We start from the raw sequence: 121,896 nt of genomic DNA on the forward strand, positions 1-121,896 counted from the left end.
GCTCTTTCCTTAATGCTTTCTTTCCTGTTGGTGAATAATTTAATGCTTGCTCAAAATGACTCAAAGCAGAAATCAGAGAGACAACAAGAAGATGAGAACAAATAGGAAAGAGGAGAAATTTGATAGTGAAAAAACTGATTACTGACCACTGAACTTAACTGTGCAATATCCAGAGACGAGTGTTTGGTAATCACTCTTCTGTGAAATATGAATAAGGAGCTGGAATTAAGTCCTCAAGAACTTTATACAACCAGAATAGATGTCATGCATTCATATGCTGATGTATATGCATTTAGATGAGAAGGTAGGACCTCCGAAAACTCTAGAACTGATTTACTTTTAATGTAGATGTTGTTGCAACAGACTTGTTTATTTAGGTTTCTAGCCATCTGCAAACTGGAGGCAATAAACCCAAAGTTTGTTTCTAGACCGATACATGAACATCAGTGCAAAATGACTATGGATAGTTTGATAGTGTAGAAGGAGAGAAAAATGAAACACAAAAATTTGCCAAAGTAACAAAGGAAGTGTAGTAGCCTGGGGCTATTTAATATAGAGGCAACTCATTCTATGCATTTGTTATTGTTTTATACCCCTATGCAATGACTTATGGTTTAAAGATGACCCTAAATCATCAAGAAAAAGTAAAACACATTTAGTGTACCTTGTTTGAGACCCAAGGGAATTATTTAACATTTTAGAAAGAATTTCCAACAAACTCTTAACATTAATGAGTTTTCAGCTATCTGAAAATTGACTTCTGTGGAATAATGTTATTCTATAAACTATCAATAAAGGAAATACTACATTTTAAACAAAACAAAATGGAGGCAACTAAATGAGATTCGGGACTCTGTATTAGAGTACTAAGGACCCTGCATTTCTGAGAAAATTGACTTGCAACGTCCCTGTTCAGCTGGGGCTGTGCAATGAATGCCAACTGCAGGACAAAGCTGGGTCTCGCAGACATCCCGTTGCCCTGACTGCCGGCAGAGAGCCATCACAAGCTTCAGCGCAGCCCCAACGGGTGCATATATTAAAGAAAAAACAAGAGCTATGCTCCAGAATGACTTTATTTAAAATGCAAAGGGTAACAAGAGAGCTACATTTGGGGAAAGCCCAGCTCTCAGAAACAGGAAAGTAATACCGAATCTTGGTTAAAGTTGCTTGCTCTTGAACTAATTAGCTGGGGATTGAATTCAGCATGAGAAGTCAGAATGTGGGTTAAGAGTGAAGAAAAATGTTATTTTTCCTCTTAGGTACCACCCTGGCACTTTAGAATGTAATAGCAGGCACCACATGAGACTCATCCAATTTGACGAAATCACAAAACTGTAAAAAACACTGTGACTAATTGAAAAGGGGTTCCAGAGATATAATGTGGGCCAGATGTTTGATAAAAGGCAGTTTTTATCTACTTTGGTGGTAGCCTCTTTGTAATAAGATATTGACACATTTATCATTAAGGAAAAATAAAGAGGAATGAATAATACAGAATCCAGTGGAACAGTAAATAATAAGTTTCCACCACTTTTGAAGTACTATTCCTACCTAGCATTGAGCTGCTACTTTTTTAAATCTCTTTTTTCTTGTTTTTCTAAGATGGGAGGTTTGTGGGAAATTATACATAAAAGAAGGAAGCCAAAATCTTCTGCTTTTGTTTTACTTGAGAGCCTTAAAGGAAAAGATGGCACTTAGAAAGTCATATTTCCCATTGATGGCATCCTTCACAGGTTACAATCCCTTGACAGAACATGTCTGCAAATAACAAGATCTTACTTCTTAACAGGTCTGTACTAGATTCAAAATGTTCATGCTTAATTGACTATGTAAACAAGTTTGGAATTTAGGGAATTTTCTATATTACAAGGCAGTGAAGGTTTCCTACCTCTTTTTTGGTAGATGGGTTCCCTACCTCCAAACCTGAAGTGTTCACATTTTCTGAATCTATGCTGTTTCTTCAGTGTTCCCTTTGACTCTTGCAGTGTGCATTTCATGTTTTTTATGCTGCTGCTTCTGGATTCAGAAGTGTTCAGAGCCATAAGCAAGAGTATACAGTCTCAGAGAAAGTGACAATGCCCACAAATTGCACAGTGCACTTTAGCCGAGGGCTCCCAGCCCTTTTGGTCCTGCCCTGCCAAAGCCCAACTGTTATGTAAGATTCTCGTGCCCACATCTCTGCCAAGGTTGGGGATTCTGTGAATTTCTTGTTAGTCCATTGCAGAATGAAAGAAGAGGCAGGAAAAGCCTGTGCCAAATAAAGAGTTAAGAGAGAAATGGACTAATTGGGTATGGGCATCCATCAGCAGAGAGTGTTCACCTCAGCATCAGTCAGGAATCAACAGAGAAGCCAGGGGGCCACATTGCAGGTCCCCCGCAGGCTTTATCTTCTGTGACTGACACTTAAACGGCAGAGCTCATTTGATGCTGTTCCAGGCTCGCTGCTGGGTGTTTCTAATTGTGTGTTTTAATTAATGTTTTTATTGTACTTGGTCCCAGAGGCTGTTTCAACAGACCAGCATATATTTAGAAGTCTCTAAATAAATAAATGTAAAACAAAGGAAAACTGACTCTGCTGGAATTTTGAGAATTATTGTTTCTAAAAAGACAGGGTAAAGTTTCAGACTCTACTGCTTGAAACCAGCTCTGGCAATATCAGGGCCTGTCCACCTAAACACATCCTATGGGTATAGCAAAGCATGGCTTGAGGATCTTATCCAGGGTTTGGGTTTAGAAACCTATACTCTGGGTCTTGAGACAGTTGGGAGACACTGTAAAATTTATTGTGTTCGTTTTTGCTTTTTTTTTTTTTGTATTTAACAAATAAATAGGAATATTGGGGTGGGAGTAGTAGCAAATATCTGAGGCAACGTTTATTTGCACCTGTGTAGATCTCTTCCTGTTGCTAGATAGAGAAGGTAATTGGAATGGGATAATTCCTTTGAACCCCTTATTGTTGTCTCTTGAATTTTGTTCTCCCCTTTAAAAGGGACAGTAACACCTGAGGGAGTGAATTTAATTCAATTCAGCAAATATTGAGCACTTCTTCATTCAAGCCAGGAGCTTGACTTTATGGGGGAAATGAGGTGTTTACAAGTTATAGGAAATGTATTTATAAGATATATCTGGCTTCTGAATATGTGCTGAGTTTGGAGCAGATGAAAGCATATTTGGTTTCTTCTTGTCAGAAATCATTATTAGTTAAATTCTTCTACTGTAATTTTCTTGGGGCCCTAGAGAGCTTGTGAAAGTTACTCAAGAGCTGTAAGGCTGGAATGTTAGCAAATTGCCTGGCGATAGTAATGAAGGCTGGACCTGGATGGAAAAGTGAAGTTCTGAAGTCTGTCTGGTTGTTTGCCATCAATTTTTGTCTTTCCTAATAGTGGCATCCCTTTCTTCCCTTTTCTCCATCTCCTTCAAGGTGACCTAAATTAGTGGCTCTTGACCCTGGCTTGCAAAGAGCTTTGAAAAAATACTGATGCTTGTGCTTCCTACCAAAACCAACAAAAAGTGCCACAGCGATTTTATTGTGCAGCCAGGGTGAGCTCCAGGTGCCTTTGCCCACCTTCAGCACTCCTCTTCTGCATGGCAAGCTTGTCCTCAGGAAAATACCTGCTTAAGTCACTCTAGTTCCTTGATTATAAGATGCCACTGGTTCTAAGATACGCTATAGATTTAATACAGCTTTTTGATTAAAAAGAAGAATGGACAAGAGGCTAGGCATGGTGGCTCACGCCTGTAATCCCAGCAATTTGGGAGGTCGAGGTGGATGGATCATTTGAGGTCAGCAGTTTGAGACCAGCCTGGTCAGCATGGTGAAACCCCATCTCAATCAAAAATACAAAAATTTAGCCAGGCATGGTGGCGGGCACCTGTAATCCCAGCTACTCAGGAGGCTGAGGTAGAAGAATTGCTTGAACCTGGGAGGCGGAGATTACAGTGAGCCGAGATCATGCCACTGTACTCCACCCTGGGCAACAGAATGAGACTCCATCTAAAAAAAAAAAGAATGAACAAGAAAAAACATCACATTATGAGTACACCGTAATTTTAGGTCATGCCATGTCTTCAGAAACATTAAAATGTAAAAATCATGTAAATCTTGGAATAAAGAAAATAATATAACATCACATTGGTTGAAAGCAAAACTTTGCCTGTACTTTTTTGAGGGCTATTTGCATTGTCAAAGAGGATACTTTCAAAGCTAAAATATTGCAAATATTGCTTTTTTAAGGATAAATTTTCAAACTGGGTACTCTTCTAGGGAAAGGTTTCTGAATCTTGGCAGTATTGACAACTTGGGCTGAATACTTCTTTGTTGTGGGTAGCTGTCCTGTGCATTGTCAGATGTTCGGCAACTTCCTTGGCCTCTCTCCACTCTCTTGATGCCAATGACACTTATTCCCAACTACTCCCCCACCTAACATCCAACAGTCACAACAAAAATGTCTCCAGACATTGCCAAGTATCCCCTGGGTAAGGGGCAAAATTATCTCTGGTTCGGGACCACTTTGCTAGTGGAATAGATGTTTTAGGGGCAGTGGCTTTTGTCAGTTAGCATTCAGTTGCAGAGAACAGACCCCACCATAGCTGGCTCAAGCTGAAATGTATTAACAACAGAGTATTTAACGGTCTACAAAACTGGTCTGTGGGCTGAAGAAACAAACTCTAGGCTGAAGCCTCCAGAAATGAGTTCCGAATCTATACCACCACTGAGTCATCAAAGGAACTGCTTCACTTGCCTTGATCTAGGCACCACTAGTCAATGGAGAAGCTGTGGTTAGGAAGGCAATTCTGCTAAACCAGGAAGCTACGAAGCCTTCTGTACCAGCAGGAGGACAACTTATGCCCAGCCTCTTTCCTTGCTTCACGCACTTCTGAATCCAAGTTCTGAAAATGCATTTGATAATGCAGCCTGAAACATCCCCAGATTGCAAGGGAGCCTGGAAGAAAAGTAGTTTTTAGGTTACCAGTCTGCAATAGACAGGAAGGCATTTTAGAAGGAGATTGGAATGGGTATTGAATGAGCCCATTTTTGGTATCTTCCATAGGTTTCTTCCCAGAGATCCTCAACCCACACCAGGGTAACCACCTATTCTGGGCAATTGGCGTTGGCTCAAGTGTCCTCTTCACTTCCCCTTTGCTTATTTTATAATTAGGTATTTTCTTCTTTGTCTTTTTCCATTCTCCTCTCTATTTTCTCTCTCATTACCATTCTTTTCATACCTCCTCCCTCTCCCACTCTCTAACTATAGGTTTTCTGAGGACTTGAAGGTACTTCATACTTGGCCCTGTCCATGCACATGACATGTGAAAAGTCTTTGTTGATGAGATGTGAGCTAAGGCCTAGGATAGTCACCTGTTACCATCTGTGTCTCTAGTCTGCTGATGACACTATGGGAATAGATATTTTGGGGCACAGGGTTATATCTTTGAATAATATTGTCTCCATCTAGATGAATAGAGCACAAGGTAACATGAAGAATTCCATTGTCTGATATGAAGTAAATGTTGATAAGTAGCCTTAAGTCCAAACAGGTAAGAATCAAACTATGTTTTCTGTCCCTGGGGTGGAGGCCTTCACTATTTAAAAAACATGACTCATTATGGCTAAGAGTAAGTGATTGCTTGCCTGATACATTTTTCTTCCAGTCTGTTCCAAAAATCTCCTAAAATTAATTTAGCTTATGGTATGGGGACTTTGAGCCTAAGTTAAGATTCAGTCAATATCCTTAGGAGAGATAAAAAATCACAAGTCATTTACTCATTAGTGCAGGGCAACCCCATAAAATACAGGAGAACCAGTTAAATTTGAGTTTCAAATAAGGAATGACGAATTATAGCATAAATGTTAGTATAAATATGTCTCAAATATTGCATGGAACATACTTACACTAAAACATTATTTGTTCTTCATCTGCAATTCAAATTTAACTGGATGTCCTGTATTTGTATCTGACATGAATTAGCTGATCAAGATATTTCTGGAGAATATATTTCTTGAGAAGGACAGGGGAGGAAGAAAACATGAGGGTAATGGACTCTTGAGAGGAATAAAGATGAGCAAGTTGGGCTATGTACAGAAAGGAAGAGGGGTAACTAAAAAATTCCATTACTGGCTGGGCATGGTGGGTCACGCCTGTAATCCCAGCACTTTGGGAGGCTGAGATGGGCAGATCATGAGGTTAGGAGATGGAGACCATCCTGGCCAACAAAGTGAAACCCCATCTCTACTAAAATACAAACAAAACAATTAGCCAGACGTGGTGGCGTGTGCCTGTAGTCCCAGCTACTCAGGAGGTAGGTGGAGGTTGCAGTGAGCCGAGATCACGCCACTGCACTCCAGCCTGGCGACAGAGTGAGAGTCCATCTCAAAAAAAAAAAAAAAAAAAATAGCCATTGCACTCCAGCCTGGGTAACGAGAGTGAAACTCCATCTCAAAATAAATAAATAAATAAATAAATCCCATTAATCTCATTGCTAAACTCACCCTAGTTATCAGTGACTATTTGCTAGACATGCAAATGAAGCCCTGATTGGCAGATAAAGACCTATTCCTTCTCTGCAAATGTGGTCACTTTCCTGCAGCATTTGGATCTGTTCCCAGTGCAGCATTGGATCTGTTCCCAATGTAGCATTCAGTTGCCTGGACTGGACATGCAAAGCTTCGAGGTAAGCAGAAGAGATGAGCAGCACAGGCACTGGATACCTTGGAGCCTTGTAATCTTGCTTGCACAACCTCCAGATTGCATGGTTCTTGGCTTCAGTGCAGCTGGGCACAATTTCAGTGCACATCTATGGAGACCATGTCACAACAACAAAACAAACCAATGTAGCTGCAAGTTACATTAACAGCTTGAAAAAACAAGTCAACAGACTTGAAGACTGCTCTGGGAGCCCCTCCCTGGGAGTCAGCCTCTGGCAGAAGGGAGTTACTGTGCCTCCTTTTGGACATTTTTTCAGCTAAGATTATTCTATATGATCTGCATCTTGTCCCTTTCAAAGATTTGATTTGTTTGTTTGCTTTTTCAGAGAACCCTTATTTGCTTTATTGTTAGTCATTGTTAGATCTTCCTGAGGTGTGGAATGATCTGTATTGCATGCAAGTTTCTCATTATAAGACAAGATTTCCCTCTTCTAATGTCACACCCAATGCAATGGTACATCCTTCATACGCTCTTATGTTACTGTTGGTCACAAACCTATAGAGCCAGATTTTCCAAATCTTCTGATGCCTCAGTCACTGCCCGCTTGCAAATTGGTAGTTAGGAAGCATTTATACACCTTGCAGCAATATCCCATACAACGATTCTGTAGTAATTTGTTAGAGAAATTTTGCTACTTATGGAGTGTACATTAGGGCTGGTAACACCTTCCTTATTATTGAACTAATAACAAACTGACTTCTTAAAGTATGTTAGTGGATCAGGCCCAGGAGTATGTGTGGATTGGAGACTTGCCAATATCAGGAACCTCCTGTACTCATATATTTTTTATTTCTGATTTTTATGAAAGATTTGATTTACGTGCCAGTAACATCAGGGTGTGTGGGTGAACGCACTGTGAGGAAGCCAGTGAAGAAAAGGAAACTGAAACATTTTGGAAGGGATCTTCTTAGCTGCTTAATGTGATTTCTTTAAAAACAAGTGTAAGATATGTTTATTTTGCATCTTCACTTTTTAAAATCTGATTTACATTTTTTGTTAGACTTTCATATTTTACCTCAAAAATTTTTCCCCTACATGTACAGTACATTGTAACAATTCTAATTTTTATTTACTGTAAACTTACACTTGTAATAGAACAACAACAACAAAAACAGCAAAGCCATTCTCATTTTCCTTATTTTTCTTTGGTTGTCTTCTTTTTCCCCTTTAAACCCAGCCTCCTCTGACTCATATCCTGGGCTATCTCAATTTGCACATTTCCAGAAATTTTTTTAGTTTTTTTCATTTTTATTATTTTCCCTAGTTGTTCTTTTTCCCATTATCCATTCCTCAACTCCTGTTTCCACATATTCCTCCCCTTTCTCTACCTTCTCTTCCAGTTTCTCTAGACCTTTGTGGAGAGACACAACCTTCTTTTGCTCTTTTATCACAGAACTTTCATGAAGTTTTGCTCCAAGTCTCCTTAAACTATATAAAACAGAATTGCCCAAGCTCAAGTTAACTCTAGTGAGACATGAAATGACTTGGAGTTGCAGGTGTGAAAGGGGATATGTTAGGATCTCTCTTAGGTCAATTCTTCCCTTACGATACCATGATTCCATGAAGAAATACTCTTCAGATTGCTGGATCAGGTAAGCTCTTTTTGTGCATTTAGATTCTCCAACTCAAATATTATAGCTGAACCTCATAAGTTCCACTGAACTGAAGAAACAAACAGACAAAAAAAAAGCCATAAGAAGATTTAGCTGTTTTTAGAGAGACCAAAAGATCAATAGTATCAGATGACCAGAAATCCTTATATTATCTGAGAGAAGATTAACTCTCAGAAGGGAGAGTAACTGTGGTGGGATTAACTCTGAATGCAACTAAAAGGCCTTTCTCTGGCACACCTTGGCTTTTCCCACCAATATGATAACTTTAAGCCCTCCTGGGAAATTGAGGTCATGGATATCTGCAGCAAGCCATGCCATCCCTGGGATTTCTGTGGTGAGACTTCATTTCAGAAAGAGCTGGTGCCTTTAGAAAACCATGCCCAAATGGGAGCCATTGGAAAGGGAGACTACAGATTTATATACCACAAGTGATAAGCATCAATTTGAATCCACTTATTTTGTTGAGGCTATTTATTTACTTGTTTGTTCCATAGCGCACCTACTCTGTTCCAGGCACATTGTTAAACAGTGGCAAACAATGGTGAGCAAAGCCAGATATGGTGCTCCGACCTTTCTGGAATATATAGTCTAGTGGGGAAGACAGTAACCACGTGACCACAAAAATACATGAAAAATTGTATCAGTTATAAGGGCTAAAAATGGGAAGTACATGGAGCTATTTGCGCACATAATATGTGGGTCTGACATAGTCATGAGATGATAGAAGAAAAGTGAAGGAAGAACAGGACTTACTTGGAGGTTGCAGATTGGGGTGAGCAGTTCCTGAGAGGCAGTGGCCAAGTGCTGAAGCTCTAGGATAGGAAGGATGGAAATAACAGGCCAGTGCAGTTGGAATAGAGTGAGGGTGAGCCAGCCACAGGGGACAATATAAAGAAGGGTAGCAGTGCCAGGTCATCCAGGGGCACAAAGGCCATGTTTCAGATGATTTTGGTCTTAAATCCTAAGAACAATGAGAAGTCTTCAAAATACTTTTGAGGGCAGGCTAGGAGAGGTGATCAAATTTACATGTCAAAAATATTCTACTTTGGCATCATAGGAAACATCACGAGAAGTATTAGAGGACCTCAAACATATGAAACTGAGATGTATTTTTTAAGAGCTGACTTCCATTTCTGGCTTACTTCCTAGGTAATTGTGCACCTTGGACAAATCTTTAAGTTCCTCACAGTCCAGTTATCATATTTCTCTAATGCCCTCATCAACTTTCCAGAGTGATTGTGAGGCTCAATTGGGGCCATGGATGTGAAAACATATTGAGAAGGGCAGACTGCTAAACAAGTAGACATTATTATTGAAATTTTTAGGAACCTTGAGGAATTATTATAGAAAAAAAAGCATGAAGAGGTAACAGTTTTTGCTATGAATTACAGGGTTGCATTATATTTTTAGCTTATTGAACTTAGGATAGAGTTATTCCTAAAATTGAAATGGTTGCTAAATTATGATAGAGAAGGTAATAATGAGAGTTTCTTCTTTTTCTCTTTCAAGGGGGTCTTGCAAATGAGACATCATGTATAAATGAAACTGGATATTTTGATCCCAATTTTTGATATTGCTGTTTTGAACTTCTTATTTTGACTCCATCATATTTACATTGAGGACATTTTGACTCCTCCATCTACTCTTTTCTCTACCACTAATAACAACAGTAAAAATTATAATGGCTATTATTTATTAAGTGCTTACTAGGTACCAGATTCTGTTCTAGGTGTTCTACATGTATTTTTTCTTGTGATACTTTTGATAAGGCATACACTGTTATAGACCTGATTTTATAGATAAGAAAACTGAGTCACAGTCAGGTTGTTAGATTAAGCAACTTGGCCAAAATAATCCAGTCAGTAACATATGCAGTTCACAGCCTACAAAAGTGATTAGAAGTATTCAAACCACACAGCTGGCCAACCGTGAATGACAGTTCAATCCTGGATTATTTGAGAGAAATTTCTCACAATATTATCATAAACCAACAGTTCTTTCTAATCAATAATGAATATTACAGAAATATATAATCAATAAGGAAAAATTATAATAATTAAAATATCACAGATAAAATGTATTTTTTTTTAATTTAACAGATGAATAAAATATTGGCAAAACTTAGATGGCAAAATTCTTACTTGGTATGAAAAACCAGTCGCAGAAAGAAAGCAAAATGGCCAAAGATAAAATTAGTAGAATCAGTAAAACTAGATATAGATGAAAACCTCATAAATGAATGAAATCTTTGTTGTAAAATTTATCCCCCAAAGAATGGACCTGATAAAAATAGTATCAGAAAATTAAAAAAATGGAAATTTAGAAATATTGTAAGTATGTATATAGAAATTTGGTCAAAGAATTATAATGATTTAGTGAAATTTACTTCATTATATCTCTCACCATACAAAGGTGATCAAAATAGTAGAGTGCACTCTTGCCATTTCTAGTCACCATAGTACTGGAAGTTCAAACCAGAACAATTAGACAATAAAAAAATAAAAGGCATCCAAATTGGAAAGGAAGAAGTAAAATCATCTTTATCTGTAGAAAATTTTAAGGACTTAGAAAACTATTTGAATTATAAGTGAATTCTGTGAAGTTGCAAGTTACAAAGTCAACATACAAAACTCAGTTCCATTTCTATACACAAATCATGAACTGCATACAAAATAAACTGAGAAAACAATTCTATTCACAATAGCAGCAAAAGAATAAAATACATAGGAATAAACTAAAAAAAAGAGGTGAAACACTTTTAGACTGAAAATTATAAAACTAATGAAGTAAGTGAAATAAAACACAGATAAATGAAAAGACATCCTGTGATTGTGGATTGGAATAATTAATATTATTAAAATGTCCATACTACCTAAAGTGAGTCAATGCAACCCCAATTAAAATCTTCATAGAAATATTAAAAAAATCTTAAAAAACGTATATGAAACCACAGAAACCCTGAAAATTAAAAGCAATCTTGAATAATAAAAGCAAAGTTGAAGGCATCACACTTCCTGATTTAAAAATATATTATAAAGTTATAGTAACCAAAATAGTATAGTACTGGCATAAAAACAGACATAGATCAGTGGAATAGAATGGAGGGCCTAGAAATAAATCTGCAAATTATAGTCAACTGATCTTCAACAATGGTGCCAAGAACACACAAGAGGGAAAGGATCATATCTTTAATAAATGGTGTTGGGAAAACTGGATATCCACAGGTAGAAGAATGAAATTGGACCCTTATCTCATATCATATACAAAATGAACTCAAAATGGATTAATGACTTAAATCTAAGACCTAAAACCATAAAACTACTGCAAGGAAACATAGTGAAAAAGCTTCTTGACGTTGGTCTGGGCAATGATTTTTTAGATATGACACCAAAAGCATAAGCAACAAAAGCAAAAATAGACAAGTAGGATTGCATCAAACTAAAAGTTTCTTCACAGCAAAGAAAAAAATAAATAGAGTGAAAAGATAATCTAGAGAATAGGAGAAAATATTTGCAAACTATATATCTGATAACTGGTTAATTTCCAAAACATATAAAGAAGAACTCTTACAAATCAATAGCAAGAAAATAAATATCCTGGTTTAAAAAATGGGAAGGACTTGAACAGATGTTTCTCAAAAAGAAAACATAGAAATGGACAATAGCTATGTAAAAAGATGCTCAACATCACTAGTCATCAGGGAAATGCAAATCAAAACCATATGGTAATGCCCCACACCTGTTAGAATGGCTACTATCAAAGAGACTAACTAAAACAAGTGTTGACAAGGAGGTAGAGAAAAGGGATCTCTTGTACACTGTTGGTGAGAATGTAAATTGGCACAGCCATTATGAAAAATAGTATGGATGATCCTTAAAAAATTAAACATAGAATTATCATATGATGCAGCCATTTCACTTCTGGGTATATATCCAAAGGAACTGAAATCAGTGTCTTGAAGAGATATTTGCACCCCCATATTCTTTACAGCATTATTCCCAATAGCCAAGAAATGGAAACAACTTAAATGCCACTGACAGATGAATGGATAAATAAAATGTGGTATATATTACACACAGTGGAATATTCTTGAACTTTAGAAAAGAAGAAAATCTGCCATTTACAATAATATGGATGACCCGGGAGGACATTATGCTAAGTGAAATAATCCAGACACAGAAAGACAAATACTGTATGATTTCATTTATATCTGATATCTAAAATAGTCAAACTCACAGAAGCAGAGAGAATGGTAGTTGCCAGGGGACCAGGGGAGGGAGAAATGAAGAGATGTTGAGCGAAGGGTATAAAGTTTTAGTTTTGCAAGATGAGTAAGTTCTGGAGGTCTAATGCACAGCAATGTGACTATAGTTAAAATACTGTATTATACACCTGAACTTACAAGATGGTAGATGTTTTTCAGCCCTCCATTTCCAACATGTTGGAAATGGAGTTACAAAGGTAACTATATGAGGGGATGGATATATTAATTAGCTTGATTATGGTGATTATTTCATAATGTATATAAAAGTATCGAGTTGTATACTTTAGGTATATAAAATTTTAAGGAAATCAAAAATGCATAGTAAAATTGATGACAAACAGTGTGGTAAAATTGTTTGGGATCTATTTTTGAAGTTTTAGGTATATCTTATCAGCATCTAATATGAAGTCCTGTTCATCTCATCACAAGGAGTTTACTAATTGGCATGGCTAATTTACTTCTTTTTCTTTAAGACTAGTTTTTATTTTATCTTATTTGAAAAACTAGTAAAAAATTAATTAGTTGGCATCCATAGCCGACCTGAAAAGGAAGAGCTAAAAAGAGGCTGATCTTTAACATTTAATCAATAAGTAACCTTATTTCTGCTTGTAAATATTGTAGATACTTGTTGGGGACTGCTATTTACTAGTTAGTCACATTACAGTCATCTAATAAATTCTATTGAATTAAATTATTTTGTAATTTGAAAGTGAATTTATAATTTTTGACAGTGATTCATAATTTGGAGGATTCTGATCAGCTTAAAAGTACAAAATAAGTATTTGACAAAGAAGTCATCTCCTATTTCGTCTATTAAAAAAATTCAGATTCTGGCCAGGCACAGTGGCTCATGCTTGTAATCACAGCAGTTTGGGAGACCGAGGCGGGTGGATCATCTGAGGGCAGGAGTTCGAGTCCCGCCTGACCAACATGGTGAAACCCCATATCTACTAAAAATATGAAAAATTAGCTGGACGTGGCGGCGGGCACCTGTAATCCCAGCTACTCCACAGGCTGAGGCAGGAGAATCGCTTGAACCCAGGAGGCAGAGGTTGTAGTGAGCCAAGATCATACCACTGCACTCCAGCCTGGGTGACAAAAGTGAGACTTCATCTAAAAAAAAAAAAAATTCAGATTCCATTTCAAAGGGCTCACCTAAAGTGATAGTTAATTTCCCATTGGTAAAATAAATGGTCACTATCAAAATGTTTCATTTACCCTTAACAGAAAGTAACCCCGTTTCCAATCTGCATGAGTTGTTCCAAAACTAAGCATAATTTCCACTGATAAATTATGCGAAATAGAACAAGTTAAGAATGATGACCAAAAGATACAAATGCTAAATATTTAGTTAAAAAAAAGCAATATTGTAAAGAAAAAAATCCAAGTTCTTGAAAAATATTAAAATAAGTGCATAGCTATAGTTCTTAAGCTGGGAACAATCATATCGATTAGTTATAACAATTAGCAATTGAAATAAAATGCAGCACATCAGTAGAAAAGGCAACTTGAGAATTGTGAGTCGGAATTATTCTACTGTTTTAGGTCAGCAATTCTATGACATACTATAAAAGAAGGAAATATCCTAATTCTGTATGTAGAATGAAACTTTTTTTAAGTTCTGGGAAACTGATTTGCAAATCACTTTCATGCATGTTGTTTACTCGTGTATGTTAAGTCTAAACCTAGGCAGTGAAGCCTAATAGTGAAGAGGAAGCTGCTGGAGGCTGATTGCTTAGATTCAAATCCTCGCATTCTTATGTATTAGCTACAGGACCTCCAAGGACTTGGGAAATTACTCAACCTCTTCAAGCTTTGGTTTCCTCGTTTCTAAAATGGGGATAACAGTCCAACTTGACAGGATTTTAGTCAGGATTAGATGTCATAACGCATCTAAAATTTTCTAATTATTATTATTATTGCTAGCTATAGGGGAGAATGTTCTGGCTTAATTCAAATAACTTTCTTTTCATTTTAATATATGGTTGGTGTCTTGAGAATGTTCTGTCCTGCCTAAGTTGTTTAATCTTTATGTCCCTGTTCTTCCTAAAGGCCTCTGAGACATCTGTGGGCTGTTGTGTGTGTTTGGCGTGACCAAGGATTAGAAAATGGAAATATATTGTGGATCCCTCTACTTAAGATGGCCGACTAGGCCGGGGGCAGTGGCTAACGGCCAATCTCAGCAACACTTTGGGAGGCCCAGCAGGACGTGCTTGATCCCAGGAGTTCGAGAGTAGCCTGGGCAACATGACATCTCTACAAGAAATTTAAAAAAAAAAAAAAAAAAAAAAAAGCCAGGCCTGGTATTGTGTGCCTGTAGTCCTAGCTACCCTGGAGGCTGAGGTGGGAGAATCACTTGAGTCCCAGAGGTTGAGGCTGCAGTGACTCAAAATCTCACCACTGCACCCCAGCCTCAGAGACAGAGCAAGACCAGGTCAAAACCAAAACAAAACAAAAAAGGCTGACTAGAAACAGCTAGTGTGCCCCGCTCTCACAGACAGAAGAAAGTGGTAAGTAGATACTAGCTCTTTAACTGATCATCCAGGTGGACACTTTGAGATTTAGCAAGGAAGCAATGCCATCCACGGAGAAACAGAGATGAGTGAGACAGGACAACTGCCCACCCAGAGTGGCACAGAGCCAGAGGAGGCCCCCACCATGGGGAAATGGTGAGTGAGTGAGAGTGCTTGGGGACCCACATTTCTGCCAGGGGACCTTTGCAACATTGGGCTCAGGAGAACACCCATGACCTCTCCCAATAGGGGCCTACAGATTTACATGGAGAGCTAGGTGGAGTCTGGGCCGAGCCGCCACTCAGGCGCTTGCAGAGTGCTGGGGGCCTTGGATCCCAGGGCACCCCGACACCAGTGGCTGCAGTTCCAGCAACTGGGAAGGCCAGGCTCCTTCGCAAACCACCAGGATAGGGACCAAACCCATGGGGCTGTGCAGCAAACTGCAGGCCTCACCTCCACTGCACCTCCTCGGACAAAGTCCACTGGCCTGGGACCTTAGCGTGGCCACCCAGCGCCAGCTGATCTCTCAGGCCAGTAGCTGCTCTGTGCTTCCTTGGGACCAAGCTCCCAGAGGTAGCAGGCAGGCCGCCATTTTTGCTGCTCCACAGTGGTCCCTCCTGTTGCCCTCAGGCCCCTGAGGGAGCACAGCTGCCTTACGGGAAAAGCGGCCAGATTGTCTTCCACATGGGTCCCCAGCCCTGCTCTCCCTCACTGGGCAGAGCCTCTTGGCCTGGGACTCCAGCCACCCCTTGCTTGGACCCTTGGGCTGGTAGCAGTTCTGCACTTTCCTGGAATGGAGCTCCCGGAGGTAGCAGGTGGGTTGCCATTTTCGCTGCTCCACAGCCCTGGATCCTGTTGCCCTCAGGCTGGGGAGTGCAGTGACTAGGGACTCAAGCGGGGCTCCAGCACAGTGCAGCTGCCTTGCAGAAAAGCAGCCAGACTGTTTTCCATGCGGGTCCCTGCCCCTGCTACTTCTCACTGGGCGGGATCTCTTGACCTGGGCCTCCAGCACAGCCACCCTGCCCCGGCTTGAACACTTCGGTTAATGGCGGTTCTGCCTTTCTCTGGGGAGGATATCCCAGAGAAGATCCACAGTCTCTCTGTCACTGAAGCTGCAGTGGTCAGCAATTCTGGTCAACAAAGAATTGCTGCATGTTGCAGCCACTATACAGAGAGGAGCCCAGTTTCTCTTCTGTCTGACGCCCCACCTCCCACCCTTCACCAGGTAGGGCCTCCCAGCTCGGGACCACAGAGCAGCCATCCCACCCCCAGCTAAGCATTCTCACTGGTGGTGGCTCTGTGTTTCCCTGGGGTGGAGCTCCCCAAGGCAACCAACAGCCCCATTGCCACTGCAGCGGTTCTGCCTTTGCCGCCGTAGGACTGGGGAAGGACAAACAGCTTGCGGGATTACTTGTGGCACCAGCATGCCACAGTCACCATATGGAGTCACCCACTCTGTGCTCCCTGTGAGCCCCCAGACGCCTGCTCTTCACCAGGTATCCCTCACCTTGGGCCAGCAGCAAAGCTGCCCCACCCCCTGGCTGAACATTCCCATTGGCAGAGGCTCTGCATTTCTCTGAGGTGGAGCTCCCAGAGGCAACTGAAAGCCCCTCTGCCACTGCCACTGCAGTGGTACTTCTGCTGGCCTTGGACTGGGGAAGGAACAAAGACCCTAAGTGCTTTGTCCACACCTCCAGCAAGCCACAGCTGCCCTAAGGAGAAGCCAGTCTGTCTCCCGTATGAGCCCCCTGCATCCCCTGCTCATCATCAGGTAGGGCATCCTGGCTTGAGCCCACAACATAGCTGCCCCATCCTGGACTGATTGCACCAATTGGTAGTGGCTCTGTGTTTCTCTGGGATGGATCCCCAAGAGACAAGGGAAAGGCCCTCTGCCACAGCCACTAACAAGTTCCCTTCCCCTGCCACCTCCAAGCTGAGGAGGAAATATCAAACTTGAGCTGGCTTGAGGGCTTTAGTGTGCAGCCCAGGAGTGCCAAGCCAAGATCTGCAGCCAGCACTTAAGTGGAAGAGGAGCCCACACTCTCAGAGAACTGAGAGAGAGCACAGCTGCAAACATGAGGAAATACAGAGGAACCATGTGACTGAGCAAGAACCTACCTACTGGCCATTACCTTTACTGTCACCTACCAGATCACAGTCCAAAGTGTAACATCGAAATTACAACCCCTCATGAAACCAAGGACAAGAATTCAGCTAAAAATAAAGACCCTGCACAAAGCTTTGGCATACTGAAAACATTCAGAAATGAAGTCAACTGATTATATTCAAATTATACTACAGTTAAGGAACATCAGCCTACACAGATGAGAAAGAACCAGTGCAAGAACTATGGAAACTCAAAAAGCCAGTGTCTTTTTTCCTCCAAATGATTGCACTAGTTCCCTAGCAAGGGTTCTTAACCGGGCTGAAATGGCTAGAATGACAGACATAGAATTCAGAATATGGATAGGAATGAAGATCATTGAGATTCAGGAGAAAGTCAAAACTAAATCCAAGGAATCTAAGGATTACAATAAAATGATACAGGAGCTGAAAGACAAAAAGGCCATTATAAGAAATAACTGATCTGATAGAGGTGAGAAACACACTACAAGAATTTCATAACGCAATCACAACTATTCACAGTAGAGTAGACCAAGCTGAGGAAAGAATCTCAGTGCTCGAAGATTGGGTCTTCAAATTAACTCAGTCAGATAGAAATAAAGAAAAAAGAATAAAAAAGAATGAACAAAACCTTCAAGAAATAAGAGATTATGTAAAGAGACCAAACCTGTACCCACCCAACAGGTTCACATTGCCCACTGCCTAAACAGAACTGATTTAGCAAGACAAGGGAATTGTAATAAAGAGTTATTCACACAAAGCTGGCTTTTTTTATTATTTGAGATTTTTATTATTACTCAAATCAGCCTCCCTGAGAATTCGGGGATCAGAGTTTTTAAGGATAATTTGGTGGGTAGGAGGGCCAGTGAATCGGGAGTTCTGATTGGTCAGGTTGGAGATGAAATCATAGGGAGGTGAAGCTGTTCTCTTATGCTGAGTCAGTTCCTGAGTGGGGGCCACAAGACCAGATGGACCAGTTTATTGATTTAGGTGGAGCCAGCTGATCCACTGAGTTCAGGGTCTGCAAAATATTTCAAGCACTGATCTTAGGTTTTGTAATAGTGGTGTTATCCCCAGGAGCAATTAGGGGAGGTTTAGAATCTTGCAGTTTCTAGCTGCATGACTCCTAAACCATAATTTCTAATCTTGTGGCTAATTTGTTAGTCCTACAAAGACAGTCTATTCCCCAGGTAGGAAGGGGGTTTGTTTGGGGAAAGGGCTTTATCATGTTTATTTCAAAGCTAAATTATAAACTAAGTTTCTTCCAAAGTTAGTTTGGCCTATGCCTAGGAATGAACAAGGACAGCTTGGAGGTTAGAAGCAAGATGGATTCGGTTAGGTCAGATCTCTTTCACTGTCTCAGTTATAATTTTGCAATGGCAATTTCAAACCTATGACTCATTGGTGTCCCTGAAAGAGAGGGAGAAAAAATATGCAACTCTGAAAACGTATTTGAGGATATTGTTTACAAAAATTTTCTCAACCTTGCTAGAAAGACCAACATTTAAATTCAGGAAATGCAGAGAACCCCTGTGAGATATATGATACAAGATGACCATTTCCAGGACATATAATCAGATTCTCTAAGGTTGACATGAAAGAAAAAATATTAAAGGCAGCTAGAGAGAAGGAGCAGGTCACCTATTAATATACAAAGGGAAACCCATTAAGATGACAGCAGAATTTTCACTAGAAACTCTATAAGTCAGAAGAGATTGTGGGCCTGCATTCAACATTCTTAAAAAAAGAAACTTCAACCATGAATTTCACATCCAGCCAAACTAATTTTCATAAGTGAAGAAGAAATAAGGTCTTTTTCAGAAAACCAAATGCTAAGGGAATTCGTTACCCCCAGACTTGCCTGCCTTACAAAAGGTACTTAAGGGAATGCTAAATATGGAAACAAGAGACTATTACTGGCCACCACAAAAATACATTTAAGTATATAGATCATTAGCTTTATAAAGCAACCACACAATCAAGTCTGCATAATAACCAGCTAACAACATGATGACAGGATCGAATCTGCACATATCGATATTAATTTTTAATGTAAACAGGCTAAGTACTCCAATTAAAAGGCACAGAGTAGCAAGTTGGATAAAGAATCAATGGCAGTGGCAGAAGATTTTAGTTGCTACCAGGAAACAAATCTTAGCAAGTGAAGAGAGCCAGAGAAGGGACATGGAAGCTACAGGTTACAACAGATTTGTGAACCAAACCAAACACAGTGGTGGCAGGGCCTAGCTGCTACAAGGAAGACATGTTTTAAATAAATATTCCTGTGTATGTGCAAAAAACTTGAGGACTGTATTTGTGAGTAATTTTATAACAAGTTATTTTAGTTTTTGTTCTGTGGAAAGTATATAGCATTCCAACAGGGTTGGACTTTGTTTTTTTATACCCATGCCATTGATTGCTAAATGTAATAGTCTGATATGACACTGAGTAAATGTGTCTTAAAAAAAAAAAAGAAGCAAGACTGAGCTGTATGATGCTTTGAAGAGACCTATTTCACATCTAATGACACCATAGGCTCAAAATAAAGGGATGGAGAAAAATCAATTAAGCAAATGGAAAACAAAAATCAGGGGTTGCTTATTCTAATTTCAGACAAATCAGACTTTAAACCAATAATGATTTAAAAAGACAAAGAAGAGTATTATTTAGTGGTAAAATGTTCAATTGAATAAGAAGATGTAACTATCCTAAATATATTTTCCCCCTATACAGGAGCACCCAGATTCATGTAGCAAGTTTTTAGAGACCTACAAAGAAACTTAGATAACCACACGATAACAGTGGAAGACTTCAACACTCCACTGACAGTATTAGACAGAACATTGAGGCAGAAAACTAATGAATATATTTGGGACCTGACCTCGACACTTGACCAAATGGGCCTAACAGTTATCTACAGAAGTCTTCATCCCAAAACAACAGACTATATGTTCTTCTTCTCATCTGCACATGGCACATACTCTAAAATTAATCACACAATTGGCCATAAAACAGTCCTCATCAAATTCAAAAAACCTGAAATATGAAATACATTCTCAGATCATGGCACCATTAAAATATAAATCAATACTAAGAAATCACTCAAAACTATATAAGTACATGGAAGCTAAACAACCTGCTCTCCTAAATGACTTTTGGGTAAAAAATGAAGTTAAGGCAGAAATCCAGAAATTCTTTGAAACTCATGAAAACAAAGATATTACATACCAGAGTCTCTGGGACACAGCTAAGGCAGTACCAGGAGGGAAGTTTATAGTGCTAAAAGCTCACTTAAAAAAGTTAGAAAGATCTCAAGCTAACAACCTAACATCACATCTAGAGGAACTAGAGAAACAAGAGCAAACTAACCCCAAACGTAGCGGAAGACAAGAAATAACCAAAATTAGAGCTAAACTGAAGGAAACTGAGATGTGAAAACCCATATAAAAGATCAGCAAATGCAGTAGTTTGTTCGTTGAAAGAATAAATAAGATTGATAGGTTTCTGGATAGAAGAATAAAGAAAAAAAGTGAAAAGATCCAAGTAAACATAATCAGAAATGACCAAGGGGACTTTATCACTGACCTCACAGAAATAAAAAGAACTCTCATAGACTACTATGAACACCTCTATGAACAGCAACTAGAAAACATAGAAGAAATGGATAAATTCCTAGAAACATACAACCTCCCAAGATTGAACAAGGAAGAAACTGAATCCCTGAACAGATCAATAATGAGTTCTGAAATTGAGTCAGTAATAAAAAGCCTACCAACCAGAAAAAGCCCAGGGCCAGATGGATTCACAGCTGAATTCTACCAGATGTATAAAGAAGAACTGGTACTGTTCCTACTGAAACTACTTCAAAAAATTGAGGAGGAGGGACTTCTCCCCAGCTCATTCTATGAGATCAGCATCACCTTTATATCAAAACCTGGCAGAGACACAACAATGAAAAAGAAAACTTCAGGTCAATTTCCTTGCAGATGACACTATTCTATACCTAGAAACCCCCCAAATATCTGACCATATACAACTTCAGCAGAGTGTCAGGATACAGAATTAATATACAAAAATCAGTAGCATTTCTATATATCAACAACATCTAAACTGAGAGCCAAATCAAGAATGCAGTCCCGTTCACAATAACCACAAAAAGAATAAAATACCTAGGAATATAGCCAACCAGGGAGGTAAAAGATCTCTACAATGAGAATTATGAAACACTGCTCAAAGAAATCAGAGATGACACGAATAAATGGGGAAACATTCCATGCTCATGGATAGGAAGAATTCATATTGTTAAAATGGCCATACTGTCCAAAACAATGTACAGATTCGATGCTATTCCTGTCAAACTACCAATGATATTCTTTACGGAATTACAAAAAAACTATTTTAAAATTGATACAGAAGCAAAAAAGAGGCTGAATAGCCAAAGCAATCCTAAAAGCATTATATTACCTTGTTACCTGACTCCAAACAATAAAGGCTACAGTAACCAAAGCTGCATGATACTGGTACAAAAACAGACACATAGACCAATGCAACAACATACAAAGTCCAGGAATAATGCCGCAGTCCTACAACCATTTGATCTTGACAAAGCTGACAAAAACAAGCAATGGGGAAAGGACTCCCTATTCAATAAATCGTGCTGGGAAAACTGGCTAACCATATGCAGAAAATTGAAACTAGACCTTGTCCTTACACCACATACAAAAATCAATTCAAGATGGATTAAAGGCTTAAATGTAAAACCTAAAAGTATAAAAACCCCAGAAGATAATGTAGGAAATACCATTCTGGACATAGGTCCTGGCAAAGATTTCATGATGAAGATGGCAAAAGCAATAGCAACAAAAACAAAAATTGACAAACGGGACCTAATTAAATTAAAGAGCTTCTGCACAGCAAAAGAGACTATCAACAGAGTAAACAGACGGCCTACAGAATGGGAGAAAATATTTGCAAACTATGCATCTGACAATGGTCTAGTAACAAGATTTTATAGGGAACTTAAATCAACAAGCAGAAACAAACAACCTCGTTAAAAAGTGGGCAAAGGACATGAACAGATAATTTTCAAAAGAAAACATGCAAGCAGCTAAGAAGCATATGAAAAAACACTGAGCATTATTAATCATTAGAGAATTGTAATCAAAACCACGGTGAGATACCATCTCATACCAGTCAGAATGGCTATTATTATTGTTGTTATTATTATCACTATTATTTTGAGACAGAGTCTCACTCTGTTGCCTAGGGTGGAGAGTAGTGGTACAGTCTCGGCTCACTGCAACCTCCTCTTTCCGGGCTCAAGTGATCCTCTCACCTCAGCCTCCCGAGTAGCTGGGACTATAGGTGCACAACACCACACTTGGCTAATTTTAGTATTTCTTTGTAAAGACTGGGTTTTGTCATGTTGCCCAGGCTGGGGCTGGTCTTGAACTCCTGGGCTCAAGTGATTCACCCACCTCAGTCTTCCAAAATGTTGGGATTACAGGTGTGAGCTACCGTGCCTGGCCTAGAATGGCTACTATTAAAAAGTCAAAAAATAATATGCTAATGAGATTGCAGAGAAAGAATGTTTATACACTGCTGATGGAAATGTATATTAGTTCAGCCATTGTGAAAATAGTGTGGTGATTTCCTGAAGAACTTAAAATAGAATTACCATTCATCTCAGCAATCCCATTATTGGGTATACACCCAAAGGAATGTAAATCATTCTACCATAAATACACATGCACACATATGTTCATGGCTATTTACAATAGCAAAGCCATGAGATCAACCTAAATGCCCATCAATGATAGACTGGATAAAGAAAATGTTGTTTACCATGGAATACTATGCAGCTGTAAAAAAGAATGAGATCATGTCTTTGCAGCAACATGAATGGAGCTGGAGGCTATTATCCTAAGCAAACTAATGCAGAAGCAGAGTGTCAAATACTGCATGTTACAGATATTGGGGCCTACTTGAGGAGGGAGAGTGGAAGCAGGGAGAGGATAAAAAAACTACCTCTTGGGTACTATGCTTATTACCTGGATGATGAATAATCTGTACACCAAACCCCGGTGACACACAATTTACCTATATAACAAAACTGCATATGTATTCCTTGAACCTAAAATAAATTTTTTTTTAAAAAAGATTGTGAAGTGTAGCATGCAATTATATTGTGATCGAGTTCTAATATTATAGGTATTAAAAACAGAGGAAACACATGGAGAATAAAACTAATTCTGAGAAGATGCTTATAATTATGTGATCTTGGTAAAACATTTTCTCTCATGTCTTAGCTTGCTAATTTTTTTTTTTTAAATCATGTAAAATGCTGGCATTGGACTAAATCCTAATTTCCTTTCTGGGTGTCAGATTTATCTGACTCTTTCTTCTTCCTGAAATTCTCTTCTTATACAGCTTGTTCTATTTTTATGATACTATTCATCCTTGAGCACTTGTGGGATAGAGCAGTGTGAAGTAGATCATCTGTTTTTAACCTGCTCATGTTGTCAGTGGAAACCACAATATAAGGAGTAAAGACACTCAGAAGTGAAGTATGCAATATTATATGCAATATTAATATGAAAGCAGTGCCAAAACGGCAAAATGAGGTGATGAAAAGAGGAGGCCACCCAGAATCCTGCAGTACTTAGTGTTAATAGATATTTACAAACTTACTCGAAATTCCTTTAGGCGTCATATTCCAGATTGAAGCTGCTGGGAATTTCTATCCTTATTAATTTTTATCTTCTCTATCCTCCCTACATGTATAAAAAGCTACTGGTCAAAGGGCTGTTTGTTAGCGGTGTTGAGTGTCTCCACCATTAAGGACTCACCGTATTTAAAGTACTCTACTGGTGTTGAGTAAATATTTGCCAATGTTCTAAATGCCAGGGCCTCTTGACAAGTCAAGAGGAATGTTGCTTAGGCAGGAATGGGGGAAGGGCAGAATAATGCCTATCCCTGCAGCTGTGCAGCAAATTTTGGAGGACTGGGCTGAATTCCTCCAAAAAAATGTACCGCATTACTACTGCCTTGATTGTTGTTACTGTGTTACTGACCGCATCTGCCTCAGGCTGCCTTAAAATACTCTCTTTAATGTTGACGCTTTAGAGGAGATCAAGAATTCTCTTCTGGTTTGGATTTTGATAAGTGTTTGAAAAAGGAATCATGAAAACATAGGTTTGCCAGAGTGTGACAAAGCAAGCTGTCGACCTCACAATGAGGGCTCAGCAAGTTGCTTCATGTTTTCTATTCATAGCCGCCTCCTCTCTGTTAGCTCTTTTGAAGTACCCATAAAACAAAATAGGCTCATTAAATATGAGGGGTAAATGAAGTTGGCAGTTTCACTTAATTCAAAAAGGCTTTCTCTTTAGATGTTTGTACTCCAGAAAAAAAAAAAAAACTATTAGAAGATGAATGTCTGCTTATCAGTGGCTATTCATGTCCTTCCTTTTGGGTAAGTGATGTCAGCCAGGCTTTGGAAGATTATGGGTATTTTGTTCCAGATCTAGCACTAAACTGGTCCACAAAATTAATTTCACAATAAAAAGCCAGGAAAGTCTTGTCTACCATTTCATTTACTAAGTTTGCCTATAAGGATAAAGGCTATATTGACTTCCTCTCTAAACAGTAAAGGGAATTTCTTCATCACTCTTCCCACATGGACAGGGGCTTGTCCTATGTATGCCCTTTTGCTGACAGGAACAGACAGTGGTTCTGCCCTGTGGATCAGCTCTTCCAACCCCTAGATTCTGTTCTTTCATGAACCTTTTCCTGCACATTTGGCTCCTTTTCTGAACCTACAGCATCTACATTTTAATGAGCTGAAGGGGATGTCAAGATGCATAAGAGATGGTCTTAACCCTCAAAATCTTGCTGTCAGTAAATGAGGTAACATGCGATGATGTTTAGTAAACCACCATATGCAAATGTGAGGTAACTTGAGCAGATGGATCCTTGAAAGATGGAAAATGTTTCTGTGGCCTCTGGTTGCAGGAAAGGACATTCCAAACCAGGGGAATAGTTTGAGCAAAGGCACAGAGGTTTTTGTAATCAGTGGACACTCTTTTTAGTACTTATTTTATTTGACCTGAGCAATATTTAATGCTGTTGACCACTTGCTTCATCTTGAAGTATTCTCTTGGCTTCTGAAAACACATTCTGCGGTGTTTACTTCTGCTTTTCTGATGGCTCTTTTCAATCTCATCTCCAGGTTTCTATGACTGTGTGTATTTATACTGATGATGCCTTGCCTATGTCTCTAGCCAGGCTCCCCTCCGAAGTTCAGATCTATATAGCTAACTTTCTGCTGTGCACATTCATATATACAACTCTTACTTAAATGCCTTAAGTTCTGCATGTCCAAAACTGAACTCATTATCTTTCTCCCCAAATCTGCCTCTTCCTCAGTTTCTTATCTTAGTGAATAATGTACACCCAGTTATTCAACTCAGAACTATGGTATAATCTTGACTCCTCCCTCACCACGCCTTCCATGTTAAAAAAAAGAAAAAAACTACACCTTTCAAATTAAACTAAATTAAATTAAATTTTATATTTCTGCATCTGTCCAGGTTTTTCCATCTCCATTGCTACCTTTTCGGGTCAGCTCATCATTATCTTTTGCTTGGGTGACTACAGTAGCCATCCTCCTTCAACTTTTCCACCACATAATTTTTTCTCTACGTTGTAGCCAATGGGATCTCTCTAAGGCGCAAATATGATCATTGTGTTTTCTTTCCTTACAGTGCTCTAATATCTCCCTTTTGCTGTAATGATAGTGTCCAGGTCTCTAATAAGTCTTCTTTGTCTTTCTCATTCTGGAGCTGCTGATGTCTCTTGCCACCACTCCTCAAGCTCCTGAGCTTCAGACATTTTGAAGTGCACCCACAGTTCACTGACATACCAGGCAGGTTTTCCTCTCTCTCAGACTCTGTGCACACTCTTCCCTATCTAGCACACTCTTTTCCCTTGCTCTTTCTCTGGTCTCAACTGGGAAATCACTGCTCCTACTTTATCCTACTGGCCTGTTTACTTGTCTATATTTATTTAGGCCAATACTCCTTGTAGAGTCTGGAACATTCTAGATAATCAGTAGACACTTTCTCGATGAATGAGTGAGGGGTATTGCATGAAATGGCTTAAAGGAATGGCAGATCACCCAGACTGACTGGAGTAGAGGATATACAAAAGACAAGAGTGGAGGATATGAAAGAAAGATGGTTGGGTGTCTTAGACTGGGTTTCCTGAGCACAAACCGTGAGATGAAGATTCCAGTGCAGGCAGTTTATTGGGGAGTGCCCTTAGGATCAACTCCTGCGAGAGACTGAGGGAGTAAGAGAGGCAGGATATGGCAGAGGGTGAAGTTGAACTGAAATGAAATTGAAACAGGGCTCTCAGCTGATCCCATGTGGTACTTAGAAGCTGGCACAACCTATAAAGTTCTGAATTGAGGCAATGGGGCTGTGTCTGTGTATTTTCACAGCAACCAGTCATTGAATGTGGTTTAACTCTGGGGTGGGGGCAAACTCAGGACAAAATGCCTCTTTTGCCAAGGGCAATTTCCGATGAGGGATTCAACTATACCTTGTCAGAGGCCAACATTGCTGGTATCTAGGGGAATGACTATCCTGGTACTGGAGGACCTGGGTGGCACATGACCACATCCACTACACAGGACCTAGTTCAAACCGGATTGTGGAAGTTTTGCTCTATTTGGTAGGCCTTGGGATGCCATTGGAGACGTTTACACAGAGAAATCATGTGAGTCAGAGCTGCATTTGAGAAGATTAGTCTAGTTGTATGCTCAGATTAGATTGGAGGTGGTGGAGAAACTGCAGATAGTGGCCATTGGGAAATTATTGAAATAGTCCAGATGAAGAAATAAAGGCCTGAACAGGTATGTTGGCAGCAGAAATGGAAAAAGTGGTGGTTGCAAGAGATAATGACGATGCTAAAATTCACAGGCCCTGGTGACTGATTGAATATGGGAAATATGGAAAAATCAAGTGATTTCATAGCTTGAGCCTAGCTGAAATGTATGAATAATGGTTCTGGTAGTTGATATTTAAGAAGGATATAGGCTTGGTGTAGATTTGTTGAATTTGCACTATGGCAGCCACTTAAGTAGAAGCAGACTACAGGTGGCTGGGCAGTTTTTTGGAAGGACAAAATACACATAAAAGAAGTTCTATAATGATATGAGAATGTTCATGTAACAGCATTAGCATCAAATGAGTATAAAAGCAGTTAATACTACAAGAGGCCAGAGAAGACAGAAATCACTGTAGCCAAAAAGTGTTCATGGAGGATGTTGCATTTGAACGGGGTCTATATGGAGGTGTTAGATTTATGACGAGGAAGAACAGATAGGAAGGGCAGGATGATGACATTCTGAGTCGAGCCAATGGTTTGAGCAGAGGCAGAGAGGTAGAAATATATACTACATGTTTAGAAGACCGTGAGAAGATCAGTTTGATTGGAATATAGGATTCATTTAAGGACATTTTGGTTTAAAAGGTTGAACAATTGATTGTGGAGAAACCTAAATGACAGCCTGAGTGATAGGGAATGTAAAGGAGTTTAGATAAAGTTTTGGTAAAAATTTGCCTCTGTTTCTGAAGTTTAATTCTTTCAACTGCCTGGATGTGGGTCTTCATAATCCACAGAAATAGAACTTTCCATTTGAGAGACACTCTCGGTGTTTTTACACCTCAGTGCTTCTGATACAGAAGGCTACTGGTCTCTGAGAGTCTTTTTCATGGAGATTATATGAAGGCACATTGGAGGAAATTCCAGCTCCATGTGTTTCGGAGGCTTTTACATCCACAGTCTTTGCTTAGCTTTCATGAGGCACAAAGAATGTGTGGCCTAACTGGTCAGCTGGTTTACTGGCTCACCCTGAAAAGTAAATATTTTGTATCTGTAAGTGGAAATTCAGTATGTGCAATCTAGCTGCCTAGTCACGACTGCCCCAAATGCTGTTGAAAACTTTGACCAAGGACTATAAAACTGTCAAGAGCTGGGACCCAAGCTTGCTTTCACACCAAATAATTCATTATTGAAGCTATTGGGAAGATAACAGGACATGCATTTGACTTGCTGAGATTCCTTGTTTGCTACAGAAGCATCTGGCAGAGCTAAATGGCTTTGTATTACATCATGTTTGATTTCTTCTTTTTATTTATCATTTTCTTTTATTTGTTTGACATGGAAACTTGCCCCACCCACCTCTGAGCACTCTCATTGAATAAAAAAATGTATCTGGTTATAACTTCAGTGACTTCAAAATGGAATCTTCAGATTGACACTTGGACCATTAAAAAAAGCAATGCTAACAAAATTTCTTTTGTGTCTTTGAGCAGATATTTAATTTCATCCTCCTCCCAAGTGGTCATAGGCTGCTATTAGACTTCCTGACTGCCATTTTGTAACATTCACAGGATCACTTGTTTCCTTTGCATAATTGCATCACAGAGTGTTTGAAACAGTTTTTGGGAACAGGAAGAGAATTGCTGTTTAAGGAACTATCTTTTTTTGGAGTAGAAAGTAAATGATATGTGCTTAAGCCCCCATGGATGCTTTTGGAATGACCTGCTAGATTTAAGGCCAGAGCTGGAGAATATGCAATTGATGATGTACAGTTACTTCTGTTAGGGCAAAGTGGCCCTAGAGTGTCTATAGCTTTCCTCACAGGTAATTGCAGGCGTGGGCTTTCACTCAATAGAAGAAATGTGCCAAATCTTGAGCAATTAAAAAAAATGCAAAAATCTGATCATGTTATTAAATTGCAACTGATATTGAACAGTTCTACATTAATCGCTAAGAAGCAAACAAAGGAGTACTTACTGTTTTATCAATTCTTCAGTCCTACACAATTGAATATATTCTTCAGCCCACACAAATGTTTACTGTATTATCAGGTTTTTTTTTATGTTTAAACTTTATATTTAACAGTATCCTTTAGATGTTGGTCTAAAGGAAGTACATTTCAGTATCTAAAAAAGAATCTCACAGCCATGTATATTGTGTTAAGACATTGTAATTGCTTAATGCCTTACCTATTCCATTTTGGTACTTCCTGAAAAACGACTAATTTTCATAGCTGCCTATGTATTCCTAGTACGGATCCTTCCTTCCTTCCTTCCTTCCTTCCTTCCTTCCTTCCTTCCTTCCTTTCTTCTTTTCTTTCTTTCTTTCTCTCTTTCTTTTTCTCCCCCTCTTACTTCTCCTCCTCCTCATCCTTCTTCTTTTTAAGACAGAGTCTCACTTATTGCTCAGGCTACGGTGCAGTGGTAGGATCATAGCTCACTGCAGCCTTGATCAAGCGATCCTCCTCCCTCAGTCTTCCAAGTTGCTGGGACTATAGGCATGCATTTTCTAGTGTAAAGTCAGTTTTTTCCCTATTTGCCTTGTCTAGAGATAGGGAAGAAGAGTCCTCTCCAGTCCCTATTATGTGATGTTAGGGGTGCTGAGAAGACTTCTGTATTTCCCAAATTAACTTTCATAAATAGTTTTCTATTAGTACAATTACTGTAACAGAGATCAAAGAATTTAATGCAGTTTACTTACTCATGATGTCTGTCAGCCCTACTTTGGTTTATTGATGGTAGTCTAAATAAAAGAGAGAGGCTTTCTAAAAGAACATGATATTTATTTGGGAATAGAGCATTACAATGGGAATTGCACAGTCTTTGCTTAGCTTTCATGAGGCAATCTTTGCTTTGCTGTGCCATAGTAAACTATATGCATACTCAGGCAGGGAAAGAAAGACAAAGTTTTTATAGGAAAAATGAGGAGGATTACATAATTGTTTTGAGATAATTATCCTTGGCTACAAGGATCAGCAATAGTGACACCAGCCCAAAGTTAGACAGGCACTTGCTGGGGAAACGTCCTTGAAGTATTTTTGTGTGTTCAAGTTGGCAGTATTTGCAATATCTTTTGTGATAGTTTTTATCAGTCATTTATGAATGAGAACCGCCCTCTTCATATCCCTGGCCTTATTCATCAGGGTATTTTTTTTTTTAACGCAGGTAACTATTTTGATTCTAACAATTCTCACATCTGCCCTTTTTTTTTTCTTTTTCTGAGAAAGAGTCTTGCTCTGTCATCTGCACTGGACAGTCATAGCTCACTGTAGCCTCAAACTCCTGGGCTCAAGTGATTCTCCTAGCTCTGCCTCGTGAGTAGCTAGGATTACAGGTGTGTGTCACCACACCTGGCTAATTTTTCTACTTTTTTGTAGAGATGGGATCTTGCTGTGTTGCCCAGGCTGGTCTTGAACTCTTGGCCTCAAGAAATCCTCCTGCCTTGGCCTCCCAAAGTGTTAGGATTTTAAGTGTGAGCCACTGCACCTGGCCCATTTCCCCCTTTTGATCAAGATCTCTCTCCAAACACATCGTTGATCAATCATACTGTAGTTAAATTTTGATGCCCCTTTGTGCCAAGATGGGCCTGTCCTGGGTTTCTGGTCTGATCTTATATTGGAAAGAGTGAATGGCAGGTAGCAGTCAGAGTTAAAACTCTTAACACATTTGAGCAACAAAGGAGATTTGAAGGGACAGGCTTTCAGGCTAAGCCTACTTGGAGCTCATTATTAAGTTTAACTTTGTTCTGTAGTCTTTTCCCATCATCTCAAAGTACTGGGACAGCATTTAGGAGTTACATTTCTGCAAAAATTTAACAAATACCAAACACAAAGTTTAAAAAGAGAAAATACAAAAGTAAAATTAATAGTAATATTACTATCTCAGTTTGCATAATCGATTTTAGCCATGAATCTTGACTTCAAAGGCAACCAATTAAGTTTGTCAAGTGAGTATAGAGAATTGGGTGAGTAACCATGTGGCCTGTTTTCTTACTTTGTGTGTATGGGTTGTAACCATGTGGCCTGTTTTCTTATTTTGTGTGTATGGGTTTCAATTTTCCCAGAGGAATTCATTCAGGTGCAGCATATAGTATTAGCGATAGCACAGACCTTTCCTTATTTAACCAATAGATACGAAAGGATATCTTGGGTCAGGTTTTGTCAAGGTACCAGCAGAAACTACTGATTGTGAAATTTCAATTACATCATTATCCTGCTAAGTGAAAAAGGCAGACATCAAGTGAGGGTAAGAGTCTCATTATGATAGAAAGCCTGTTCTAATGTATTGGGAAAAATTGTGTACAGTGTGAAAATGTCAGCTTCTTATACTGGTTTGTGGTTTGAATGTCTCTGGTTATGCATTGGGTGGTTTGGTGAACTTTCTATGTGGCTTATACATTGGGTATAAGACTTGTTTCTTAAAATTCATCTAGTTTCAACTTATAGGGCTTCAGGAGTAGAGCAGTTCCTATTTTTAGTAACTTCATGGACAGAGTTAGATTGAAGGAATCAAAAAGAATTTAGGATCTAGTCTAGTCTATAGGTAGATAACAAAAACTTGAAAACAATGCACAGGGCTACAATCTAGTAACAGGTGTATTATAGCTTTTCTTTAGAAACATAACTTTTTTCTCTCTACATTGATCACATAGAAACTTCAGATTTACAAACCTCTTGAGGCTAGGCAGCCAAGGCAAGGCAGACTTCAGATTTTATCTACAGTCCTAAGGCTCCTGGGCCTGTCAGAGAGTGGCATTTTAAATTTACTCAAATAGCCTAATGTAAGGCTGGAAAGCCAGGAATTCTACACACATTCTCAAATATGACACTAAGGTCTTGGCAATATAAACCAATGTTTCCAATTGTATCCTGCTATAAAGAGGGAGCATATTTTTATTAGACTTATGCAAGGAACCATATTGCCATCAGAACACTTACAAATAGTTTATGAATTTTGGAGGAATCAAGTAGGGAGCAAAAGCAAATGCTTTCATTCTTGTTCACAGAAGTATACTTTACCAACTTGCTGTAAACTATAGATTGCTTAAGACAGAAAATTTCCTTAAATCTGGAAAACAAAATATTTATGTATAGAACCAGTAATGTTTCTAGTAATAGTCATAAAAACATTATTTTCATCAGTTACTTAATCTGGTATAATTAACTTTTGTTCTGTTTGATTTGGTTAGCAGTTTCATGAATTCTTCAGTTTTTTTATTGCAGTTCTCAAAATTTTATTTCGTCTATTGTTCTTGTTACTGGAAACCTATGTTCTCTTAAACATACTGTTAGAATCTTTTTCATGAAAAGAAATTATAGGCCAGGTGTCGTGGTTCATGCCTATAATCCCAGCACTGTGGGAGGTGGAAGCGGGCAGATCACCTGAGGTCAGGAGTTCTAGACCATCCTGGCCAACATGGTGAAACGCTGTCTCTATGAAAAATACAAAAATTAGCTGGGAATTGTGGCAGGCACCTGTAATCCTAGCTACTTGGGAGGCTAAAGCAGGAGAATTGCTTGAACCTGGGAGGTGGAGGTTGCAGTGAGCTGAGATTGTCCCACTGTACTGCAGCCTGAGTGAGAGAGTGAGACTCCGTCTTCAAACAAACAAACAAACAAAACTGTGGATGACAAAAACTTAGAATAGTCATGGTTAAAACTGATGAGAATTCACAACTGGCAAGGAAACTTAGTTATTTTTATTATATATTTTAAGATTGACAACCAGAATCATGACTGAGCTACATCCAAACTTTTATAAATTCCACATAATCTTTAGAATATTCACATAAATATCATCAATACAAATATAACTTTAAAGAGAATTTAATATAACCAAAAGTACAACTGACATATTATATTCTATGAATTTATATAATTTTCAGAATACTTTTTGAATAATATATTCATAAATGTAACTGAAATAGGATACAGTGTCACTTATTATTTGACAATGTTTCCCATATAATTTATCAAATAATAGTAATCATTTAATATCTCTACAAGATAAGAGATGTATCCTTTGAGACTCTCCGGAGGCTTAACTGGAAAATCCCAAAGTGAATTCTATATCAAAAACACTTGATTTATAATTGTGATTCTGGATAAGCTTGACAAAAATATTGAAAGTTCAAAAATACTCACTCAAAATAGGATCACAGGTCATGGTGAAATAAGTCATTTATTTAAACAGTGATAATCAAAAGACTTTAAAAACAGCACAGAAAATTGGATGTATGCAAAACCTTAATCATGTCAAAGCTTGGTTTTTCTAAGTAATAAAAAACCTAATAAAGAGGACACAGGAAATTATTCTAATGAAATATTAATTCCTGTTTTTGTTTTTGTTTTTGCCAGTTAGAAAAAAGGTGAAGAAAAATCCCCTGCAATGTGATTGCTTTTTCTTGTAGGAAGCCTATTTAGATAAACTGGAAGATGAACTTGATTTTAAAAAGAGTATTTGAATTTAATAAGACACAGGAAGAAGTATGTCTAAGGTCATAAGTGTACACTTTACTATAGAGGAATGTAAACAAGAAAACTAGTACTTTGAGCAGGAGAATATACGGTTCTTAGTAACAGCACAGAGGTTTACTGATTATGTGGAAAATTCAAACACATCAACAAACGCCAAGAGTCCAGAATATCGTGGAGCAAAACATTGCTTTTCTGGGTCTTCAAGATAAGCATTTTAGTGTCAAGTGATAACAGTAGAGTTAGAAGTGGGAAAAAAAGATGTTCCACCAGCTAATGAAAGGCTCACAGAGAAAGTTATCATCCTTGGCCTTCCCAAGGGGAGAAAGAGCTGAAGGCAATGATGCAGCTACTTAAAAATATGTTTTGTTTTTTTGTAGAGATGAAGTCTCACTATGTTGCCCAGGCAATTTATGTTTTAGCTTTGGCTTTATTTGGAAATTTTAACCCTGACATTTAGTGGATATCTATTGCTTAATTCAGCGTAACTTTAAAATCTCAAATTATATGAAAAGTTTATTGATAAACATTTATCCCTTTTACATACCTATTTGCTTTTTTAAAACAATTTACATAGATTATGTGTGAGAACTGAAATGTTAGACAAAGCTAGTCATCATTTAAAGTTATCCCTGTTAACCATTTTTATAGCCTGTTAATATCAGACATTCACCCAGGTACGAACCTTAAAGTTAAATATATTGGTATATTGTTGACAACTCAGAAGATACGGTCATTTTTATTAAGCCAACAATATTAAATTAGTCTTACTTAACAAAAAATTACGCAAGCGAAGTTCATTCTGTTTTAGGATTGGCTTATAATTTCATAACCTTGTGTCAAATTTTGATATCTTGTTTACTGATTAGACAGTTTTATATATTTGTCCTTGCTAGAAGGACAAATATAGCAATGACAAATATATAAAACTGTCTGATCAGTAAACCCAGGAAAAAATGTATGCTGACAATTCTGAAGTTTCTATTTTTATTTTGCTAATAATTTTAAAACCAGCTTATTTATGAAAAATTTGCTTAAGTCACATGAAGTAAAATGATGTGACTGAGTTCATTAGTATATATTTTATATGAGTGCTAGTTTATCTAAGCCAATCTGAATAAAATTCCTTAGGGAATTTTTGGCCAACTATGCCCTATTTCACCGTGTAGACACAACATATAATAAATGTACATATGTATAAACACATAACATATATAAACACGTAAATAAAGATCTTACCAGTTTCATTTTAGAATTTTAATACTATGTACACATTCAGTCGTTTTTAAAAGATCATTGAATCTAAATTATATTTCTGAAAAAAGAAGACTTGTTTACATGGCTAAACTTTATTTGTCCCTGTAGGTAATACAATGAAAACTATGGACTAAAATCTTGACTAAAGCAGTTACAACACCAGTTTGGTTTTAAAAGCTGTCCCCCAAACTTTTTCTTAGTTTCAGATGAGTTTAGGGTTAAATTTTCAATGTTTACATTTTAGCTGAAACTGGCTGAATTGTATAAAAAACAAAAATTCTCAAGTATCCTTGAATCTATTTTTTGTTTGTTAGTCTGTTTTTCTTGACTAGTGAATGCAGGTAAATAAATATTTTTAAGAAGTTTTTTTTTCTGCCTTTTTCTTTTTAATCCCTGCATGGTAGACAAAAGCAGTTTTTATGTTAGACAGAGATACTTTATATTTTTACTGTGAGCTCAAAGTTTTGACCTGCTTTATCCAGGAGCCTAATTTTTTTTTAAAATTTAATTTATTTTATTATACTTTAAGTTCTGGGGTACATGTACAGAATGTGCAGGTTTGTTACATAGGTATACATGTGCCATGGTGGTTTGCTGCACCCATCAACCCATCATCTACATTAGGTATTTCTCCTAATACTCTCCCTCCCCTAGCTCCCCACCCCCAACAGGCCCCAGTGTGTGATATCTCCCTCCCTGTAGTCATATGTTCTAATTGTTCAACTGCCACTTACGAGTGAGAACATGCAGTGTTTGGTTTTCTATTTTTGTGTTAGTTTGCTGAGAATGATGGTTTCCAGCTTCATCCATGTCCTTGCAAAGGATATGAACTTATCCTTTTTTATGGCTGCATGGTATTCCATGGTGTATATGTGCCACATTCTCTTTATACAGTCTATCATTGATGATCATTTGGATTGGTTCCAAGTCTTTGTTATTGTGAACAGTGCTGCAATAAACATATGTATGCATGTGTCTTTATATAATGATTTATAATCCTTTGGGTATATACTCAATAATGGGATTGCTGGGTCAAATGGTATTTCTAGTTCTAGATACTTGTCCCAATTACCACACTGTCTTCCACAATGGTTGAACTAATTTACACTCCCACCAACAGTGTAAAAGCGTTCCTATTTCTCCACATCCTCTCCAGCATCTGTTGTTTCCTGACTTTTAAATGATTGCCATTCTAACTAAAGGGACATGGTATCTCAGTGTGGTTTTGATTTGCATTTCTCTTTTTTTTTTTTTTTTTTTTTTTTTGAGACGGAGTTTCGCTCTTGATACCCAGGCTGGAGCGCAATGGCGTGATCTCGGCTCACCGCAATCTCCGCCTCCTGGGTTCAGGCAATTCTCCTGCCTCAGCCTCCTGAGTAGCTGGGATTACAGGCACGCGCCACCGTGCCCAGCTAATTTTTTGTATTAGTAGAGATGGGGTTTCACCATGTTGACCAGGATGGTCTCGATCTCTTGACCTCGTGATCCACCCGCCTCGGCCTCCCAAAGTGCTGGGTTTACAGGCTTGAGCCATTGATTTGCATTTCTCTAATGACCAGTGATGATGAGCTTTTTTTCATACATTTGTTGGCTGCATAAATGTCTTCTTTTGAGAATTGTCTGTTCATATCCTTCACCCAGTTTTTGGTGGCGTTGTTTTTTTCTTGTACATTTGTTTAAGTTCTTTGTAGATTCTGGATTAGCCCTTTGTCAGATGAATAGATTACAAAATTTTTCTTTTATTCTGTAGCTTGCCTGTTCACTCTGATGATAGTTTCTTTTGTTGTGCAGAAGCTTTTTAGTTTAATTAGATCCCATTTGTGGTTTTAGTCATGAAGTCTTTGCCCGTGCCTATGTCCTGAATGGTATTGCCTATGTTTTCTTCTAGGGTTTTTATGGTTTTGGGTCTTATATTTAAGTATTTAATCCATCTTGAGTTAATTTTTGTATAAGGTGTAAGGAAGGGATCCAGTTTCAGTTTCTGCACATGGCTAGCCAGTTTTCCCAGCCCCATTTATTAAATAGGGAATCTTTTCCCCACTGCTTGTTTCTTCAGGTTTGTCAAGGATCAGAGAGTTGTAGATGTGTGATGTTATTTCTGGGGTCTCTGTTCTGTTTCATTGGTCTATATATTTGTTTTGGTACTGGTACCAATACCATGCTGTTTTTGTTACTATAGCCTTGTAGTATAGTTTGATGTCAGATAGCATGATGCCTCCAGCTTTGTTCTTTTTGCTTAGGATTGTCTTGGCTATGTGGGCTTTTTTTTGGTTCCAAATGAAATTTAAAGTAGTTTTTTTCCTAATTCTCTGAAGAAAATCAATGGTAACTTGAGGGGGTTAGTACTGAATCTATAAATTACTTTGGGCAGTATGGCCATTTTCACAATATTGATTCTTCCTATAAATGAGCATGGAATGTTTTTCTATCTGTTTGTGTTCTCTCTTATTTCCTTGAGCAGTGGTTTGTAGTTCTTCTTGAAGAGGTCCTTCACATCCCTTGTAAGTTGTATTCCTAGGCATTTTATTCTCTTTGTAGCAATTGTGAATGGGAGTTCACTCATGATTTGGCTCTCTGTTTGTCTGTTATTGGTGTATAGTAATGCTTGTCATCAGCCCGGCATGGTGGCTCACACCTGTAATCCCAGCATTTTGGGAGGCCGAGGTGGGCAGATCACCTGAGGTCAGGGGTTCGAGACCAGCTTGGCCAATGTGGTGAAACTCCATCTCTACTAAAAATACAAAAATTAGCTGGGTGTGGTGATGCATGCCTGTAATCCCAGCTACTCAGGAGACTGAGGCAGAAGAATTGCTTGAACCCAGGAGGCGGAGGTTGCAGTGAGCAGAGATTGTGCCAGTGCACTCCAGTCTGGGCAACAGAGCCAGACTCTATCTCAAAAAAAAAAATGCTTGTGATTTTTGCACATTGACTTGTATCCTGAGACTTTGCTGAAGTTGCTTATCAGCTTAAGGAGATTTTGGGCTGAGATGAGGGGGTTTTCTAAATATACAATCATGTCATCTGCAAACAGAGACAATTTGACTTCCTCTTTTCCTAACTGAATAACCTTTATTTCTTTCCCTTGCCTGACCGCCCTTTCCAGAACTTCCAATACTATGTTGAATAGGAGTCATGAGAGAAGGCGTCCTTGTGTTGTGCTGGTTTTCAAAAGGAATGCTTCCAGTTTTTGCCCATTCAGTATGATATTGGCTGTGGGCTTGTCATAAATAGCTCTTATTATTTTGAGATACGACTCACTGATACCTAGTTTATTGAGAGTTTTCAGCATAAAGGTCTGTTGAATTTTGTTAAAGGCCTTCTCTATATCTATTGATATAGCATGTGGTTTTTGTCACTGGTTCTGTTTATTTGATGGATTGCGTTTATTGATTTGTATATGTTGAAACAGCCTTGTATCCCAGGGATGAAGCTGACTTGATTATGGTGGATAAGCTTTTTGATGTGCTGCTGGATTCAGTTTGCCAGTATTTTATTGTGGATTTTTGCATCAATATTCATCAGGGATATTGGCCTGGAATTTTCTTTTTTGTTGGGTCTCTGCCAGGTTTTCATATGAGGATGATGCTGGCCTTATAAAATGAGTTATGGAGGAGTCTCTTTCTGTTGTTTGGAATAGTTTCAGAAGGAATGGTACCAGCTCCTCTTTTTACCTCTGGTAGAATTTGGCTATGAATCCGTCTGGTCCTGGACTTCTTTTGGTTGGTAGGCTATTAATTACTGCCTCAATTTCAGAACTTGTTATTGGTCTATTCAGGGATTTGACTTCTCCCTGGTTCAGTCTTGGGAGGGTGTATGTGTTCAGGTATTTATTCATTTCTTCTAGACTTTCTAGTGTATTTGCATAGAGGTGTTTATAGTATTCTCTGACAGTAGTTTGTATTTGTGTAGGATCGGTGGTGATATCCTCTTTATCTTTTTTAATTGCATCTGTTTGATTCTTCTCTCTTTTATTCTTTATTAGTCTGGCTAGCGGTCTATCTAGTTTGTTGACCTTTTCAAAAAACCAGCTCCTGGATTCATTGATTTTTTGAAGGGTTTTTTTGTGTCTCTATCTCCTTCAGTTCTGCTCTGGTCTTAGTTATTTTGTGTCTTCTGCTACCTTTTGAATTTGTTTGCTCTTGCTTCTCTAGTTCTTTAATTCTGATGTTAGGGTGTTGATTTTTAGATATTTCCTGCTTTCTCTTGTGGGCATTAAATGCTATAAATTTCCCTCTACACACTGCTTTAAATATGTCCCAGAGATTCTGGTATGTTGTGTCTTTGTTCTCACTGGTTTCAAAGAACATTTTTATTTCTGCCTTAATTTTGTTATTTACCCAGTAGTCATTGAGAAGCAGGTCGTTGAGTTTTCATGTAGTTGTGCAGTTTTGAGTGAGTTTCTTAATCCTGAGTTCTAATTTGATTGCACTGTGCTCTGAAAGACTGTTTGTTATGATTTCCATTCTTTTGCATTTTCTGAGGAGTGTTTTACTTTTAATTATGTGGTCAATTTTAGAATAAGTGTGATGTGGTGCTAAGACGAATGTATCTTCTTTTGATTTGGGGTGGAGAGTTTTGTTGATGTCTATTAGATCTGCTTGGTCCAGAGCTGAGTTCAAGTCCTGCATATCCTTGTTAATTTTCTGTCTCATTGATCTGTCTAATATTGATAGTGTGGTGTTAAAGTCTCACACTATTATTGTGTGGGAATCTAAGTCTCTTTGTAGGTCTCTAAGTATTTGCTTTATGAATCTGGGTGCTCCTGTATTGGGTGCATATATATTTAAGACAGTTAGCTCTTCTTGTTGCATTGATCCCTTTACCATTATGTAATGACCTTCTTTGTCTCTTTTGATCTTTGTTGGTTTAAAGTCTGTTTTATCAGAGACTAGGGTTGCAACCTCTGATTTTTTTTTTTTCTCTCCATTTGCTTGGTAAATATTCCTTCATCTCTTTATTTTGAGTCTATGTGTGTCTTTGCACATGAGATGGGTCTCCTGAATACAGCACACTGATGGGACTTGACTCTGTATCCAATTTGCCAGTCTATGTCTTTTAAGTGAGACATTTAGCCCATTTATATTTAGGGTTAATATTGTTATGCGTTAATTTGATCCTGTCATTGTGATGCTAGCTGGTTATATTGCCCGTTAGTTGATGCAGATTCTTCATAGCATAGATGGTCTTTACAATTTGGTATGTTTTTGTAGTGGCTGGTACCGGTTGTTCTTTTCCATGTTTAGAGCTTCATTCAAGAGCTCTTGTAAGGCACAGCTGGTGGTGACAAAAATCTCTCAGCATTTGCTTGTCTGTAAAGGATTTTATTTCTCCTTCACTTATGAAGCTTAGTTTGGCTGGATATGAAATTCTGGATTCAAAATTCTTTTCTTTAAGAATGTTGAATATTGGCCCCCAATCTATTCTGGCTTATAGGGTTTCTGCCAAGAGATCCACTGTTATTCTGATAGGTTTCCCTTTAGTAGTAAACCAACTTTTCTCTGCCTTTCTCTCTATTAACATTTTTTCCTTCATTTCAATCAAACATACATTTGTTGCTTTCACATAGTCCCACATTTCTTGGAGTCTTTATTTGTTTCTTTTCACTCCTTTTTCTCTAATCTTTTCTCACTTTATTTCATTGAGTTGATATTCCATCTCTGATATCCTTTCTTCTGCTTGATCGATTGGCTGTTGATACCTGTGTATGCTTTACGAAGTTCTCGTGCTGTGTTTTTCAGCTCCATCAGGTCATTTATTCTGAGATTATTCTAGTTAGCAATTCATCTAACCTTTTTTCAAGGTTCTTAGCTTCCTTGCATTGGGTTAGAACATGCTCCTTTAGCTTGGAGGAGTTTGTTATTACTCACCTTCTGAAGCCTGCTTCTGTTAATTCATCAAATTCATTCTCTATCCAGTTTTGTTCCCTTGCTGGTGAGTTGTGATTTTTTTGGAGGAGAAGAGGCATTCTGGTTTTTGGTATTTTCAGCCTTTTTGTGCTGGTTTCTCCCCATCTTCGTGTATTTATGTATCTTTGGTCTTTGAAGTCAGTGACCTTTGGATGGGGTCTCTGAGTGGACATCCTTTTTGTTGATGTTGATATTATTTCTTTTTCTTAGTTTTCCTTCTAACAATCAGGCCTCTCTGCTGCAGGTCTGCTGGAGTTTACTGGAGGTTCACTCCAGACCCTGTTTGCCTGGGTATCACCAGCAAAAGCTGCACAACAGCAAAGATTTCTGGTTATTCCTTCTTCTGGAAGCTTCATCCCAGAGGGGCACCCACCAGATGCCAGCCAGGGCTCTCTTGTATGAGATGTCTGTCAGCCCCTACTGGGAGGTGTCTCCCAGTCAGGATACATGGGGGTCAGGGACCCACTTGAGGAGACAGTCTGTCTCTTATCAGAGCTCGAACACTGTGCTGGGAGATCCACTGCTCCTTTCAGAGCTGTCAGGCAGGGACGTTTAAGTCTGCTGCAGCTGTGCCCACAGTCACCCCTTCTCCCAGGTTCTCTGTCCCAGGGAGACGGGTGCCTTACTTATAAGTCCCTGATGGGCTGCTGCCTTTTTTCAGAGATGCCCTGTCTAGTGAGGAGGGAGTCAAGTGACACAGTCTGCCTGCAGAGGCTTTGCTAAGCTGCCATGGGCTCTGCCCAGTTCAAACTTCCCAGTGACTTTGTTTACACTGTGAGGGTAAAACTGCCTACTCAAGCCTCAGCAATGGTGGATGCCCCTCCCTCCACTGAGCTTGGGCATCCCAGGTCCATCTCAGACTGCTGTAATGGCAGTGAGAATTTCAAGCCAGTCTTAGCTTACTGGGCTCTGTGGGGGTGGGACCTGCGGAGCCAGACCACTAGGCTCCCTGGCTTCAGCCCCCTTTCCAGAGGAATGAATGGTTCTGTCTCACTGGTGATACAGGTGCTACTGGAGTTTTGCTCCCACTAAAAATGAATATATGCAAGTGTGGAACTCTAGTTACTTTTGTAAAGACAAGAGCTATAGGGATAAGGAGAAATAAGTGAAAGTAAACATAAATCTGGAAGATGGAAAACTGTTCTCTGTCCCCATGAAATACTTCCATGACAAGAATAAAGAATATGATCATTTTCTAGTTTGCCCATTGAGGCAGAGACTTCTAACTAGTGACAAAACCTGTTTGCTCTAGTTCCTGGAAAGATAGCCAGATTCTGTTTCCCAGCCTTCCTCACAGCCAAAGGAAGAAGAGCAGAGTGACATAAGAAGCTTCCACACTTGCCCCCTAACAAGTTATCGATTCTATTCTTCATGCTTTTTCCCACCTACCTCCTGATGTGGGATGAGCATAGTGACCTTGAAAATCAGTTGTTGAAGGTGATAGAACCCCGCAATGGGAGAAGCTTGGATGGATCCATGAATCTCTACTTGCAAACAATTGCCTGCCTATCAGATTATGGGAGCCAGAAACCTACACTCATTCTCAACACGTTCCTCTGCCTCACTTTCCACATCCAATACATTGTTAAGTCCTAGTTTTAATCTCCTGTATACGGTACAATCTGTTCATTTCTCATGCTCTCTAGCAACACTCTTGCCCAAGTTAACATGTCATCTTTCCCCTGGCTGCTGGAATAGCTTTCTAACATGCAGCCATCTGAGCTTGCTTCCAACCTACCTCCAGGCAAAAGGGAATTTTTCCAAAGTGTGAATCTGATTGTTACTTACCTGCTTAAAATATTTAAATACCTTCTCATTGATATAAGAGTAAAGACACAACTTCTTCAATGGTATCTACTTATCTCTCCAGCCTTATCTGTGGCTCCAGCTACACTAGTATTTTGGTTGATTGGACTGGGTCCCAGAAAATGTTCCCTCCCTCCAAAGGGTGTTTGCATGAGCAGATCCCTTTCTGAATGTTTTTACCTACCTATTTTATGTAGTTAACTCTAACTCGTCTTTAAGATCTCGGTTCAAGGGACACTTTTCCAGGGAGGCCTGATTGATAGGTAATTTGATTTTCTCCTCATAGGCTCCTGTAGCACCTCATGCCTTTTTTTGTAGCACCTGTCACAGTTGCAATGTGTAAAGTATATTCACATGTAATTTCAAAAATTACATTTGTCTGTGGGATTGATTAGTTTGTTTCTCCAATAAACTGTATATTCCTTAAAAGTTGATATGTTGGCTGGGCATGGTGGCTCACGCCTCTTATCCCAGTACTTTGGGTGGCAGAGGTGGGCAGATCACGAGGTCAAGAGATGGAGACCATCCTGACCAACATAGTGAAATCTTGCTTGTCTCTACCAAAAATACAAAAATTAGCTGGGTATGGTGGCGTGTGCCTGTCGTCTCAGCTATTGAGAAACACTTGAACCCAGGAGGCGGAGGTTGCAGTGAGCTGAGATCATGCCACTGCACTTCAGCCTGGCAACAGAGAGAGACTTCATCTCAAAAAAAAAAAAAAGGTAGATATGGTGTTTAAACAACCATTGTATCCATGCTTGTGGAAAGAATGAACTATAAAGAGAAGCAAGAAAAGAGAGAAAAAAGGTTAGGGAAATAAACTGATGGATGGAGTGAGATTTTTCACCACATGATTCATTATTAGGAGTCAGAATCTTGGTTAAGTGTTTGGAACAACAAAGTTTATGAGGTTTCGTGACATGTTGCTTGTTATGTTTTGCTTCTTGCCTTTATGCATAAATTCCTTTCTGCTGAAACACCCTTTCCTTACTTGAAGAAACCCTATTCCACCTTTAAGATCAGCACAGGCATGCTTTCACTGACCTGCTTTGATCAAGGTTAACTGCCCTGAGCTATGCTCCCCTAAGAACATATTCAGTCTTTGGAGAAAGATGGAACTTGTTTCCAGTTTTGGTTCGCCCCTGCTTGATATTTGGACCTAAACAAATCATTGAATCCATTTCTTCACGAGTAAAATGAAACTAGTAATCCCTTCTTTTTGGGATGAATGTGAGGAGTCAGATAATGGGTTGAAAGCAGCCTATGAACAATAGATGATCGAGAAACAGTGACTTAAAAAAATTAAACCCAAAACATTGTTTATTTTCCCCACCATCTTGTAAATTTCTTTGAGGTCAGAGACCATGCCATTTTTATCTTGCTTCCTTAGTACTTAACACAGTGCCTGGCACATGGCAGATGCCCAGTGAAATGTTTATTTAAGTGAATGACACTAAAATTATAAGGCAAGATCCAGGAGCTGGGGTATGATCGGGGATTTAGGCAGTCACAGATTGACCTCTTTGAGGTCTTTGCCTTTTTACTAATGGCTGATCAATAGATCTTAAAGGAAAGTCAAGGCGGATAATCACTGCTAAGAGATAAGCAGAGGAAACAGAATGTTGAAGCACTATGAGAAAAACTCACCTGTGGAGACCAAGGGTTGAAATATGTTTTTCAACTCTTGAGTTTGAGTCAGAACATAACTCTTAACTCTACAATTGCTATTAACGAGACTAAATGATGGTTATAGGCAGTGGGGAAAGAATGAAATAAAGTGCCACCTCCTGCAGCTGCAATATGTACCTTTTTTCTGCCTACTCAAATATTGGAAGGCCCAGAGTCTGTGTCCTTTCTAATTTGCACAAAAGCACCATTTAAGCTAGTGGCAGTACTGCTTTGTGCTTTTATTCCAGGGATGTATCCAGATTTTGGATGAAGCTTGTATGTATTTGAAGGCTCACTTTAAAGGAAAAAAATATAAAAACTACAAAATTAGACACAAAAATGAATTTTTATTTAGAATGACATAAGAAATTACAACCAATTATAAATTTTAAAAGCTGATAAATACAGCAAAAATCACAAAATCTGGGAAAATAAGTTTTTTTTAGTTAATTAGCTGCCTAACACTCCTTCGTAATACTTTTTTTTTCCTACATTTTTTGATGCATACTCTGGTTGCCAATGAAAGCAATTTTGTATTATTTTCTATAGAGAGAATAGTAAAATAATCCAGGTTTTCCTCTATCATGGTTACGATTTTTTAAAATTGGTAGTTTATAAGAGTTTCTTTGCCTTCACAAGTCATTATTACAATGTCATGCAAATTTTAAATATTGCTCAGATTTGGGACATCTCTATGAGGTTTCTGTCACATCAGATCTATACGAGTTCAGATCACTCCAAGTGTTCTTGTGCAGGGACTAATTTAAACATCCTGTGAAATGGTCATATTAATTAGCCAGTGAGTTGTTGATGTCCTGTTGTGGTGTATAATTACCAGTTTTCTGTTACCTTCACTGATGTTAGTGTTCTAGATCAAAGTAGCAGGACATTTATGTTCTTTCCTAATGTATTCATATGATTCACAGTCCTCTCCATTAATTTATCAATCAACTCAAGAGTCTATTTATTACTTCTGTTTGAAATTTATTTCTTCTTCTCAAAAATTATTACTTTTGGTATTACTTACTTTTTATTGTTAGTATAATTTCTGGTGCATTCCTAGAGAAATATATGAAAAATATTTTTATGGTATGGCACATTTATAATTGTATATGCTGCATGATTAGATATATTCATGACTGGGCATTGAATAAAAACCATATCATCTGCTTATTATTTTAGATGTTTGGTGAATGGAAGAATTTTCCATAGATTAATTTATAGCTTTGCATATTTTAAATCTTGTTTTTCCTCTGCTAGTTATATCTGGTGTTGGATACTGTAGAATGTTATAGTGTGATGGGAATCCTGGTCCTGAACTTTTGTGCATGCTGTCAGCTATGGTCAACACAGAGGGTGGTGGGAATATTTCTAGAGGCTATTCCTACTCCAGACAGGAGCTCAAATTAACTATACATAGAAATGAATGTGAACTATATAAATATATCCTACTAAATCCAAACTAAATGTACTCTCCTAACTCAATTTTCCCAGGCTGAATCCCAAACATACTTTTGACCCACCTCAGAGCCACGTGACATGTGAAGTGTGATGGGGAGAGCCCAAGATGAAAGAGCAATTCTAACCAGTTCAGCTAAAATGTATTACTTATACAAATTTTACAAAAATATATGACTATGTGAACACAGGGTCCCTTTCAGGACCTTGAAAGGGGCTAGTGCAAGGGAGGAGCCTTGGAGCTTTAGCTTCATTAGCTTCCCTGAAGATTAACTTTTGAAGGGCTACTCATTCTACTCAGTACTCTGCAATTGGACTTGAGATGAGCTCTAGAATCAGATAGGTTCATGGTATTAACTATACAATACCACTTTGCATAGTATTGCATGTGTCCTTGAATCTAATTCAGTATCATGTGCCTTGGACATGGTTAGTGCTGAGTAGAGGAAAAGAAAGAGAGTAAAAGAAAGAAAAGATGGGAGAATGAACAGAAAAAGGTCAAGGAAGAGATTTATGTGATATGAAGCCATCAGGTCAGTAAGTAACAGAAGCTCCAGTTGTCAGAATCATCAAGCATTGCACTGACCTCAGTCAGTGAATGTTGATGTCTGCCCCACATCTCATTAGCCACATGAGTTTACTGGGTGGTGTAGTAGAAGTTTCTAGTTTGCCAACAGCATCCCATATCAAGCCTGTCTTTCTTACCCTCCACCTGAGGGCTTTCTCCAGTACTAGGAAGCATACCCTCCTGCAGGCAGTGTGTGTGGGCAACCTTTACCACAGGGATAGGAGTTGGTAGATAAATGCTGCAGCCCATGTGGCCTCTAGTGGAATGTTTCTCAGTTGAGTTCCATATGACTTCTCAGAGGAATTGAGCTCCAGTTGCTCACAGAGGTGACCCACTCATTAACTCACTAATTCATTGGCATCTCTTCCTTCCTTGGCCCACTCCCTCAAGTTTGCTTCCCAAGAGAACCTCTCAACCTACCAGAACTCAGTTCTTGTGTCAGAATCTGCATTTAGGGCAACACAAACCAAGACACATTGTTTAAGCCATATACAAGTAATTTACCACTTAAAGAAACGTAATCTAAATATTAAAATACAAAAACATAAAATGGAGTTTTTAAAGGAAATAGACAATTTGGAGATACTCAAATAACTCAACAAAATCATTTGTTTATGTTATATGCATCTGTTTAAAGATCATGCTGAGATTTTGCAGAAACTAATTTAGTTTCTATGGGAAGATAAAAAAGAACTGAAATATTGCATTCAGGTCTTTAAAATTCTCTTGCATTTATTTTCCAACTCTGGCTTATTAAAGGGGTCTGTGCTCTGTTAACATACACATGCGCTTACTATATAAACAGCTTAACTAGACATCTGCGTTGACTGTATGTAAGAGGCAGTTAACTTTTTGCCTTGTTTCTGTTCAGTGATTTTGATGTTTTAGTCTGCTGGCCAGATGAAACAAGATTGGTTTTTTGGTACCAGATGTGTCACAATTTGGGTTTGAATTTTGCAGGTGCTCCCCCCAGCTGGGAAGATGGAAGCTTGCCATCTTTCAGAGATGATGATTTGGGGTAGAAATATAAGTGTGTTAAAAATAATTCGACATATTAATAGAGGGCCCTGTCCCTTGTGGGCTTCTTATGCATAACATATGAGCAGACCAGCAGCTGTTCTATATTTTAAAAGAAGAGTTAGAAAGTTAGAACCATACATAGCTATTCAAAACACAAGCAACTGCTTGAAGTCATGGAAACAAGATTCAACAATAAACTGTTATTTGTGAAGCTTCTCCCAAAATAATAATCCCACTGGGTTGTGTTCAGGTGGCCTCAGGGGATTGAACAATCTTTCTATTTCCATCATTTGAATTTACTAAAGCATCTCCCTTGTAAATGAAAAGTGATAGAAATTACTACATGTATTAGATATGGGGACTGGTTTCTAGCTGATTTCTATTCTTCAATACTTATTTTTTAAATTATAATTTTAAAAAAACTTAAGCGTTTTTGCCATTTTCACTTAAACGTGTGAAAGAACCTAAAGCCCCACTAAGGACTAAGTTGTTAATAAAGTGTAATATCTTGTCTTACTCTGGGCCTCTAAAACAGAAGCCATTAGGTGATGATGTTCCTTTTCATGTTTGCACCTTTGAAAATCACCTAATGAATATTAACCGGTGTCAAGGAATGGCAGTGTTCTTTACATTAACCCTTTATCTTATCATAATCCTTATTGCAGGAAGGACACTGTAAGCTTTTCTGTCCAGCTCCTGGAACCAGGAGAGTGTTAGACTCATTTTATCTTCACCGCTGTGTTAGGCCATTCTTGCATTGCTATAAATAAATACCTGAACTGGGTAATTTATAAAGAAAAGAGGTTTAATTGGTTCATGATTCTGCAGGCTGTACAGGTAACGAGCTACCACCATCTGCTTCTGGCGAGGGCCTCTGAAGCTTACAATCATGGTGGAAAGTGAAGCAGGGAAGCAGTTATATCACATGGCCAGAGCAAGAGCAAGGGAAAGAGGAGACTCCTTTAAATAACCAGCTATCATGTGAACGTGTTACTGTACCAAGCCATTCATGAGGGATCCACCTCATAACCTAAACACCTCCTACCAGGCCCCACATCCAACATTGGAGGTTACATTTCAACATGCGATTTGGAGGGGAGAAACATCCAAACCACATCAATCACTATTTCTCTCAAAGGTCCCACATTATTAGTAGAGATCCACTAGGATCTCTACTAATAGACCCTTTTCTTCAGGAAATTGCTGTCCTCTCAAGTGTAGTGAAGTCTACATGATTGGTCTTTGCATTTCAGTTTCCAGAATTCAGGAGTATTTTGGGTAACACAATTACTTCTGCCTCTCTGGAGTTAAAGAGAACAAATAAGCTACAGTTCAAGAAAGTAAATCAGAATCAGGTTGGTGTGGTATCTATGTTATTTCAATCCGATTGCATGTGACAGCAGCAGTGACAAAAAGTCATGTAACCAGAAAGCCTGGCCCAGGATGTGGAAGGGACACTGTTCAAGAAGAGGTTTAAAAGCAAAGAGATTGCTTGTTGGTGTTGAAATTTGGAGTATGGCCAATGAAAAGGGCCCTAATCTAAGTCATAAGAACTGCATTTTAGGCATAGCACTCTTGCTCAACAAACTGCAGTGTTGTGCAAATCTTAAAAATAAGTGAATTTTACAGGATGGTATCTAAGTTCTAGAATCCTATTGTTATTAAAAATAAGGATATGAAATAGGAAATATTTTATGTTTGGAGGAGATGGACATTGCCAGTTGTTAAAGAAACTACTTAAGAGGGAAATTTGGCAGCTGAAGGGAAATGATTTTCCTTTCGAGAGCTTAACAACCACGAAGTCTTTCCTAACCATTGTCAAAAAATAACTATGTCCAGTCAGAGAGCATGGAAGTCTCAGAGTCCAGGCCACAGGTGTTAGAATAGGGAAGTGTTGGAAACATCTAGGTCAGTCCTCATTACTGAGGCTCACTGAGTAAAAACATAGGAATTTCCCTGAAAGCATGTTTGGAAGTGTGGGAACTCATGAGTGGCCATTTTTTCCACTGGTGAAATAAGGTAAAATGACTTCCAGTTTAACATGAGTAATCAGATTGCAATTAGTTTTAGTGGAAAGGAGCAAAAACGTGTAAGAGTGAATACTAAAAGTAATTGTAGTTTGAATTGCAATTTAAAAAACAGTTAAATTGGATTATTTCTTATGTCCTTGGCATTAATAACGAGCCTATAATGTGAAGATATGTTTTTTTGGGTGGGAACTATTCGTTTTTTTCTTCCACCAATGACTAATGCTTCCCAATAGCTGCTGCATACAAAGAAGACTCAGATGTTTTCAAAGATTTAACAAATAGAGCTAACTCTTCTGTCAATGGTGCATTCCTGGGGTAAGGCTTGTATATATGTGTTTGTGTGTGTGTCTGTGTGTGTGTGTGTGTGTATTTTCCTGAGACACGGTGTGTGTGTGTGCATGCACGTGTGTGAATTTTCCTGAGACAGGGTCTCACTCTGTTGCCCAGGCTGGAGTGCAGCAGTGCATTCTTAACTCACTGCAACCTCCACCTCCTGGGCTCAAGCGATCTTCCCAACTCAGCCTCCCAAGTAGCTAGGGCTACAGGAACATGCCACCAAACCTGGCTAATATTTGTACATTTTCATAGAGATGGGGTTTTGCTACATTGTCCAGGCTGGTCTTGAAGTCCTGGTTCAAGTGATCCAGCTGCACCAGCCTCCCAAGGTGGGAGCCACCACACCTGCCCTAGACATGGTTTCTAAAGCTGGAAGAACACCTTGTTTCAACATCCCACTTTAATAGATGAAACCAATGTACTGAGAAGCTAAGTTGACTTCCCCAAGATCTCTTGGCTGGTTACTTTAGAACAAAGGCTAGACTCTTGGTTCTTCTATACTATCACACTATTAAACATTGGAAGGAATTACCTTCCAAGTTTCTCAATAAATGCTGAGAAAAATTACAATAATAAATGATTGTGACAATAAATTATTTTCATAATTTTTATCTATGGGAATAGGCTTAAATCAGTGATTTTCATGGAGGAAAGGAAGAAGGCATGTGTAGTTTGAAAACAGCGGAATTTTGTCTTACTGCTTTGATTTGTTTTTAGACATGATATTTATTTTCAATTTCAAATTAAGAGAGCAGGAGATATTTATGTTTACTGAGGATGACTGCACCTGTAAAGGAACTCATGTGTTAGCTTCTCAAAGCTTTTTTCAGGTTTTTGCCTCCATGAATTAAAAAAAAAAATTTTTACTTGCTACTTTTCTTAGTCAAAAACCAAACTAAAATGGGTGAATTTAGGCTGTTAAACTAGTGGGTGAATAGTCTAGGAAACAATTACTTTTCAACACTCAAGACTGAAAAGGAATAATCACAGGTATAAACAGTTTATCAACTGAATTTCATCAACTGATGAATAAACAAAATGTGATTGATCTATGCAATGGAATATTACTCGGTTGGAAAAAGAAATGAAGTACTGACACGTACTGTAACATGGATAAGCCCTGAAAACATTATGTTAAGCGAAAGAAACTAGACACAAAAGACCACATATTATTGTATGATCTTATTTACATAAAACGTCCAGAATAGGGAAATCCATAGACAGAAAGTAGGCTAATGTTGACTCTTAGGGGCTTATGGGAAGGGGAAATGGGAGTGCCTGTTAATGGGTATGGGGTTTATTTTTGAATGATGAAATGTTATGGAACTAGATCAGTAGTCTCCAGCCTTTTTGGCACCAGATTTGGTGGAAGACACTTTTTCCATGGGTGAGAGTAGAGATGGGGTGGGGGGGTAAGGGTGGGGGATGGTTTGGGGATGAAATTGTTCCACCTCAGACCTCAGATTATCAGGCATTAGATTCTCATAAGAGCGCACAACCTAGATCCCTTGCATGTACAGTTCACAGTAGGATTTGTGATCCTATAAGAATCTAATGCCGGGATGATCTGCCAGGAGGCAGAGCTTAGGTGCTAATGCTCACCCACCGCTTACCTCCCGTTGTGTGGCCTGGTTCTTAACAGGACATGGACAGGTACCAGTCTGCAGTTGTTGGGGGAGCGATTGGGGACCCCTGAACTAGATAGTGACAATATTTGTGCAACACTGTGAGTGTACTTAATGCCACTGAACTGTACACTTTAAAATGTCTAAAATGGTAAATTTTATCACAAGGAAACAAAGAAATTGTGAAAATTCAGTGTCAACCCCCTCCATGCGCCTGTGATTTGTGAGTAGGACTAGGCTTTGGGATACAAGGGCAAACATCTTGTCTGCAGTTAATGGCTTCCATAGGCCCAGAATATATATATTTGGAGGTAGAAATTGAGGGCCAGGGCTTAGCATAAACATTTCAGAGATTCCTGTTTCTTCTATAATTCTCTGGGGAGCTATAGACAAGACCGGTCTTCTTGTTTAAGAGTGGAAAATGTGTTGGAAGAAGGTCTTACGCATTTTTTTTTCTAACTGTTGCTATTCCCAGCTCTCACTTGAGAGCTGTTTTCATATGCAGAAAAATCACTAGATTGATTAAAAATGGAAGTGTTTAGATCAAGCTGTAATTTATCCTGACTGTAAGCAATCATGGAGGCAGGGTGAGAGGAATGAACTCAACAGTCTTGCTGTGTTGTGGCTGGTTGTTGACGCTGCTTCTGTGCTCTCCCTTGGTCAGATCTGTTCTCTCCACTGTTTCTGTGCCCTTTCAACCTTTAAGAGCCCATCCCCTACTCTCACACAAGAGTTTGTGTTTTGTTCCTTGGTCTCTTGGTGAATTTTCTTTTTAGCAATTCCTGTACATTAGTCAACTCTTTGAGAGATATTTGTTTTAGCAGCAAGGTTACCTGGAGACAGAGGTATATGCTGTGACACTAGATGTCAGAAAAAGTTGGCTGTGTACCTGTTTTGTGGCATGATTTTAACTGTCTTTTTGCTTCCTCATTTCTATTTATTTATTTAAAAAAATCTAACGGTAGATTTTGTGCTGGCACCTCTAACTGATGTTTCTTCCACAGATATAAAAATTATATGGGGGGCTATTGGCTACACTTAAAAATCTCCAAAGATTGGGTTATCTTCTAAAAGAATATTTATTTTTATTTAAAAATGTGATACATCAAAGTGAAGCAGTGACATTTTAAATAAGGAGATATATTAAATATTCCATAGAACTGGGTGGGAGGGAGGGTAATTTGCTTAAGTTCACTGTCACTCTGGATGCCAGAAATAAGAACTATCATCATTTTCTTCCTCTGTGAGCATCAGGCACAAAGATGAGAAATTTTATTTATAAATCACTGAAGTGTTAGGATTTAAATTTTATTTGGAAATTAAGACTTCTCCAGTGAAATACCTTTTTTTCATTTTGTTTTGAATCTTGTGGAAGTCCTGAATTCAGGGATGTTATTACATTTACCAAGTTTGCTTCTTCAGGTCAGTTCCAATGTGGTTTAGAAGGAATTTATTTTCTCATATCCTCCCCACAGATTTCTCAATAGAATAATTTTCTAGGGGATATCTGGTTCATTTTGGGAATTTTGGAAAATTTTGCTTACTGTTTTTAAAAAAATATTCACAATCTAAAATTTCTGACAAAATTTAAAATACCCTACAGAAACCAGCATATTGAATGATAATGATTTATTACTATGTAATAAAGAACCACCTTTAGCCTGGTCATGAAAATAAAAATCAACGCAAATATTGCAGATCCCCATTTTCTAAAGAAATATATCTTTATTGACTTTTTCCATTTTCTTACAAAGCAGTTAAAAACTCATTCTTACCCTTGCATGCTAGTCAATGTTACAATGGCTGCCTCCTTATGAGACTGTTAGTAGAGCTCTAGTAAGTTTCCTTAAGCACCACAGAAGATCATCATTGCTTGGTCCCACTTTTATAGAAAAGAATCCAAGTTTCACCAGAGAGTGTATGCTTAGGTCTCTTGAAGAAGACCAGCTTAGTGGATTAATGTCTAATTTACATACAGTAATAAGGACAAACTTTGAATCTTTACAGATTAAATGCCCTCTTTATACCATGGTGTAATTGTTTGAATTATGGGTGAGTGTACAGTATAGAGATGTAGATGCACTAGATATATCTATAAATAAAATAGTGCTTTAAGGTAACAATATTCTTTGGCTGACTTAAATGCCTGTGATTGACTCTTATAAAAGACTAAAATGAAAATGGCCCCACTATTATTGTCAATCTTAACACAGAGCTTGTGCGGAAGGTCCCTATACTGCTGACTGTCAGCATCTCCAGGTCCACAATATGTTCTCTTGGTCCTGATAACGACTTCACAAGCACAAGCATTGCACTTACAGGACTTGTTTGCTAAAATAAAAGAAAAAAGAGAGAGGAAGAGAATAATTTTTCTTTGACTGGAGTTTCTGTGCTTTGTTAGTATACCTCCTGTAAGAATTAGGGGGAGAATTTTGAGGGTGATATATAAGAACTACTACTTGTTCCCTTCTTGGTTTCAACTCTCCTTGGTTCTTATCCCTTGTCTAATACAGTCATTAGCTCCAAGTTTCAAGGACTTGCTTTTTTAAAATAGTTCTTTGTTTTTGATTCCTCCCTCTCTGTTTAACATTTTTCTTCATTTTTAGTTGTGGTCTTTACAGAGGCTAGAGCTTAAGTGAGAATCTGATAATTTCTGAACTTGTAAACAAAGTTGTCCTTTTTCATTTTCTTGACGTTGTGCATCTGTTTACATTCTGGTTTGTAAAGAGAAATGTAAACAGTTTTTCAACAGAATGTGGTAAATGCTAAGATATGTGGGGTTATGCAAGGCACGTATGAAGATACATGAAGGTGTATGTATACAGGGAAGAAGAGAAAGAGCCCTGAAGCACTGAGGGAAAGCTTTTGAAAACCTGAGGAGAGTCACCAGGGATAAAGGAAAGTTTTGTAAAATAATATGTTCAGGAGAACTGGGTGCAGTTTCATTTTGAGGAAAATGTGATGGGTTCTTGTGAGTAGAAGGAGATGAGGTTGGAGGGGCGGGTAAGTGGATGTGTAAGTCTGAATACCAAGGGACAGAGTCATGGATTAGGATTTAGTAATCACCTCAATGGGTGGACATTAAACCAAGGGAGATAATGCTTTAGTTAGGTCTACTTGTTATATAATCATGAGCAGCTTTCAACCCTCTGCTACAGCAGTCAGCCTCTTTCTGATCACTGTTCAATGTCTTGACTACAAGTTCCAATGGGGGCGGGAACTAGCTTGGCTTTATTCATTGTTTTGTCTCCAGGATCTTCCATGGTGCATACCTCTTGTAAGCAATAGTTGTAGGTAATAACACCACCTCGAAGGTGTTTATTGAATTAATTTATTCATTATAACTTTTTTTTGGCATCTGCTATGTGCCAGGTACCGTTCTATGTTCTGAGGATAGAAGAGTGAACAGACAGGCACAGTCTCTGCTGTCATTATGCTCACAATCTAGTGGATGACACAGTCTAGTGAATAATAGACTAGGTGGTGATAGGACTACAGTAAGTCTCAGTAAGGGAGCAGAGACACTGGAGGAGTGGGGCGGGGGGATGTTGGATATTCAACTCTCTATTTCATGTACTTTCTTTACAATATGTTCTCTGTTCCAGAGAAGATGGTCTTCTCAGTATTTTCCCAAAAGGAATATAAATAAAATTTTATATTCCATGCATCCTTTCATGAATCAGGCTGACACATGACTATCAAGAAACCTTCTTTGACAGCCCACATTGATTTTTTGATGTATTTGGACCACGGAATTAGGCATAAAATTGCCTCTTTCTATTTTCATAGATGTTAACTTTTGCTACACAGTAATATTTAAAGCTCCTTGAAATCAGAAAATGTGCATTACATGTCCTTTTAATTCCTCATGACACTTAGCATAGAGTTGAGCATGTAGTAGGTGCTTAATTAATCTAATTAAATGACCTAATTAATTAACTTAATTAATCTACTGTTGATTTTCATGCATTTCAATGCCCTCTGCACAAGTAGAGTTTTAGTGGAGGAACTCTGTAGGATTTGATCCAAGTACTTTTTTGATTATGTGAAAAGAAATAGTCTTGAAATGTCTATTTTTATTATTTTAAATAATTTTCAAATAATGTAACATTTTAACTCTGGAATTAGCAAAATTGGCAATGTTTTATATCAGTCATGAGAATAAGGATTTCACTTGAGAAAAATGCTGTGTTCTTATTTGAAAATATCAAGTCAATAAATGCACTGATATGAATAATAAATAACTATAAAAGTGCCACATTTAATTGCAAAGATAAAACATGTTGGAACTTTATTTTCTTAAATTATGGCTAAAAGTTCAAAATAGAAAATTATTTTTAAAGATTTTGAGATGAATCCACTTTATTTCCAGGGGTTACAAATAATGTTGTTTGTTTAGGCTAGAATCAGTTAATTGGTAGTATCTCAACTGTGTAAAATTCATTCAGTGGAAATTTCTTATAAATGGCAAATATATGTCAAATTTAAAATATCAAATGTTAAAGAACTATACTCATTTTTATTAGAAAAAATAACTGTGATAGATTGCATTTTGCATTGGGTGTTTCTTTTCAGAAGTTGGTCATGAGAAATTAATCATTTTAAAATTTACTGGCAAAGAAATAGTATCACATAACTGGAGTTATAAGGGAAATTAATATATCAAAAAACAGGATAAATGGGTAAACATTAAAAATCTGTAAACTGTATCACAAGGATGAATTTCCCAATTTAATTCATATTCTCAAAATGAAATATTGACTTTAAAATCTGATTAAAAATAAAGAGTGCCCAAAGGAGTTTTGAGAAAATTATAACTGGATGAATAACAACCTTAGCATGAAACAGTTACCGTAACTCTGAAAACTGCTTGGTAGGGTGCCATCATTTTCACATGAAGTGGTGAGCCGTATTTAAAATATGTCCAAATTTTAACCTAAAATGAACTTGCTGAGATTTTGTAGGGAGACTGGAAGGCTGAGGCTTTGGGTTCAGGGAGACCAGCTCAGAAGCCACTGAAGGGGTCAGGGAAGTGACGGGAGCCAGTTTACAGGAAGAGAGATAGGGATGTGAGGGAGCAAAGATAACCCAGGAGACAGTGTGAGAGGGAAATGGCAGAATTCAGAAAGTAGATTTCACATAAGCAGTGAAAGATAGGGAGGTGACTCCATACTGTCAGCCCAGAAGTTTGCAAGAATGGTACAACTACTGACACATACTCTGCAGGAAGGTGTCACTTCTCACATACTTACAGGTTTTAGTTTTGGTGTGAATGTAAACTACCTTGTGAATGTAACAATGATGAATTCATGATTTTTGAAAAACTCTTTAGGAGCTCCAGGAATTACTTTGGATTTGAATTATATGTATGTCTATGTATAATTAAATAACCATCAATGATTAGTGATCCCTACTTGGGGTGTGTGTTGAGGGGAGGTCGAGGGGGAGGCTTGTATTTTGGTAGTCACACACAACTCTATCAGAGGCTGCCAAACTTAATATTTGAGTGACTTCAGGGATGCTACTTAATCTTTCTGCATCTCACTTTTCTCTTCTGTAGAAAATGGAGATGAATATTAATATCTATCTGGCAGTGTTGTCAAGAGGAATAAATGAAATAATGTACCTGGAAGGCCTTGCACAATGCCTACACATAAGACTCTTTAAATGTTTGCTCTCCTTCCATGTGTGGATACCACACAACAACAACCAACTCCCATCTTTCTCAATAGTTAAGGCTGCCTTCAGGATACTTACTCGTAGGTAAAACTCTCCATTTTCATTTCCAGATTTAATCCGAAAGGTATTGATAGTGTTGGCATAAATAGTTGTGGCCTGTATCTGGAAGATGTCTGATGGCACAGACCTATCAGATCGGATGCTCATGTATTTGTAGACTATTGACTGGGGCAGTTCTCGGCACACGGCATTTGAGACTGGGCAAACACATCGGCTGCGAAGACAAACAAAAGTAGTCACCAGTTTGGCTTGGTAAGACCAGAGAATCCTCACTTTCAAAAGTTCTGATTTTTCTTACTTCTCTGGTGTTAGAATGTAGGGCTCTTGACAAGGATTTCGTGGATAACAACGGAAGCCGCCATGATAATTCCAACACATTTCATCCTCCCGGCATTGATTTGCGGTCTCACACTCATTTATATCTGTAGAGATGTAGGGTCAAAGAGTTTACTAACTAAACTAATGAACTGATCTAATTAAATCATATAACTGGCAGATTCTGTTTGCAAGGAAGGAGGTGTGTGGGCATCTGGACTGTGTTCAATCTGCTTTTAGACACCAGACTGGGTGTTCACTGCATTGAATTCAGGACAGATAGAGTTGAGTCACTCTAGACAGACTAACATGCGTCATTTCATGATATTTTATCAAGTACTTATTGTTCATCTGTTGAATTCAAAGCCCAATGTTAACCATTGACTCTGCTTGTATAAAAGTTAAAAAAAACACCAGTTCCTGTCCTCAGGGAGATTATACTTTAGGGAATATGTGTATGGTTACTTAGAAAATAAAACAGAATTAAAGAAGAGATAGATAAGTATACTGGGGGAGTGGAGCAGAGTTGGATAATTTTGCCTGGGAGATTAGGGAAGGCTGAAGGAAGGAAGAGGCATCTCAATGTGGCCTTGAAGGGTGGTGGTTAGATGGAGTTTTCATGGCTGGGGCAGGGAAAGCTTTCCATGCTGAGAAATCAGCAAGCACAAACTATAGAGGGCAGCTTATCATCTCTTTCAGGAGGTTGGGAGAGAGGAAAAGACTAGAAATGTGGTTTCAGTAAGCTGAAGCATGCTGGTGGCTAGTTAATGCACTGGGAGTGGATTATACTGCCCAGAGGAAGCACAGCACAAGAAGTGAAGCTATTAAGTGTTCCACCTCATAAAGCATAGCAACTTTAGGACGGTAAGGAAGAAGGGGAAGTTAAGGAAGAGGCTGTCAGTGGAGGGAGACAACCCAGGAAAAGGCAGTGCCAAAGTAGCCAGAGGGAGAGTCCTGGGAAGAAGGGCTGTATTTATGTCAGGCTGGACAAAGACTGACTTTAGATTTGGGAATCAGAAGCCTCCAGATGACATCTGAGAGAACAGTTTTATTAGACAGCCATTATATTTATAACAACAACAACAACAACAACAACAATAAAAATAAAGTTAATATCTACATCTCTATGACTTTCTTCCTTTACATTTGAACAGTGATTTATATTTTATTCAATGTAAACTTTTTCTGAACCATTCCTTCTCTACAATGAGATATTTTTATTCATGAATTTACTCATTCCATACGTAATTTACTGAATCGTTACTGTAAGCCAAGCATGGGCTGGGATATGATCTCCTTTGAATTCTCATACCTGGTGTTCTTTTTAAAGGGCCTTTATTGCTTTTTGCTTTGCATTATTGAAATCTGCATGTCTATCTTAACCCTTCTATTAGCTTGTAAACTCCATGAGGGTAAGGGCTGTTGTACCCATCTTTTAATCCTTTCATCGCCTAGCACTAATGCCATGGAGCACCTGGCTTTTAAGAAATATTAAATTGAACTAAGTTGCTCTTAACACAAACTGTGTGGAGATAGGTGAGAAAGATATTTTCACTTGATATTGGGTAAAAACAAACAAGGGTTTAGTGGCTCAATCAAGTTCATATACTCTAAGAGTAATTCATGCCTTGAGTTTAGAGAAAAAAAAGTATTTTAGCTTCCAAACTGGCTAAAGTTATCTGGAACCCAAGAGGAAACTGGGAAAACTAGGTAGTCTCCAAGAGATGGTTACAAAATGTGTCTTCTTGGACTGGCTATGGCTGAAGAAAGAAAACAGATTCTTCAGATGAAATCAGAATTGACTTATGCTTTCAATGTTTTCCACTTTTTTGAAAAATAAAGATGCCGTTTAGATACAGGGAAAACGAATACTGTTTTGTTACATGGAGTCCAACAGAAGCGAAAGACAACTTTATAACTTCATTTATTACTTCCAGTAATTTAGAGCCTAGCATAATCATCATATTAATCATTCTGGAAGATTTTTCAGAAATTAATACTCTCAAAATATTTGATGAGTATGTGTCTATTTTTTCTCTCTGTCTCTGCACACACACACACACACATACACACACACATACACATACACACACACAGAGTTTTCATTTGTATAGGCTTGCGAAATGAGAAAAGTTATTTCATCCCCAAAATAAAACTTTTGGAGAAAGTTAGGAATCCAAACCTTTTCAATTTCATTTTATTCCTGTGGACAAGGCTCAGAAGGAATGATTTCAGAGGGGGAAAGCAATTGCTTTATACTTTAGAAGAATGCTAAGTCTTATTCACAAAAAATGTTTTGGCTTAACAAAACATTCTAAAGCTGCATATCTTCAACATGTAACATTTATGAATCCCCCTCTTGCAATTTTAGTGCATTTTCACCTTTAATTACAGTAGATGTAAATGTTTCTAGATAGACAGACTAGGCAGGTAGGATCCCACTGTGCATTAATTTGCTTCTGTCTTTTGCTGAGCATCAAATCAATTTTTGATCAGAAACACATAGATATTTGAAGGACTCCAGAGAAATTTGTTAAGACATCCCACTAACATTTTCTTGCATGTAATATGCATGTTGAAAGTCTCAATTAAGTTTCAGTAAGTAAAACCATTGGAATGCAATGTTTTCCCATAATTCACATTTATAAAGTCTCTAGTAACCTGGAAAGGGTTATAAAGATGTTCATTGTGCAATGAACGACATTCTGATTATGTTCATATTCAGTGGTTGGAGTCTAGTTGAATAACTGTGTGCATATTATAAAATCCCAGGTCATAGATTTCCTCTGAGTTAATATTTTCCTGTAAAATCATGATATAGACTGGGAATCCTCAGTGTCTCCTTTCCTTGATCTTTTCTTTTCTTAACAGGATCTTTATTGTCCTTATGTCTTTGCTCCAACTCTGATTAAAAAGGACTCTCTACAGAAGATTTACTACTAGTCACTTACATTGGTAAGTAAATTCCATAAAAACACTTTGATTTCTACTGGCTTTAAAGTTTACAAATTATTTGTATGTATGTCATTCCACTAAATTTCCACAACTCTCTTTTCCAAATGAGAAAGCTGAGGCTCAGAGAAGTTTGATATTTCTTCAAGATTGTGCAGACCAAATACAGTGGAGCTGAAATTCAAACAAGTTTTCTATCCTCAAGTTCCATCATTTTTTTCATTCTTTTGTTGCCTTGTATAAATTTAAGTGTTTGTACTAGCTTTTCCAGGATTTTCTACATTTTTGGTTTTATCTGACAGTCTTTTGCCTGTCAAGATTTTCAAGTACATGCAACATCGGAGTTAGGATGCAAATTCTTTTTTTTTACATCTTCCTGAGAGACTCTGAAATCATACCATTGTAGGGAGCTGCCTCTTCCACTATGAGTAGGTGTGAAGATCATCTGAATGTTTATTTTGAAATGGACCCAGGTCATTAGCTATTTTGGGGTTAGTTTTTCTGCAAGATATTCAGGCACATTTTACTACATATAAGGCTGACTTTTCTCAGCATCTACATTCTTACCCAATTTATAATTCTGGTGTTTAAGACAATTGAGACAGGATTGAGATATGTTCAACTCACATATTGAGCTTATGCTCTAAACTCAAACTCACAGGTAAAACATTTTAATAACTGAATCTTTTCTGGTGGATGATTTGAAGATGTATCTCAAAGAGATTATGTAGGTTAGAAGGAATATCAATATTTTATTGAAATTATTTATCTTTTAAGGAGGAAAAATGATTACTCTGAATTTCAAGGAAAGTCAGTGTTAACATAGAGTTACCTCTTTATGAGATGTATATATTTTATGATGGACAGGGGAAAAATGGGCTTACATTGTATATTCAAAGTGGTAAAAATGAAACTCTATGGGAGAATCTCGTAACTTCCTCTTGGCTCTTCCTGGTTAAAACTAAATACCTAACGTATATGAAAATAATAAACTTACCTTGGCATGTTCTACTTCTCAGCACTTGGTATCCCTGGGGGCACACACATGAGAATTTCCCAGGTTCATTGACACATTGATACTGACACAGGTAGCTTGAGGTTCTGCATTCATCAATGTCTGTTGAATCAGACAAGAGCAAGGACACAGAGTTGAAAAACTTATGCACCACTACTTTGTTTTTATATGTATATACACACACATATACATAATTATATATATGCACATATAATGGAAATTATTTATATAAAAATAATTATATAAGATTAAAATAATTATATATAATTAAAATTATTTATACTTTAATGAGGAAAAATTATATATATATGTGTGTATATATATGTATATTAAAGAGATCTGGCTTCTGGTCTTATTCCTGCTATGTTTTGACTTGGGCACATTTCTTAAGTTGCCTGGATTTCACTTCTGTATGTATGTATGTATGTATGTATGTATGTATGTATGTATCTATTTATTTATATTTCTTCTGCTCAACAGTCCAGGGGGAAGTAATATACTTTTGATGTGAACTAAAAAAAGTAAAAATTTTGCAAATTCTGAAATAGAAATACAAAACTTTATAAGCAACTCAAAGGCAAATTCTAACAGTATCAGCTTATTTCCCTCTGTAATTTCACAGCAGAAAGAGTTTTTCTTATCAGGAGTTTTACTGAATGATTTCTGACAGTTGGGCTAATCCTGGACCTAACTACACTAGCTGAACAGACTGAATGAATTGGCCTGTGGTTGATGCTCTTCATTTTGGATTCTGCAGACATATCCAGGATGCAGAGTTCATGTCTGTCTTCTCAGAAACTGGGTGACTTTGACGCCAAGTTCATCTGAGCTTTGAACTCCAAGTCCCCTACCTTTGCAAGCTTCCAGAATGACAGCTTGGCAGGAACTGGCCTTCAGGGGAAGAATGCTTTGCATTTCTGAATAGTGATATCCCTACCGTTTACTCAGAAGGGCAGAGGCAGCTGTCCTGAGGTAGCCTCTTTCAATTTTGCACATAATGGCATGATGTGAGGCCTCTCTCAGTGGGGTTTGAAATTTGTGTAAAGCTGAATGAAGGTCAGAGACATCAAGTGTCCATGGCATTCCCCCCAGGATGTCTAATGCCTTTTGAATTACACAACGGAATATGCACATGCAATGGACTCTGAAGTTCATCAATTTAGTTAAATGGATCTCTTCTTGTTCACATGGAAAGTGAAACCCAGGCAACTTAAGAAATCTGCCCAAGTCACACAGCAGCAGGAATAAGACCAGAAGCCAGATCTCTTGATTTTTTATTTTAATGTTTTGACATTCACTCAGCTATTCTGAAACTTAAATGTGCATACCAGTCACCTGGAGTTTTTGTTAAATGTAGATTTGGACTCATGAGGTCTGGGTGGGAAGCCTGAATTTCTGCATTTCTCATAAGCTCCCAGGAGGTGCTGACACTCCTGGTCAATGGATAACACACTGAGAAGCAACATGCTAGAGCGCCCTTTCTAATTATTAGATCCAGCCTGCACCTAATATTTCAGTTATTTTATTTCTTTCCCTTTTTCTTGGTAACATATTAAAAAGGCAATGTAACAACTGAACTACATTAACTGGATTTTAGAACAGAATTCCCAAGAGTAAACATTTATTTTCAGAAACAGGTACATAATCAGATAAAACAATAGCAATCACAGGAATTGGACTCTTTTATTTTTATTATTTAAATTTTTTTTCTTTTTCTTCTTTAAAAAATTTTTTTTGAAAGTGATTTATTTAAAGAAAGAGAGAAAAAGGAGGAGAGAGAAAGAAACAGCTAACCCTCACACTGAGTGAGAGAATCCAGAAAGATGGAATCCAGGAGAGGAAAGCAGCTTCCACATTGAGTGGAAGGGAATAGAGAGAAAGATGGAGTTTAGGAGGGGAAGACAGGCTTCCACAAGAGAGTGTGGAAAGAGACTCCAGAGGGAAAATCCAGGATAGAGAAAAACAGCTTCCACGAAGGGAGTGTTTGTGGAAGGGTACCCAAACATGGAGTCCAAGGAACTGGACTCTTATTCTATACTATTTGGGAAGAGTTTTACCTTCACAGTTGAGCCTGTCACTGCTTAGCTCATATCCTTGATTGCACTGACAGATGAATGAACCAAGAATGTTGTAGCACTGCTGAGCACATTGATTGCTGGCATCACATTCATTTATATCTGAAAAAAGTTTTTTTTAATATATATATAGACTTTAAACATATCCTTGCTCTTTTGTACCTATGTCATCTGCTGATAAGTGAGTAATTCCCCAGCTGAATTACTTGCCCTGTAGAAGCTCACTGGAGAACATCCATTTAGGTTTCATATTTGTTGGAACAACTTCTAACGTCTGTCATATATGTCTCTTGGAAATACCAAAGTATTTTTTCTAGGAATGACAGTTAGTTTGATGTTTGATGAATCTTTCCAAAGGAATTTAATGCTTCTAATAAATATACATTCCAGTATTTATTTTCTTTTGTTGTTGTTCAGAAACAAAATGCCAAGTCTATAAATAATTGATATTAAGACACTTATACTGATATGGTCTCTCAACATGCTGTACTGAAGATTTATCTGTGCTATTTATTACTTTTTAAATGGGCTCTGTGAAATTCCATTACAATTATAACATAAGCCTTTGAGACCAATACGGAGTTTTGCAATGCTCTAAAGCACTGCAAATATTGTGAAAAGGCATTTTTCCTACACTAGATTTTTTTTCCATGTCATGCTAATATTTTAATTGTGTGCCATGACATTGAATTCTGAAAAAGGAGAAGCAGCATGAAAAATCAGATGCACTTTCAATGGAAAGTTTATATACTTGAACTTGTAGTTACCCCTTTGGCACTTTCAGCATTATATGACACACTGTTGACTAATTGGTATGTGTCTATCAATTGATTTGTAGTTTTAAATTTGTTGATATATCCGCAGAGGATAACTAAAACCAAAGTTAAAAAGTTTTCCATTCACATCTTGATGTGTTTTGAGACACAGATTGGTTATCATCTTTTAAGCTTTATGATTGCTGAAGGGAAGTCAATGGAAACTATTTACTCAAGAACATAGAAAACTGGAAATACTGCAACAGGGCATGGGGTTTCCTTTTGTGAAGACAGAAATCAGCAAGTTCTCAAAAGGCTTACCTACACAGGTATAGTTGTTTGCTGCCAACTGAAACCCAGGACTGCACTGGCAATAAAATGAGCCTGGTGTATTCACGCATCTTTGGTGGCAATATGGAGGGATGGTACATTCATCTATGTCTAGGTTATCAGGCACACACACAAAGAGAACCAAATTATTGAATTAGCATTGCTGTTTGCTTTCAAATTCTCTGTAGAGCATTATCTAGTGAAAAATCTCTTTTTAAAAGTAATAATTTCCTCTCTATTTTGTTAAAATTAGAGTATATATATTTTAAATATACTTTGTCCATATTCTGTAGTTAAGACGTTAAAAACAAAGACTCAGTGTTCACACCATTCAGTGGTAAATAAACTTGGTGGATGGGTTGAGATTTAAAGAAAAGAAAATAATTAAGACTACTGCACACATATATATAAGATGTCAGTTTGGGGAGTCAAAAGCTGATTTATAATTACGGAAGTAAAAAAGAACTACTAAAGTGCATGGTGCCGCGCAAAAGAGAGGAAACAGTTGTGGGCTGTGCTCAACCAGTGACCTTGGCTAAGTCACTTATACGTTTAGTATTTTGTTTTTTTCTTCTGCAAGATGTGGATAGCAAGTCTTGCCATGTGTATCTTAGGAAGTTTTTGTGTATCCAATAGATACACAAAGAACACTGTGGAAGAATAGGATGCTAAACAAGTTACCCCTTGAGAGTGCTCTTCTGACACTTTGGTAAAGTGTTCCAGCCTGTGTCCTTCTCATATAAATATTTTTCAACTATAAAATGCTCAACTGAAAACTTGCAGAGTAGGACTAACATCTTAGAAGCACAATAAAATTTCATTAATTCATGATTCTACACTTTGTAGCAACTCCAACATGGCATGTGTAATTTAAAACAACAATTATGCATATACAATGTAACGCTAGATAGTGACACTGCCTTATGGTAAAACAAAACAAAACAAAACAAAACAAAACAAACCTTTATGCTGGGCTCTTTTGGTACTTTAATAACTAAAATTGTGGGAGGCAGTGTACTCAAGTGGCCTCAGGATAACCTGAGTTTGAATCTTTGTTCTGGCAATTACTAGCTTGGTCTTAACCTCTTGAACTTCTATTTCCTCTTCTGTAAGTAGAATTGTTGGGAGGGTTACATGTCATAATGTAGGCAAAGTTCCTGGCACAAAGCAGGTAAACATAAATGGGAGCTAATAAGCTGCAAGATGCATCTGATTCAACTTGAATGTTGAAATAAATGATAAGAAGATATTCACATGGCTTTTCCCCTTTGTTCAGGTGTCTGTTCAAATGTCACCTCCTCAGGGAGACCACTCTCCCACCAATATAAAATAGGTTCTTCTACTCTATTCCCTTACCCTGCTTTAGACTTATTTGTAGCCCTTAACAGTGTTCAACATTATATTACATGTTTATTTGCTTCTTGTCTGTCTCCCTCACTATAATGCCTGGCAAATAAGACCTGTCTCTTCCCCTTGAGGTGAAGGTAGAGGGTTTTTTGTCTGTTCATTGTTGGATCTGGAATAGGGCCTGGCATAGTAGGTGCTCAATAAATATTATTTGAATGAATTGAAACTTCACACTGATTAAGAGCAATTTTAGCATAGTGCTTCCTAGTCCAGTACTATCATCAGGTGCTAGTATTGATAGCTAATTTGTATGAATGGTATTATACTTTCTAATAGCTCCATGAGGGCTATCAATTTGTAAACTCTGTTTACTACTATCCCAGTGCCTAGAACAGTGCTTGTTACACAGTAAGCCCTCAATAACTATTTGGTGAATAAATGATGCATGCCTTCTCAACTTGTAAACGTTTATTGAACCATTGTTATTTGCTAGCATTGCGTTTTGCACTGCAAGTTTATAATGATAATAAATATACATGTGTTCTGCCCTGCCTGGTATAAAAGACAGGTATGCAACAAATTATTCCATGGGATGATAAGATCAACAATAGAAACGAGTGTATGGGACAGAGGGAGTACCATGCCACTCGAGGTGTGGCCTGCTGACTGCTGCTGGTTCATGGACTATTTGGACCAGCCTACAATGAGTAAATACAGAAACTTAGAGTACATGTTTAGACACAGCAATTTGACATTACTGTAACATCATTTTTGTTGTACTTTACAGAAGTGTTGGTCCATCACAGATTGGAAATTTACAAAAAAATATCCTTTACCATAATTTGAGAAGTACTGGCACAGGGGAGGGAGCAAATAATTATATTTGGGTAGATCATAGCGGGCTTTCCAGAGGAAGTGATCCTAAGCTCGGATTTGATAGTGAAATAAGAGTTTGGCAGGAGGGAATGTTCGTGGTGCTGTAAAGAGCTTGTGTAGAGGCACCAAAGTGTAAGTAACACTGTGTGATGTGTGTAGGGAACTGGTGGAATAAAGCTGGAGTGTAATTTTTTTTGGTGGGGGAGAGGTGTTTATGCAACAGAGCTGGACATAGATCAGATTGAGCAAAACCTTTCATGCTCTGTCGAGGAATGTAAACTTGATTCTCTCGGTAAGGGAAGCAGGAGGGGAAGACACACGATTAGATCTGAGTTTAGGAATATCTCCTCCTACCACATTAAAAGGGCTGTGACCATATGTTCGATTCTCTTTGATTCACCCTACACTAAGTTGGATTAGTTTTTTTTTTCTGTACTTTTGATGCCCTCAAATGTTTATTTTCCTGTCTAACACAATAGCAAAACTTTGGTATCGCTGGAGTTTTCCACACATTTTTCTTTTAACCATAGCTTTATTTACAGCAAACCCTGAGCCTTCCTCAGAGACTGGGCACTAACCCCAGCATCTAGGGACAGCCCTATGGCAGGCAGAACTGGGCTGGGGCCCACAAGGAACTCAGTGTTGACATGTGAACATTAACAGCTCACATTCTCAGACGAAAACTGATGCTGGTTTTCTGTCTCCACATCTTCACCCTCTGTTCCTAAGAGGAAATAAGGCTTCTTCACTGATCTGTGGTAAGAGGGGGTATGTAAATAAATGGACAGAGGGAGTTAGAGTTTCATGTCTATTGCTGAGTCACATGATTAAGCCCACAGTATTATATTCTACTTCACTATCTGCCAGTTGGCTTCCTCATACTTTGTTCTCTATTCACTCAAAACACATACATAGAGCCTCCATCATGTGTTGGGCATGCTTCAGGGACTGGGGAGACCACAGTGACACAAGCTGACCTGGTCTTGCTGTCAGGGAGCTCACGCTCTTAAGGCCCTCCAGCAGAGGCATAAGCTGAACTTGGCTTTGTACTCCTGGTACCCTATGAAGGCTTGCAGCATAAAGAGCTTTTAATATTCATCTGTTGACTCAGAACACAATGATAGCATATAGCTTTACTGTACAGGGACAGGCACTGTTCTAAGTATTCCCTACATGAGCTCTAGAGGTAGGGACTAGTACTATCTCCACATAAAAATGAACATAGTGAGACACAGGGTTTAAGTAACTTGCTCAGGGTCTCAAAGTGAGCTGGGGGTGGTGCTTGGAATGCAACTCCACCATTTGCTCTCCGTGCTGTGCTGTGCTGTGCTGTGCTCTGCGGCACTTAATGGTGAACGCAGCCCACAATACCAGTGTGTTAGCGCCATGGCCCCCAGAACAGCGAATTTAAAATTATTTTTGGTTGTTTTTATGGTCCTTTCATACCCCAAATATCTGCTGTTGCTTCATCTAACATTTAATCAACACTTTGTTATCCAGAATAGGCTCAACCTGTAAGGTGAATTGTTTCTTGTTAGTGTAAAAATGGACAGGTAGTCCATAAAAGAATAAGTGGTTGTTGGCTACCATTCTCCAAAGAAATCTGAATGCTGTGATTGGAATGCTTGAGGTTGAAACAGTTAAGGTACTCAAGACAGGACCGTGCTCACTGCTCTGTGGTACTCACCTACACACTGCTCCCCTCGCTTCTGATATCCAGGAGGGCACTGACATGCAAAGGAGCCCCGTAAGTTGATGCACACTTGGTCTGCTCTACAGTTGTGTGTCCCTGCAGTGCACTCATCTATGTCTGTCAGAGACACGCAAAACAGAAAGAATTGTCAGTTGTGAGAATGCTGATATTTCCTCCATTTTGCCACTTCTCAAGTTTTTACTTTATTCTTAAAACTTTATAATGTTACATTGGAAGTGTTTAAAATTATAAATTATTTCAAGTGTTCAGAAAATAATTTTGCAAATACCAGTGTGTACCACTCAGATTTAACAAATGCTAACATTTGCCATGTTGGTCTCAGTTCACTTTGTTTTGTTAAGAAACATTTCAGATACAGCTAAAGCCTCACACCATCTTCATCCCCTGACCTATCACCTACCACTATCTTGGTAGGCATGAATCCTTCCCTGAGATGTTTCTGTGCTTCTGTTAGACAGGGATGCAGCCATTAGACATATGGCATTGTTTTGTATGTTAAAAAATTTAAATAGATTATATGATACTTGCTTTTTCCATCCAATATATTGTATTTGAGATAATTTCCATTGACAAATTTCTAAAAATCTGACCAATAAATGGGTGTAATCAAACTTTAATATTGTATGTTCCCTGTCACTGTTTGTTTTTGCAAACAGCAGAGTAACATGTATGTATAAATATTTCATTGCAAATTTCAGCATGCGAAGGATTCAATTTAATCATGTTCCTCTAGCCTGTGTAGTTTAAAAATCCACATTTTCTCAAAGCAACGTACTTCTGGGAATAATTTACTAAATGTACCTTAAGGAGTATGCAGGTTACAATTCTAGAAAAGTAAATGCTCAGTGATAGCATAATAAACCAGTTACAAGAAATTTATTTATTTATTTATTTATTTATTTATGGTATTTTAGGTTTTGGGGTACATGTGAAGAACATGCAAAATTGTTGCATAGGTACACACGTGGCAGTGTGATTTGCTGCCTTCCTCCCCTTCACCTATATCTGGCATTTCTCCCCATGCTATCTCTCCCCAACTCCCCACCCCTCACTGTCCCTCCCCTATTTCCCCCCAACAGACCCCAGTATGTAGTGCTCCCCTCCCTGTGTCCGTGTGTTCTCATTGTTCAACACCTGCCTATGAGTGAGAACATGCAGTGTTTGATTTTCTGTTCTTGTGTCAGTTTGCTGAGAATGATGGTTTCCAGTTTCATCCATGTCCCTACAAAGGACACGAACTCATTGGTTTGGTGACTGCATAATATTCCATGGTGTATATGTGCCACATTTTCCCACATTTTCCAGTCTATCATCGATGGGCATTTGGGTTGGTTCCAGGTCTTTGCCTTTGTAAACAGTGCTGCAATGAACATTTGTGTGCATGTGTCCTTATAGTAGAACGATTTATAATCCTTTGGATATATACCCAGTAATGGGATTGCTGGGTCAAATGGAATTTCTATTTCTAGGTCCTTGAGGAATTGCCACACTGTCTTCCACAATGGTTGAACTAATTTACACTCCCACCAACAGTGTAAAAGTGTTCCTATTTCTCCACATCCTCTCCAGCATCTGTTGTCTCCAGATTTTTTAATTATCACCATTCTAACTGGTGTGAGATGGTATCTCAATGTAGTTTTGATTAGCATTTCTCTAATGACCAGTGATGATGAGCATTTTTTCATATGTTTGTTGGCCTCATGTATGTCTTCTTTTGTAAAGTGTCTGTTCATATCCTTCGCCCACTTTTGAATGGGCTTGTTTGTTTTTTTCTTGTAAATCTGTTTTAGTTCTTTGTAAATTCTGGACATCAGCCCTTTGTCAGATGGGTAAACTGCAAAAATTTTTTCCCATTCTGTCGATTCACTCTAATGACTGTTTCTTTTGCAGTGCAGAAGATGTGGAGTTTGATTAGGTTCCATTTGTCTATTTTGGCTTTTGTTGCCAATGCTTTTGGTGTTTTGGTCATGAAGTCCTTACCTACACCTATGTCCTGAATGGTTTTGCCTAGATTTTCTTCTAGGGTTTTTATGATGTTAGGTCTTATGTTTAAATCTTTAATCCATCTGGAGTTAATTTTAGTGTAAGGTGTCAGGAAGGGCTCCAGTTTCTGCTTTCTGCACATGGCTAGCCAGTTTTTCCAACACCATTTGTTAAACAGGGAATCCTTTCCCCATTGCTTGTTTTTGTCAGGTTTGTCAGAGATCAGATGGTTGTAGATATGTTGTGTTGTCTCCGAGGCCTCTGTTCTGTTCCATTGGTCTATATCTCTGTTTTTGTACCAGTACCATGCTGTTTTGATTATTGTAGCCTTGTAGTATAGTTTGAAGTCCGGTAGCCTGATGCCTCCTGCTTTGTTCTTTTTGCTTAGAATTGACTTGGCTATGCGGGCTCTCTTTTGGTTCCATATGAAGTTTAAGGTGGTTTTTTCCAGTTCTGTGAAGAAGGTCATTGGTAGCTTGATGGGGATAGCATTGAATCTGTAAATTACTTTGGGCAATATGGCCATTTTCACAATATTGATTCTTCCTAACCATGAACATGGAATGTTTCTCCATCTGTTTGTGTCCTCTCTCTTATTTCGTTGGGCAGTGGTTTGTAGTTCTCCTTGAAGAGGTCCTTTACGTTCCTTGTTAGTTGTATTCCTAGGTATTTTATTCTCTTTGTAGCAATTGTGAATGGCAGTTCGTTCTTGATTTGGCTCTCTTTAAGTCTGTTATTGGTGTATAGGAATGCTTGTGATTTTTGCACAGTGATTTTGTATCCTGAGACTTTGCTGAAGTTGCTTATCAGTTTCAGGAGATTTTGGGCTGAGACGATGGGGTCTTCTAGATATACAATCATGTCATCTGCAAATAGAGACAATTTGACTTCCTCCTTTCCTATCTGAATACTCTTTATTTCTTTTTCTTACCTGATTGCTCTGGCTAGAACTTCCAGTACTATATTAAAGAGGAGTGGTGAGAGAGGGCATCCTTGTCTAGTGCCAGATTTCAAAGGGAATGCTTCCAGTTTTTGCCCATTTAGTATGATATTGGCTGTTGGTTTGTCATAAATAGCTTTTATTATTTTGAGATACGTTCCGTTAATACCTAGTTTATTGAGGGTTTTTAGTATAAAGGGCTGTTGAATTTTGTCAAAGGCCTTCTCTGCATCAATTGAGATAATCATGTGGTTTTTGTCTTTGGTTCTGTTCATGTGGTGAATTATGTTTATAGACTTGCATATGTTGAACCAGCCTTGCATCCCCGGGATGAATCCTACTTGATCATGGTGGATAAGCTTTTTGATGTGCTGTTGCAATTGGCTTGCCAGTATTTTATTGAAGATTTTTGCATCTATGTTCATCATGGATATTGGCCTGTAGTTTTCTTTTCTTGTTGAGTCTCTGCCGGGTTTTGGTATCAGGATGATTTTGGTCTCATAAAATGATTTGGGAAGGATTCCCTCTTTTTGAATTATTTGGAATAGTTTCAGAAGGAATGGTACCAGCTTCTCTTTGTATGTCTGGTAGAATTCAGCTGTGAACCCATCTGGACCTGGGCTTTTTTTGGGTGATAGGCTCTTAACTGCTGCCTCGACTTCAGACCTTGTTATTGGTCTATTCAGTGTTTCGTCTTCTTCCTGGTTTAGGCTTGGGAGGAGGCAACTGTCCAGGAATTTATCCATTTCTTCCAGGTTTCCTAGTGAATAGAGTTGTTTGTAATAATCTCTGATGATGATTTGAATTTCTGTGAAATCTGTGGCGATATCCCCTTTATCGTTTTTTATTGCATCTATTTGGTTATTGTCTCTTTTCTTTTTTATTAATCTGGCTATTGGTCTGTCTATTTTGTTGATCTTTTCAAAAACCAGCTCCTGGATTTATTGATTTTTTGAAGGGTTTTTTTGTGTCTCTATCTCCTTCAGTTCTGCTCTGATCTTAGTTATTTCTTGTCTTCTGCTAGGTTTTGAGTTTATTTGATCTTGCTCCTCTAGCTCTTTCAATTTTGACGATAGGGTGTCAATTTTAGATCTCTCCTTGCTTCTCATGTGGGCACTTATTGCTATATATTTTCCTCTAGAGACTGCTTTAAATGTGTCCCAGAGATTCTGGTATGTTGTGTCTTCATTCTCATTGGTTTCGGAGAACATCTTTATTTCTGCCTTCATTTCATTGTTTATCCAGTCAACATTCAAGAGCCAATTGTTCAGTTTCCATGAAGCTCTGCGGTTCTGAGTTAATTTCTGAATTCTGAGTTCTAACTTGATTGCACTGTGGTCTGAGATACTGTTTGTTATGATTTCCGTTCTTTTGCATTTGCTGAGGAGTGATTTACTTTCAATTATGTGGTCAATTTTAGGGTAGGTATTTCTTTGGGATCAAAAGGTAATAAAAATTTGTGTGTGTATATTCATATTTACAGTAATTAACTTTGCCTTATCTATATCACCTTTATATTAATTCAAATCCATATTATGAAGTTAAGTAGCACACAAGAAAGGATCATATAATTTCATCATTCTTCAATAACCACTCTAAGCCTCATTAAAAAAAAATCTTAAAATTTGGGATTCCTAGATGACAAATTTTGCATAAAAAACAAAATACTATGCTGGGTCTACCACAGTGATGATCTAAGACTCCTTAAATCTGCCTCAGGGGTCTTAGATCATCACTGTGGCAGACCCAGGGTAGTATTTTGGAAGGAAATGTAGGGAAAGAATCAATAATAAAAAAATAAGTAACTAGAATTTACCCGATTTCTGTCTTCCCTCTAAGAATCTCAGAGTAGCCCTTAGGGTTGTTTTGCCTTTCACTTTTCTGTAGTTTTCAAGGGGGACTGCTGCATTTACAGTATGCAGTATAATAATATATGAAGTTGAGATTATAAAAGGTTTGTTTTCAGAAATCAACTTCACTTAGCTGGGTGTGGAAATGATAAGAGAGATTCTTTCCATAAGAAAAAGGGAGGGGAGATGTAAAATACTTGAATGATGTATGGCTATTTATTGGATAATAATCTATAAAGCATCCACTTACGTAATTCTTTGAACTTGCTTTTAAAGTTTTGGCTAAGGTTTTTGTTACTTTGTTTTGAAATTTATTATAATTACTACTGGTATTATTTTCAAATCAGTGATTACAAACTGTCCTTTCTAGGTACTATGCGATGGTGCAACAATCTTGCTTTGACATTATCTGCTATTTTTTGTGTCTTTTATTACTTTCTCAGATGCACTTGAAGAAAACCTTTCTATTGGGGTTTCTTCAGAACTTTATGACTCGTTAATGCAGAAATGACAGCGGAATTTCTATTGTTTTTTTTCAAGAACATTTGCCAGCATTTGCAGCGATAACAGTCCTGAGAGATATGGCAATGTTAGATTCAGATGTGGCAAGTTTCCTCTGGCAGAAGATCAAGGCCTTGGGCTGGCTGCTGCATTTTCTAAGGGAGGCCTCAGCAGTGACTGAGGCTTTTCTTTTTGACATCTCTCTACCAACTGCCTCCACCCCACTTCATTCCTACAACCTATGCCCTATGACTTCCTTCCTACTTTCTTGTCACTCATTTCTTAGTGTCTGATAAATAGGCTAACATTTCCAGTGGAATTAATATATCATTACAAAGATTTTAAACACAAAAACTTGTGCTACTCCTCCTTAAGAATGACATCTTCTGAGAGGATTATTTAATACAAATATTAGGTGAGTTAAATTAATTTGATAAAAACAAACAACAACAAAAACAAATAAAATACCACTGTGCTCACTGCCACTACTTTTCTTCCCTTTTTCCACCAAAACCTAAACAAAGCTGCAACAAGACTTGCCTCACCTAGGACTGACTGGTGATTACACATTCTACTTACTGGGACTCATAAAATCGTCCAAAAAAGTGACCTCTGTGACCAGGAAGCAGCTACTAACTACATTTCCATTTATGGCTTCTCTAGCTGTACTTTAAAATACTTATCCTCTCCCTTGCTGTTGTCAGTTTATCTAATGCTAAGGGCTATAAACAGATTGAATTTCTTTGACTTATTTTCAATTATAATGTCCATTTATTAGTTTATCTAAAGAACACAATTTTATTACTTTGAAAATTCTACTTTGAGATCCTGGAATTGCTTATTTACACATCTATACGAAGTCATATAAAGTCACATTGTTAAATTTATTATGTTTGCTTTTCTACTTCTATGCATTTCCATTTGTCTTAAATATGAGAAAGTTCACTACGATACAAAAATTACTAAAATGGACAATGATGTCAGAAACTCAAAGCAGAATATCCATCCCTGGGCAGATTCTATGGAAAAGCTGGCTCTCCCAGGAGTGTTGATGACAGTCCACTGTCCTCTACTTGCTCCTGACTCCCCATAGTGCAAACACTGCCTTTCATGGGTATCTCCAGGGTGTGTAAGAAAAATCAGTTTCCTACATTTATATGCGAGAATATCTGCATTAGCAAAAGCAATGCTTTATTTATAGGGGAAACTACTCAGGTCAGCCATGATCTTCCTGATAATCTAGGACAAATTACTATGGGGAGAAATTTTTTGTTGTTGTTTTTTCGTGATTATAATTTGTCATTAACAGTTAAGCTCACTTGGTTTTTCAGGCAGTCAGTTAATAAATTTCCTGAGACCTGGACCCAAGCTCTTTGGGTGGGGGTGGGGGATCTATATCTTACTCCGTGCCCCCCATATTCCCACTGCCTAGGATAGTGCATGAAACATGGTGAATTTTCAATAAGTATTTGTTCAATAAATGGATAAATGAGTTACTACCATTTGCTGAGAATTGGTGCCTAAAATTTCAGGAAAAGTAGGATCAGTGTTTTACCTAATGGAGCTAAAAATGTATAAAGCAAAGTAACAGGCAATATCTGAGAAACACAGCAAAATCAGCAAGATGTTAGTCGAAGAAAAATGATGTTGAGCAATTGAGTCCAGGAGTGCAGAGGCTATGAGGTATAAAGCAGCATCGGCAGTGGGCAGCCATGGATGATTTGCCAAAGGAAGTGAGTTCTCCACCGCATTTTGAAGAAAATGAGATGCATGGGTTGCCAGGAAAAGGAGGCTGTTTCTAGGCAGAAAGCAGCTCACATTAGAAAATGCTGATAAGACAAAACTTGTTTCCATGAGAAGAATGGCAGACAGACAGAGTCAGCACAGCTGCAGGGGCTCTGTGTGAGGAACCTAGTGCAGTGCCTGGTTGAAGGGGATCATGAAATGCTAGCTCTGTGGTGAGCAAAATTCAAGGCCTTAAAGGCAGGATTAGAGAGTCTGGATTGAACAACATGGGGAGTCACTCTGAACTATGTAGACCGAGCCTAATGCTAACATTACCTAAGAACAAAATAATAGAATGTGCTTCCTAAAATATCACAACACATTTCATCATTCTAATACATTAAGAATAGCTAATGGCAATATTTGGTGATTCCCTCATTTTTCAAAAATGTGCCCACATGCTCCTTCCTAGTGATTTATACTATTGTAGGTCCCTCTCTTGCTGACTTTGGCACCATTAGTTGCTTTAAATAACGCAGGCTAATCTTCGCTCAGCTCTCACTTCTAGCTTCTTTGTCACACCAACCCCTAAGTCTAGAGAACCACACATTTGATTTTCTCTCAACGTTAATGGAGGCAACTATGTCCACATCTCTGTGGTGTCCATTAAGTCCCTGCTTAGGCCCTCATTCTCTATGTTTTTGGCTCCTTCCCTTTAGTCTGACTCATATTTCCCAAACCCCTGACTCATGCTGCTTTCTCTCTCTTATGCAACATTTTAATCTCTGCAATGTTCTTTCCATAATTTGATAACTTAACCACGACATGGAGTCCCTTCAGCATGTTTTCACAGGCAAAAATTATCTGCACCTTGAATGGTGTTGAGTACCATTTAGACTTTTCTAATTTGTGCTGCTTTTGGTTTAAGAAATAATTCAGAACTACTTCTGAATAAGCCACTGTTGACTAGTGATGAGAATGCATTAGTAATAGGACAAAGAAGGCTGGAATTATTTCGAATCTGTCACTCCCCATGTAATCTAGGGTCATGGTATCAATTTTTTTCTCTTTGTTTCTCCATCTCTAAAATAGTGTATCCTCAACAATAACACACAGAGTTTTTAAAGTATTCAGATTCTTTACAATATGCCTTTTTGTTTCCAGACTATAAATCTCTGGAGTAAAATAACCATATTTTTACTAGTTCTGTGTGGACACTGTGCATGCTTTGCAAATATTATTCGATGGTGCTATATCCTGTGAACTCTTGTGGTTAAAGAAAAGGTAGTGGTTAAACTCAAGTTGCTGATACTTGTTGATCTGTGTGGATTTAAAACCGTATTATACCTAGCTTTCTCAATCAAACTGATTTAATCTCATAAATGGAGTAAAGTGGAAAAAAGGTCAAGGTCAAGGATTCATGTTTGTTAGAAGGAGGAGCCTACTTTACCATTGGCCTCTTTCCCCCCAACATTCTTAATGATTTAGATACCCACCTGCTCAAAATGATTGCTCCCAATCCTTTCTAGGGAGAGGGTGATAAACCAGTTCCTACCAAAGTATTCTTTTTGCTTACTCTCTGAAACTTTTCAAATAAAAAGGGACTCACTGAGTGAAGGTCTTAGAGGTATTTGGAGTATTTGGCTTTCTACTATAATCCTGGAAGGTAAGAACCACTTCAGCAAGAGCTGAGGGCACTGTGGCTTACTACTGATTTACTCATTCAGTAATTGCTATTGATAATGATAACCTGAGTAATTAATATGATAACTTATGTAGATTGAAATCTGATTTAGAAGGAAGTATATAACATTTTACATAGCTTCATATACAAACTTGGTAATATTCTAAAATTAATTGGTACAAAAATAAGTAAATTCTTAGCAATATGAAAAGATCTATTATTTGATTGGGAAGGCAGAATTACAAAGCTTCTGATTTAATCCTCATGGCAGCCCTGTGGAAGAGGTAGTTAATTCATCCACAATTTACAGATGAGGAAGAAGGATGTCACTGAAATATGGACTCAGCTGAGGGGACTTGCCCAAGGTCACATAGAGCAAAGATTCAAACCTAAGATTTCCATTTTGTTTCTGCAATTTAGGTCTTCAGAAAGACTTATTTCCTAAGAGTTCTGAAGAGCAGTTTTAAGTGGAGTTATACGTGTTTTTAATTTTTTTTAGCCTTAAAGATAGGATTGTTAATGTCACAGCACCTTGGTTCCTCCCTTGTGTCTTTCTTCTACTTAGAATAACATTCATAGCTCTCCAAGTTTTCTGTTTCTCTCCTCAGTTTTTAGCCAATTATCAACAATTTTTTGTTAAAGACTTTCTAGTTCCCTTGCTGTTTCTTTCATAGTACTGGAATCAGATTTATCTGGGCCAAATGCCCAGTTCTAGTTAGCTTTTCACCCTTCTGAAATTATCAGCTAGAATTCACCCAAGCTAAGCAGTTCTAGTGGATAAAATAAATACTAATATTAAGTAACAAGAAAGAACTGTCTTCATCGATGGCCAGCAGTAGATTTATAGTTCTAGATTCTTATCAGTTCTGGCAAAACAGATTGTTAATAATTTGGTGTGCTTTAAATGATAAACAAAAATATCACCAAAATTAACAAATATCAGCTTCCCTGATAGTTCATTTCTTTGTTTTAGAGAGTGGCGAGTCAAGTGTCCTAGAAGTTCTTGGCATTGCATTGTGTTCTATCAGGACTTTACAACATGCTGTTCTCATAGGAAAAAAATCATGCAACTTCCAATTGCTTTTCTAGCAATGATGATGGATTTGCATTGCAAATGACCCCCTCACCTAGCTTCCTCTGTGGACAATAGTATTCATTTGCTAGATGATTGTATAGGCATATAGTTCACGAGCATGAGGAAGAAAACCAACTGGTACATGTGAACGACCAATCTGTGACTCATCTGTACTACACACAAACCAAATGAACCAAAGGGTTATAAGCTGAAACAGAAGAGCAAGGAAACAAAGGATTTACTTCTCATTCTTCAGCTGTTTTTGCCCACTGGCAACGTAAACTTTATGCTTTCAAAATCTCAAGAAAACAACATTGTCTACTGATAAATGATGGTTAATAGTTAGGAGTATTTTCTGGCATCTCTGTGAATATGTCATACCCAGATAAACTCCCTTTTTTTTTCCCCAGCTTAATTATTAATTTAAAAAATGTTTGGGAAAAGATAACTCTGATATTTGGGATATTACAACCAATCATCAATCTGCCACCTTGTGGAGGTAAACCTGTATTTTGAAACACAACACCATAAGTCTTTGTTCCAGGGTGGCTCAGTACTAGGAATTAAAGACCCTTTGTGTGAAGGTTTAAGCCCATTTCATACAGGCTGGAGACCTACTTCAAAGTGGATGGCCTTTGGAGGAATTAAGATCCTGCCCTATTATGGGATGCCTCTGCACTGACATTTCAATTGTGTTTTCCTGGTGCCTGGCCACTTCATCTCTCCTCTCCCCTATCTCCCACTTCCCTGGTCTGGATCAAACACTGGCGAGTGATGAACTGAATGGAGACTGACTACATTCAACTGAGTCCACCAAGCCCTGCCTGAGCACTGTGATTTGATTCTTGGCCTCCCTCCCTGAGGCCTTGCAGCCAGATTAGTCAAGTCTCCGGAGCCCAAAGCACACACATTCCTGGCTTATTCCTTCAGGCAAATCATCACTTGAGGTCGCATAAGCCCCTGGCTATGGCAGTGCCAATTATAACAAGCTTGGCTTGCTGACCTCCTAATTGTATGAGACCAATTACATTATGCTTGTTGTTGTTCATTCAACAATAAGCAGCTTTTGTGCCCACTAAATTGAGGCATACTACTAAATTTGGTGAGTGTAACTTGGCAATACTTCTCCAACTCATTAACTGCTTGCCTAAAGCTTTTTCAATAAAGAATATCTTTGTGCTTCTTGCCTTCAGAGAATGTTATTTTCTTGTGTGTATTTTCCTGCCCATTTCATTATACCTTACTTATGATCTTTCTGTGCAATGTTTCTCCATATGCCTCAGGGCCCTTATTTGCACTAAATTCTTTTTTTCTGTTGTCTTTTTGATTCAGAATTCCAGTACAATGAAAAGCAATGAAAAGAACAAAGATGTGGATAAATCTAAATAAATACTGCTGCCTAAAACAATAATAGTAAAGTATTTTGGGATTTACAAAATATTTAGAATTAAAATACATAAGAATAATAGCATATATAGGTTGGCAGGAAGAATAGAGTTTAAATATTTTAAGGTCCTTTGCATCACACAGGAACAGTTAAAAGTACTAATTTGTCTTAAATTTTGATAAGTCATGGATGCATGTTCAAATGATCCCTTGGAAAAACAATAAAGAAATGGCAAAAAAGTAAAACGACAAAGCTAATAAAGGGGAAATGGAATAATACAAAATACTGCCTGAATTTAGAAAGAAGGCAAGAAAGAAAAGGAAACTAAAATATGCAGGACAAATAGACAGTAAATAGAAGGGTAGGTAGTTTTAAACCTAAACATTATCAGTGGTTATTGTAAATGTAAATGGACTAAATGCTCTCACTAAAAACCAAAAATTGTCAAATTGATTAAAAAACAAAATCCAAATATATACTGTTTCAAGAGACATAATTTAAATATAAGGACACAGATTAAAAGAAAAAAGGTGGAAACTATTTATGCAGACACTAAACAAAAGAAAGTTGGCTTTGCAATATTAGTATCAGAAGAGGTTGACTTTAATGAAAAATGATTATTAGAGAATAAAAAGTAATACTACATAATAATAAAATTTCAGTTTATCAAGAATATGTAGAAATTCTAAGTTTAAATCCACTTAATTATATAGCCTCAGTATAGACAAAGCAAAAATGAATGAAACGAAAGGGAAAAAATGACCAGCACAGTTATAGTAAGATTTTAACACACTTCTCCTAGTAATTGAAAGGATAAGCACATGTTTTCAGAAATGAATAGAAAATGTGATTAAAACCTTTGAACTAATTGACATGTATAGAGCACAGTACAGAATACATAGCCTTTTTAAGTATTGAGAGAACATTAAAATAAAATGGCTATATGCTGGCATTAAAGTAAGTCTAAATAAATTTCAAAGATTTGCAATATACAGATTATGTTCTCCAACTACAATGCAAATAAGATAGAAACAATGACAACAACAAAACTAGAAAAAGCCCTTCTTTTGGAAAATTAGGCATACTTCAGAACAACCCATGGTTTAAAGATAGCAAAACTGAAATTTGAAAAATCTCAAACTGAATGAAAGAATTTGTGGGGGGGAAAAAAAAAAGCCAGCCCATAAGAAGGCCCATAGCCCCACCCTGCCTCCTCACACCATCCTTATCTTTTTCCCTCTACTCAATTTACAAGAGAAGACAATGCAGATAAGACCTGTATCTGAGATGGTCTTAAGTGTAAAGAAAGGGTGCTTAGGGAAGGAGGAAAAAATATTTTTTCTTCTAACTTTTATTTTAGGTTCAGGGTTACATGTGCAGGTTTGTTGTATAGGTAAATTTGTGCCATGAGGGTTTGTTGTACAGATTATTTTGTCATTCAGATACTAATCCTAGTACTCAATAGTTGTTTCTTCTGCTCTTCTTCCTGGGAAGAGGAAAAGAACTTGACTGTGTATTTCCAAAAAGCAGAAACAGAATAAATGCCTAGAAATGCAAGAAAGGCGGATTTTAGCTCAGTGTAAGAAAAAATGTGGTTATTAGATGTTTCGATGTATTAGGAAGTAATGAGCTTTCTATCATTGGAAATACACAAATGATTCAATGTGGATCCCAGCATGGGGTGGGAGATTTGACTAGTCATCTGTGTTTAAAAACAGTGTTGGCATGCTACATGCAAATATGACAAAGTTTTAATAGTTTTTTAATCTGAATGGTGGGTGTTCCATGTTCATTGGTTCATTGTGCTATACAGTTAACTTTTCTGTAAGTTTGAAAATGATGATTAAAAATGGAAAAATAGATGCTGCATGTAGTCTAATATATAAAATTGTGAGGATTCAGCAATGACTATCTTTACTTTCTCTCATTTGACACATGGTACACATACATATAACTTTATATAGTTGTGAAGTTAACTTTTATACCTTTACAATCTATCTCCAAACATCTGAAAAACCTGCCTCATGATAAAGTGTAGCAAGGAAAGATTTCATTGTAAGTGGTTATTTACTCCCTCCTCTTCCTTGAGCAGGAAAACGGTTACGAAATTTTATACTTATTATTCCTTGTCCTGTATTAAGGATTTTTCAGGAAGGAAGATTCAGTTTTCATCATGTTAAGGCATAAGATTATTTAGGGATCAAAATGTTAAACTTGTGCCCAGATCCTTCAGATAACATTAAACCAAGTGAGATTTGACTTCTTGGTTTTGTTCCAAATTGATACCATAATTACCATTTCCTCCAAATTATCCATAAATTACCATGCATATTTTGGACTTAATTTGTTGATAATTTATATTGACATAAGCTGTGGTATCTTCCCCCCCTCTATGTTAAAACACTTTTAGTGTTGTGAAGCAACAGCATTCAAATAACTCTTGAATATTAATTCAAGGAGTGCCTAAAGGCCATAAGGGACGAAAGAAAATCTGTTCAATAAAACTTCTGACCCTGTGAGTGTTGCAATTCTAAAGACTTCTCCAAGCTAGCATATAAAATAGTCTTTGGACTTTAAAATGAGTCTGGGGCATTTTACCTTACATTTCCATTGGGGACAGAAATAAGTTTCTCAGAAAATACATTCTCTGTGATCTGTTTCGTTTTATGAATCTGAAATTAATGCTTACTTTGATAAATTCCAAAATGCTGTTTTTAAAAGTATTTTTTTTCTAGCTGTAATCTCTTCTTCCCTCTCAAAATTGGATCCTGGAAAACCTGAGTAACATGCTCTGGCTTTCTTGGGGCCATAGTCATGGATCTCCGTTTCTTCTTCCCTCGTTTTTCACTTTTCAGCCGTGATTAATCTGTAGGGTCAAAGGGGAGTCTGAAAATGGATTCATCTTTCTGCATAGGAGTAAATGGCTCTGTTAGCAGAGTGGGATGACTAGAAAGTTCTCTTCAATGTTTAAATGCACTACTGCGTACATGTAAAGTTACATACTTGTCAAGAATTTAGAGTAGCTTAACGTCTGTTTGGCAATGCAAATTCTGAAAAAAAATCTGGTGGGGAAACATGCCCTCTACAAGGTTTGTGTGTCTGCAGAGTACAAAGGCAGGTGGACCCAAGCCAATTATGCAGTTGATGTGTTAGAGGTTGATGCCAAACTAAGTCAATCTTAAAGAAAATTTCTTGGCATGAATAAACAGATGAAAAAAACCAAACCCTACATTCTTAGATCTGTTATATATACTTAAATTGGTTACTGTATGGAGCACATCCATGGAGTCTATCATATTCCAAGTTTCATTTTGAAAGAAAATGGAAAAATTGAGCAACTCAGATTAATTTTAAAATTAGCCTAGGATTATTTTTTCCTGTAGAAATGTAATAATTTGTTTATAGAAATTTTTAAGTGAAAACCTTTGACTTCAGGCACATATGTGGTTAATATGGATGACTGTGAGGCTGCCAGATAGGTGTAAGGAGGTAAGGTACCCTGTCAGTGACCTTCAATTACGAATCTCTTTTCATGATTTTCAGAATTAGAGGAATCATACTATTCTCTCACAGCTAGTATTTTTAAGTTCTAAGTTATTTTGAGATTGTATCTTTCTGTAGTGTTTATGCTAGCTTTTGTTTTTACTAGCCTTATTATACCAAGAATTAATGTTTATATATAATTTATTATACCAATAATTAGAGTTCAAGGGAGGACTTGTTGATCTTTTTAAGAAAGTGAGAATCACAGAATAACTTTTTCTCTTATGCAGCTCACTGACAACTATGCTTAAAACAGAAGAGTGGGTAAAATCACAAGTTTTAGAGTCAAATAGGCCTCAGTTTAAATCTAGGCAACATCACATGTTAGTTATGTGTCCTGGGAAAGTTATTTAACTTTTCCACTTTTCCAAATCTCACTGCCACATCTATGAAGTATAAGCTCACTGCTACATTAATCAGGTCATAATGATATGGTGAGGACTAATTGAAACAATGCACACTCAAAATGGATGTACCTGGTCCATAGTAAGTGCTCAATAAATTATACTTAACAGTGTGAAGACTTAAATTGGTAGTTGGATCAGGGTGGTACTTCTGCTATATACAGATGGAACAAAGCAAGAAAACCGCAGAAAGTCAGACCTTTTAATGTAATTTTCTGTACAATTTCACATTATCAAATATCCTACCTTTGTTTTCTTGCTTAGTGTCATGTTCTTAATATGGTCTTTATGACTGAAACCCAATCAGGAGGAGCATTATGCATGACCTTCCCTTCCTTTGGCATATTCCAGATGAATGGATATAAGAAAAGGCAAGCACAGCCTTTCTTGCTAAAAGTTATTCCTCATTAGGAAAATTGCAAACGTTTAAACAAAACAAAATCTGTCAAAACACAACAAATCTAGCATCTTCTGCATTTCATAATATTTGATTCATAGAATCAGTCCTGTCAGAGGAAAGGACTGTTGATGGCTACAGGATTGCTTCATGGCAATGAAGTATTAATATTTATAAAGACTACCTAGCAAACATAACATTAACTAGAGCTCTAATTAGAACCTACATGTAACTTTGAGAGAGAACTTTTGTGTGAACAAGTTCTAGCTATGAAAAAGATATGAAAGATGTAAATTTTAGTGGCTACTTTTATTTATTATTTTGAGAATGTTAAGGCCATTATGGTCACCATTTTTCAAGACAGTAATAAAATTATCAACTAGAACTATGAACAAACAGTCAATATTTTCAAATGTCATAGAGTTAAACACATATAAAGCCAGGACAAGGATTTTTGGTCATTTGTTCTTAAGGACAAAGCTTAGAGTTAGACTTTAAGATGAAAACATTGGATGCCTGACTTTTCGAATGAGCAGGCTGGCACAATCTTCACTATTATATTTAATGAAACATGCATCCAGTCATATCATATAGGAAAGTTTAATTTTGGGCCACTTCTTTGTTTTTTAAATGCTGTACTAGTAATATAGTAAAACCATGGCATATTAGAAAAGTATTCTTTTGGAAAGCTAATTTTAGTTTCTTTGAATACAAAATAACCTTCTTCAAATGCCTTGATTATAGCTGAAGGTAAATTATATGTGCGTACATGACTGTTTCTTGTTACTCTTGTAAGAGAGAGTATTAACAAACAGGAAAAATGAAAGAACTTAAGGCCCAAGGAAAAGCACCATGCTTATGATAATAAGGTGATAAATCCCATGGCTAGGCTGACTCCTTCTCTGTTGTCATCCTAGCCTATCAATCATCATCCTACATTTCTGATCCCTTCCTACTTAAATATTGAATTTTTCATTTGCTCGAGACCATTCTTCCAACTTGAGAACTCTGACTGCTAACACCTCTGAAGTGGTGTGAGGACTGCCTCCTACTGGTCTATAGCCCCCGGACATTGCTTCTTGGGTTGCTTCCCTGGCCCAGTGCTGAGGCTCTCCAGTGCACTCCTTGCAGCCTTGGCAAGGCTGCCTCTGCCCTCTTCACTTTTCTAGTGATGCTGGGCTGCTGCCAGGCTCCCAGGGCTCCAAGACCTGTCTGTGACTGTGCTCATAGGTGTTAACACAATGCAGATGGTCCTGTATGATTAGTATGAACCTTCACTGCAACATAACAGGTGGTTCCATACACAAAATTGTCTTTTCCTTGGGCTCCATCTCATCAGTGCCATCTCACATGACCCTCTACATCAGTCAGGCCACCTACTGCCACATGCAACACATTCTTGCCATTTGTCTGCCTTTGTCCCTGAGTCTCCCTCTAAATTCTCTACCTTACCAGGAAGGTAGGTAGAGAATTACACATCATCTCCAGCAGACCCCCACCATTGAGAAGGAAAAGTACAGGTATGACTACTGTTAACAAAGTGTTTCAGAATGGAAACTTAAGTAGGTCAGTAAATGGATAAGTCAGGTGTTTTATCTTAGCAAACTAGCTGTGGGATCTCCCAAGAAAAAGACCTTCCCCTTGAGGGTCCAGCTCAACTCCAGGTCACCACAGAAAGTAGCTTGTTCAGATGACCCTTGGGACAGCTGTGTCCACAAATTATCTTTTTTAAGAAAGAGAATTGCCACAAACTCACTCTCTCTGGAAACTGTACTGACCTGGGGAGGCGATCAATGGCTGCTCCCCACCTCGTCCTTACTTAAAACCCCCTTAAGGATGAGGCACCTTGTCTGGCTGGCTCAGGGTCCTAAAGTTTTGCTCTGACCACCAAAGTCTGGCATTCCCCATGGGGGAACCAATAGCTGGATAACCCCAGGCACCTATCAGTGGCCTATATAATTTTATGCCTCAACTTGTTAAAGATAGCAATTGAGCTGTCCATTAGACTGGATGTGTAAATTCCAGGATGTTTATATTATAAACTGGCAAAACACTTAAATAACATTTGATGCTTCCATAGTATTTACACAATTATATCATAATTACAACATTTTGTTTTACAATATTAGGGGATGTCGTGATGAAAAATGTGAATGTGTAAAACTCTCTTGTAACTTCTGCAAAGGCTGAATTACAATTTTGTTTTCAAACCATTCTTCTAATAAGTGGTAGCACAAACTCTAAAATAGAGCAAACCTCAAACAGTAAAAATCCTTTAAAAGTTGCAGTTATATTCTATGTGGAGAAAAACTAGAAATGACCTGAACTGATGCAGTAAATGTTGAGTCCATTTTTAGGGCTGGTTTGACTTCTGTAGCTTTTCCTTGAGCTAAAATATTTTCCCTACTCCTTATGTTTGATAAAAATTTAAGCTTATGAACAGATCTGTGTTATTTTTTGAATGAAATCCATATTTAATTTGCCATGGTAGAACTGTTACAAATGGAGAACGAAACCATTCGTTATAATAAAATTATCTAGACAGGTTATCACAATTGAGAACTCAGAAAGAAATTTTAAAAGTAAATGATGTATTTAACGTTTTTGTGAACAAAGAGGGCAGATTTCATTTCGATTTGCATACACGAGTTTCAGGCTGACATAGGGCATCTTTCATTTTGTATAAAGGGAAGCTGATTACATCACTTCCTACCACCTGTAGGATGAAACCCAAACTTTAAAACGTGACTGGCAAAGCCCTTCATGATTGGACTCCTGTCTACCCTCATGTACTGCACACTAAAGTTATGCAGAACAGTTTGCTCTTCCCTTTTCCCATCTTCTCATGACCTTAGCAAATGCTGCTTTCTCTGCCTGGAACATTCTTTCTCCTTTCCCCACTTCTTTAAAGTCTAATCGCCACAACTTCCTAAGACTGGTGTCACTTTCTCTAGGAAGTCACTAAAATGGGACTTAAAATATCACACTGTAATTACTGTCTGCTTCCTCACAGACAGAACTCTTTGAGGGTAGGTCCCATAAGCCTTTATCTTTGTATTCTCAGCACCCACTATGCTTTGCACATACTAGTTACTTAATTCAGGCTTGTTGAATAGTCTCACACTTTGAAATGATGTTTAGGGATCCAGCTACAGGATATCTAGTCTGGGGTTTTATGCTATCTCCCAAACTGTAACTAACAAAGCAATATTGATTTTGCCTCGATCTTATTATTCCTAAATCTGTTAGAAAATAAAAAAAGTAAATTCCAGATAACGAACAGATCATCTCCAGCAGACCCCCAACATTGAGAGGAAAGGTACAGGTATGACTGTTGCTAACGAAATATTTCAGAATGGAAACTTAAGTAGGTCAATAAATGGATAAATCGGTGTTTTACTTTTGCAAAATAGCTGTGGCGTCTCCCAATAAAAAAAGTCAAGACTTAGTGAAGTAAGATCTAAATTCAGTTAAAATTCTTTTGGATTAATCCATAAGCTAAACTATCTATTCAAAATTCTTGCTTTATTAGCTCAGCAGTCCAGCCTCACCCCTACTCCCAAACCTCTTTCTGTACCCCTTTTAAATGCTTATTTTTAAATAAAAATAACTTTTAACTGGAAAATGTTTCCCCTAGATGTATCAGGAAAACTTGTTGCTTTCCTCTATCCGCAACCAGATTACTCTTTAGTTCATGCGTATTTGCAGAATGGATGGTAGGGGGGCTGTGGGGTAGAATGGGCCTATGGATAATTGTCCCCTGCCATAATTTCCAATATTGCAAAAACCTTGTTACCATGACTCTGCTTACATTGAATTCACTGCATTTTGCAGGTCACTGCCTTAAACATGCTAAAATAAGAGTAACTGCTGTTAATAGCCTGTTTAGATACAGTTTATAGTTGGAGACTTGCTCCATATACCTTCAGTCATATATTACAACTAATGAACATTCTATAGTTTAATGAACGTGGGCATGAGGCAGAAAAGCTGATTGTTCAGTAGAACACGTAAGGGCTTACTTAACTCCAAATTGGTTATTTCATGAAGTGTGTTGGGGGGGGTAAAATTACATCATCTTATTAATTTGTAGTTGATGCTTATCTTTGTAATATCTATGACTAAATATATTGGTCAAGAATATTAGAAACAAACTGTTCACCTTACTTAGAGTTAAACTTATTTAGAATCACTGTTTCATGCAGGAGAAGTTGCTCCATGGCAAAATAATGAATGTGCCTGTTAGAAGTTTTAAATAGTTTTAAACTAATTATTATGATCCAGAAAATAGTCCTTGTGTATCACACTCTTTTTATGCTTCTTACTAGTATAGCTACTTTATGTACAGTACTTGAAAGTAATACAATTCTTTCTTGAGAAACTCACTCCCTTTTCCGTAAATCAGACTGACATAGGCCCTCACCACCAATGCTCCCCACCTCAGTCCCATTAGGATGATTTAACACATTTAACCATATGTTCATATGTATTTTTTCCTCCTCATCCTACACCTATCTGGAGATAGGGTTTTCATTATGTCACTCTTTGCTCAAAATCTGTCACTAAGTGTGATAATAATAAATCTAAATGGCTTAAACAAGAATTCTGGGTCCTACCTAAACTGTCTTCCAATGGAATTTTCCAATCTTGTTTCCTGCTGTACCCACAGTAACCCCCTTCCCTCAACCCAAACAGTGACACTAGGACTGGGTGGGAAACAGTGGTGGTGAAGGCTTATGTCAGTATGATTTATGGAAAAGGGAGTTTCTTAAAAACTAATTGCATACTTTCAAATACTTTACATACAGTAACTATGCTAGTAAGAGGCATAAAAGGAGAGAGTTTGATACACAAGAATACTGTCACCATTATGCTGCATCTAGGGTGTCCATCCAGCAAAGCCTGTCCTGTTCTTCTAAGGTTTGTTCACCTCTGGTTCATCCTTCATGACCTAGATCACATCTATTCTCTCAGAAAAGTCCTAACTGGCTACCTGGTGGCAGGACCAATCCCTCCTCTGACTTCTCCAGAATTTTTCAGTAATCACCAATTAACATTGATGATGTGGGAACTAAGGCTTTCAACTAGAGTCTGTTGACTTGAATCATTGAGCTTAATTATTTGTATCATTTAATTTTTGAAAGTCTGATCTTACGTCACATCTTCAGACAGACTGGAAAGTCCTTGCAAGAAAGGTGGTGTGCCTAGGCTTCTAGTATAGTTTGAACACATGTTAATTGAATGCATTGATGCAGTAACTGATGAATAAATCACTAAAAATAGAACAAATGCATGAATGGTGCAGACTTAAGGGTATACATGGAGAAATATATCCAAAATTTACATTAACAAGGAAAGGAAAGATGGAGTTCTAAAAACCATTGAAAGGAAAGGGAAAGGAAAAGGAAAAGGAAAAGGAAAGGAAGAGTTCTAAAAACCATCTAGTATTTGAATCCTATCTTGTAATGCCTATGGGGCAAAAAGCAGAATTGACCAGAAACAGGCTCTTTTGGTTCCATAATCTCTCGGTTGAGCCCTGCGTGTTTGGCAATTTAAGAGGAACATGAGGTTATGGTAACGACCTGGCCACACCATGTCCCCCTTTCCTTCTACCCAAGGAGTGACCACAAGCTCATTCTCTGGAAAGTGGACTTTGCTGCAACACATTCACAGGCCACCTCTCTGAAGGATGAAATGCAGTGCAGAATGGGGCAGGACAGAATAAATCTTATTCAGAGAGCATGCATAATTTCTGGAGGGAAAAGTCATTGCTAAGTTTTATAATTTTTTTTCTTCTGAACTTTTGAAAAAAATCAACTCTGGTTTCAGTTTAGTTTTTTTTTTCCCCCCTAAAGAAACCTACATGGCCACTTCTTCAAATTTGTTCCAGATGGATTCAGTCATAGAATGATTGATTAGCCACTCAGTTGTGAGCTATGTGGTTAAGTTCAGAAACCTACAACAAACTGGTTTGGAGCTGAGTTTCATGGTAAGTGGCAGAAAGGATAATCCTTAAACTGTCATTTTAGAGTTAGTGATGAGGAAAGAGGAATTTAGTGGTGCTACTTATGTCAAAAGAATATATTAGCAAATGGATGGCTGAATATGAGGGAATCTTATGAACGTAATGCTTTTTTTCCCTCTGGGGTTCACCATAAAGGGAATCAGATCTGACTGCCCCCACAATCCCCCCACCACCAACTATTCTCTCTGCCTTCTTCGTGGACTAGACCAGCCTTCCCGGGATGCTCTGGGCTGGCCTCTACTTGGCTGTGAGGTGCCCATTTATCCCACAACCCACTTAACTGACTCATAGAGATTTTTATTATTGGCATAAGAAACACCTGGAGAAATCTGAAAAATAATCTGGGGGCCAGTGAACTAAGGAGAAAATGTACTGTACTCCATATAGAGCTGTATTATGTACTTTTAAGAGCAATTTAAGAATGTTTGGTCTATTTCTAGCTTCTTTACCAAAAAACCCCCAAAACTTTCCTTTAGATTTTAGTTACACTTTCTAATAGCTGCATTAAGGCTTTATTTTTTTTCTCTCTGGTTGACAATCTGGCTACTAGAGTATCTTCATGGGGAGATAGCATGTGGTTGGTGGCTGTCCCTTCATGTCATCGTCTCATATCATAGTTCCTGCTATAATTGTTAAGCTGGTTTCCACCTTCACTGACTTTTAGCTATATATTTTTTCTCTTTTCCTCAGAGTGCTATCCTACCTCATTAGTGCCCCTTCTTTGAAAAATAAGCCACTATCCTGCCTCTCATTGAGATACCTATTCCTTGGGACCCCAAGAAAATTCATGTTGGATTTTGTTGCTGCTGAAGTTTTACCTCTTACACAACTATTTATTGCAACCTTAGAATATGTTCAGTGCATGTCGCCTAGTAGAATTTTGAGGCAACAGAAACATAAACATATTTAAACATAGGGGCAATGATTCTAGGAGCAGGCTTTTGAATAGACTGTGGGAGGAAAAATGTGACCAGAACAGAACAGAGATTTCTAGGGAAGAGATGGAGAACATGATTTCCATGATTCCCTAACAAACACAAATATGAGAATGTCTAGGACAAAAGGTAACATGAAGCAAGAGCAGTGTGTATTAAATGACTTTCATGTAACAAGTATGTGATGAGTACATGTTAATCAGCAATAAGAGAGTTTTTAATGTTTGCCCATAAGGTTTTTGTTTCATGAATATTATTTGTAAAGTGGAGTAAAATAAAACTTTAATTAAACAAGTTTTAAAATCAAAGGAGATGGAATCATTTGAGTGTTTTTGGGGAGGATTGATAGCATTTTAGAAGTCTCAGATCAGTGAAGAAAAGGCTACATTTATTCAAAAGGAGTTTCTAGAAACAGCCAGGTTCTTCTTTGCCTGTGCTACTGACCACACCCATTAGGCTGCCTATCTGCATGAGTCATACAGCCTCTTGCACTCTTGGGGAGGGGGTATATTTTGCTCTGAACTCATATTTTGCTTTTTGAAATCATTTAAAATTCTAGGTTTAACTCTAAACGGTCAGAGTCAACTCAGGGAGAATTTTAAATCTAGATTGTGGTAGGCAGCTTCTGACATGGCTCTCAATGGTGCCAGCATCTTGGCATTCACACCCTTGAGTGTGGGCTGGATCTAGGGGCTTGTTTCCAATGAACAGTATATAGCAAAAGTGATGGGTTGTCACTTCTATGATTAGGTTACTAAAGACTCTGACTTTGGTCTTATTAGCGTCCTCTGTCTTGCTGGCACCTTCTTTTGCTCCCTCACTTGCTAAGAAAGCTGCCATGTTGTGAGATGCTCTATGGAGAAGTGTATGTGGCAAAGAATTGAAGGTGGAAGAACTTATGAGAAAAGGAGGCAGGAAGTCAATCCTGCCAGCAACCACTAGTATGTGAGCTAGGGAGTGGATCCTTCCCAGTCAAGCCTTTAGAGAGCTGCAGCCTTGTCAGAGACCCAAAGCCAGAGGACCCAGCTAAGCCACAGCTTGATTCCTGACCCAGAGAAAAGGCGAGGTAATAAATGTTTGTTATTTTAAGTCACTAAGCATTGGGGTAATTTGTTATGTAGCAACAGATTAACCAGCACTTAGACTTCCTTACGGTTCATATGTGATGGAAAATAATAAACTCAGGGAAGAGTCATTGCTTTGGTTATAAGCATGGTGTGAGCTGGAGGCTGAAAGAAATTCCAAAATGTGAAATGAACTAATTCATAGACTTTAAACACTCTCATCTCCAATGAAGATGGGGAATCTTAATTCAAGAGTCAAGAAAATAATAAAGGGCTGGTCACATTTAGTACTGACACCTTTACATTTAAAATGGGTTTATATTAATATATGCAAACAGTTTATTTACTGTGTACCAAATAAAATAAAAATAACTCTTTTCCAAGGTAGGACTGAAATGAAGCCTTGGGCTGTGGCATGAACCACAATACCATAATCACCCAGGTCAGAGCCTGGGGAAAAGACTGCAATGATCTAGCTTTTCAAGTTTCAGTGATTTGGTCCAGACTTTTAGCAAACAACTAGTTGTAGGTGTGAACTGTTTTATCAATAAAGCTCGGGAGATTAGAACTGTCTGGTTTTTTTGCTTCTGAGTCATTAATGCTATTATAATCACAGAATGCACCTGCATTCTTTCCAAGGTGGATTTTGATTTGCCTGGGTATGTTTTTCTGATAAAAATGCCATCCAAAAGGCAAAGATGAACTCCTATCAATGAAAATATCTTAAATGCCAGGCATGTATCAATTAGGAAACATATCATTACCATACGTCCACAAGGCTTACAGCCTATACAAAGTGAACTCATTTTCTCTTTCTTTCTCTTTCTTGTTCTTATTCAATAATTTCAAGTAAGAGCTGAAAGGACAACTTTTAATTGTAACAATTGAGAAAACTGAGATCCAGCAAGATGAACTGATTTAATAAAGTCAGCAAGTCATTCGGGGGAAGACCCGAATGGGAACTTTCGTTCCTTGCTTAGTTTCACGGAGTTTCCACCACTCTTTGCTGCCAAAGACTACTTTCTGGAATCCTCTGAAGACTTCAAGCATAAAAACATTCCACTACAGGAGAAAATTCTATTAATTAGTAAGAGAGGGAAACATCTCTGTATTATAGCCATAGCTGTTACAATGTAATTTGCATTGGAGAAACTAAGTATCTAACCAAAGGAGAAAAATGTATTTTTGAAAAGTAACCACATGCAAATTTGACTCTATCCAAATTATACCACATTTGCTGCTGCAGAAAGCAGAGAATGAAGAATCAATAGACCTATCAGTTTCTTGATAGGAAGGATACTGTCAGCTACTGGAAGACAGGTTCTGCAAATATCAACAAAACCAGGGAGATTGTTAGAAATATATAATGCCATACATTAACCTAGACCTTCCCAGAATCAGAATTTTCATTTTAACAGGATCCCCAGGGAACTGATATGTTCATTAATGTTTGAGAAGCACTGATCTTCTCAAACAGCATGGAGGAGATTCTAAACAACATATTAAACAATCGAAACCCAAATTTAAAGACTTCTTTAGCCAAGTTTATAAAAACAGCAGAACTGATTTATTAGGTGTCACCTTTTCTATTTTCCGTCATCAGTCTTTTGTGGAAAATATGCATTTATCCAAATATATATGCATTTATACATATATATGTATACATACACACATATATGAGTGGACAGTTGGTAATTACAATATCTTATGAGATACTTTAGGAGAATCTACTTTTGATTAGTATAGTCTTGTGATTGCTCATTGTCCTCTACTCCCTTGTCTTGCTCGCTTTTAATCTACCTCCCAGTTCCATTCCACATCTTTTTTTCGGCCTGTCATTCCTCTTACAGATGGTCCTGTCTTTCAGGTTAAGAGGAGGCTTCCAGGGTAAGAGGTAGGGCTCAGTTGTTTGCTCCATTTTGCTTTTTCTCCACAAATGTATGTTTGAATATAGTCCTAGCCCCTACCCTAGTAGGTACTCTCTGAATTTTTGCTTTTTCCTTAGAAGACTGATTTTCATACCTGAGTGCTATGTGGTAGTGGTAGGTGGTGCTAGAGGGTGAGTGTCACTGTTACTTAAGCCTTGCAGAAGCCAGGAATTACTATCACTAGCTTGAGTGTTTCGTCTTAATAATATGCAGTATATTTCTAAATTGACAGATGGGCAAGCAACACCAAGTCATGAATTTTCAGCAATTGCTGTTAACCAGTTGTGATCTTTGTGGTTAAGAGTCTGTTGTGGTTAAATTTATGTGTCAACTTGACTGGGCTAGGGGATGCCCAGATAGCTGATAAAATATTATTTCTGGGTGTGTCTGTGATGATGTTTCCAGAAGAGAGCATTTGAATCAATAGATTGAGTAAACCAGATGGCCCTCACCAAAGTGGGTGGTATAATCCAGTCCATTGAAAGTCCAAATAGAACAAAGAGTCAGAGGAAAGATGATTTTTTCTTTCTCTTGTTGAGAGGGGACATCCATCTTCTCCTGCCCTTGAGAAAGCAGCATTGGAGCTCCTGGTTCTCAGATTTTTGGACTCTGGGACTTACACTAGCAGGTTCCATCTCCCACCCACTTCTTAGCCCTTTAGACTCAGACCAAGTTATACCACTGGCTTTCCTTGTTTTCCAGCTTGTAGATGGCAGATGATGAGACTTCTTGGCCTCCATAATCACATGAGAAATTCTCATAATAAATCTCTCTCCCTCTTATTCTCTCCATGTATCTTATTGGGTCTGTTTTCCTGGAGAACCTTGACTAAATACAGAGGTTCACCTAATGGTGACAGAGAAGAGAAATTATTTCTTCTCTTCTAAGGGATAGTGACATTTTTTTTCTGCTGAGAAACACCTTTGGCATAACAATGGCATGTTACCTATTAGAATAATTACAAAATTTAGGATCTCCAACTGCAAAGGTTTGGTATGAATTTGAATCTCACTAATTCTTCTTAGCCTATCAAGATTTACACTGAAAAATAAGCAGGTCTGTTGCTTGCAGTTATCCATTTCTCAGGACTTTTACTTGACATTTTTTAGCTAGGGAGAAAATTCAAAATACCATTCACATTTTAATTAAATAATTACTCTAATCTTTATTGAAGTCTTCTTGATTTTCTCTTGTCACTATAAACTTTTCCATTAATCTGAAACCAGAAACTATATATTTTACTGAGAAAATATCAAAAGTTTGCAATACTTTTGGTAATGTGTAAAGTCTGCCTGTTCCTGACTTTGATACTATAAACAGATTTTCCAATAATTCTATTATTATATTATTTTTTGAGACAGGGTTTCACTCTTGTTGCCAAGGCTGGAGTGTGATGGCACATTCTTGGCTCACTGCAACCTCCGCCTCCCAGGTTCAAGTGATTCTCCTGTCTTAGCCTCCCAAGTAGCTGGGATTACAGGCGCATGCCACCACGCCCTGCTAATTTTTTTATTTTTAGTAGAGATGGCATTTCACCATATTGCTCAGACTGGTCTTGAATTCCTGACCTCAGGTGATCCGCCCACCTCAGTCTCCCAAAGTGCTGGGATTACAGGTGTGAGCCATGGTGCCCAGCCTCATTTTCCGATAATTCTTTAAAGCTCTATTAGAATCCTCATACTGTTTCTTGCCAAGTGTTTACAATGGCAGCTAGATAGTATAAGCTCTTTTTCTAACAGAGTGATATTCTATTTGAGGTATTAAATAGTGAGAGTCTATTTGCGGTATTAACCTTCTGTGATAGGTTGGTTTATTGGAAATTATTGCCCTGCCATGCTTACACAATCAATTTTTCTGCTTATTGAAAAATCAATGAGAAGATTTTTCAGTAGATTTAGAGTTGAGCTCTAATTTGTAATAGTTTTGCTATTTAACATTTTTTTGAATGACCTACTCACCAACTAATCTTTCCTGTTTTTCAGAACGATTATTAGCTGCTTAAATTACACTACAATTAAATTTCCTTCTTCCATTTAGTTTCTTTTTAACATTAGCTCACCCCTCACCACCATAGTCACTGATGGAGGGAGGTCATGATTAAAGTTCAGAACAAAGCCCTGCATTTTTTTTTTTTTTTTTGAGATGGAGTCTTGCTCTGTCGCCCAGGCGGGAGTGCAGTGGTGCTATCTTCACTCACTGCAACCACAGCTTCACAGGTTCAAGCAATTCTCCTGCCTCAGACTCCCTAGTAGCTAGGATTACAGGCATATGCCACCACGCCCAGCTAATTTTTGTATTTTTAGTAGGGATAGGGTTTCACCATGTTGGCCAGGAAAATCTTGAACTGCTGACCTGAGGTGATCTGCCTGCTTCAGCCTCCCAAAGTGCTGGGATTACAAGCATGAGCCACCTTGCCTAGTCAAAGCCCTACATCTTTACCAGTTTGTATAGGAGGACTTTTTTCTCTGGCTTCCTCCCTAGATTAAGATTCTTCTGATATTCCAGGTCGTGAACTCTTTTAGCAAAAGGCACCCACAGCTTTTACTGCAAAGTTTATTTCATCATGAATGACTGGAATTTTCTGTCTTGCTTGTTGAGTGGAGTTCCATTCCAGACTACTTCCTGACTATATAATTTACCAAAGTCTAAAGAATGAAAAAGCCTGGAGATTCAGTGTCAGTTCCAGATAAGTTATTTTTGAATCTGTCTTAAAAGATAGTTTATTAAAAATGTTAATTTTGCTAAAAATTAAGTTGTTCAGTATAAAATACAAAGGTGGGTCAGGATGAAATCCAGGCAAATCTGTGAGAAAGATTAGTTATGAAGTGATCAGCATGCTGCAGAAGTATATTATGATAAAGTCTCAGAGGTTATATCTCAGCACCTTCACGTTTTGTCAACCTTTTCTATATAATCTATCTAGCACAAATCTTTGTTTAACAAAAAGTGTAGTAACTGTCCAAGCTGTCCTGTTCTCTTGTAATAGGTGAATATATGCATTAAGAAGGCAGTTTCTGGGAGATCCAAGATGGCCAAATAGGAACAGCTCTGGAGTGCAGTTGCCAGCAAGAGCAAAGCAGAGGGTGAGTGATTAGTGCATTTCCAAACGAGGCACCAGGTGCATCTCAATGGGACTGTTTGCACAGTGGGTGTAGCCCAAGAAGGGTGAGCCTAGGCAGGGTAGGGTGCTGCCTCACCCAGGAAGTGCAATCCCCAGAGGACTCCACTCCCTACCCAATGGAGGCCATCAGGCACTTTTCCATCCACTCCAGCACTCTGGTTCAGATACTGTGCTTCTCCCGCAGTTTATACCACCCACAGACCAGGAGATTCCCTGGCTGGAAAGCGCCATGAGTTTCCAGCACAGCTGTTTCAGCCAGTGCCCTGGGTTTCTGCACAAAAACTCACACAAATCTGGGCATCTGTTTCAACTGGCACCTGGAATGCCTGGGAGACAGAGCCACCCATTCAACTGAAAAAGAGAGTGCTGAAAGCAGGGAGCCAGGTGATCTGGCTTGGCAGGTCCCACCACACAAAGACCAGCAGTCTGAGACACACCGAATTGAGAGTTTCGCAGCAAGGGCAGCTGGACATGGGACGGTCCAGCTCTGTGGTGGGAAGGGCATCCACCATTAGCAAGGCAGTCCACCACTACCAAGGCAGTCCGCCATTACCAAGGAGGTCTGCCATTACCAAGGCAGTCTGCCATTACCCAGGCAATCTGCCATTACTGAGGCAGACCACCATTACCGAGGCAGTTCTAACTGTACCTCTGTAAACAAAACTGCAAGGAAGTTTACACAGCAGCTGGGCAGAGCCTGCAGCAGCTCAGCAACACCTCTGCTGGCAGACTGTGACTAGACTACCTCCTTACTGGGCAGGACATCTCTAAAAAAAGGCAGCAGCATGTCAGGAACTTATAAATAAAGCCCCATCATTCCAGGACAGAGCACCTGGGAAAAAAAAGGCGGTTATGAGTTCTGCTGCAGCAGACTTAAACATACCTGCCCAGTGCTCTGAATGGAACAATGGAGTTCCCAGCACAGCACTTGAGCTCTGATAAGGGACGGACTGTCTCCTCAAGCAGCCCCCCAACCCCTGTATATCCAGAGAGGCACCACATAAAGGAGAGCTCTGGCTGATATCTGTCAGGTACCCTTCTGGGACGAAGATAACAGAAGAAGAAACTAGCAGCAACCCTTACTGTTCTGCAGCCCCTGCCAGTGATTCCCAGGCAAGCAGGGTCTGCAGTGGACCTCCAGCAGTTCTGCAGCAGAGGGGCCTGTTAGAAGGAAAAGTAAAAAACAGAAGGAAATAGCTTCAACATCAACCCAAAGGATGTCCACTCAGAGACCTCATCCGAAAGTCACTAACTACAAAGACTATTGGTAGATAAATCCACAAAGATGGGAAGAAACCAGTGCAAAAAGGATCAAAACAGCAAAAAACAGAGCGCCTCTCCTCCTCCAAGGGATCACAGCTCCTCAACAGCAAGGGAACAAAGCTGGATGGAGAATGAGTCTGATGAATTGACAGAAGCAGGCTTCAGAAGGTGGGTAATAAACTTCTCTGAGCTAAAAGAACATGTTTTAACCCAATGCAAAGAAGCTAACAACCTTGAAAAAAGGTTAGACAAAATGCTAACTAGAATAACCAGCTTAGAGAAGAACATAAACAACTTGCTGGAGCTTAAAAACACAGCACGAGAACTTCACGAAGCATACACAAGTTTCAATAGCTGAATTGACCAAGCAGAAGAAAGGATATCAAAGATTGAATATCAACTCAATGAAATAAAATGAGAAGGCAAGATTAGAGAAAAAGGAGTGAAAAGAAATAAACAAAGCCTCCAAGAAATATGAGATTATGTGAAAAGACCTAATCTACGTTTGATAGATGTACCTGAATGTGATGGGGAGAATGAATCCAAGCTGGAAAACACTCTTCAGGATATTATCCAGGAGAACTTCCCCAGCCTAGCAAGGCAGGCCAATATTCAAGTCCAGGAAATTCAGAGAACACCACAAAGATATTCCTCAAGAAGAGCAACCCCAAAGCACATAATTGTCAGATTCACCAGTGTTGAAATGAAGGAAAAAATGTTAAGGGCAGCCAGAGAGAAAGGGTTACCCACAAAGGGAAGCCCATCAGACTCACAGAGGATCTCTTGGCAGAAACTCTACAAGCCAGAAGAGAGTGGGGGGCCAATCTTCAACATCCTTAAAGAAAAGAACTTTCAATCGAGAATTTCATATCCATACAAACTAAGCTTCATGGGTGAAGGAGAAATAAAATCCTTTACAGACAAGCAATTGCTGATTTTGTCACGACCAAGCCTGCCTTACAAGATCTCCTGAAAGAAGCACTAAACATGGAAAGGAACAACCAGTACCAGCCACCCCAAAAACATACCAAATGGTAAAGACCATTGACACAATAAAGAAACTGTGTCAACTAATGGGCACAACAACCAGCTAGCATCAAAAATGGCAGGATCAAATTCATACATAATAAAACTAACCTTAAATGTAAATGAGCTAAATGCTGCAATCAGAAGACACAGATTGGCAAAATGGATAAAAAGTCAAGACCCATTGGTGTGCTGTATTCAGGAAACCCATCTCATGTGCAACGACACACATTGGCTCAAAATAAAGGGATGAATGAAGATTTATCAAGCAAATGGAGAGCAAAAAAAAGCAGGAGTTGCAATCCTAGTCTCTGATAAAATGGACCTTAAACCAACAAAGATCAAAAGAGACAAAGAAGGACATTACATAATGATCAAAGGATCAATGCAACAAGAAGAACTAATGATCCTAAATATATACCCACCCAATACAGCAGCATCCAGATACATAAAGCAAGTTCTTAACAACCTACAAAGAGACTTAGACTCCCATACAATAATAGTGGGAGACTTTCAACACTCCACTGTCAATATTAGACAGATCAACAAGACAGAAAAATTAACAAGGATATCCAGGACTTGAACTCAGATCTGGACCAAGTGGATCTAATAGACATCTACAGAACTCTCCACCCCAAATCCACAGAATACACATTCTTCTCAGCACCACATTGCACCTACTCTAAAACTGACCACATAATTGGAGGTAAATCACTCCTCACTAAATACTAAAGAACAGAAATCATAACAAAAAGTCTCTCAGACCATAGTGCAATCAAATTAGAACTCAGGATTAAGAAAATAACTTAGGACCGCACAACTTCATGGAAACTGAACAACTGACTCTCGAATGTCGACTGGATAAACAATGAAATGAAGGCAGACATAAGGATGTTCTTCAAATCCAACTAGAATGAAGAAACAATGTACCAGAATCTCTGTGACACATTCAAAGCAGTGTCTAAAGGGAAATTTATAGCAATAAATGATCACATGAGAAGGGAGGAAAGACAAAAAATCGAAACCCTAATGTCAAAATTGGAAGAACTAGAGAAGCAAGATCAAAAAAACTCAAAAGCTAGCAGAAGACAAGAAATAACTAAGATCAGAGCAGACCTGAAGGAGATAGAGACACAAAAACCCCTTAAAAATCAATAAATCCAGGAGCTGGTTTTTTCAAAAGATCAACAAAATAGACCACTAGCCAGATTAATAAAAAAGAAAAGAGAAGAATCAAATAGATGCAATAAAAAACGATAAAGGGGATATCATCACTGATTCCACAGAAATACAAGCTACCATCAGAGATTAGTACAAGCAACTCTATGCACATAAACCAGTAAACCTGGAAGAAATGGATAAATTCCTGGACACTTGCACCCTCCCAAGCCTAAACCAGGAAGAAGTTGAAACCCTGATAGACCAGTAACAAGGGCTGAAGTTAAAGCAGCAATTAATAGCCTACGAACAAAAAAAAGTCGAGGTACAGATGGTTTCACAGCCGACTTCTACCAGATGTACAAAGAGGAGCTGGTATCACTCCTTCTGAAACTATCCCAAACAATATAAAAAGAGGGAATCCTTCTCAAATCATTATATGAGACCAACATCATCCTGATACCAAAACCTGGCAGATACTCAACAAAAAAAGAAAACTTCAGGCCAATATCCATGATGAACGTAGATGCAAAAATCTTCAATAAAATACTGACAAACCAATTGCAACAGCAAATCAAAAAGCTTATCCATCATGATCAAGTAGGCTTCATCCCAGGGATGCAAGCCTGGTTCAACATATGCAAGTCTATAAACGTAATCCACCACATCAACAGAACCAACGACAAAAACCACATGATTATCTCAATAGATGCATAGAAGGCCTTCAACAAAATTCAACAGCCCTTTATCCTAAAAACTCTCAGTAAACTAGGTATCAGTGGAACATATCTCAAAATAACAAAAGCTATTATGACAAACCCACAGCCAATATCATATTGAATGGGCAAAAACTGGGAGCATTCCCTTTGAAATCTGGCACTCGACGAGGATGCCCCCTATCACCACTCCTATTCAATATAGTATTGGAAGTTCTAGCCAAAGCAATCAGGCCAGCAAAAGAAATAAAGAGTATTCAATTAGGAAAGGAGGAAGTCAAATTGTCTCTATTTGCAGGTGACATGAGTATATATTTAGAAGGCCCCATCATCTCAGCCCAAAATCTCCTGAAACTGATAAGCAACTTCAAAAAGTCTCAGGATTCAAAATCAATGTACAAAAATCACAAGCATTCCTATACACCAATAACAGACTAACAGAGAGCCAAATCATGAGCAAACTCCCATTCCCAATTGCTACAAATAGAATAAAATACCTAGGAATACAACTAAGATAGGCCCTCTTCAAAGAGAACTACAAACCACTGCACAAGGAAATGAGAGAGGACACAAACAGATGGAAAAACATTCCATGCTCATGGTTAGGAAGAATCAATATTGTGAAAATGGCCATACTGCCCAAAGTAATTTATACATTCAATGCTATCCCCATCAAGCTACCAATGACCTTCTTCACAGAACTGGAAAAAACCACCTTAAACTTCATATGGAACCAAAAGAGAGCCTGCATAACCAAGACGATTCTAAGCAAAAAGAACAAAGCTTGGAGGCATCAGGCTACCTTACTTCAAACTATACTACAAGGCTACAGTAATCAAAACAGCATGGTACTGGTATCAAAACAGTGATGTTGACCAATGGAACAGAACAGAGGCCTCAGAGGTAACACCACAAAACTACAACCATTTGATCTTTGACAAACCTCACAAAAACAAGCAATAGGGAAAGGATTCCCTGTTTAATAAATGGTGTTGGGAAAACTGGGTAGCATGTGCAGAAAGCAGAAACTGGACCCCTTCCTGACACCTTACACTAAAATTAACTCCAAATGGATTAAAGACTTAAACATAAGACCTAACACCATAAAAACCCTAGAAGAAAACCTAGGCTAAATCATTCAGGACATAGGCATAGGCAAGGACTTCATGACTGAAACACCAAAAGAACTGGCAACAAAAGCCAAAGTAGACAAATGGGATCTAATTAAACTCCAGAGCTTCTGTACAGTGAAAGAAACAATCATTAGAGTGAACTGGCAACCAACAGAATGGGAGAAAATTTTTGCAATCTATCCATCTGACAAAGGGCTAATATCCAGAATCTACAAAGAACTAAAACAGATTTACAAGAAAACATACAAACCCCTTCAAAAGTGGATGAAGGATATGAACAGACACTTTTCAAAAGAAGACATATATGAGGCCAACAAACATATGAACAAATGCTCATCATCACTGGTCATTAGAGAAATGCAAATCAAAACCACATTGAGATACCATCTCACACCAGTTAGAATGGCAATCATTAAAAAATCTGGAGACAACAGATGCTGGAGAGGATGTGGAGAAACAGTAACACTTTTACACTGTTGGTGAGAGTGTAAAGTAGTTCAGTCATTGTGGAAGACAGTATAGCGCCTCCTCAAGGACCTAGAAATAGAAATTCCATTTGACCCAGCAATCCCATTACTGGGTATATACCCAAAGAATTATAAATTATTCTATTATAAAGACACATGCACATGTATGTTCATTCTGGCATTGTTTACAATAGCAAAGACCTGGAACCAACTCAAATGCCCATCAATGATAGACTGGACAAGGAAAACGTGGCACATATACACCATGGAATACTATGCAGCCATAAAAAATGATGAGTTGTGTCCTTTGTAGGGACATGGATGAATCTGGAAACCTTCATTCTCAGCAAACTGACACAAGAACAGAAAATCAAACACCACATATTCTCACTCATAGGTGGGTGTTGAACAATGAAAGCGCATGGACACATGGAGCGGAGCATCACACACTGGGGTCTGTCGTGGCAGTGGCTGGGAGGGACAGTGGGGGGTGGGGAGGTTGGGGAGAGATAACATGGGGAGAAATGCCAGATATAGGTGATGGGGGGATGGAGGCAGCAAACCACCTTGCCATGTATGTACCTATGCAATAGTCCATGATCTGCACATGTACCCCAGAACCTAAAGTATAATTAAAAAAAGAAAAAGGAAAGCAGTTTCCAATGTTAATGTTACAGGAATAATAAGAGAAAACTTCTCTCTGCATTCAGCCATTTCAAAAGCAGCATCAACTTTGATCAGTTTCATTTTGGTACATGGTACTTCCTACTGAAAATAATGGTGTGTTTACATGTTTGTACATATGCACTTATATAGCTGTGTACTTGAATAGGTATCTGTATATGTGCACATATATGGGTGTAAATAGCTAGGATAAACTAGGCAATAAAAGGGGTATTTAGCCTGCATAGGCAGGTTTCTAAAGTGTCTTTTAATTATTTCTCTTGGGATATTCTTTTCTTTCTGTAAGTGGGATCTTTTGATATCACAGACTACTCAGGAAATAACATGGATAAAGAGAGAAAATCATTTTATACAATAGTATCTCTTTAGACCCCAAATTATGATAAGTAGTGATTAGAAAAAGTTCACCGGTAGGTTTTGCAAAGTTGAATGATTCCAGCCAGATACCTAAATTGCTCACATATGAAGTCTCTTCAAATCAACAATTCTGAGGATTCAACAGCAAACTCTGAAAACAGACTTACACTGCCCTTTGTAATTTTTGTATATTAGAAAATATTGGGATATATAAGTTTTCAGAAAACAGCAAAAAATGGTAATTTAATGGCATGCTGGTGTGACTATATATACAAGAGAAGGGCTTTGCTACAAAATATTTCACAAGGGAAATCTAACATCATCACTGAATAAAAATTCTTCCCTAACCCAGGTTGTGTCAGACTTGGTCTGCAAGGTGGGCAGTGAGTAGGACCCCTGAGTTGTTTCCCATTTTGGACTGTGTTCTGTGGCTTCACTCAAGGGAGTGGGATTAGATTCCTTGCAACAAAAGGAATTTAGAGTGAAAACTTATTTCACTGACTTCCCCACAACTTTCTGAGATTTAACTATATGCAGTTCCAGCTCCTGTCATGATTCTCACTTTAACTAGGCACATGTAAAAGCAAATGCAGTTTTTATGGCTCTCTTGGATTCTCTTCCCTACTTCACTCTTACTTCACCTACAGTTAAAGTCTAAGCTAGTTTATCAATTCTCAATGGGCTCTCAGCAAGCTCTGTTCTTTCTTCCTGGGCTCCTGAGAGTTATGGCTTTCCTTCTCACTTACCTTTCTCCCTCAAGCTTCTCTACTTGGGGACCAGATCAAAAAATTATTCTTTTAAATCACCTATACCCAGCTAAGTGACTTTCTTGGAGTCTAAAGACAGATTTGAGAAGAATAATTTCTAGCCAGGGAAATGTCTAAGATAAGATAGATTGCTCAGAGTCCTTCTTCCTTGATCTTATTTTACAGAAGTTTAGCAAAGCCTTGAGTTTCTTCACAGTATTAGAGAGCTCACATCAATGTTTTCTAGCTTTATAGAAAGACAAATACCGTATGATCTCACTTAAATGTGAAATCTAAAAAAGTCAAACTCAAAGAAGTAGAGGGAGAAATGTGACCAGAGACTGAGGCTGGGAATGGGGGGAGATAGGGAGATGTTAGTCAAAGGGTACAGAGTTTCAGTTAAACAGGAAGATTTTGAGATCTACTGCACAGTGTGGTGACTATAGTTAATAATAATATGGTGTATATTTCAAAACTGCTAAGCAAGTAGATTTTAAATACTTACATTGCAAAAAAAAGTGAGTCATCCCGTAGTGTATACATATATCAAAACACCACATTGTACCCATAAATATATATAATTTTTTGTCAATTAAAAATAAAATTATAAAATCAAAAATATTTTTCAGACTTATATTATCTCACTTCAAGTATCATAAATATTAACACTTTCCCAACCAAAGTGTATTTTCATTATTCTCCATGAGATTTCTGCAGAAAGATATATTTGATAAAGAAATACATTTTCTGGTTAAATGGCTTATTGGAAAATAAAAAAGTATTCGTGTTTTTCTCAACTAGTCTCGCTCTAGGAATAACAGCAAGCTGTTTAGTCACCAATATTTACTGAAAACCTAGTAATCCAGGATATAAATACTAGGTTTTATGAATCTTTCTTTCAAGTAGCATAAGCTTAAAACAGGGACAAGGTATCTAAGACCTCCCTGTTAAAGGGACAACATTTACTGATTGCCTATTCAGTAATAAGTAAAACAGGAGGCAGTTCTGGAAGATGTTTAGACAGAGATAGATGAACTCATTAGCATTTTGCTGGAGTTACTGAGGATGGAACCAGTCATAGATACTTGCTCTGTAAAGTGGCTCATCAATTCTTCCTTCTGATTTGGTCTTCTGCCCCACCTTATCTTACTAGCATTCCAATCAGAAGCACACTGTTTCTGGGGACCCCTCCTGGGAAATCATTCTAGGACAGATGGAACGTGGAGAAAATACAATGCTTCTCAGTCGTTCTGTGCAGTTACAGTGTGATTACTTCCTCTGATGTTTGGATCTTAATTTCCTTATCAGATTTCCCAATGTCTCCTCATTATTCTCTCCCAAATGCCCCATTCCAGGGAGGAAACAGATTTTTGTCCTTAACCACATTTCTGTGAACACATTTTCTTTTCCTGTCCAAATATGTATTTTGGTATATTGTGGTGCTATCTGTGTCACATGCTAGTTTTACATCTACTTTTGGCAATTCACTATGTACTTCTAGTGATGTCCCATGCTACTTTATTAAACTGTTGTTTGTTTCCTTTGTTGTTATTTGATAACTCATGGGACAATTATGACAAATTCCCTAAGCACTATGAGCATTCCTTCCTTCTACTTTGACTCTATTAAGCCACAAAAGAAAGTGGTTCTTAAACTTGACTGAATTCACTGAACTCTAATGGAATGCTTTTGTGTTCCATTTGATCAATTTCACTTGCAATACTGACTAGTTACCCTGGACTGGGATAGACGTACAATCATTTGAAAGGTAGTTGAAGTTTTAGAATTTGATTTAGTGCCAATCTCAAGCTTTTTAGTCTATTTAGTACACATTTATATACATTGATTGACTGTTTCTTCTTTTAATCTGTGGTCATGCTAATATCTTCACATTCAGCCTTTTTTCATGTCATTTATTCACTTCATTTTTATTAAATGTTTACAAATCATTTCAGTTTAAACTACAAACCTGCAATTCTTTTTAAATTTTTGCAATGACAGCATTTTCTTTTGCCAATATTTGAAATGCAGTTTTCTTGATCAGTTTAATTTTTGAGTGTGCAATTTGTAATTACCTCCTGGAAAAAGCAGCATGCTAATGAATTTCAGATGTGGCGTGAATTACTTATTTGTACATTCGTGCAAAACCAAACACATTGGGAAAAATTTTGTTTACTCTTTGTTTTCAAAGAATTGTGCCAGCAATTCAACACGTGCAAAGGCAATACTTACAGAAGGGGCAACTTGTTGATTTCAGGGAATGTAGCTTGAGACTTCCTACTGGAGAACTAAATAATGAGCCAGTACCAGTGCACTTTCCTAAAGTTACCCAGGGGTTGCAATTCTACTCTAATCTGCTTCTTCTTGCTGCAATGGGGAAGGGAAAATTCATTCAACAGATTGAGTGTTAACTAGTATTAAAAAGAATCTCCTCGTCTTTGATGGGAAGTAAATCTCTGATAAAGTTTAAATTGAAAGGAGATGCTTATGTGAACACTCTTCAAATATCTGATATTCACAAAGTCTAAATGAAAAGAGATGTTTAGCTGTGCATCTGATACTGGAAGGATCTCATATCACTCTGGTGACTGAAGGATGCTTTACAGTCAAGTCAGAGTCAATCTCCTCTTTTGTGGTTCTACACAAACTGAACCGCCAAACAGCATTGCCTCATCTCATAAGTTTGTGCCATGAACTTAAGGAGAAGCCCTATAGAAGACACAGGTGTCACTTAGCACCAATCATTGCCATAGCCAGCACAAAAATTAGAGTCTCACCTACTGACAATTTAAGAATAGTTATATGATTGCATATTTGTAGGTTTTACAGAGATAAGTATCCTGTTTTCTTAATATGTCCCCTTTCCTTTAGATTGCATACATCGTGTCCTTGGTTCAGGAATATGGTCTTAATCAGGACTCATGACCATCCATGTTAAGGAATTGGAGTACTAGAGATGACAGTAAGAAGAGTGAGAGAAGTAAAACAGAAATATTATCTTACCCTAGAGGCAGAGTGTATATTTCTGATGTTTTCTTTTCACTGCTTCTTATATCCCATGTGAAGTATTCTGACCCTGCCCTCTGATTAATATAGCTGGATGTAGCTTCTTGAAGTTAAGATTAAATTAAGGCATTGGTTCTCAGATTTGAGGAGGTGTCAATATTATGGGATCATTAAAACAATATATAGTTATATATTATATATAGTTATATATCATAATATCATAATTATATAAGTATAGTTATATTGTTATCAAAATATATATAATTGTCTTTTTATAACAATATGTGTTATATATATATGTTAAAACAATATAATCCTGTGCTTGCTTCGGCAGCACATATACTAAAACAATATAATCCCAGGACCAGATTGCTGGTCCTTGTCCTCGAGTTTCTGATTCAGTAGGTCTGGGGGAAATTTACATTTCTAATAAGTTACCTAATGATGCTTGATATTTCTGGTCTAGGGACTACACTTTGGGAACCATTGAATTAGGGAGATGCATAACATTGTCTTGCTGCAGAGGAGTGATCTTACTGACCTCTTCTATCCTTCCACCTCAAACGTTTGTCATTCAATTTTTACGAAGGAACTTAAAGAACATTTTGTGACTGTGTATGAATCAGATACATATACATATACATACTGTTCACAAATCCATATTAAAAATGACATAAATTGACTAGAAATTCAATGGCTGCAGTATATTGAAAAGTAAATTATGAAACAGTGCTAGAATTTTTAGGAGCAAATCAATCACCTGTATAATTTGAAAAATAATTAAGTCTCCCCTATAAACTCAACTCTTATCCATTTATATGGCTTTAGAGAATTTTCAGGTACTTGAGGTAATTAACAACCAAAAACAATGAAGAACTGTAAGCAGGCTAAATGCCCATTTTCTTTATTGATTGAAGTACTTTTTCTTAGGTTAACATCATAATTTACTCAATTATAGTCTTCCTTTTGCAAAATATCTATTTTCTGAGATCACAGGTCTTCACTGGGCTATATAATTATATGTAAGAAAAATTAGGCATTTTCTCAAAAAACTAACCCATGTAGCCAGTGACCCTAATGACATTAATGAGAATCAACAAAAGGGCAGTGTTTGAAAGCTGTTTGGTAATGACAATACCAGATAACCAAGCCACTTGGTTACACTATAATTTTCTAATTCTCTTCTGGATATGAGGTCATTTAAGTTTAAAATGGAAGAAGTCAAAGAAAGCTATCCCTAGCATCTGAGAAGTTGTACATGTTAGTTCAAGTTCATCTTTGCAAAGGTAGATGTATAGATAAGAACTTCTTTCCTTTTCAAAAGAGTATTTTAGTTGCCCTTATGTTTATAAAGAAATGGTAGAATATAATGGATGGTTCCTAAGTTTATGGAGGTTTTTAAATTTTTACCCTAGGTACACTGTAATTTGTTCCTTTAGGAGGCAAAAATACATTTTTTTAATGTTCTAATCACTCCTGTATCACATATAATCATGATACAAATAATATAAAATTGAAAATATAGTTGAAAGTTGTAAAAAAATAAAAATTTTAGCAAACTGAAAAACTTATAGGTGAAACATGGTATTTAATTTGGCCATGTGGTGAAATTTTGTTCAGGTAGAAATGTGAAAAGATTCCTACCTTTCCCATAGTATGACACATATTTAAGCATGCAGGTTCTAATGTCCAGGTATCCTACACATAAAACATCTAAAACAATGTAGAAACTTGCTCATTTGCAAACTGGCAAATGGGATCCCAACAACTGCAAAGAAAGACTCTGTCCAACTAGTTTAAAATCAGTGCAGTTTGGCTTTTGAAAGTTTAAAACAAATTGTAAAAATAGTCTCACTGGACAAGCAATGCCTCAACCTGAAAAAATGGCTCTAATGTTAGAACTTCTTCACTATTTTCTGTGAGGTGCAGGCGATTTGTCTATGCGGGTATGCTAGGGGCTCAACCATTTTTTGTCTGGGACGAAGGCATTTCCAGGAACATGGAACTTCTGGTTTTGAAACCAGACAGTCCCAGTAGACAGAGATGGTGGAAAACCTAGGGTATGTTTTTTTCATATTTCTTAATGATATCTTATATAATATAAGCCAGGTACTGTACTTGATTTGGTTTTACAATCAGCTTTATTAGGCATTCATACTGAGTTCATTTCTTGATGGCACAGTTTCTTTACCAAGTTAGTAGTCATACCTATAAGTTCTGACAGAGTTTAGTAATGGCTTAATTACCAGCTATGCAAAATGCCCTGTATTTAAATTTTTTTAAAGTTCAATTAAACAAACAAGTTTCTTCAGTTAGGACAATCAATGCTTTCTCTTTCTTGTCAGTTCCCAAATGATTTTTTTTTATACAGGAATGGAAGTCTTAGAAAGTTATATATGATTTTTAAAAAATCGTTTCTCAACTCCATCTAGTGATTTCTAACTCGATCTCCTTTAGAAAAATTATATAGAGACTATTGCCGGGCATGGTGGCTCACACCTGTAACCCCAGCACTTTGGGAGGCTGAGTTGGGCAGATCACCTGAAGTCAGGAGTTCGAGACCAGCCTGGCCAACGTGGCAAAACCCCATCTCTACTAAAAATACAAAAATTAGCAGGGTGTGGTGGTGCATGCCTATAGTCCCAACTACGCAGGAGGCTGAGGCACAATAATTGTTTAAACCCTGGAAGTCAGAAGTTGCAGTGAGCCAAGATAGCACCACTGCACTCCAGCCTGGGTGACAGAGCGAGACTCTGTCTCAAAAAAAAAAAAAAAAAAGAGAAAGAATATTATAGAGACTATGCAATAAAGATGTAGAAAATTAAAGGTGAACCAGCAACAGTTTATAATATATTCCCCATTCAATTCAACTTATTTTTGGTGTAAATGAGTATCTGTTGTTTTTGAGACAGATGATATCTCATGGAAACAATTAATTTCTAAAACTATTTATACATGGCTCCAGGTATGTAACACTGAAGTGATCTTCATTTTATAGCTGCTAAGAATAATGTCAGTCATGGGAAACTCTCAGTGGGACTGGCTCCCACAGCATGATCCTCATTTAGCAAAAATTACCTGAAAAAAACCTGCTCACAATGACCTGATCTTTGATGTTACGTTGCATTTTAAACTCCTTGTTTTTGTAAAAAACTGAAACCCCCCCAAAAATACATGAAGAGGAGTAAAAATATCAGGTTTTCGTTAAACAGTTAAAACATGTACAGCTACTTAAAAGATATATTTATAAAATAGTGTACATTTTAAAAATATAATTATTTAAATTATTTAGGAGCCATCTGTGACTGGTACAGTGCATTCAAAGCCACAATAGATTTGAATACTGAATCACAGTACAGATTTCAGTTCTTACGTTTAAAATATCCTCAGTTTTAGGTTACATAATGATAAACTATACCTGCTAAAAAATGTATATGGAAAAAAGGAATAATTTTTATGCATATAAGACTTATCTGTAAGATTCATTTATTCTAATCCAGTAGACCATGAAAAATGTGTTTGGATTACTGGGTATAAATGCGCAACATTTAGAAGGGAGTGTAGAGCTTTGCTAAAACAAGACTCCTCAAACTCCATGATGATGTCAATAATATAGGTCCTTGGAGCATATTACTGTTTTAAACGGAGGTCCCCATACTTTCACATTGGTTATAAAACATTATTTTGTGCTGCTGGCCTGGAATGAGAATGTCATACATCTGCAGGCAATTAGAGGAAACTGGACTGCATGTTTGATTAGCTCAATAATAAACGGGCACAAGTGTGACTTGACTTATGTTAGTCAAATTCCCTAGACAGATTATCCTGTTGTTATCATATGAAATAACCCCCTTTTATCAACAATTAAGTAAATCCACACTTATGGGCACTTTGCAAAATTGTAACATGGGAAGAAATCCAACTTAAGCCTTAAGCCTTCCAAAACACTTTTAACCCTGCTTTCAGTGGTATAGACACCAATCCCAAATTTTAGAAACTGGCTGAATTACACAGAACAGTTAGGGTTGGAAATAACCTGTGTGTACACAGTCAACAAGTATGTATTTAGCATATTCCATAAACAAGGCACTTAATAGTCTGCTTATAATTTTAAAAAATTCACAAAGAATTAAGAACTATAAATGTTTTACTATGTGAAATGTAACTTACTTTGTTAGGTAGTCTAAACATTTTCAAGAAAAGTTAAATAGGATTTTATTTTAATTAATCACAGTATAGTTTCTACCATAACCAATGCATGTGGTAAGCCTTGAATATATTTTATTCTAGGACCTCTTCATTTAGTTCTGGGCATTGTTCTTGAATTCAACCATATGTGTCAATGATGGTCTACAAACTACTTTGGGAAATGACTTATTCATTTATCTGTTTATTTTCTCCCAAGTACCATTAAAATATACATCTGAAGTATTCAACATAATTCAGTATATAAAAGTTGACACTAAAGAATTTTTCAGCAAAACTTTTTGATTTTGGGAAAAATAACACCAAACTTTCCAATCTAGTTATATAACTAAGTAACACAGTTTAAAGTTTGTATATCTTAAATAAACTCAAGATATTTTTAATCAATATTCACCCAAATACATGTATAAGAATAACCTCATCATTTTCTCTCCTTGACATAATCCTTAAATTCAATATTAGAATATCAAGCAGATGCTGAAGCATTCATCATCAATACTAGAATTCTGACTCATGACAGTAACACAAAGCAGATGCTAATACCATGCACCCTCTGAAAAGTGACACCATCACAACATGGGTTAGGTCTTGATGTGGGGTACTTAAAACTTACAAACCAAATATGAAATAAATAAAAGTCAGAGCATGACAGATTTCCTTACTTCGTTTTTTTGTTGTTGTTGTTTTTTTGAGACAGAGTCTCTCTGTTGACCAGGCTGGAGTGCAGAGGTGCAATCTCGGCTCACTGCAACCTCCACCTCCCAGATTCAAGCGATTATTCTGCCTCAGCCTCCCTGGTTGCTGAAACTACAGGCGCATGCCACCATTGCCAGCTAATTTTTGTATTTTTAGTAGAAACGGGGTTTTACCATGTTGGCCAGGCTGGTCTCAAACTCCTGAACTGAGGTGATCTGCCTGCCTCAACCTCCTACTGGGATTACAGATGTCAGCCACCGCACCCAGCCCCTTATTTCATTTTTAAGCCATTTAAATTCGAATATCTTTTATACAGAAGATTAAACTAAGCATGGGTGAATAAGGGGCATCATCCCAGGGCACAAGAACATGCATCTTTCATTTAATGCAGCAGCTCAGTGGTCTCTGTTGAAACCCTCGATGTTAAGGGAGGACGGTGCTCTCTTTCTCACGCATGACCAGTTAGAAGGTAAGAACTCCTGGGCCCTTTTCATTGGCCCACGTGTGCCATACACCCATGTGGTGGTGACATGGAGTTCTGCACTACGGGGTCTACCTAGTTAGCCTCTGGCAGGGAGAAAGGAGCCTGGGGCCTAAAATGTCCCCATTTCCGTAACACAATCTCCATACCAGGCTGCTGTGAAACGGTTTGCTAAGCAGGAAAAGGGAAACAAATCATCTCTTAGCACAGTTTGGTTAGCTAATATCCTACATGTCTTCAAAGCCCCAGATTCTTATCACTTTGCTAGTATGAGCCTACAGCTGTTTCTAGAATACACAGTGATGTGTATGCTCTGTGAAAATAAACAGAAAAACCTAGGCAGATGATGCCATGGTGCAAGTGATATAAGTGAAATGTGCTCAAATGAGAGCTTTAAAAGAGACATAAATGTGAGTGGGAGAGAGTACCTCCAAGGTAATGAGAAACAGGAGCCCCATTTCTTTATTCCTGAATGAGGAAAATAAGTCTTTTTCAGTTAAATGAAAAGAAACTTGAGAAACCAAAGGGTACATCTGTGGAGTAGCTTGACATGACAATTTCAAATTCCCAATGAATAACCTGATGGCAACTTTTGCCAGCTGTGACTTTGGCACCTGCCTGCCTGGGTTGGAAGGTCAGCTCTGCAGTTAGCACCTATGTGATCTCTGGTTCTCAAACTTGGCCACACATGAAAAACTGATTAAAAAAAAAAAAAAAAAAGCCGATGCCTGCAACCCAGCCTCAGAGACTGTGATTTAATTGGGCTGGGGTGTAGGTTGGCCATTGAGAAGTTTTAAAGGTTCCCAAGTGACTCTAAATTGGGCAGCTAAGGTTGGGAACCACTGATGAATCTTCTGAGCCAAGTTTCCCATTTGTAAAACAATAATGACAACAGTGTCATCTACCCTTTAGGAATATTGTGATGATTAAATATGATAATGCACACAAAGCACTTAGCACTATGTCTGGCACGTGGAAAGTCCTTAATAAATGTGCACTATTATCATCCTCACCACAAGGTACACTTGGGCAAAAGCTTTCAATGGTTAGGAAGATAAATCCTACCTACCTTGGCACACGTTGTGTTCGCTTTGCTCGTAGCCTGCTGCACATTGGATACGGTGGGAAGGGTTGGAGGGAATGCGCTGAGGGTCAGCTGGGTTCCGCCTGATGACAAAGTTATTTCGGCTAGTCTGCCCTTCAGAGCCTGCGGCTGCAGCAGCACTGGCCACGAAACCACCCCCGGGCAGCACTCCACTAGCTGCCACGCTGCTGGCAGATACAACCCCGGTGGTTGCCCCTGAGGTTCCTTCCGCTGCTGGTGTTTCCTGCTGAGGCTGTTCATTATTGACAATAATCTGGGCTGTTTTTGGAAGGCAGAGGTATCCTCCATAGTGGTTGACACATTTCATTCCACCTTTACAAGCGTCTGGGACAATGTCACATTCATCAATATCTGTGGTCAGTAATAAAGTAAGTCAGGAATCTTCTAAGAGGGAAAAGTCAAACATATAAATATAATGCTCATGCCTTTTTGGCATAACACAGACAGGACAGGAAGAGTGACACAAGAGATGGAGACAGAAGGCAATGATCACATGGGAGGTCTTGGAAGCTGGCTCACCTTTGCATTGCTGTCTCACAGGATCCCACTCATACCCGTCAGTGCATTGCTGCAAAGAAAACATCAAAGGAGGGGCCAGAAGACAGTTAACTGGTATGTCCATTTCCTAAGAAATCACTCTAAAAGCTTCATACTTATGGCAACAATCCTTGCGCTAGAGTCCTAGATATATGATGAGATGGTTGGTTTAACATTTTATTGCTTTTTTAAAAGACAAGTCTGTGCATTGGACACATTCAAGGATCCATTTTCAATCATCAGCTGCCTAAACTCTTCTGTTGTTTTTGGTACAGTTGCCCAGTACCATCTTCTTTTGCTTTGAGACTAATCTCCAATTTCTCTGACTGCTCTTTTTTAATTTGCCCTTTTTCACACATTGTAGATGTTAAAAAAAAAAATGCCAAATTCTCTCTCATTCCTTGCCTCCCCCAACTCCCACCAGCCCTGGACTCTTCTCTCTCTCTCTCTAAATCCTCTTTCAGCATTCATGCACCTGGCTTTCCCTACCATTCTTACCTCCATCTCACACCCTGGCCTGCTTCCTAGTTTCAGTTACTAAGGAACAGAGGTGTTCCTCCTAGCAGTTCCCAGCTTCAGTCTCCTCTCCAGTTCACCCACTGAACAACCTATAGAGCACCTTCTGACACCAGGCACTGTTTTAGGGCCTGGGGATGCAAAGATGATGCAGACTTTGTCCCTATCCTCAAGCAGCTCAAAGGCCAGAAGAGGAGTCAGACAGGTAGACAAGTTGCAGCAAGATGGCAGGTGCCTTCTCCAAGTGTATGCAGGAAGGAGTGATGAACTCTGCCATGGTGAGCATGGTAGGGCAGAAGGGAAGGCTTGACAGGGGAGGTCGCAGTGAATTGGGCCTTACAGGGTGAGCAGGATTTTTTCCAGGTGAATGGGGGAATTCTAGGAAGAGAGGCTGTTGTGACAAAGCCATAAAATTATTAAAAAGTGAAGGAGCTGCAAGGAGTTCTGGGTGGGTGGTAAGGGATAAGGTTACAGAGGTAGGCAGGGCCAAGTCCAGAACACCTTTCTTTGGCACAGGGAAGAGCTGAATTCTACCCTGAAGGTCAGTGAATCTCAAGCTTCACTGTGTCTAAGGATCACCCAGAGTGCTTGTTAAAATGAAGATTCCTGGGCCCACCCAAAGGATTTGATTCTGTAGGCCTGGGTAGGGGGCCTGGAATCTAAATTCTTAGCAAGTATCCCAGGTGATTCTGATACCGGTTGTCTAGGAACTACTTCTTGAGAAATGTTGCTATAGGCTATAAGAGGCCTCTGAAGAATTTTTAAGCTCAGAAAACAATCTGATCAGATGCTCATCTGAGAAAGTCACTGTGAAGAAGCCTAAGGTAGGATTGAGCAAAAGTGGAGTAAACAAACAAATAAACTTAAATTCTTTTAATATAGCCAAGAGCTGCTTATGTACACAATGGATGCTTGACAAGGAAATAGCTGAATGGAAGCCCAGAGATCCATTTAGATATTTTACTGATGTCTGAAACTTACTGGAGTGAGAACTAAACTCACTGCGTCTCCCAGATTAGTTTTTTTCTTGTTTCCCAAACAGTACTTAAGGTACCACCACCTTTCTCGAAACCCAGGATTCCAACTTTAATATCAGTGCTGAATGCTCTGCTTATTTTCCTTCCATCTCTGCTGACTTTGTGTCCATTTAGAACTCTACCACATTGACCTAAGCCTTTGCTGGCCCTGTGAGCAGGCAAGATCCTGTATCTCTACATGCTGTATATAAGTCCCCTTGATGATCTTTCTTGAACTCTTGGTTATGTTGCACCTCTCTGAGACCTCACAGTGGCCTGCAGATCTCTCATCATCACCATCTCTGGGTTCTTTCCGCTACCCAGTTCCAGCTGATCTGACCTTATCACGGCCTGGATTGGTCTCAGGTGCTTTCAGCTCTAGTCTTTGATTATGCCACTCTCTGACTCAGTGCCTCTTCAGCCTTTCAATCTGAGGTCATCACTTGCCTTCAAGAACCAGCAGACTTCTGTCTCCTCTAATAGGCCGGCACCAACATTAATCACCTCCTTGCTTTTCTATTTCCTTGGCAATTTGTATAATTTGTATAATAATATCATTTATACTTGCTTAGGAACTTTGTAGTTTTCAACTCTATCTTCCCAGGGTAAATTCCCTGAGAGGGGGCTGAATTTTCTTAGTAAACAAATAAATTCTTTTAATAATGATGAGAATTGCTTATGCAGATACTTGTTAAGCATATCGCTGAATGTACCCTATCTATCTTTAATGTGGAAGGGGAGTATGAGGGGTTATTTTTTGAATATAAGCCCATTCTTCTGAAAAGTATCTTTCAAGCCTGGCAAAAATGGCTGTTCAGTTGAATAATTTGTATGGTAAATAGGGAAGACTTGCAGTTTGTTTTAAGTACTTGCTTCTGGACATTTAATGAGAGTATACTATTAAGTAAGCCTAGACTGGGTTTAGCTTCATCACTTGGCTGTGTAGGCCTAAGCAAGTTAGGCACTCTCTCTTCAGTTCTACAGTCAGTAGAGGGAAGATGATGCCACTTACCTTATACATTGCTGCAAGGATCAAAGGAGATCGTGTCTCCACAGTGGGGTACTCAAAAATAGTTATTATCTTGTCCTTTAACCATGAATTATTAGGCATATAAAATTTGAAAGAGAATAAGCCCAACCTTAGCACAAAAGGGTATTATATCTGGAAAATTTGTTGCAATAATAATGAACCCTAGTTAGTGGTCTTGAAACGATCATGTTTAAACCACAGATACCCTTTGCTGGTAAAAAACAAAAATGAGTAAGATTTAGGTGATTAGCGAAGGGAAGGGCATAGAAGATAAGCAATTGGAAAAGAAGTAAAATCTTTTATGAGATGATTATAAAAGTGGGTAGTGAATTTAATTTTAGCTCCCTGAGAAGGCAGTAAGTTTAGCCTGAATAACAAAACATTTTCATTTTAAGATAAACAGCATATGCCTTCATTTTTCTTGCTTTATTTATCTTCAGCAGAGGAAGCAACTGCATTTAACATGAAGTTAACAAAATATTTGTATTAAGCTATTTTATTTATAGTGGATCTGAACAACAGAAAGGAACATTTGCCAGATGAATACTAACATTTTAGGGCTAATGTGGTACCAAAAAGTGAGATAATGTTTATTATCAGTAATTGACATTAGTTCATTTTTAAGAGTTTTATTTTCAAAACTTTTTCACATTCTTTCGAGTAGGATTACTTAATTTTAAATTGGGAGCAGCAGAAAAATGTGTTTTTCATATTCCAATCCAGGACAAATGTCATTTGCTTAACACTGATTAAAGACAAGAAAACACGAAACAGAGGTGCAAACAGACTCACCAGAAGTGAGGTCAGTACTGCCCTTCTCTGTTCTCACTATAGCTATTTGTAGCAGCAGAAGGGGTCAGATGATCTTTTAAATATTTTATTAAATATTAGTTATACCTATGCAATTAACTAATCAAATATTACTTGGAAATACTGGAGATGCTAATTAGAAAATGTAAAACTGAGTTGCACACATTACATTTTAAAACCACTTTAGCCAATAAGCATCCTGGTAACATATAAAGTGTGTCTGCCTTTATTTCTGAAGTTATCAGTTATACTATAAAAGAATGGATATATAGCCTTTATAAGTTCAATAAAGGCCACTTACATGAGAATGTATGTCATGTATACAGAGGAGGCCACGTGTCTTTATGGTGTTTAATATTCTTACTTGACTCACATATTAGTTTTATCTGCATGTATGTAGGAATCCAGGTTTTCCAGTTCCTTACACCCATTAATTTATTGAATGTATTGGAAACATGTAACTTTCTTTGGTTTTAGCTTTTAAACGGATCCCATTTTTAGCTTGCACAAATGATTACATGTTGGTTGCTATCTTAGTTTGGTGAGCCCAGTGAACCTTTGAAAGGATCAAGGGGCAATTTACAACGAATCTTGATATGAACCATGAATAAAGTGTTGTTATCACCCTCCGCAGAGTTCAGCCCAAATACACCGGCAGGGGTGGGTAAAGTCTTTTTTTGTCACGGAATCCCGCTGAACCGCACTTATCTCAAATTCCATCACCCCTTACCGTGTACGTGATGGTTTCTTCGGTGTCCTGTGACTTGACCAGCGCCAGAGTCAGTATAGTTAGGAAAAGGGCTTTCAACATTGTGAATCTCAAAGAAAATACAGGACAAACTGATGTTTAGTATCTGCTGCGGGGAAAATAACAAAACTTTAGCAGTGAACACAAGCGAGGAAGGGAGGGTGGGAGAGGCTGAGGCTCCACCATACTCGACTTCCAATCTGCTTTCTCATCTCCCCTCCCCCTCCCCCTCCCGAACCTTCCCTGTAGCCCACGAACGGGGCAGCAAAGACATAAAAACTGCTGCAGAATTGCATTTCACGTTACTCTATCTTGCTGCACTGTTTACATACAAAAGACATTCAGCGTGCATTTTATACTGCACCTACACAGCCGGCTGCAGAAAGAGGGGGTTGAAAGGAAAGAACAGTAATGCATTTCAAAGGGGACGGTGCGTTTCCTCCCCCCATCCTACCCCCCCGGTCACGGAGGTGGAGCTGCAAAACTCTATTCTCCAGAACTTTAAGGCTTTCCCAGTATGCTCACCTTGAGCTAGCAAAGTTCCGTGCACAGCTTAGCAAAAATACCTGCGAGCCAATATGAATTGCCCTGGCCTCAAGCCTTTTATTTTTTTAATCAAAATAACAAAACAAAACTTGAAGAGCAATCTCCTCCTAGTTCTTAGAATACTAGACCTTCTCCCATCTCTCAGAGCTTCTCACATCCCCCAGCACAAACTCTCAAAGGGGCATTTCCACGCCTTTCTCTGCGCAGAGCTTTGTTTAAAAGTCCCAGGTTCTGTGGAGGAGCAGCCCAAAGAGTCTGATTCTCTTTTGTCTTATCAGTCTCTGGGTCCCCGACATGCTACCTTCGCCATCAGGCTGCCCAGGACTGGACCCGGGAATCGCACCGCAGCCCGAGGTACCAGTTTCGGGCGGCCGGCCTAGCCCCGCAGGGAGGTGAGGTCCCTTTCTCAGCAAGCTAAAAGGCGGCGGTCCCCCGCAGCTGCTCAGCGTCCCAGCTTCTAACCAGCTCCTGTGGAATCCAGGTGCGGCTGAAATCTCTCACACTGGTCCCCTAAACTTTCAAAAACCATGTTTATGGGCAAAGCCCTGCCAGCTGGTTATCGGCGCGCACACACATGCCCATCCCAACAGATGTCACCCGCGTACTCGCACTTGCTGACAGATCGCATTCCGAGGCTGCACACCTCCACCTCCCTCTCTGCCTGAGACACCCTGTACAGTCCAGGGCAGTTCTCGGGTACTCAGCACCCCTCAGGTCACCCCACCTCAGTTACTCTCCCGCGTGCGGCCCCGTGGGCACTGGGCTCGCTTGGGGCGACTCCCCGTCGGGGGCTCCTACCTGCGCGGCCGCGCTGCGCTCCAGGTCCGGGCAGCGAGGGGAGTGCGCAGGGGAGGGCAGCCCTGTGGGTCTGATCTGGCGAAGTCTGGCAGCGGCCGCGGCGGCAGGAGGAGGAGGAGAAAGGGAGGGAAAGGGGGAGGGCGAAGCGGGGCGGAGGAGAGAGCTGAGGGAGGCGCAAGCGCTGATTCAAGCGCTGTGAGCCGGAGGGAGAGCACGCAGCGCAGCGAGGTCCGTGCCCCCCAGTCCAGGGGCCCTCTCCGCCGCCCCGGCCTGCCCTCTCTTGCCAGCCCCTGGGACCCCCAGGCTGGTTGGCATGTGATGTCCTGGGTGTGCTTTAGCCTTGGGGATGCTCCCACCCTCTAGGGTGTTTTCTTGTTCCCAGAGAAGAGGAACACAGCATCTCCCAGAGAACAGAGGGTCTCTAGAAATTGCTGTTATTTTTTTTCCCCCATTAAGTGAATGCTAGGAGAGTAAATTAACCTTCATAGAACTGTTTTGCCTTTTCTTCGAGATATTTTTTTGAGGTGGTGCCTGCTTCCACAAATGGAGAAAAATGAGAATTCATCCATTCAACAAATACTTGTTACCTATTGTGTGCTAAGTGTTGGGAATAGGCCAAATCGAACTTGCACTAACAAAATTGTGAAGTGGGGTTTGTTTTATGGTCTCTCAAACCTCCCTTTATGATAACAAGTGTCAGTGAGAATGGAGAAAAGGGAACGCTTGTAGGCTGTTGGTGGAATGTAAATTAGTACAAACATGATGGAAAATTGCATGGAGGTTTCTCAAAAAACTAAAAGTAGAATTATCATATGATCCAGCAGTCTCATTTCTGGGTATTTACTGGGAAGATTTGAAATCAATATGTTGAATAGGTATCTGTAATTTCATATTTATTGCAGCACTATTCACAATTGCCAAGATATGGAATTAACCTAAGTGTCCATCAAGGGATAAATGTATAAAGAAAATGTGGCATATATATATCTGTATGTATATACACACATATATATATACCTTTTTAAAGGCTAAATAGTATTCCATTGTGTGGAATTCTGTCATTTGTGACAACACGGATGGAAGTGGGAGCATTATGCTGGGCGAAGTGAGCCAAATACAGAAACACAAATACCACATGTTCTCAAGTATATAAATGTAATTTAAAACAATTGAACTCATAGAAGCAGAGAGTAGAATGGTGGTTACTAGAAGCCAGGGTTGTGGGGAATGAGGAGATAACAGTCAAAGGGTACAAAGTCTCAATTAGATAGGATGAATAAAAGCTGGACGAGGTGGCTCACACCTGTAATCCCAGCACTTTGGGAGGCCAAGGCGGGTGGATCACCTAGGGTCAGCAGTTCAAGACCAGCCTGGCCAACATGGCAAAACCCTGTCTCTACTGAAAATACAAAGATTAGCCAGGTGTGGTGGCACGTGCCTGCAATCCCAGCTACTTGGGAGGCTGGGGCAGGATAATAGCTTGAACTCCAGGATGTGAAGGTTGCAGTGAGCTGAGATCACCCCTGTGGGTGACAGAGCGAGACTCCATCTCAAAAAATAAAGGATGAATAAGTTTGATTTTTTAAGATCAATTGCATGGTGTCATGAATATAGCTGATAATTGAGTACTGTATATTTCAATATCACTAAGTAAATTTCAAATGTTCACATCACAAAAAATATCAAATATTTGAAGTGATGGATATGTTAATTAGCTTTGTTTAATTATTTCACATTGTATTAAAAATCATAACATTACCTTGTACCCTATTAATATATACAACTATAATTTGTTGATATATAATAAAAATCTTCCTTTTTACGATTTTTTTTTCATCTATAGCTTCTCTTTTCTCCATTTATTGACTTAGTGAAATCTCCAATACTGCTCATTCCAAGTTGGGCATTTCACTTTCACC

At 38.2% G+C, this 121,896-nt stretch overlaps 1 protein-coding gene across 2 annotated transcripts; it reads right to left on the bottom strand.

The window, feature by feature from the left end:
* Positions 1-52,953: 52,953 nt before the first annotated feature.
* On the bottom strand, positions 52,954-120,075 carry EFEMP1 (EGF containing fibulin extracellular matrix protein 1). 2 transcript variants are annotated; one of them, XM_012477215.2, is made up of 11 exons: positions 119,978-120,075; positions 118,616-118,703; positions 114,496-114,544; positions 113,941-114,327; positions 68,344-68,466; positions 64,425-64,544; positions 63,331-63,450; positions 61,256-61,375; positions 57,290-57,413; positions 57,010-57,205; positions 52,954-53,583 (listed from the first exon to the last, which is right to left on the bottom strand). In XM_012477215.2, exons 2-11 carry the CDS (start codon positions 118,694-118,696, stop codon positions 53,422-53,424), a joined length of 1,482 nt encoding a protein of 493 aa, XP_012332638.1. In that variant the 5' UTR covers positions 118,697-118,703; positions 119,978-120,075; the 3' UTR covers positions 52,954-53,421. The 2 variants fall into 2 exon arrangements, with proteins under 2 accessions (XP_012332638.1, XP_012332639.1); XM_012477216.2 differs by lacking the exon at positions 119,978-120,075 and adding an exon at positions 119,159-119,444.
* Between the last annotated feature and the right edge of the window lie 1,821 nt (positions 120,076-121,896).

The sequence above is a fragment of the Aotus nancymaae genome, unplaced genomic scaffold (assembly GCF_030222135.1).
Source record: "Aotus nancymaae isolate 86718 unplaced genomic scaffold, 86718_ANA_hifiasm-v0.15.2.pri h1tg000057l, whole genome shotgun sequence".
Taxonomy (NCBI): domain Eukaryota; kingdom Metazoa; phylum Chordata; class Mammalia; order Primates; family Aotidae; genus Aotus; species Aotus nancymaae.

Bases quoted from the DNA above. Each gene is read 5' to 3' on its own strand.
- EFEMP1 (XM_012477215.2), bottom strand. From the start codon at position 118,696: ATGTTGAAAGCCCTTTTCCTAACTATACTGACTCTGGCGCTGGTCAAG. The intron at 63,451-64,424 runs GTAAGCCTTTTG...AACTTTTTTCAG, and splicing joins AAACAACTATACCTGTGTAG to ATATAAATGAATGTGATGCC. The intron at 57,206-57,289 runs GTAAGAAAAATC...TTGTCTTCGCAG, and splicing joins TACATTCTAACACCAGAGAA to CCGATGTGTTTGCCCAGTCT.